The sequence below is a fragment of the Cebus imitator genome, unplaced genomic scaffold (genome assembly GCF_001604975.1).
Source record: "Cebus imitator isolate Cc_AM_T3 unplaced genomic scaffold, Cebus_imitator-1.0 Scaffold533, whole genome shotgun sequence".
NCBI lineage: Eukaryota > Metazoa > Chordata > Mammalia > Primates > Cebidae > Cebus > Cebus imitator.
In genome coordinates, this window is record NW_016107848.1 from 1073518 (window position 1) to 1183352 (window position 109835).

Here is a 109835-nt window from a genome sequence, read left to right on the forward strand (position 1 = left end):
TGTCACCCAGGCTGGTCTCAAACTCATGAGCTCATGTGATCCTCCCACCTTGGCCTCCCAAAGTGCTAGGATTACAGACGCAAGCCACCTCACCCATCCCTGAGTGAGAAATTTAACAAACAGATAAACATAAAGAACCTGATTCTCCCTGCTGCTGCCATGTAAGAAGTGCCTTTATGGGGCTGGCAAAATGGCCAAATAGGAACAGCGCCAGTCTTCAGCTCCCAGTGAGATCAACACAGAAGATGGCTGATTTCTGCATTTCCAACTGAGGTACCCGGCTCATCTCATTGGGACTGGTTAGACAGTCCACAAAGAGTGAGCAGAAGCAGGATGGAGCATTGCCTTACCTGGGAAGCACAAGCAGTTGGGGAACTCCCTCCTCTAGCCAAGGGAAGCCATGAAGGATTGTGCCGTGAGGGATGGTGCATTCCACCCCAGATACCATGCTTTTCCCATGGTCTTCACAACCCACAGACCAGAAGATTCCCTCGGGTGCCTACGCCACCAGGACCCTGAGTTTCAAGCACAAAACTGGGTGGCTGCTTGGGCAGACATTGAGCTAGCAGCAGGAGGTTTTTTGTTTTTGTTTTTTCATACCCCAGTGGTGCCTGGAACACCAACAAGATAGAATCATTCACTCCCCTGGAAAAGGGGCTGAAGCCAGGGAGCCAAGTGGTCTAGCTCGGCAGATCCCACCCCAACAAAGCCCAACAAGCTATACTGGCTTGAAATTCTCACCACCAGCACAGCAGTCTGAAGTTGACCTGGTATGCTCGAGCTTGGTGTGGGGAGGGGTGTCCACCATTACTGAAGCTTCAGTAGGCAGTTTTCTGCTCACAGTGTAAACAAAGCCACTGGGAAGTTCAAACTGGATGGAGCCCACCGCAGTGCTGCAAAGCTGCTGTAGCCAGGCTGCCTCTCTAGATTCCTCCTTTCTGGGTAAGGCATCTCTGAAAGAAAGGCAGCAGCCCCAGTCAGAAGCTTATAGATAAAACTCCTATCTCCCTGGGACAGAGCATCTGGGGGAATGGGCGGTTGTGGGCACAACTTCAGCAGACTTAAATGTTCCTGTCTGCTGGCTCTGAAGAGAGCAGCAGATCTCCCAGCACAGTGCTCAAGCTCTGTAAAGGGAAAGATTGCCTCCTTAAGTGGGTCCCTGACCCCCATGCCTCCTGATGGGGAGACACCTCCCAGAAGGGGTTGACAGACACCTCATACAGGAGAGCTCCAGCTGGCATCTGGTTGATGTCCCTCTGGGACAAAACTTCCAGAGGAAGGAACAGGCAGCATTCTTTGCTGTTCTACAGCCTGTGCTGGTGATACCCAGGCAGATGGGTCTGGAGTGGACCTCCAGCAAACTCTAGCAGATCTGCAGCAGAGGAGCCTGTTAGAAGGAAAACTAACAAACAGAAAGGAATAGCATCAACATCAACAAAAAGGACATCCACACAAAGACCCCATCTGAAGCTCACCAACATCAAAGACCAAAGGTAGATAAATCCACAAAGATGAAGAAAAAACAGTGCAAAAAGGCTGAAAATTCCAAAAACCAGAATGCCTCTTCTCTTTCAAAGGATTCCAACTCCTCACCAGCAAGGGAACAAAACTGGACAAGAATGAGTTTGATGAACTGACAGAAGTAGGCTTCAGAAGGTGGGTAATAACAAACTCTTCCAAGCTAAAGAAGTATATTTTAACCCAATGCAAGGAAGCTAAGAACCTTGAAAAAAAGGTTAGAGGAATTGCTAACTAGAATAACCAGCTTACAGAAGAACATAAATGACCTGATTGAGCTGAAAAACATAGCACGAGAATTTCTTATTTCAAATGGGAGGGGATACCAGCAGATACCATTTCTTAAATGAATATTACATGAATATTACAATTAGAAAAATATGGATAAATGCTTCCAAAATTTTTAACATAACCACTAGAAGAATTAAATGTAGGCTATATTTCAAGGACACAAATGACACTGCAAATCAGATATGAAAAAATGTACTAAACAAAAAATTGCTGTGACATTTTTCTGCACTGTGGGTTTTACTCCTATGAAATCCCAGTAACAAGCACATCTGTAACATGAAAGATTTGGATTCAACTACTTTTACATAAATGCAACCAAAGCTCATTAATTTACCCACATATGATAAATTATTGACTTAAACTTCGTTTGCTAGATAAACAAAATATAAAAATGGAAACTCAACAGGCAATACTTATTTTTACAAGGACTTTACACAATTAATTCTACCTGTGAAAGATAAAGAAATGGAATTACTACTCTTTATTAAGGATACAATCCAGTGGACCCTGAACCTTAGAGTAAGGGTCAAACTCTAAGTATTGTTTAATGTGGTTTATCTCTGGCTACCTCATAAGAGCATAATTTTTGATTCATATTTATACTCTTAGATGTTGACGCATCCCTTGTCTTTTTAAGAAAATATATCCTTCATGAATTATTGAGTTCTTAGAGTCATGTTTTTATTCACTTTTTCTCTTGATATTTACAAAGACTTTTTCCAGAAAATTACATTAGGTTCCTGGCAAATGATTGGATTGGCAAATGATGCAAAAATATAGATCAATAACAAATTGGAAAAATTCATTATATATAACGTTATCAAGGGTTAGTGAGGATATGGGGGAAGAAGAAATGATATATATGTTGGTTGGAGTGCAAATTGGTTTGACTACTTTAAAGAGCAATTTGGGAAAGCTTTTACAGTTGAAGATGCACATACCTTACCATTCCACTATTTCACTCCTCTTTCAACAAGTTAATAACAAAGGAAATAATCCTCTTAGTGAATAATATATAAACTACAGTTTATTCAAATAACTGTTCTGTGGGATTTATAATGAATGGTCCAGATCTACATGAATAAAGATATTTTGTTTAAAAAATATGATGCTGATTAAAAATTTACATAAATGTAAAATTTTAAAATAGTATGATTTATGGATGCTACATACATTGTAAAAGTACAAAAACATTCATGAAAATAATTCACACTGGCTTTAGGATGGTGAGTAGCTCTGGAGAAGAAAACTGCAGAAAGAGGATTTAGATGTATCTGTAATATTTCATGTTTTTAGAAACCAAAGTGAGAAAACTGAAACAAAGAAAGCAAAATATTAATACGTGATTTATCTTGGTATTTTTTAATTATACAAATTTAGTATTAAACTCTTCAGATCTTTTTTTTTTTTTTTTTTTGAGACGAAGTTTCGCTCTTGTTACCCAGACTGGAGTGCAATGGCGCGATCTTGGCTCACCGCAACCTCTGCCTCCTGGGTTCAGGCAATTCTCCTGCCTCAGCCTCCTGAGTAGCTGGGACTACAGGCACGTGCCACCATGCCTAGCTAATTTTTTGTAGTTTTAGTAGAGACGGGGTTTCACCATGTTGACCAGGATGGTCTTGATCTCTTGATCTTGTGATCCACCCGCCTCGGCCTCCCAAAGTGCTGGGATTACAGGCGTGAGCCACCGTGCCCGGCCTTATTTTTTATACTTCATGTTATTTTGCACCATGGTAAAAAGCACAAGAGATCAATCCTCAGTAAATTTTTAAATGTATAGTATTGTTAAATTTTAAGTGTAGTGGAATACTATAAAGCATAATGTTATACAACAGAGCTCTAGAACTTTTTTAACTTGCATGCCTGAAACTCTATACCCTTTGAACAACAGTTCCCCAATTATCCCTGCCCACAGCAGCCACCATCCTACTGTTTCTATGAGTCTATGTTAAATACATTGGTGAAATCATGCAGCATTTGTCCTTCTGTGGCTGGCTTATTTCACTTAGCAAAATGTTTTCAAGGTTTCAGTTGTAGCATCTAACAGTATTTCCTTCCTTTTATATGGCTGAATAACATTCCATTGTGTGTATATACCAAATTTTCTAAATTCATTCACCCATCAATGGGCATTTTGTTTGTTTCCAACTCTTGGCTATTACGAATAACACATCAATGAACTGGGGAGTGCAAAGATCTCTTCAAGATCTTGATATCATTTTTTGGGAAACATATCCAGAAGTGGGAATCCTGGATCATATAGCATTTCTATTTTTAATTATTTGAGGAACTTCCATACCATTTTTCAAAACAGCTGCACCATTTTACACCCCCAGTAACTGTACCAAAGGGCTCCAATGTCTTCACATCCTCACCAACATGATTTTTTCAAATGGCCATTCTAACAATTGTGAGATGATACCTCGTTGTAGTTTTACATTTTCTCTATGAGCGATGTTGAGCATCTCTTTGCGTACCTGTTGGTCATTTGTTTGACTTCTTTGAGGAAATATCCATGAAAGTCCTTTGCCTATTATTTAATCAGGCTTTATATGGATTTTTTTCTTGCTGTTAAGTTGTAGGAGCTCCGTTTGTATTTTGATTAACCTCTTAGTAAATATGTGGTTTGAAAATATCTTCTCCCATTCAATAGGCTGCCGTTTGATTCTATTAACTCTCCCTAGCTATGCAGAAGCTTTTAAAGTTGATGTGGCCCCACTTGTCTATATTTGCTTTTATTGCTTGTGCTTTTGGTGTTATCTCAAAGAAGTCAACAATGTTATGAAGCTTTTCCCTTACGTTTTGTTTTAGGAGATTTATACTATCAGGTCTTATGTGCTGTTAATATTTTGTTCATCTGAAATAATTTAGTTTCTCACTATACACTATTACAGAAACAAAAGTTTCCAAAAATATGCAAAACATTGAAGTTTATAAAAATAAAGCTACATTGGAGTTTATGAAAATAAACTCAAAATGGATTCAAGAGCATAATATTTAAAAAAACAAAAATAGCAAAGTTTTTTTTTTTTTTAAATAAAGGAAAATACACAATTTTGATTTAGGAAAGGCCTTTCTAAACAAGGTAATAAAACCCAGAAGACATAATGAAAACTATTAAATTTCAAGGTAGTTTAGTTCTTCCATACAACATAATGATTGGGCAAATTTAATTTTCCAAAGATGTCCTCAACAATATCTTCCATCCTACTTTTCCTGTGAAATGTGACTCTGACACTATTCCCATGAAATAGAGTCTATGTTTTCTCCCACTACTCTGGGCAAGCTTGTGACTACAGTAGGTTTGTTACGTCTTAAAGTAGGTGATAAAAGGTGGTATCGTTTCTTTCTGGTTCTCTTGGGCCACTGACTTCTAGAACCTAGCCACCATGCTGTAAGGAAGCCCAGTTACATGAAGAAGTATGTGTACGTGTTCTGGATGATAGCCCAAGCTGAGCTCTCAGCTGACAGCTAGCATCAACCAACAGTTATGTGAGTAAATGAGGCTTCTGTTGATTGCAGTTGCCAACCATAGAATCTTCCACGGTGTTTCAGTCTTCACCATGGAACAAAGAAAAGCTTCTGTGCCCTTTCTGGCCCAGAGAAACAGTGACCATTAAAAAATGGTAAAGCTCATCATCACTGGTCATTAGAGAAATGCAAATCAAAACCACATTGAGATACCACCTCATGCCAGTTAGAATGGCAATCATTAAAAAATTTGGAGACAACAGATGCTGGAGAGGACGTGGAGAAATAGGAACACTTTTACACTGTTGGTGGGAGTGTAAATTAATTCAACCATTGTGGAAGACAGTGTGGCGATTCCTCAAGGATCTAGAAATAGAAATAGCATTTGACCCAGCAATCCCATTACTGGGTATATACCCAAAGGATTATAAATCATTCTATTATAAAGATACATGCACACATTTATTGCAGCATTGTTCACAATAGCAAAGACTTGGAACCAACCCAAATGCCCATCGATGATAGACTGGACAAGGAAAATGTGGCATATATACACCATGGAATACTATGCAGCCATAAAAAACGATGAGTTCGTGTCCTTTGTAGGGACAAGGATGAATCTGGAAACCATCATTCTCAGAAAACTGACACAAGAACAGAAAATCAAACATCGCATGTTCTCACTCACAGGCAGGTGTTGAACAATGAGAATACACGGACACAGGGAGGGGAGCATCACACAGCGGGACCTGGTGGGTGGGGGGCTAGAGGAGGAATAGGAGTGGGTGGGGGATTGGGAAGGGATAGCATTAGGAGAAATACCTAAGGTAGATGACGGGGTGATGGATGCAGCAAAACACCACCATGGCATGTGCACACCTATGTAACAAACCTGCATGATCTGCAAATGTACCCCAGAACTTAAAGGATAATAAAGAAATTTTTAAAAAATGGTTGGTTGTTTTATGTCACTAAGTTTGGGATTGTTATACAGCAAAAGTAACAGCAACAATCACCATAAAGAAAAACAAGAGACTCGGCTAAAATTTAGAAACCTATTAAATAGATTAAAAAATAATATCCAGAAAATATATTAATAAAAAGTTACCAACATTCAACAAGGTAAACAACCTAGTCAAAAACCATAACCAAGGAATACGCAAGAGAAAAAAAAGATGCTCACCTCTATTACTTTGCTACAAATTTTCAAAATTAGTAGTACTCATTTGAGAATGTATGTAAAGAATTTTGGAAGATATTTTGGTAATTCCTATCAAAATCAAAAATATGTACATCCTTTGACTTGTCAATTTCATGTCTAGACTTTACCTATAGAAATACCAGCAAATGGGCACAAATATTTCTGCACAAGACTGTCCTCCGTAGCACTGTTACTAATAGCAAAAGAAAATCTGTATCATGTCCACTATAGAGGCATGGTTAAATATAGTTTACTGATATGATGAACTGTACAGAAAAGAAGCTGGGCATGGTGGCTCATGCCTATAATCCAGCATTTTGGGTGGCCAAGAAGGGCAGATTGCTTGAGCTCAGGAGATGGAGGCCAGCCTGGGCAACATGGCAAAACCCCGACTCTACAAAAAATATAAAAATTAGCTGGGTATGGGAGAACGGCTTGAGCCTGGGAGGTGGAAGCTGCAGTGAGCTGAGATGGCACTCCAGCCTGGATGACAGAGGCAGACCCTGTCTCAAAAAAAAAAAAAGTTATTATGTGTTAATAGGGATAATCATATATCATTATATGACAGGAATATATCACGGAACATATGATAATGTGAAAAAAGGGAAGTGGAACGATGCACACCAAATTATGTCTAGTAGCTACTTTTGGGAAGGAGGGTGGGAGTGAAGATTTTGGTAATGGGCATTTTTTCCATTTTGTTCTAAATGGTAATAAGTGCTATGGGGGCCGGGGGAAAGTAGGGACAAGAGATCAGGGCTGTTGTGGGAGGGGTTATATAAATTTCAAAAACTGATCAAACAAAATATTTTTCATGTTTACATAAAGTATGGAAACATGTATCAGAATGTTGCACACCATGTTTAAAACAGCGTTCACCTCTGAGGAGGGAAAAGAAGATTCTACAAGGGTCTGAATACCAGAAAGTAGGGATCACTGAAGACCCTTTTGGAAGCTTCCTACAACAGTGATCACCCAAATTACTGGAGACTTTCAAATGTAAAAAATGCCCATGAAAAGTAAATGATAAAAATTAGAGCACTTCGCAGCACAGTACTGTACTGACTGGATCAGTATTTTCCACATTGTGGGTACTTTTCCACTATGAGAATATCTGAAATGCTTCTGAACACTGAAGAATTCTCTTAAAGACGGACATCAAGTTACAAGTGTAGACCAACCAAAAATCCCTGATATTGTTTACTTCTAGATAGCATTAAAATATGAACCTGTTTAACATAATGAGGATATCTGATCTACCTTCACAAAGCTGACACAGGCTACACAACAAATTTCATTAACTTGTTGGGCATGACTTCATCTAGGATTACTCACTCACAGTTTCGGTGTGGATCTGTAAAACCTCCAGCTCTTATTAGGTACTCAAACATTCAGTTATGGCCAGTAGCTACTTCTGGGAAGGAGAGAACACCTCTAATTTTTTAAAGTTGTAAATTTCAATACTAAGAAGGATAAATATCACCCAAACCACGCTACAATTAAACTTACTACTAAAGACACATTCAAATGCATATCTACAGTAGTATCTGAGTGCTTGGAATTGTATTATTTCAAGTTCCTAATTTCCTCAATAGTCTGGCTTTTTTAAAAATTCAAAACACATTGCTATTTTTTATGGTGTTTGATCTTTAAGCAGAGGTGCTTTCTTGTTTGGAGAAGGGGCCTAATTTGAAAATACTAGTCATCCAGAGGACATACAAAGAATGTGCTGTGACTGATACAACTATTTTTTTAAGTTAGCTTAGTTTTTTTCCAAACTAACACATATCCTCTATCCTTCCTCAGTACTGTTTGCTCAGCTGGATGTCCACAGGGTCCAATTTTCCCTCCAATTGCCCTTGCACGCTAATATAATTGCTGCTCATATGGGTAATTGGTCAGCCTAGAGCAGCATTTGTATGCATTTGTTCATCTACAGTATCTGGCAGCTTTTCAAATGATTCTGTACTCTTTTAATACTATCATGTATTTTTACTTTTTGCTTCTTTATAACAAGGCTAAGTAGGTGTGAATCTGTAAAGGATACATATTTTAAGTGTTCAAAATCTGTATCTGCTGGAATATGCAGATACAATTTATTTTTATGCAGTGGATGTTTCTTCTCACTTGTCAGAGTAAATGAATCTAGTCTCAAATGTATGCGGTTCTGCTCTACCTTCTCCCATTGTTTTCCTCCCCAAACAGAGCCAAATTAACTAGATTAAAACACACTTTAGCTTAAAAAAAAGTGACAAGCCCATTTTTCACTTAGTAATAATACTGATGAAACAGTAAAAACCGTGAATTTTACTAAAGCTTGTTCTTGAGCACATTTTAAATATTCTGTTTGACAAAATGGAAGTACATATAAAGCACTTCAGGTGAATTCCAGAGATTAATTGTGTATGACTAAAGAAAAGAACTTGTCTGGCTATTTGAGTTGCAAGCTGAACTAGCCACTTTTTTTCATGCAACACTGTTTTATACTTGAAGGAATGACTGAAAAACCACACTTTTTCAGACTTGGGTATTTGGCAAGCATTTTCTCAAAAATAAGCGAAGGTAATCTGTCACTTCAAGACAACTACTGGCAGTATGTGGTTGCCAATCATAAAATTCAAGTATTCACATGAAAATTAGTATTGTGAAAAATACAATCTGTCATCATGAACCTAACTGCCTCCCAATAGTTACTTTTCCGACAAGCCAGTGGTAATATTAATGAATTTAATTTTATTTTGTATGGCTAAAAGAACTTTCCAAAATGAAAAAGAGACCAGTGAATTTTAAGAATATGAAGTTTCCTGGTATTGTTTCTGACTCCACATTGTAACTAACTAAACTTTAAGAAGCCAACACTTGAGTTTTTGGGTAGTACCAGAGTAGAATATCTAGTTACTTGAAAAGATTATTAGAATACTACTCCTTTCTCCAACTACATTATCTCCATAAGACCAGACTTCTCTAGATACTTCTAACAAAATAACAATTCAACTGGTGTAATGCAGCAGCATGAGACCCAAACTACTTCTACGAAGGCAGCTATGAAAACTTTGCAGCAATGTAAAATCTTGGGTTTCCAAATAAAAATATTCGTTATTCATGTTAACATGTAATGAGTTTATGTTTAAATAAATTAGCTGCTATTTAATTTTTTCCCTTTTTTTTTTTTTCAAATTCTCCTAGGTCTTGATCAGTTTTATTTTCTAATACAATAAATACTGATAAACACAACTTACATAAGCAAAAATTCTTTGGGGCCTGCAATGAATTTTATGAATGTAAAGGAGTACTGAGACCAAAAAGTTTGAGAACTACTGTAACTTATCATCACTAAGAAAGCATTATTATAAATGCTACTTAGAATCAAAACAAAGGAAATTGCAAAAGACACAAGATTAAAGATTTATAACCCTTAAAAGTTTGTCAGAAGGCAAACTTTCTGACAAATCTGCTTTGACTTACCAATAAAGCAAAATTTATAGTTCTATCTGCAAATCTAGCAAATAAATTTATCTACTAATCTAGAATATTTTTCAAAATTACTTTTCTGGTAATAAAAATTTTAAAAAGACTTTAAAAAATAAAGTTAATCCTCTGTCTTTCAATCTCAGGGCAGTTTCTACTAATTTACTGTTTGTAAGACCTATTGATTGTCTTTTCAGAGCTAATGATTTTTTTTTTTTTGCCAACTCATGTTTACTTCTTTGTGACTTCCTACAAGGAAAGCATTTAGTTTAGGATTAGAGAAAATTTGTCAACAAAAAGCTACTAGAATATAACTTCACAGGAACAAAGGCTTTAATTCAATATTCCCAGATCTAAAGTAGGGCCTAGGTATAAACAAAGTCTCTGCATTTTATTGTATGTAAATTATTCCCCTAAGAAAAAATACTTCTATACAATAGTGTCTGTCACAATAAACGTTAAATAAATTGGGTAACTAAATCCAGCCATCTGGGTCATCTCTAAGATAAATACGCCTAACTAGAAATATTGTGTTTGTCAATTTCAACCCTAGTAGGTACATCTAGTTCTTTTTGAATACTTAATGAATTTTGGGATTATGGTAGAACAATATCCCAAGGCTAGTTATCATAAATAATTATCCACATTGTATAAAATTTTTTAAAGTATCCCATCACATTGGTAGTGCTGAAATCTAGAATTTGGGTTTATTTTCTTAAATAAAAATGTAATAGGAGAAAAACAGTCCTATGTTTTTAAAAAATATTTATTTAAAAATAAGATTTCAAAAAATACAGTATGTAATACATTTTGAGAAGTAAAAATTTCACAATTTAAATTAAAAACAATCTGCAAATAAAACTGAAATATTACATGAATAAAACTAAATCACTACAATAAATTAAAAACAACATTGTTCTTAAGGTAGATACATGGTTTGTTTTTCATATTAAGAACCAGTGTAGACTTTTCATTTAAACAAATATATCTCAGCTATATGGTTCCCACTTGTCATTTTCACCCATTTTACTCCCTCTTCTCAATCTATTCTTCTATCTCTCAACTACTATTTTCCTAATTACCATTAGCATTAGAAATCTTGAAGATTTTCTTTACATTCTCTTGGGGAAAGACAAGGTAAAAAATAACAAACAATGCAAGAAAAACAGCACTCAGATCTATACATATTATGCATTGAATAATAAAATGCCTGATAAATTTAAAAACAGGATCTTCATATGGCACCTGGAATACACCAATATTAAAATAAAAGTATTTTAGGAATATAATGCTAGACAGAACTTGGGGTTCACACACAATTTTAGGAGCCTCAAAATAACACAGATTTTGGCTATTCATTAAACTTGCCAGTCAGATCATACACAAAAAAGACTAATTCCAGGGACACAAAGTGAGCTCAGACAGCATGATCCACGTGTGCTCTGTCCTTGCAAGTGCCTATCTTTGTCCCCTCATGTTAGATTTGCAGTTCACTTGTCTGAGTATCTCTGATTCTGATAAAAAATTTTACTTTTGTATCATTTCGTTGCTTTATTCTTACACATGGTAAAGTAGAATTTTTTTTCTTTTAAATGTTCATCTCTGGGAGACAGTGAATAGAAGTGAATTTTCTACTACCCAGTAACTTGAAAAATTACTGCATTCAGCCACATGCATTTAAATCACGCATAAACAAGCCAAATTACTCAGGATCAATATAGTGGCAACACAATCTAGGGAATATTGTTGGCAGATTAGAGAGAGACAATGTTGCTTCATCTCATTAGGCTTTCAAACAAATTTTGCCTTCACCTCTAATGATATGTTCATCTAGATTTCTACATATCATTCAAATGACCTGAAGCCACATTTCACATAAATTTAAGACTTCATTCTTTTTTTCCATTCAGAATTCACTGCAAAACCACATATTGTATCTACAGTCAAGGAGAGGTTGATTTTAGCTGACTAACAATAATGTGAAATATATTCAAATGTTATTATCTACTTTTCTAATACACACACTGTCACCTTCTTGCCAGAATCATTAACCATTTTAGCTGCAGTTGTAAGGACACAGAGTGTTTTGAGAGTTTTAAAGGGAAAAATTTGGAACCAAAATAGTATTCATAGCAGTATTACATTTGGACAATTACATTTCAAAAGTACAAGTATACTTAAAAGAGGGTGTTTTTCATCTCGTAAAATAAACTACTAACCAAAATTAGTTGTAAAAGTAATCTTACTCTAACTTTCTATGTAAAGTGAATAACAATATCCAGACTTTTTTCATAAAGTTCAATATTCTGTTATCAGTTTTGCTTAATCAAGGTATATATTTCCTCTTGGGAAAGCATCTCTCTCTCTGTCTCTCCATATGTCTCTCTCTATATATATCTATACACACATATACATATATATGTACACATACATATATTTTAAGGGTGTTCTTTTACTTTATCTTTATTTGCAAAGTAGACAAATGGCAACATTATTCTTTAAAGTCACTAAAGATTATACACACAGACACATATGCTGAATTCTTGATCTGTAATCAGAATGAACCCTTAACTCTTCACTTTAGTATTTTGTTTCAGTATTCATTAAAGTGCCCAATAAGCTATATTGTTCATTTATATAAATTAGAGTTCTTACTTTTTTATTGTTGCAGAAATAAAAAACTTGTGAAAAGTGCTTCAATAATCTTTTGTAATTTCAGCCTATCAAACTACCTTTTAAAGTAGCCAAGCTACATTAAAATACAAAATTAAAATCTATACATGCCTAACTTAAAAAAGTCCAAATGAGAAACATTTAAAATCCATTAAATTGTCACAGCAGCATGCAAAAAATAAGATCTGTTAATCAAACTGTTCTTAGTAACATTAAATTCTACTTTATAAACACACAACAATGTGAGAAGAAAACTCATTCAACTAAAAAGAAAATTAACTCTTTGGTACAGGAATTAAAAATGTCACTCAATGCTAAAGTGAATAGCACCAGGATGTTTTAGAGTTGTTGAGGTTGTAAGACACTAACTTCAGGCACCAGTAGGTTAAAATATCATCCAATGGATACTGGCAAGAATATATAGCTTGCAATATGCAGATAAGCTTTCCTTTTAGTTAACAGCCAGCAAACAATTAAACCTTGTATTTAGTCAAACAGGCAGGCAAAGCTACAAAAAAGCCCACAACTTTTGTTAAGCTATTTGTCCACATCTTTGTTTATATGTAAAGCTATCAATACCAAAAAAATCAGTGTTGAACTGTTGTAAGCACAACATTACATGTTACAGGTATTCAAAATACCAATAGAAATGGAGACCTCCAAGATATCAAGAACTCCAAAATATCTCAAACGTTAAGTGAAAGCCACCCTTATATGCCTATTGTTTATTTTTCCTCCAGTGACAAAATTTTCTATACACTCAGTATCTTTTCTTTGCAATAAGAGATTTCCAGAAAAGGTGCCAGTTTTTTCAAACTTTGGGCAACCTATTCATTTCTCCTCTACATTGAATAGCTGCATTTTCAACATTATTTTTAACACTTCATGTTAATACACTCTACACAATTATGATATTTAAAAGTAAAATATTTCTCAAAGGCATCTGACCAACTGAAGAGAAACAGCAATATAAATTCCTTAAGTTAAATAATTCAAACTAAATATTTATATGCACTAACAACTCTTCCAGTAAATATAGTATAAATAAGAGATAAGGCTAAAATGATTACAGCAAAGAGATTTTCTGATGTCAGAAACTGGCTCCAGTCAACTCTGTTGCTGAGATGATTATTCATGCACCATCTAGCCTTCTCTCCATCTTAGTAAGTTTTTAGATACTCACTACTCATTTGTACCTATTTTCTAGGGTAGACAAGGCAAAAAGAACTTCATAATAGTAAAAAAAATGATGATACTGGAAAATATCAGTAATATCAATGACTTTTTAAATACCACTGTTATTTCTGTTTCAAATTAGCAGGCAGTATTGCAACATCTGAAGAACTAACAAAGATGTAGTAAGTTTTGTTGTTAAAAACTGCACAGTGATAAAGAAGTCAGAGAAATGTCACTTTCCTGAAGTTAAACCAACATCACCTCAAAAGCAGCAGAAATGCTAAATGCTGATTAATACATAGAATTAAAACATTGGTTCAAAATACTTCAAGCAAGTTGGTTCTAATACTTTCTCACATGGTACTGTAGAATATTCTAGAATTCAACTGAGAATGACTATAGAGCACAATGAAATTTGTGATTTATAGATAAATTCAGAGGATGATTTCTAGAATAAAAGTTAACAAACTTGGGCATTAAATAACACATTCATTAATTATACAGTTAATACTAGCAAGTAGAACAATAAATGTACACGGCTTATTAGCTACATTTACCAATACTTACATATTTTTTAAAGCAGTAGTAGTAGAGTCGTGTGAAAATCTAACATTTGTATCTATTAGCAAACTACTTAATGTTAATATGTGTGAATTTTATCAGATAAATTCTAGATATATCTATGTATATTAGAGGTCATGTCAGAAATGTATTTAATAAAGTAACTATAGGTTATTAAATTTGGTAAACTTGAGCGAAGTAATCTATTGACACAGGAAGCACAAGAGAAGCAGAGACTAGAGCAAGCTCCAGAGAGAGACCAGCAGCTCTGTTAATTAATATGAATGGCATATTAAACCAGAGCTTGATACATTGTGATTTTACAGCAATACACGTGAAAACACTCAAACTGCCCCATGATCTAACACACAGAAAATTGTGTCGCCATAATCTAAATCAGTTCACACTTCTTGGTTGGAAGTGTTGTCCTAAGTCTTCATGATTAGCATTCAGAATTAATACGCGCCTTGGAATGAAACATACTGCCAACTAGTTACTTGTATGGCAGTGACTTGAATGTCTAACAAAGAGTAGTTATCATTAGCCACCATACTTAGAGAAAAATGCCTCTATGCATTGGCAAAAACACTGATGTTAATTCTGACAGGTGTTTTAACTCAGCTGTTATACTGAACATTATGTATTATGTTCTTTATTTCATTAATACTAAAAATAAACTATACTTTTTTTCTGAAAAAGGTTAATATGCTAACTACAATTTATAATAGCTATTTCTTATGTTAAGCACAAATATTTTCAATACATCTCTTAAGCAAAATAGCACTTTTATTATAAAGGAACATCAGCTAACTTGATATTTTTAAACTATAAGTTTGGGTTACAAAGTACCAACTGCTCTCTAACTGAATGTCTACTGGTTGAGGGGTCCTGAACTCAGTCCATTTTTGCCTAAAATCTTAAGCCTATACGAAGCCCATAAACATTTTTGTTTGCAGAAAACAATGACAAATATGATTGTTCAGGAAGTGTAACTTACAGTATCTAGGTAAAAACATTCCATTTCCTGAAGCCTAATAATGACTTCACTAATGTAAAAGCATTCTTTAACATACATTTTGCTTAAAATCAAACAGAATGTTTATAAAGAAATACTTCAGTCCAACACACATATTATATCAGTAATTTCACGGCTCACAATTATTTTCTAATGTCCAACACCTTTAGTTGTTTTCATAGTTATCCAGAATACATAATAAATTGATTGCTAAAACTATAGATATAATTCTGGGAAAGTTAAAAAAAAAAAAACAACAGAAAAGAAAAGGAAAAGTATACAAAGAATCATTAATTTCTGTGTTATTTTAAGGCAATAGAGCCAGTAAAAACAAATCATTTCAAAACTGAGTAAAAAAAACCTAAATATAGTTTTTCAGATATTCATTAAAACACAGTAGACGCTTGGTTGTCTTTGTAGCTACAATAAATTTCTGTTTTGTAATAAATTGGTAAAGGTAACAGCTTTTCCTACTCTAAGGAATTACTCTGCCAAAATGAAGTTTAAAATAAAATACATGAAATGGCTTAGTTTATACTAATCTGATATAAATTTGTGACTGATCAATAACAAGAATTTAATAAGAATATACATAAATGAAGCAAAGTAGTCATCACATTCTTAAGAACTAGAAATATCATAAAAACATGTTCACTTTCATAAAATTTTACATTTTTGTACATACACTCCTCAGAAGTTTGTACTTTTGATATGTTCAGAATGTGGTATACTATTTACTCATAGGGCAGTAAATCTCTAGTGCCAGTATAATTACACCAATTAGCCAAAAGAGGGCGTAGAAAGAACACCGGTAGATAAGCTTAGGAAACTGCCAGTTGGTTTCTCTCTAGTAGTCTAACAAGAATTAATTAACAAAACCCACAGGAGGGTTAGGTATGCTAACTTAGGAATACTGAAAGTTACAGTGTAAGTGTATATATATACTTTAATATATATTCTTATGTAAATATACTGATAGAGAGCATTTCTGCCATTCAAATAAAATAAGCATATGCTTTTCTAGTGTATTAGTTTGTAGTCCAATAATTTAAGGTTACTGAGTACAGAGGGATCAGGACCAGGGAAGGTAAAGAGGAAGGGGGTAAAGAACATGCCCTAGAAGTGGTAAATCTAGGAAAAATAAGAACACAAATCATCAGAGAAGGAAAGAGACCCTGCCCAGTGCCTTTCAGTGTACCTACTGCTACCACGTAAAGTATAAATTAGCCACAGAGATCTTTAGGGGATGTTCATTGGCTCTGCTGTTTTCTCAAGGTCCTTATTTGAAAGGAATTCATACAATATAAGGCATTCAACTGACATCTACCTACGTTATCTATATTTTACTTCCTTATAAACAGTTCTGTCACCAGGCCAAATGTGGTCAATTAGCTTGCACAAAATGCAACCCATTTGCCTGACATGAACATTCTAACTTTGTGTTTCACTAAGATTTATAAATATATTTCTTCTATTTAATTCACTACATCTTTTTCAGTACCAATAAATACGTTCATCTGCCACTTCTGAGTTTTTAAGTAATAAAGTATTCTAATTAGAACATGAAAAACATAATATTAGCATCTCTGAGAAGAACTTACTCTATTATTTCAGAATATGTTATAAGATATTTACAATTTCTGAAAGAACTAACCACAGTACAGCCAACTGGCTGACAATGGTAATCTTCTGTTTAATTATTTCCCAGGTATTATTCCTTACTTCCAAGACTAACTAAAAGGAAAATATTAGCATGGTTCATGAACAGTAGACTTTTTCAATCTTCCCTTCAAGGGAAAGACTGTGAGTACACAAATTCTTTTAAAAGATATATGAGTTTTGCAGTATTCTAATGGAAAAAAATTAAAAGTTGAGTTTTTTTCAAAGCATACTAAATGTCTTTTCATACAAATGTTCTATGCCTTGCAAGAGAACATCACTATTAGTAATTTAAATTTGTGGAAGGATAATGATAAACCCAGATCATTATATTTTCTTATTTTAGGGTCACTTCCTAACATTAGCTACTAGTAGAAGGTCTCTCAATGCAAATTATAGCCGGACAATTAAAATTTAATTTTAATTTAGGTGATTATAGGTACACAAAAGTTAGTAACTTCTTTTAGTAGTAGCTTCTTATAAATAAAATTTCTCTATGAGTTGGTCAATATCTATATACAAACCTTCAATGTGGAATTTTACATCTACTAGTACATAAATAAAAGTAAAAAGTATACTCTTTTCAAAAGCACAATATTCCTCTTTATACTGTACATTATATATTATCTAGTTATACTAGCATTTTAAAAACATATGCATTCTAATGTAACTGCACTAGAAAAGGTAATTGTGAAGTTATTGCAAATTCTCTCCCCTTTTTGCTCATTAAAATCTTAGGGTAAAATAGGAATACATGCCCATTGGTCAGTAGTTCTCCTGGGGGCGAATATTCTAATCACAATCAATAATTATGACAGTAATGGTGACAATGGAAAAATTATTGTGAAAAAAGTTTTAACATTTCCTTTACAATCAGGTAGGTAGTTGGGTGTTTTACTTCAGTGGTACTTTTATTTTTGTTTGGTGAAGAAAAAAAGAAGAAAACATTAGCCACTCCTAAGAAACCACTGCCCGTTTTCGTTACTGTTGTTCACTCCTTTGCTGCTGCATTTTTTAAAATGTTGCAGCACATATAAAAAGAAAGGTTATTTTAAATTGGATTTGAAAAAGAAAATACATCTATACTATAAAAAGGTGTATCAGCTTTTGTAAAACCTGAAAAATTAAATTTAGATTTGGTTAGTACTGTTTAAAAGTGAAAATTTTAAATTAACATCTGAAATTTACCATAAATTAGAATCTGTAACATTGCCAGTACTAAAAGAAATTATGTACAATTATTTCATCCCAATCACTGCCTTTTGAGTTTAATAACAAAAGCATTTAAAGAAATCCCTGTGGAAAGCTAATTTGAAAGTAAACATGCTTTAAAACTTAAATATAGATCTGTATTAGTCCCACAACAGGATCAAGATCACTATTAAAATAAAGCCTGGGGCACATTATGATGCCTAAGATTGGTGGGTGGATTTTAATTGACTTGAAGACTGTCATAGTTCTATTATCATAAAACCTGTAACGCATTTCCAGCATGGAGGACCCATCTGTGCCCACCATCCATCTGTTTAGACATGATTGGCAAAGTGGTAGGGAACTCGCAGTGGTTGCCTCTGCCTGAAAGGAATGAACCACAGGATCTTCCAACGAGTGCCAAAAACTTCTGAGAAGGTCTGCTGCCATGGCTTTCGGGGCCTCGATCTACAGAAGACAGCATTATTAGTGAAAGACAGCACTCCCATGGTGCACTTCAGTCAGCTAAAACAATACAGGTTGGCTGGGGATCCATTACTGGACTCTGATGAATTGTGTCCCAGCATCATAAATACAGCTTTTCTTTCATTATGGCATGCAGCTGAGTTTTAACTCTGGATAACAGATATTGTATCTGTGTCGTCAATCAACCTAGCGCAACTTTTGAAGCAGAGGAGAATCTCAGGATTAACAGAATGTGTGTCAACAACACAGTAGCAAATCTCTTTTGATGTACTTTCAGGACAAATAATTTAACTTACTTTAGTTAGACAAGGCATAAGAATGATCAGCATTTTAGTGTGAAAACTATCATGGCTGGAAGACCCCTACTGTAAGACTGGGGTATGCTTGTCTAGCACAGGCCTCAGACAAGGCAACAAGAAAAAGCCATCATTATATTATATTTCTACTATATGCACATGTTTCTCAAATATGTCCAGTTGTTTCCATTTTTAAATAAGAATACCACACACTTCATATACTTACATATCTTCACAACAGTTTGACATCTTTTCAATAGATGTTGTATCCTTTAAAGACAAAAAATTATTTTCAGATGTAACAAAGTTATTGTCTTTATTCTGTATCTATTCTATGATGTTTTTAATGTTATTCTGAGAATATTCTACAGATTTAAACCATTTATATATAAATATTCTAAATTTTAAATTATCTTTCACACATTGCTGGAATCCCCTTGGAAAAAGAAAATCAACATTATGCAAAAAAAAAAAAATTGGTTAGTACTGTTTAAAATACAAAAACCTAATGAAAACTGTGGGAATAGCACTTCATTAAAATATAACCTCTTATTACACTTGCTTTCTTGACAATTCGTTTGAAAGTCTACAGTCTACTTTCAATTTAACTGTCAATGAATATGCATTAAAAATAAATATAAAAATGACATCTGAAATAAACTAATGAACAGAAAACTGCCTAAGGGTCAAAGAGTGCTACTGGTTCTAGATTTCTGTAAACAACAACAAAACTCAATAAAGCCATCTATGAATTTGCCATATTACAGCATCTATTACTCTGAAAACTAAACTGACCAGAGTTCTTTTTTAGCAGAAAAATAACTTTTTTCATAATAATACAATTTCCTAATTGTATGCTTTCTACAAGGCTCTAATGCAAACACATAAGAAAAATATTTCAACAAACAAAAGACTGCTTCTAGAAATGCTGGTTTAATTTGTGTTATCAGAAGACTGATCATTAGATTGGCAAGCTGTTATGACAATAGCCAAATAATAAAAACACAAATTATACAATCTTATTTTTAGAAATTTATTTGTATTTTAAATATACTTTGAAACAGTGCAAAAGAGTATATTCATTCAAATATACCAAAAGCTGGATAACTTTTCTTCTTTTTATCCCTTCACCTTAACATTTTGCTCACACATAGGCGAACTTATTAAGCAGTACTATTCGTACAAACACTTGCAGCTACAAGTAAAATCCCAAGAACTTACTTGGCTGTAAAACTTTTTTCCAATGATGCCAATAAACAGCACCTTCACTCAAAAACAACTCTTTAGAGACATTAAAGAGCTCATCTTATTAAATTCTCATTATGAAGAGCTGCATAACTACAGTTAGCCTACATAAGAGGAAATTAGAGAAAATGGATCTACTTTTAAGATAACTAGTAACCAATAACAGAGTTTCATTTACAGATTTTCCAGGAATTTTTAAAAAGTTATAGATTAGCTATATATTCTACATTAGTTATTCTATCAAACATTATAATTCATGGTATCCAATGATAATTCTATTAATAATTAACTTTTCTCAGCTCTGTTGTAATTTCCTCAAAATGTTTGACTTTATGAAAACACAGTCTACAAACATATAACACTGATTAGGGTCTTAGAGTAAATTTGGGCCTCAAGTTCCACATCTGTAAAGGAAGTAAGTGAAATCATTTTAGTGGTTTCTTAGAGTTTTGATGGTAACACGTTGTTCCAGAGCAGTTAAAACAGCTTGTGCAAAGAAAAAGATGAAATAGAAGTCAAAGAGAAAGATGAAATAGAAATGCTATTAGGAAAGGTATATGATTGGCCTAAGATCACAGTTGTGGGCAACACTTAAAAACTAGAAACTATTCCATGGCATATAAGGCAAATGCAAAGTCCGACAACTATCACCAGCTAAGATTAAAGGAAATTTTTACTATGCAGAAGCTGCAACTTGTTTATAATCCTGAGAGATTTATTTGTGGCAATAAAAGAATCAACTTTAAAGATTTCAGATTTAGATTTCATACAGAAAAAGCTTTTATTTTCAAATGTTTTTGATACCTTCCTCGAATCTGTTTCAGGAAATAACTAGAAGACTATCTACTAAATCATCATACGCGTGGTTATTCTTTCAAACAATGTGATATTTACCATTATTTTAGGAGTAGGATTTGTGAGGCTGGCCACAATAGGCTATTTTTTTCCTCTGGAAATGGCAAATGCTCATCTCTCTGAAACGCTGCTATCCAGAATACTGTTATAAGTATAATTTGTATTTTAGAAACCAAACATGTCATCAAGTTTTTGCACTGGTGCTTACACGTAACATACCCAGAGCAACACAAGTTAAGTTATCACATCTACAAGCAGGACAGAAACATCAGACTAGAAGAGAACAGGGGTTACTACCAGCAAGAATACAAAAAACCACGTTATCCTCAAATATCAAATTAAGTTTAATATACGTTTGGCATTTTAAAAAACACGAAAATAATTAAAATATTTTGGTGCAGATAACTTCATTCAATACTAAAGACTCAACATGGTTAGTGCCCATCATGAAAGGACCGATATGATAACTATCATCCTGAAGGAGTTTAAATACAAAGTATAAGTTCTTAGTTATATGTAAAACTCAGCATTCCAGAGAAATTCACTTGTCCAGGAATAACATTTTCAACATGTGTTGTCTATGAGAACACTTCATTTATAGAGAAATATGTATGCCTTGATTACAGTCTAATGATCAAAACATCTAAGACTTTCATCAGTCTATATAACTAAGAGATATTTAAGAATAATTTATTATTTTAAAAACTGGAAGTTTTTAAAAAAAATAATGAACTAGAAACAGCAAGACATACAGAAATACAGGCCCTACCTATTTTACCTAATATTTTATGATGGGTGATCTCACCTAAGAAATTCTTTTTATTTTTCAGGTCTAGTCTAAAAAATTATGTTGACTATTAAAACAAAACTGTACCCTAATAAGATTATACCTGGAATGGGGGAAAAAGTTCCTAAGAGAAAGGGAGAAGAAGTATCTACTGGCCTGATGTTAGAAAAATGGGAGGTTGCCGGTGTGGGATAAAGAGCAAGAATTTATCACCAGCGGTTTCCTGGTAAACAGACCTGAGAACCCAGTCCTCTTGGCATAGACAGCTTGATGATACAATCCATCCAACTAACTCATCCTGTTTTGAGTTCATTCTCACCAAGCAACACTTTGCCACATATGTTGTTATACAGGAAAAAGAATGTGCTGAAGAGTCCTTTGGCACACCTGACAATTGCACATACAGGAATCAACAATCTGTTATAGGACTATCTTGACTATCTCTTTTGAGTCTGGAAGTAAGTAAGAGCCATTGCCAGTGGGCCTGTTTAACCCTGCAAACAATTTCAAAATGGAGTTTCTAGATCTGCCAAACTACAGACCTGATGAAAGTAAAAACACTCTTCGTTAGCCTCCTTAAAGATTGTTCAATCTAACCTCAATTATTGCCTGCATTCTTTGTTATTATAGATCTTCTTGATGCTTCTAAGTCTGCTATATATAGTTACCTAATGACTCTATGGTGATTTAACCTAGTTTAAAACACTATTCTATATTTTAAAAATGCACTCAAAATTGATCAAAAACTTCAATGTAAGACCGAACCTATGAAACTACTGGAAGAAAACACAGATGAAATGCTTTATGACATTGCCTGGATAAGGATTTTTTAGATAAAACATAAAAAGCAAAGGCAACAAAAGCAAAAATAGACAAATGAGATTAAACAAAAAAGCTCTGCACAGCAAAGGAAACAACACAGTGAATGGCTGGGTGTGGGGGCTCACGACTGTATTTCTGGGACTTTGGTGGATTGCTTGAGGTTAGGAGTTCAAGACCAACCCAGGCAACCCTGTATCTACAAAACAAACAAACAAATAAAAACTTTAAAAATTAGCAGGAATGGCATGGTGGCATGTGCCTGTAGTCCTAGCTATTTGAGGGACTTAGGTGGGAGGTTTGCTTGAGCCCTGAAGTTCCAGACTGCAGTGAGCTATGATCATGCCACTGCACTCCAGCCTAGGTGATGGAGTAAAATCCTGTCTCTTAGAAAAAAAAAAATACAGTAAAAAATCAACCTAAATAATGGAAGAAAATCTCTGCAACTATACATCTGACAAGGGGTTAATACCCAGAATACATAAAAAACTCAAACAATAGCAAAAAAAGAAAAATCTCATGCTAAAATAGAGAAAAGATTATATAAATGACCAAAAGGTATATGAGAAAATGTTCAACACTGGTAGATATTAGAGAAATGTAAATCAAAACCACAATGAGAAATCACATCATCCCAGTTAAAATGGCTATTATAAAAAATACAAATGGTAAGTGTTGGCAAGGATGTGGAGAAAAGGGAACCCTTACACACTCTTGGGGAAGATGTAAATACATACAGCCATTATAAAAAAACACTATGGAGACACCTCAAAAAATTAAAAATAAAACTATCATATGATCTAGCAATTACAGTACTGGGTATACAGTCAGCCCTCCATATTTGTGGGCTCCGTAGCTGTGATTCAATCAATCATGGATCACAAATATTTTAAGAAAAACAATTTTAAAAACAATAATAATAAAAATATAAATAATATTTAACAACTATTTGCATAGTATTTACATTGTATTAGGTTATAAATAATCTAGAGATGATTTAAAGCATCAGGGAAGATGTCCATAGGTTATATTCAAATACTACATCATTTCACATAAGAAACAGAAGCATAAGTGGATTCTGATATCCCTGTGGGGTCCGGAAATCAATCCCCCATGGAGAGTGAGGGACAATTGCATATCTAAAGGGATAAAATCAGTATGTCAGACTCCCATGTTGATTACAGCACTCTTCACAATAGCCAAGACATGGAATCAATCTGTATCTAACAGCAGATGAGTAGATAAAGTAAATAGGATATATATACATGATGGAATATTAATCAGCCATAAAAAAGAATGAAATATGATCATTTGCAATCACATGGATAAATAAAACAAGCCAGTTATAGAATGACAAATACTGACTGTTCTCACTCATATAGAGAATCTTAAGAAAGTTGATCTCATAGAAGTATGAATAGAACAGTAGTTGGCAGAGACTGGAGAGGGTAGAAAGAAGTGAAGGATGTGTAAGAGGATGGTCAATGGGTACAAAGCTACAATTAGAAAGGAGCAATAAATTGTGGTGTTCTCTTGTACAGCAGTGTGATTACAGTCAACAAGAATGTACTGTATATTTCAGAATAGCTTGAAGAGAGGATTTTGAATGTTCTCACCACAAAGAAATGATAAATGTTTGAGGTGACGGATAAGTTAATTACTGATTTGATCATTATATTATGTATACATATATTGAAACATCACATTGTACCTCATAAATATGTATAATTATTATATATCAATTAAAAAATTAAAGATTAAAAACACTACTCAGGTAAGTTTTTCACATTTAGAGATCTGCCTGCTTTATATGTTACTAATTTCTTTTAATTCTAAGAAAGACGTTCATTTCACTTCTTAGCACCTCTGAACAGTAGCTCATTTAAATTTTTCCATAGCACTTAGCAGCATATATGGTACAAAATGGTCAACTTAATGTAAATTTTCAGCACTAAACTAATTGGACATGAACAGAAATAGCATGATTCCTTATTTTTAGTTTTGTTTTCAATCAAAAGAGCAAAATGTCCTGTTACTCTTAGCTCGCTCTCTCTTCCTTTTAAGTCACAACTACTTTCCTCATTTGAAATGAATGGTTCTTTAAGCACCCATTTCCAACAAAAGACCAGCTTCGTCTTTTATTAGGTATCTGAAGTTCACATAAACATCTAATCTATCATAGAACAAAGGTGAGAAGGCAACAGATCTTACATTTATAGCCACTGAAAATCTTTTTCCAAAATAATCCCTACATTTCTCTTCATCACACTACTTTCTGACTGTATAACCTAAAGAAAATTGCCAATACTCTAGACCTCAGTTTCCCAATAATAACGCTTACCTCATAGGTTTTTGTGGGGATTAAATGAGTTAATAACGTCAAAACCCCTTATAACTCCTAAATAAATGGGACCCCTAGATTTTACTGATATTGCCTACTACCTACTTTCTGAGAGGACTTGGAAATAAATATCTCAATTACCTCAAAATGTAACTTTTAAAATTATGTTTGAACAAACAAGCGGTTTTATAATTAAAAATAAAATAATAGGGACAAGAGACTACACATATAAAATCCTATGCCCTCTAAGAGCTTATAATGCAGTTGAAAAAACAAGTCCTAAATACATAAACCATGATTTATTTATTCATTTATCCATCTATGAAAAATTTACTAAGTATCTACTATGACAGTCCTTAGCATCATGGAGCTTACAGTTTAGTAAAAGTATTCAAGTATACAAGAAATAATTATACAGGAATATAGAGAGGAAGCCAGCAAGAAAAATTATACACAATAATGTTTTGTATAAAAAAGTCTAACACTAATTAAAATATTTGGAACAGCTGAAAAACTATGTTTATAATGAAAACTCAAATTTAACTACTCTTACATTTTTAACACCAAAATTTTACTTTGATAAGATTTTTAGTTATTAGTAGAAATAAGATGGGCATTTAATATGCCCCTTTGGCTGAGATTCAGGGAATACTAATATATCAATAAAATGTACATAAATTATTGACAAAATATAAGCAAACCATAAATATAAGATTCACTGCTTCCTGCAATTCTATGATGTTTTTACTGTCAGATTAAATATTTGTGTAGATTCAAATCAAGAAATAATAAAATGAATATTTAGGGAAAATTGCAAGTAAAAGGAAAATCTATAAATGTTTAGCTTCCTTACCAACATTTTTTAAAGCATCTATTTAATCACCCAAGCAATTAGTAGTGATTTAAGAAAATGTAAATCCACTATCCTACTGAAAAAAATTATAGAAAAAGATGTTTTTAATTACTTTTAATTTTATCAAAAATACTTCCAGTTTATTACACTGAGCAGAGAGAAATTATGCAATATAAATAGGAACTATGTATGATAAAGAGTAGTCTAATTCATTCCACACGTCACAATTATCCCAATACATTTGGATAATTCTTTTTTTAAAAATAGTATTTCATACAATTATGTAACTAACGTAACTTAGCATTTAAACAAATATTTTGGGAAGGGGGAACCTAGTTTCTATAAACTTCTTTATCATATACAAAATTCTAAAAAATATTATACCCAATTTTACTATATGATGTTAAAAGCATATTTTAAAACAGGGACATTTTAAATTTTAATCAACTTTCTAGATTTTAAAAAAGCTATAAAATCTTTCCTATAATATTAAAATTGGAAATACTATATTAGAAATACATTTATTTTGTTTCTATTAAGCACAAACTCAAAGAGGAAAATAAAAAATGATATAGAGAGTTCCCTTCATTAGAAGTATAAATGAGCTGGGGTCAGCATAATTAGCAATGATTTTCATGCCTGCAATGCTGACCTGGAGCTGAGTAGGTGAAACCTAATTTTTATAAAGAGTATGCTGAATGCTGCTAATTCACAATGATTTGGCAGAATACCGGGTAAAATTTAACTATAGGGATTAATAATTTCAGGACTACATTTCTGTGTATAGATTAAAAGGCAAGTAAATCAACACACTGATTAGTAAAATGGTATCTTTACTAATGATGTAGATAGTCTCCTTTAAACTGATTTAACATTTTGAACATAAGACACTTTTCATTGCATAAAGTAACCTAGTTAAAATTGTCACCCCTGCATTTGTGATTTCTCCAGTATTTATTTCAGTAAACATTAACTTTATAGTTCAATATGAGCCAGTATTCATGGGGGAAATATTTTCCTCTTAATTTGAAAAGCTTTGATTTAAGCTATCTTTAGTAATTCAAATAGAATCCAATAATAGTACCTGTGAAACCAAATGCAAAAATCACTATTTTTTTTGAGAATTTAGTCTTTTACAAAATTGCAACTAAATACATCTGTCTCACTCTACCCCCAACCTCACCAGAACTGAGAAAAGCTTCAGAGACTACATCAAAAGCTTACACTATTATATAAACTCCACAGAGCCTAGAAAACAAAAATGCTTGTATATAAAATTTAGATAAACTGTCAGAGCAGTGTCATGGTACACAATAGCTCACTGTCAGAACCTCACCAGAATGCGCTGTACCAGCTGTTACAGCACTTCTTGATTAACTCTCTCCAAGCCCAGAGACTGAAAACATGACGAATACAATCACTCAGCACTATCAGTATTGGTGGTCGTCAGAATGGATATTATTGTTGGCTATGTGTGAAGTACTGCTCAATAATTCAGACAACATCAATTACATTAATAACAACATCACTATCCACTTCATTCAGAAACAGCAAAAAAAGAAGAAGAAAAAACAGGCTAAACAGCCTGAAGTCTAAAAAATAATTTGACTAATCTGTTCCCCTTAATAAAAAAGAATGCCTCGAAGTAGATTGACTTGAAAACATTTTGATTTCAGTATAAATTGCAGTAAAAATGCATAAACATGTATATTTAAATCCTTTTTAAAATTAAATTGAAAAATAATCACAGGTAATCCTTTTGAATTGGGCTTCAGATTAGTCTATTTAACAGAAACATCTGGTTGAGTTGAAATCTTTTAACCTTGAAAATGAGATTAGAAATCCACTATTTTTAAGTTAAAGTAATTTCTAATTATTTTATCTGGGTCACAGATAATCTACTCTTGTTAGGTCTAAAATGACATCAGATTATCACTGCTATGATTATCCTTCCACTATCAATAGGAAGAAGAGATTTTTTTCTTCCTATACATGAGATAAATGATTTATTTATTCCAAGGAAAAATGAATAATGGTAAAAAAAAAAAAAAAAGTTACTGAAAACTGATATGCTGGTTCCCTGAAACCTCAAGCTAAACTCCAAAGAGACAGCATTTATTTTGCTTGTTTGGTGTCTAGTAGGTCTATATTCAAGTTATGCAATAAAATAGTTTATGTAATGAAATGATATCTGTACCAGTAGTTTCCCAAAATGCCTCTAAGATATTTAGTGTGCAAGAGTAGGGGAAAAAGTAAGACTGCAATGGAAGGATTAAATTTACTGCGATTCCTTCTCCCACTTCTTTCTTATGCTACCCGAGAAATTCATCACTTCTTTAACACTGTAAAGAGAGATCCATGGATTCAAATTATGAAAAAAACATGTCCAGATATAAAATTTCTTGTTGGTAATCTTAATTTTATCACAAAACAGCAAATGCATTTTATAAATAAAGCATAATCTATATTTTAACTTAATTAAAACATGAAAAACTATTTTATTTAAATGCTAATAAATCATTAGACTTAAAATTAAACACTGAATGCATTATACTTTTAAATAATCAAGGCTCAAAGAATCTTAAACTGATGTGAGGAGGAGTAAATTCTGGAAACCCTTTTTAATTTTTCTTTTTTTTAATCCAAAAAGGGTAATGCTTGAAGTTCACTATGAAATTCCAGCTAAAGAGACTTAAAAATTTACTGTAATTCTAAAAAGTACTTTTATTCAAGAGAAAGTAAAGTGACTAAAGGTTAAGATAACAAATATATCCTCCCTTTTGCTTTCTCTTTAATACTTAGCTCTTTTTTGAATATTTCACAGATATATAATTTTTGTAGATATCAGCAATGTCTGGTACAGTGTTCTGAGAGGGTACTACATATATGCAGAAAGAGATGAAATTTTTGGAGTGAGCATTATTTAATAAATGTGGTTTCTACTCAGTTTTAGAAATATCACATCATAACTCAATCTATCTTAATAAAATGTAATGTTTTCAATGTTACAAGAAAAAATCTTGCAATTTGAGAAGTAACATGTTGATAGAAGAGAGTCAGAATCAAATCTGATATACAAAACCATAAATAACTTACAGAAAAACCTCAAAGATATTGCAGGTTTGGTTCTCTGCAATGAAGTGAGTATTGAAATAAAGCCAGTAATAAAAACGTTTCGATTTCTCACTGCATATAAAATTTATGTTTATGCTATACTATATGTACAACAGCATTATGTTTAAAACACAATGTACATACCAACCTTAAATTAAAAGTACATTATTGCTAAAAAAATGCTAATGATCATTTGAATCTTCAGGGTGATGCAATATTTTTGCTGGTGGAGGGTCTTGCCTCCAAGTGGATGGATTCTGACGGGCCAGGGTGATGGTTGCTGAAGGCTGGGGTGGTTGCCACAATTAAAACAATAAAGTTTGCTGCATGGGCTGACTCTTCCTTTCATGTAAGATTTCTCTGTAGCATGCGATGCTGTTTGATAGCACTTTACCCACAGTAGGACTTCATTCAAAAATCTGGAGTCAGTCCTCTCAAACACTACCACTGCTTTACCAACTAAGTTTATCTACTCTTAGAAATCCTTTGTTGTCATTTCAATAATGTTCACAGTATCTTCTTTAGGAGTAAACTCCATCTCAAAACACCACATTTTGTGCTCTTCCAAGAAGCAGCTTCTCATTCATTCAACATTGGTCATGAGATTGTGGCAATTCAGTCACATCTTCAGGCTCTACTACTAATTCTATTTTTCACACATCTGTAGTTATCCCCTGCACTGAACTCTTGAACCCTTCAAAGTTAGCAAGTTAGCTATGAAGTTTGGAATCGACTTCTTCCAAACTCCTGTTCATACTGCTATTTTGGTTCCCGCCCATGGATCAAAAATGTTCTTACTGGCTTCAAGAATGGTAAATCTTTTCCAGAAGGTTTTCAGTGTACTTTCTCCAAATCCATCAGAGGAATTACTATCTATGGCAGCTATAGCTGGTGAAATGTATTTCTTACATAATAAGACTTAAAAATTGAAATTATTACTCCTTGACCCATGGCATGCAGAACAGATGTAGCAGGCATGAAAACAACATTAATCTCCTTGTATATCTTCATAAGAGCTCTTGAGTGACTTGGTACATTGTCAATAAGCAGTAACATTATGAAAGAAACATTTTACTGAGCAGTAGGTCTCAAAAGTGGACTTTAAATATTCAGCAAACCAGGCTGTAAACAGATGTGGCTGTCACTTAGACTTTGTTTTTCCATTTCTAGGGCAAAGGCAAAGTAGATTTAGCATAACTCTTAAGAGCCTAGGATTTTTGGAATGGCAAATGAGCACTGGCTTCAACTTACAGTCACCCGTTGCATTAGCCCCTAACAAGAGAGTCAGCCTGTCCTGTCCTTTGAAGGTTTGAAGCCAGGCACTGACTTTTCCTCTGTAGCTACAAAAGTCCTACATGGCATCTTCTTCCAATAGAAGGCTGTTTTGTGCACACTGAACATCTGTGGTTTTGTGTAGCCGCCTTCATTAATTATCTTAGATCTTTTGGATAATTTGCTGCAACTTCTACATCAGCACTTGCTGCGTCACCTTGCATTTTTTATGTTATGGAAATGTCTTATTTCCCTGAGCCTTAAGAACAAAATTCTGCTAGCTTCCAACTTTTCTTCTGCAGCTTCCTCACTTTTCTCAGCCTTCATAAAACTGAAGAGAGAGTCAGGGCCTTACTCTGGATTAGGCTTGGTTTAATGGAATGTTGTGGCTTGTGTGATCTTCTATCCAGACCATCAAAACTTTCTCCATATCAACAATAAGGCAGCTTTACTTTCTATCATTTGTATGTTCTCTGAAGCAGCATTTTAAATTTCCTTCAAAAACTTTTCCTTTACATTCACAACTTGGCTATTTGGCACAAGAGGTCTAGTTTTTGGCCTGTCTCAGCTTTTGACATGCCTCTCTCATGAAGTTTAAATTATTTGTAGCTTTTGATTTAAAATGAGAGACATGCAACTCTTCTTTTAATTTGAATTCTTAGAGGCCACCAAAGGGTTGTTATTTGGCTTAATTTCAATATTATTAAATCTTAGGGAATAGCAAGGCCCAAAGAAGAAAGAGAGGAATGGCTAGTGAATGCAGCAGTCAGAACATGCACAACATTTACCAATTAAGTTTGCCATTTATATGGGTGCAGTCTGTGGTACACCAAAATAATTACAATAGTAACATCAAAGATCACTGAACATAGAAGGTAACAGATATAATAATCATGAACACGTATGAAATACTATGAGAATTACCAAACTGTGGCACAGAAACAACAGGTGAGCACACACTGTTGGGAATATTGTACGGAAAAACCTACTCAATGCATGGTTGCCACAAACCTTAAACCAGTTTAAAAAAAACAACACTATCTCTTGACCTCGTGATCCACCCACCTCCTGGCCAACATGGTGAAACCCTTCTCTACTAAAAATACAAAAAATTAGCCGGGCATGGTGGCACATGCCTGTAATCCCAGCTACTTGGGTGGCTGAGGTAAGAGAATTGCTTGAACCCAGGAGACGGAGGTTGCGGTGAGCCAAGATTGCACCATTGCACTCCAGCCTGGGTAACAAGAGCAAAACTCCGTCTCAAAACAAAAACAAAAACCCACTATCTACAAAGTGTAATACAACAAGTATGCCTGTATGGCATATATATTTAAATTAAATGTTTTTACTGAATATATTCCCACATTTTCTTAGTTATACTTTCACTTTATTAATAGTGTCTTTTGAAGCACAAAAGTTTGTACTTTTTATTGTCTCAGTTTATCTATTTTTTTATTTGATAGTGTATGCTTTTTGTGTCACATCTAAGATACCATTGCCTTATCAAAGGTCAACAAAATTCACTCCTGCATTTTCAGTAAAAAAAAAAAAAAAGCAGGAAAAATGTATCAAAACTACTATCAAGCAACAATAATTAAGAAAGTATGGTACTGACATAAAGATATCTCTGTCATAAAGATAGATATATAGATAAAATAGAGTTAAGAGTCCAGAAAACAACCAATTAATTTTCAACAAAGGTGTCACCACTATTCAATGGCAGAAAGAATTGTCTTTCCAAGAAACAGGCTAGGACAACTAGACATCTACATGTAAAAGAATGAAGATACACTCCTACTTCACACTATGTACAAAAATTAACTCAAAATGAATCACAGTACTAAATGTAAGAGCTAAAACAATAAAACCCTTAGGAAAAAAAATGCTGGAGTGAATTTTGTTGACCTTTGATAAGACAATGATATCTTAGATGTGACACAAAAAGCATACACTATCAAAGAAAAAAATAGATAAATTGAGACGATAAAAAGTACAAACTTTTGTGCTTCAAAATACACTATTAATAAAGTGAAAATATAACTAAGAGAATGTGAGAATATTTGCAAATCGCATATTTGCAAATTATATACCTGAAAAAGGACTTAAATCTAAAATATATAAATAACTTTTCTAACTCAACAGTAAAATGGCAACCCAATTAAAATATGGTCAAAGGATTTCTTCTTTCAAAGAAGATACACAAATCTTTCTATCTTCTATCTTCTTTCAAAGAAGATACACAGTCGACAAAAAGCATATGAAAAGATACTCAACCTCATTAGTTCATCAGAGAAATGCAAATTAAAACCATGAAGTGGTACTACTTCAAAACCACTAGGATGGCAACCATTTTCAAAGACAGGTAATAACGACTGTCACCAAGACTGCAGAGGAATCAACCCTCAAATACCGCTAGTGGGAATGCAAAGTGGTACAGCAACTTTAGAAAGCAGTGGCAATTATTTAAAAGTTAAATGCAGTTTCCATTAGACTCAGCAATTCCACTTCTATATACCCCAGAGGAATGAAAATGTTATGTCCACCAAAAATTTGTAGGTGGTGTTCAAGATAGCTGACTAGAAACACCTCCACAAAGAATAACCACAATAGTGAATAGATAATCACACATAAAATATGTCGTCTAAGAGAGAACACTGGAATCCAATAGAGAAATGACTGGAAACACCGTCCTAATGCAAGGACTGAGAAGAAAGCAAGGTAGCCTGGTTAGCCAGAACTGGCTGGAGAAGCTCCCCAGTGTAGGAAAACGGTAAGTGAGTGACCCCCAATGGCCAATATTCCCACTGCAGACTCCTGCATCCTAGCTAGGGGAAAGCCCCTAGACCCTCTCAAATCTCAAGAGTAACACAGGGAGCTGCCTGGAGAATGCATGAAGGCACTGCTCCAGAGAGGAAGCTCATTCTGGGTCCTACACAGCCTTTGAGCCCTAAGCAGCTCCAGGAAGGAATCATATTAAGATTCCAGCCTCACCAGACTGTATCTTGCCAGGGAGCCCAACAGCCCCTGCATCTCCACATTTCTGGAGCCCCACTGATATTCCCTGCCCATAGCCACTGGGGAATGGCTGCTACCACCAAGGCTGAAGCATAAACCATTGGCAAAGACCCTGCTGACAATAGGCATAAGAAAAGCAGCAAATCCAGGGTGCATTTTCACATGCCCCAAGGACAAACCCCTGCCCACAGTAGCCATTGGGAGGTGGCACTGCCAGGCTGAAGTACAAGCAAAGTGTGCAATCCCCAGCCCACTGCATACAGCTGCAGCCACTGAAAGCAATCCAGTAGCATGGCTGCAGTGGATACTGGCCCCACCCAAATATTTTGCCTTGGGCCTGGAGATGACCTCACCACTGCCTACCACAGCCAGCGGGTGAATGTACCACTAGGGAACCTGAGGCTAGGTCTGTCCATCCCCAAACTTCAGTACCCAAGCACACTGTCCATGAGCCTGGGGACCATCCTCAGCCCAGTCCACTATTGTTGGCACCTGAACGTTCCTCTCATCGGCCTGAGGTCATGCCCACCCAGCCTGCTGCTACTACCACCATAGCTGGCACCCACGCATGCCACCTGTGGGTCTGAGGTGTGGCCCACCCAGCCCATCGCTGATACTGTCAACACCTGTGCAAACCACTTAGGAGCCAGAGGTTTGTTCTGCCAATACTACTGCCATCACCCAAGACATGCCCATTTCCCAGGACCCGAGAACCTGTCCACTTGCCTGGTTCATTACTGCCACTATCTGCACCTGAACAAGCCACTGAAAGGCCCAATAATCGGTCTGCATGGACCTGCTAACAGCAGTGCCAATGCCACCCTGGTGCCCAAAAACAGGCCCACTTGCTGCTGCCACCACTAAGCAGCAGGGACGGGCCCACCTGGCAACCCAGTCCCTAGCAAAATTTCACTACAGCATCCACTAACAACCACACCCTAAGCCACTGAGGAAATCACAGATACCACTGATGCTGTTTATAGCCAAAGAAATCATACAGCAACCATAATACTGCACATTCCCAGAATCAAAACTGAAAGGCCCTACCTAACCAACACAACACATATATCTTCAGGAAAAAGTCCTCTCCTACAAAAGTAAATTCAAAAAATTAAAAGAAACATCTGTTATAACAGATGCACAGATACCAACATAAGGACACAAGAAACATAAAAAAGCAAGGAAATAGGGCACTCCAAAGAAATACAGAAATTCTCCAAAAAAAATTACAATCAAAAAGAAATCTATGAAATCCAAGAAAAATAATTCAAAATAATATTAAAGAAGCTCACTGAGAGATAAAGAGAAAACAGAAAATATGAAGCAATCAGAAAAACAATTCCAGCTCTGAATGAGAAGTTTACTAAACAAATACATATAAAAAAGTACCGAACAGAAACTGAAGAATTCATTAAATGAAGTACAAACTACATTTCAAAGTTTCAATAACAGAACAGATCAAGGGGAAGAAAGAATTTCATGACTTGAAGACAGGTATTTTCAAATAACCCAGGAAAAAAAGAAAAAAAGCATTTAAAAAATAAAGCCTACATGACATATTGAACACCATAAAGTGACCAAATAATTTTTAGTGTCTCAGAAGACGAAGGGAAAACAAAAAACCTCCAAAATCTACTTAAGGATGTAACAGCTGAAAACTTCTCAAGTCTAGCAAGTGATCTAGACATCTAGGTATATAGGAAGCTAAGGGGTCCCCAAACAGATACAATGCAAAAATGTCTCCTCTGGTACAACACAATCAAACTATCAAAAGTCAAAGACAAAGAGAGAACTGTAAAAACAGCAAGAAAAACGCGTCAAGTCACATATAAGGGAATCTCCATCAGAGTAACAGCGGATTTCTCCAGAGAAACTGAATAGGCCAGGAGAAAATGGGATAAATATTCAAAGTGCAGAAAGAAAAACACTTTCAGACAAAAATACTATTTCCAGCAAAATTATCCTTCATAAATAAAGGAAAAAGGCAGGTGACAACAAGCAAAAGCTGAGGAATTTTATCACCACTAGACTGGTCCTACAAGAAATGCTTAAGAGAGTCCTATACTTGGAAACAAAAGGATGATGGCTACCATCATAAAAACACACGGAAGTATAAAACCCACTCTTGGGAGGCTGAGGCACAAGAATTGCTTGAGCTCGAGAGATAGAGGTTGCAGTGAGCCAAGATAACACCACTGCACTCTAGCCTAGGCAACACAGCAAGACTCTATCTCAATTTTTTTTTTATAAAAAATAAATTTAAGGCCAGGCGCTATGACTCATGCCTATAATTCCAGCGCTTTGGGAGGCCAAGGTGGGTGGATCATGAGGTCAAGAGATCAAGACCATCCTGGCCAACATGGTGAAACCCCGTCTCTACTAAAAATACAAGCTGGGCATGGTGCTGTGAGCCTGTAGTCCCAGCTACCTGGGAGGCTGAGGCAGGAGAATTGCTTGAACCCCAGAGGCAGAGGTTGCAGTGAGCCGAGATCATGCCACTGCACTCCAGCCTAGCGCCTGGCGACAGACCGAGACTTTGTCTCAAAAATAAATAAATAAATTTAAGACCCACTGGTGGAGCCAACACACAAATAAGGAAGAGGAAGAATGCTAATGTTACCATTAAAGAAAACCACCCAACCACAATGATAAACAATAAAAGAAAGAAAAAGGTACAAAGGATATATAAATCAGAAATCAATAAAATGACAGGAGTAAGCCCTCACATATCAATAACAATCTTTAGAAAATGGATTAAACTCTGCATTTAAAACATATAGATTTTCTGAATGGACTAAAAAAACAAACATAACACAACAATATGCTGCCTGCAAGACACTCACCTCACCTGTTAAGACACATATAGACTAAAAGTAAAGGGACAGAAAAAGGTACTCCATGCAAACAGAAACCAAAAGTAAGCTCAAATAGTTAGCTATACTTACATCAGATATACAGACTTTAAGTTAAAAATAGTAAAAAGTGACGAAGAAGGCCATTATATGATAGTGAGATCAATTCAGCAAGAAGATATAACAACTCTAAAATATGCACCCAACACCAGAGCACTCAGATATACAAACCAACTTTTAGATTTAAAGGGAAAGATAGGCTCTAATAAAATAATAGTTGAGGACTTGGACACAGGATTCTCAGCTTTGGACAGATCCAGTAAAAAAGTTAACAAAAAAACATCAGATTTAAACTGCTCTCTAGACCAACTGGACCTAACAGATATTTACAAAACATTTCATCCAACAGCTGTGGAATACACATTGTTCTCATCAGCAAATGGAACATTTTCCAAGACAGACCATAGGTTGGGACACATAACAAGTCTCAAAAAACATGAAAAAAATATATAAATTGTATCAAGTATCTTCTCAGACCACAGTGGACTAAAACTAAAGATCTCTAACAAGAGGAACTTTGGAAACTATACAAGTACATGGAAATTAAGTAACATGGTTCTGAACAACCGCTGAGCCAAGGAAGAAACTAAGTAGGAAATCAAACACTTTCTTGAAACAAGTGAAAACAAAACATACCAAAACCTATGGACTACAACAAAAGCAATGCTAGGAGGGAAGTTTACGGTAATAAATGCCTATATCAAAACAGTAGAAAGATTTCAAGTAAACAGTCTAACGGTGCACTTCAAGGAACCAGAAAAGCAAGAACAAATCAAATCCAAAATTAGTAGAAGAAATAATGAAGATCAGATCAGAAGTAAAAGAAAAAGAGACTTAAAAAATATGCAAAGAAGCAACAAGACAAAAAGTTGGTGTTCTGAAAAGATAAACAAGTGAATAAACCACTTTCAAGACTAATCAAGAAGAAAGTAGACTCATGTAAATAAAATTAGAAATGAAAAAGGAGACACTACAGCTGATACTATTGAAATACAAAAGATCATCAAAGATTACTACCAACAACCATTAATCAACAAACTGAAAAACCTAAAGTAAAAGATAAGTCCTGGACACATACAACCTACCAAGATTGAATTGGGTAGAAACAGAAAACTTGCACAAACCAATAAAAAGTAATAATATCAAAGTAGTAATAAAAAGTCTCCCAACAAACAAAAGTTCAGGACCCCGACAGCTTCACTGCCAATTCCACCAAATTTTAAATTAAGTAGAACTAACACCAATTCTCCTCAAACTATTTCAAAAAATTGAAGAGGAAGGAATTGGAACTCGCAACAAACTTAGAAGAAACATACTACAACATAATAAAGGTCACCTATGACCTTTTGTGTTGATGATATTATCTTATATCAAGAAAAATCTAAAGGCTCTACCAAAAAGCTCTTCAATCTGATAAATTCAGTAAAGTCAGGATCCAAAATCAGCATATGAAACTCAGTAAATCAGTAGTGTTTCTATACACCAATAATGAACCAGCTGAGAAAGAAATAAAAAACACAATCCCATTTACAATAGCTCCAAAAACAACAACACTGTAAGAATAAATTTAACCAAGGAGGTAAAAGATCCCTTTAAGGAAAACTGCAAAGCACTCATGAAAGAAATTAAAGGAGGAGACAAACAAAGGAAAGATATCCCATGATCATGGATCAGAAGAATTATTATTGTTAAATGACCATACTCCCCAAAGCAATCTACAGATTCAATGTAATCACTATCAAAGTACCAACATCATTTTTCACACAATTAGAGAAAATAATCCTAAAATTTGTATAAAGTCAAAAAAGGACCCAAATAGTCAAAGCAATCCTAAGCAAAAAGGACAATGCTGGAGGCATCACATTGCCTGACTTCAAAATATATTATGAAGCTATAGTAATCACAACAGCATGGTATTGATATAAAAGCAGACACACAGACCAAGGGAACAGAATAGAGAATCCAGAAATAAATTCACATATTTATTAGCCAACTGATTTTTGGCAAAGGCATCAAGAACATACATTGGTAAAAGAACAGTCTTTTCAATAAATGGTAAGTGCTGGGAAAACTGGATATCCACATGCATAAAAATGAAGAATGAAACTGGACCCCATCTCTCACCATATACAGAAACCAACTCAAGATATATTAAAGACTTAAATATAAAACCTACAACTTCCAAAGTACTGGAATAAAACCTAGGAAAAATATTTCAGGACATTGGTCTAAATGAAAATTTTAGGGTTAAGACCTCAAAAGTGCTGACAACAAATACAAACAAATGGGACTCTATTAAATTAAAAAGCTGTATAGTAAACAATCAACAGAAGGAAGAGACAACCTGCAGTATAAGAGAAAACACTTGTAAACTATTCGCTTGACACGGGACAATATCCAGAATATACAAGGAATTCAACTTAACAATAAAAAAAAAAGATACCATTAAGAAGTGGGCAAAGGGCATGAATACACATATTTCAAAAGAAGATATACAAATAGCCAACAGGTATATGAAAAGTACTCACCATCATTAATCAACAGGGAAATGCAAGTCAAAACCACAATAAGAAATCATCTTACCTAAGTTAGAACAGCTTTTATTAAAAGGACAAAAAGTAACAGATGCTGGCAAACATGCAGAGCAAAGAGAACTTGTACACTGTTGGTGGGAATGTAAATTAGTAAAATCACTAAGGAAAACAATACCGAGAATTCTCAAAAAAACTAAAAATAGAACTACCATAAGATCCAGCAATCCACTACTGGGTATTTATCCAAAGGAAAGAAAAAATCAGTATTATCAAAGGGATACCTGAACTTACATGCTTATCACAGCATTATTCACAATAGCAAAGATATGAAATCAACTTAAGTTTCTATCAACAGATGACTGGATTTTTAAAAATTGGTACATATACACAATGGAATAATACTATCAGCCATAAAAAGAATGGAATTTTGTCATTTGCAGCGACATGGATGGCACTGGAGGCCATTATGTTAAGTGAAACAAACCGGACACAGAAAGACAAATACCATATTTTATCTAACTCATGTGTGGGAGCCAAAAAAGCTGATCTCATGGAGGTCAGGAATTGAATGATAGACACCAGAGGCTGGGAAGGGTGCATGGGTAGAAGCAGGGGATGAAGAAAATATAGTTAATGGTTATAAACATACAGTTAGAAGAAATAGGTTATGTAGTTTTTAAAGTAACTAGTAAAGATGACTTGAAATGTTCATAACATATAGAAATGATAAATACTCAAGGTGATGGAGACCCCAAATACTCTGATTTGATCATTATATATTATAAGCATGTAACAAATATTCCTATGTACCCCATAAATATGTAAGATATTGTGTATCAACAAAAATTACAAATATGATGCCTATAGTCATATAAAAATACTATTTTGTTAATTTTTAAAAACAGGATACAAAATTGTATGTACTTCGTACCTGATTATAAATACTTTAAAATTGCATAGGCTTATGAAAGTATTAAAAAGCATGGGTAATTTTCTTCTGATTTCTAAACTTTCTATAACTTTTAGAGTTACATTCAGAATTAGGTAATATATTCATAAATGTTACTTTACATTAAAACTATACTTACTGTGATGATGCCAATTAGTTGAGTGTAAAAGAGTCCAGTTATTCCAACTAACATAGTAATGCCCATAAAGGCAGCTAGTCTCATTATGGCCAATTCATGTCTAACAACAAAGAGGTCCTATAAAGGAAAATAAAAAGAAAGCCTTAAAAACAATTCAGAGTTGCTTATATTGCATACAGTTGCAATAATAATCAAGAATTGAGCCATAACACATCTTCCTTATTATCTTAAAATAACTCTCTCTCCCTCTTTTAAACTTGTTCTATTTAAATCAATGTATAAATACTTGAAAATTTCAAAAATAGGCATTTTAATTCACAATAGTAAGCTGAAAAATACAGAATTTTACTCCTCTATTGCATCAAAACTCCTCCATCTTAGAACTGCAAGTTACCCTTGTTTGTTTTTTGAACCTATTTTAGCCAAAAAGAAAAAAAAAGAAAAAGAAACCCAAAACAAAACACAGATGGCTCTACAATCTTTGGTCTACAAAATGAATTTTATTATTTTTCTGCTAAAAAATTTGCATACACAAGCATGATTCATATTATTAAAGTTCAAGTGACCAAGAGATCTAGAAATTATTAACATAGTCAAAATGAAGGTAAATCATATATAATAGGATCATAAGAACAGTTCTCTTCAATCCTACTTCATTCATTCTTCCATCCAGCCATCCAACCACCACTGTCAAGCACTGTGTTATACAACAGAAATGTATAAATGATAAAAATATGGTCCATGCCTTTAAGAAGTATGGAGTTTATTTAGAAAGAGAGCCCAACTTTTCAAAACTCCAAAACAATATGATCTATTCTATAACAGCGATGCATGCAGAGTACTGTAAAAACATAAAAGAATGCCTAGACTGAAGGGAGGAATTGAAATGCTGTGAGTGAAAGGCAGGTTTTCTGGCTCAGAGATTGAAAATGAGCGTCCTGAAAGTAAACCAAAGATACTGTGGTAGGAGGACAGGAAAATGAGAAGCATTTCATTCACCCTCACTGTTACCAACCAACCACACTAGAGGAAGGAGAGAGAACTAGAAAACTGAGACTTCTGGAAACCTGCTCTTGCTAAGATGTGGAATAAAACCACCACAGAAAATAAAAGCACCACGTGGATAGAAGGACACTCAAACACAACCATCCACATGCTTTCTTTTATACTGATTCATGTTAAGGATTAAAGTATCCTAACAGCAACTTCAAAAATAGGAAGGCCACCAGAGGATAGTATGCTTGATTGAAACAAAAGAACTGTTACTTTTCTGTGAGTATACTCAGATAAAAATCTGATTCGACATCCACATTGCTTATTCATTAGTCTAGAGAAACTTAGAATTCAGCAAGACACTTAAAACATTATGTAGCAGACAAATATTAGGCAATAATTTCAAAACTTCAGTAAAAAGAACCCAATTCAGAATCCTTATAAAACATATAAAACCTGAATGATAGGCCTGCGGATGATATAAAAAATTAATTAAATTCTACATTAATGCTATTTAAAAACACAAATTTGTTTCAATATAATTGATACATTAAACAACAGTTTGACCACAGCAATAATTGTTTCTTATGCATGATTTTATCCGTGAAAAAAATCCTAAACACAAAAAATTGTATCCAGATTAACCAAAATATGCAGGAATATATAAAACACACTCACCCGTCAACCATCTACCAGCCACCTCAGTTTATCTTCCATGCTATGAACCACACCCACTCACATCTACTATTACAATTTTCCCTCCAATTTCACAGACCCTCCTTCCATCACTTCACAGTAATTCACATTCTGCAACCTTCCTGATGCTCACTTCCATAAGAAAACTTCAGGTCTTTTTCCAGGTAAAGTTTAGCATAGTATGATTTCTTAATCATTTAACATTTATAAAAGACTGCTGCTGTTTTTATTAGGTTCCTATCCTCTTAAGTGTCACAGACAAAGTTTCTGAGTGCTGTACCCCCCTTCCCTGAGTAAGCCCTGTGGTTTTAATGCATGGTTTTACAGAGTGAAGTGATTTTTAGGAATGCACATATTGCATTATAGCAGAGCTTACTGTACTAAAATTACCATCTATGACCAACTAAAATCCAACCACTCTTCTCCCAGTGAAAAGATTTTAAAATAATTTTTGGCCAACTACAATTTATAAATGTCAAGGATGGAGATGAGACTAAAAGATCTACTTATAATATTACATTTATTCATTTGGGTATACATTTATATTTAAAGTATTTATGTAAAATACAGTAGTAAAAAACTTTAATCTAGAAATTGCTTTTTATCACTTTTACATTTTCAAAAAAACAACTGTATTCCAAGTTCACACATGCATAATTAACATCATCAGCACTAAATCCATATTTTGAGTCACTTAACACTGTTCTCTAGAGTACATCTTTACTTCTGTCTTAGATTTTTTTAGATTTAACACTTTTTGAATCCAAAAACTGGCTTTAAAATTTTTATCCAACTCACAGGAACCCATTTGCTATCCTAGATCTTTACTACATAATCAGTGTTATGGGTCCCCAAAATTCATATGTTGAAGCCCTAACCCCTATACCTCAGAATGTGACTGTAGTTGGAGACAAGGCCTTTAAAGCAGTGACTAAAATAAAATGAAGCCCTTAGAATGGGCACTAATCCAATCTGACTGGTATCCTTATAAGAGGAGGAAATTTGGACACACTAAGGACATCAGGGATGTTCCCAGAGGAAAGACTATGTGAGGACAGAGAGAAGGTGGTTAACTGCAAGCCAAAGACAGAGGTGTCAGGATAAAACAAACTTGCTGACATCCCGATCTTGGCATTGTAGCCTCCAGAATGTGAGAAAATGAATTTCTGTTGTTTAAGCAACCCAGTTTGTTATATTTTGTTAAGGCAGGCCTAGCAAACGAATATAATCAATAACTGTATTTATTGTTTACATTTCTTCCATTTTTGTTAAGAAATGTGCTTATATGCAGATAAATTCATAAAACATATGTTCAGTTTAAAGAAAAGTAACACTGGGCCGGGCACAGAGACTCACGCCTGTAATCCCACCACTTTGGGAAGTTGAGGTGGGTGGATCACCTGAGGTCAGGAGTTCGAGACCAGCCTGGCCAACCTGGTGAAACTCTGTCTCTACTTAAAAATAATAAAAAAAAAAAAACTTAGCTGGGTATGGTGGCACATGCCTGTAGCCCCAGATACTAGGGTGGCTGAGGCAGAAGGATCACTTGAGCCTAGGAGGCGGAGGTTGTAGTGAGCTGAGACTGTGCCACTGCACTCCAGCTTGGGCAACAGAGTGAGACTCTGTCTCAAAAAAAGAAAAAAGAAAGAAAAGAAAAGTAACACTATCCTCTCAAGAATTAGAACATCTGAAACCAAGTAGAGGCTCCTGTATATTCCTTCCCCATTGTTAGCCCTCCCTTACCCTAACCCAAAATAAAGGCTACTAACTATTCTTCATACATTTTGGATATGGCTATGTTTCAGTTGCATATTGCAAATATCTTCTGCTGCTCTGAGACTACCTGTTCATTCTCTTTATGGCATCTTTTTATAAACTCAAGTCTTAACTTTTAGTCGAATGCATCAATCTTTTTCCTTTAGTGCTTTTTATATCCCATTTAAGAAATCTTTCCTGATGCTAAAGTAATAATGGCATTCTCCTATATTATCTTGTAAAGCCTTTTAAAAATTTTATAAGTTTTGCCTTTCACATTTAGGTCACTAATTCACATAGAATTATTATTTAATTTTTTGTGCACAGTAAAAAATACAGATCTGAATTTACTTTTCATATATGAATATTCAACTGTTCCAGAATGATTTTTAAAAAGCTGTCGTTTCTTTAGTGATCTGAGAGCAAGTATCCACACATGCATGGGCTCTCTACTCTATTCCCTTGGTTTATTTGTTTCTCCCTGTAACAGTGACAAATGTCTTAGTTATTATGGCTTTGTAAAAAGTCCCAATACCTGGGAGGCCATGTCATCAGATCTTATTCTTTTGCAAGAATGTCCTGATTATTCCAGATAATTTGTATTTGCATAAAACTTTTAAAGATAGATTTTCAAGTTACAACACATACTCAGGCATACATTCACATACAATATATTCTCTCCATTATCTTTCATTAAAATTCCCCTAAAGGCCTTGCACTTTCTTTGTCAGATTTAATTCAGTAATTTCCTGTTTTTTGATTCTATTATAAATGGCATTTGCTATAAATTTCATTGTCTAAAGGTTTGTGAGCATATAAAAACAGAACTGATTTTTTAAAATATTGTTTCATAGTCACATTTTTTATACTTTCTTAAAAACCCAAAGAATCTATAGATAAATCATTTACACAATTATACCATCTATGTGTAATGACAATTTTATTTCATTTAGCAGTTGTACCTTTTCTTTCTTTCTCTTGTCTTAGTGCATTGGCTAGAATTTCTAGTGCTATGTTTAATAGTAACAATGGTGATAGTGGACATCAATGCCTTGTGCCCCAAACCTGGAGCGAAGAAGTCAACATTTCATCTTAGCGTACTACAGTTGGTTGATATTGTGTTTTTTTGTTCAAGAGGGTGGGGAGAGAAAGACCATTTATCTGATTAAGAAAGTTCTCCTAGTTCTAGTTTACTAACAGCGTGTAACATGAATAAATGCTGAATTTTATCTTTGTCTTCACACAATGAGACGCTCATTTCAATTTTTTTTCCTAATCTGTTAATGTGATAAAATGTACTGACTGATTTTCTAGTGCAAAAACAACCTTTTATTCCTAGGATAAAATCAACTTGGTCAGGTTGCTTATATATAAACACACTAAGTTTGCTAATATTTGTTTAAAAGTTGTTCCTCTATGTTCATAATCAGATTAGTCTAAATTTTCTTTTGTTCATAATCAGATTAGTCTAAATTTTCTTTTTTTCTTTTATTTTCACTGATAGGTTAGGTATCTAAGACATACTATACAGACAAAATGAGCTGAGGAGTATCCCCTCTTTTTCTGTTTTGAAAGAATTTATGTAAGATAGACATTATTGTTTCCTTACATGTTTGATAAAGTGAGAACTCAATAGTAAACCTGTATATATTCTTTGCAGAAAAGTTTTTACTAATCATAGAAATACATATGTTTCTAACTTCTTCTTAAAGCAATTCTTCTCCTGAAGCTGTACCATGTTTGCAGACCGGGAAACTCAATAAAAATGTCAACTATATAAAACTGATCTACAGAATTAATACAATCCTAATAAAAGGTCTCCCACCAGTAATGTATGTACATACTATATACACAATATGTATGTACATACTATATACACAGTATGTGCATACATACTATATACACAGTACATACTATGTACTCTACTGGTATTTTTTATTTTGCTTTAGTATGTAGAAATTGCTAAGCTGTTTCTATATTTCATGGGACAAAACACACACAAAGAATACCATGATGCTCATATATAACAGAATAAGGTAAGAAGGTCTGTTCCACTGCATGTATTCTCGACAGGACAAGTTTTGCTCCCAAGTGGGAGAAAACTGGTTCTTAGAGGGAGAAAAGAAGTCTAAGCTATTGCTATGGTTTATGGCCCTAGACAAGTCAATCTTATCTGACAAAGTCTTGTTCCTTGGTATTTAACTTCATGGGAGTGGTGAGAGGAGAAAATTTCCATAGGAGGGCAATGGGAATTTAAAAAAAAAAAGGTTAAAAATTACTGCTCTGCTAGATAATAACATTTATTATAAAACTATAGTTATAATGACAGTGTGGTATTATCTCTCCACAAGGAGAGACTAGATCAACAGACTAGAAACAGAAACACACACACACATGAATCATGATTATAAAAAAGATGGCCCTACAGAACAAACGGGAAAGAATTATCTTTTCAATAAATGGTGGTAAGTCAATTGACTATTAATCCGTGAAAAACTGAAACCCTGACTTCTCTCTCACAAGAATAAAAAAAAAAAAATCAATTCCAGGTAGAAATGTCAAAGACAGAAAAATATAGTACCTAGATGATAACAAAGGAGAATTACATTGGTTTTAGGATAGAAAAATATTTTATAAGTTAAACCCAAAAAACACTACTCAAAAACGAAAAGGTTGATAAGGTGGAGTACATTAAAATTTAAAACCTCTGTTTACCAAAAAATACCATTAAGAGAGTGAAAAGATAAACCAAAGAGTGAAAGATGTTTCCAACACATACCAAAAAAAAGACTAATCTAAAACACCCTACACTTGCCAAGAGAAAGTCAAATGGGCAAAATACTTAAACAGGCACCACTTCTCCAAATAGGCCAGTCATATAGTCAGTAAATATGTGAAAAGGAGCTTAGTACCATTAGTCATCAGAGAAATGTAAATTAAAAACACAATGAAGTACTGCTCATACACAGCAAAATGTTAAGAAGACTTAAACAAGTATTAAGGAGACTTAATACTTGTTAAGGCTAATGTTAAGAAGACTTGAACAAGTATTAGTAAGCATATGAGGCAATCTGAATGTACATACTCTACTGGTAGGAGTTTAAATCGGTACAACTATTTTGGAAAACCATTTAACAATATCTCAAGGAACACACACTTAATCTTTGAACACCAGCACTTCCAGCTATACGTCGTGAAACATATGCACATGTGCAGCAAGAGGAATGAACACGGCTGCTTACAATGGCATTATTTACAACCTCCAAAAACTAGAAACAATGTAAATGTCCATTTAACACAATGAGTGGCTTTATGTTCAATATTACAAATATTTATAGCAATATTCATAACAAAAATAAACTATATCTAAATCTTCCAAATGTTTCCCAAAAGAATCAGGATGATTCACTTAACTGTTTTTATTTTTGTGCATTCCTCCATGTGTATATTACATTTTACAATACAAAAGGTACAAAAAGTTGTGATAGTGAAATATAGAATATAGAAATACTTTTATTAATTTTAGAACTGAACTCTTAAAATACATATAAAATATAAAAGTCGTAAATGGCCTATAAAAAGAGAAACAAAAATATGTCAAATAAGACACAGAAAAGGATGTGAGAGACAGGAAAAAAGAGAGGAAGAGTCAGACCAGCTCTATGATCTCATCTACTACTTTCTTCCTGGCTCACCTCCAACTACACTAACCTCCTTGCTATTTCTCAGACATATTTGCAAACTCCCAAATTGGGACTGCTGCATTTGCTCTTCCAAGAAAACTCTTTCCCCAGACAACCACATGCATACTCCCCTTTCTTCAGGTTTCCACTTAAATATTGTCTTATCAGATACTTTTTCCTTGACCAAATTACAAAGAATCCAAGTATTCCCTATTTCCTTGCCATATTTTTTTTTCAAGTAGTATTTGTCTCCATCTGATATGGATCTATTTCTTGTTTGTCTGTCTTAGCAGTATGCAAGTTTCTTGAAGATGGGGACTTTTGCCTGTCTTGTTCAACGATGAGTCCCTGGAACGTAGAATCAGTTCCAGCTCAACCAATATTTATTAAATGAACGAATGAGAAAGAAGAAAGCTGGACAAAGAACTGTCTCTTCCCTCAACATGTGAAAAGATATAGAATAATATCTACAAGGACTGTTTCACACATATAATAGCAGTGATAAACACAGAAAAAGAAACATATAGGCAACATGTACATAAACATAGTTATGTCCTTACACACAAATCAGCAGCAGAGGAGAGGGTCACTCCCATGAAATATTAATAATATTCCTATACTCCTATCTGGTAATCTTTTAGAATTATATAATTTAAATTGTTTTTAATGTTGCAAAACTAGGCAGTAGGGGGCACCACCTCTTAATGCAAGCTAAAGGAAAAGAAGAGTCAGATTTGGCTATTTAAGATCTAGCAGATAATTAAATACTTGATCTGTGAATTCCTTGAGTTCATTTCTTCCTATCATCTTATCTTCTATCCTAATCTCAATTCAAATTCTAAGACTATATACTATACCTCATCATTTATAATAACTGTAACCCGTAACATAAGTACAATTTCAAGTATGTCACCTTATGAATACTACATGCTTTCTTTTGAGCTAACTCCCTGTAGACTGTCAATGCTAACGAATTCTCAACCTCAATGGGACCTCCAGTTCCTTGGTCCAACCACCATTTCATTGGCTTCCCCCCATACATTCAACTCCCTACTGGTTTATATTCCACAGCCCATCATAATAATTTCTCCTTCAATTTACGACCAACTTTCTTGACCCTCTCTCATCACCGTTCTCCTGTTTCAATGGCTGCAGTCTTAGTTACCTTTTCTTGTTCCTTTCATCTTTCTAACTTCAAAAACTGAAGAGTGCTTAGAGTTTGGTCTTCAGAACTATTCTCTTTTCTATTCATAATTACTTTCTAGAAAATCTCCAGTCAGTTTTCCTGTCTTTAAACACTATCAAAGCTCCCAAATTTATTTATCTAGCTCAGAACACCCCATTGAAATCCAGATATTTATATCTAGCTGCTTAGTTAACATCTCCCCCTGGATGTCAAATAGGTAAAGTAAACATGTGTAAAACCAAAATCTTTAACTTTTTCCCAGAACCTATTCTCCCTCAGGCTCCCCTCTCAGTAACTGGTCTCTCCATTCTTCCAGCTGTTTGGGCTGTGAAGTCTTGGAAATATCCTTTACTTTTTACATTCTATCTCATAGCCCATATCCAAATTATCACCAAATTCTATTAGCTCTTCAAACTATAATAGACCACTTTTAAATGCTTCCGCCACTACAGTAATCTTTTCATGTTTGGACTGTATTCTAACATCCTAGTAGCTGGTCTTCTTGCTATTATCCTTGCCCCTCAGTTTATTCTTCATAGGAATCAGGTTTTTTTTTCCTAAAATGTAAATGAGATTGTGTAATGGCTCAAAACCCTCTAACAGCTTACAAAATCCCAAACACTAACTATCTTAAAGTCTCCAGTCCAATCGCAGCCCTTACTATTCTCATCATCTCCTATTGCTCTGACCCTAACTCACTCCACTCAAGATACACTGGTCTCCTTACTGTTTCCTTGAGAATGTCAACAGTGACTTGCTTGAGTCCAGGTATCTGCTCGAGTGTCACTACGAGAAAGGTCTTCCTTGACTATATCCATTCCTGTACCCTGCTTTATTATACATCATAATACTTACATTGTTTATCATATATTTGTTTATTGCCTGTCTTCTCTAATCAAAATGTAAGCTCCTTAAACACAAGAACTTTGTTTCAGAGTTTAGACGAAGGGGAAGTGAACATAGTAGTTCAATAATATGTACTGAAAGACTGAATAAATGTTCTTCAGAATTTTTTTTTTTTTTTTGAGATGGAGTCTTGCTCTGTCGTCAGGCTGGAGTGCAGCCTGAAGCTCACTGCAACCTCCACCTCCCAGGTTCAAGTGATTCTCTTGCCTCAGCCTCCCAAGTAGCTGGGACTACAGGTATGTACCACTATACCCAGTTAATTTTTTTTCAATTTTTAATAGAGACAGGGTTTCACCATGTTGGCCAGGATAATTTCCATCTCCTGACCTCGTGATCTGCCTGCCTCAGCCTCCCAAAGTGCTAGGATTACGTGTTTTACAAATAAAATTTTATATATAAAAATGACAATTTTCCTATCAATCAGTTTGAAGCAATTTTTATTTATAAACAATAGTTTATAAGTAGTTTTCTGTGTTTTTATGAGACTACTCTGAAAAGTAAAGAGTAGTCTTTGTGATATTCCTCCTACTGAAGAGTTTCTCAACCTCAGCACTACTGACCATCAGCTGGATAATACTTTGTTGCAGAGGACTATCTCTTGTATTGCAGGACATTTAGCAGAATCCCTGGCCTCCACCCACTAGATAGATGCTAGTAGCACTTCCCTAGTTGTAACAACCAAAAACATCTCCAGATATTACCAAATGTTTCGTGGTGGGGAAAGTTAACCTCCTCCCCATTGAGAACCACTGTACCCACTGGTAAAGGATTTTGTTTTTCTCTTTTGTTCAACAATAGAAACATCTGGAGGCAATACAGGTCATATAATTAAAAAATAAAAAGAACAGAAACAGTTTAGATCATATCTGAGATATCTAAAGCATACAGATATGAATTTTCAAAATAACTAAATAACCAACTTTACATGCTGAGGGTAGGTTAATAAGGCAAATACTCTGACATTAAAATAAGCAATCTTAATTTAATTCTAAAATAAAATCCTACGATATCTGTATGAATATAAGCACTTTTTGGAATGAGCCTCACCTTAAGTTTATTGTATTCCAGAACACAGGCAAGGAAATTACAAGCTTATTCTACATAAAACTGTTCCACACTCCCCAACCCAGCCCTCAGGTAAAATGTACTTTTTTCAGTTTTATTACATCCTAATGGCAATTGATATCTAAAGTGAAAAAAATATTTATACCTCCCTAATCACCATCATTGAGTGTTCAGAATTATCCATTAAATTCTGGTACACATATGTATGTATGCAACTGTCTTGCAAAGCGAATTTTACTAGCATCTGAATGTCAGGTTCATGGCTGAGGGTGAAGTATTCCAGAAATATTATTTTGTCTGCCTGACCATATTTTAGCAGTAAAAATTTTAGAAAAGTTGGGGCAATCCAATAAGAGAACAGGATAACACACTTCCTTACTATATTTACCATTTAATGCAGTGCCACAGTGTTTGGTAAAAGTAAAAGAAGAGTAAGACAATAAAACTGCTGCCAGGTTTTAACCATTTGCATTCACAGTAACTGAAACAGTCTTACAGAGAAATTATGTTAAATGCTATAATATTTACAACTGACTAAGGAAACATGTTTAGTGACGACATATTTTCAGTCAACCTGGTATTGTAGGACAGGATTAAGATTCATTATAAGGTTTCTGTGTTCCATCTCTCACTAAAAGCATAGAGATACACTGACGAATGAAACTGGCAATTGTTAGAATATTCTTATTTCTTTATAAATATAAATGGTATATCTGACATTATGCTTTTCAAGCAGAAGAAAATGTTACTAAGGAATAATATCTCTACTAGCATCTCAGAAAACAGGAACAAAAAAAAACAAATTACTTTTATATTAGCATTAAAAATAATTTTCATCTCATATCAATTTTAATTCCACAAAACTCTTGGCTATTCTTGACTCTTGGCTATTCTTTCCAAAAATCTAAAAAGCTAAATGTATATTTCAGAAATTTTTTCCCATTCTTCAGTGAAATGACCCTTCTAGATATTAAGAAAACAAAAGTTATTATTAAGCCTACAACATTTTTTTTAAATAGCAGAAGTACTCAGGCTACTTTAAAACTGATTATAGGAAAAGACTAAAATAAATTATGAAAAGATTTACCAATATTCAAAGCTACCTGCAGCCAAGTCTTCTGGCTATTTCTATTTCTTGTTAGCCAAAAGGCTAGGCAAATAATTCTGAGGCACAGTTCTGACATCAAATCCCTAGCAACACTATTAGATATCAGCCAATTGGAATAATAATAATGTATCTTCCTAGCAGAAGAGTTGGCTAGGCTACTAACGTTATTTATTTTCCTCTTCTGAATTTTGGCAGCATTTCCTTTATTGAAATTCTCTCTCCTCTCTTCCCCTTCTGTCACCCACTGCTCTCATAGCCTTAAATGCAGTTAGTATGCTTTTCCCCTTCACATAAAAACGAGTATACAATAATTAGAAATTATCTGAATACACTTCATCTAAAAAGAAACTAAAAGACAGAATTTTAGAATTAAAGTGGTATGTCATCAAAGATTAGCTGTATAATCTGACACTAATAGCCACAAATTATTTTTTTAAAAAGCTTGTATATTCTCATGTATAGAAACAGTAAACATTGCCTACATCCAATTTCCAGCAGGTATCTATTTAAAAAAAATTTTTAACCCACCATGATGCATTTATAAGATATAACAGACTGCCTCAATGAAAAATGAAAACAGTCAAGATTAATCTGCCAGTCAAGAGGTTCACTTAGTTTTCTCTCTGAAGAGTAGATATTATGAAGTTTAGCATTTTAAAATATATTTAATACTTTTTAATCCTACAATAATATTGCTAAAAAATTTCTTGAGGGAAAAATACAAAAGGTAGTATTGAATAGGAGCTTGAATAGAATATAGTAATAACAAGAACATGACTTAGGGACATGGGCCCAAACCACAGCTCTGCCAAGTGGTAATTTTGTGATTGCACAAGGTATTAAACGTCTCTGAATTTCAGTTACTGTATCTGTAAGATGGCAACCATACTATTTATCCTTTCAGGAATATTTCAAATGAGTAGACATTTTCTACTAAACCAAGTAATATACAAATCCAGAATAATATAAATATAAAAGTAAAAACACTTGACCAATAAAATATTCATAAACATACAATAAATTTAAGATACTCTTTAAATATAGTGGCACTTTCCTTCATATTTAATTAAAAAGCTATAATTTTCTAGTATTGGTTTTGGTAAATAACCAGTATGCAATAAAATGAAATACATTATTATAATTTGATAATGAATAGGCATCATCTTATAAGCATTTAAAGTAACTGTGAAATAGTCAAATTGGACCTTAGTCAAAAATGAAAGTTCATTTTCTTCAATATCCATCTATTTTATTCACTTAAAATGCCAAATCATTCCCAATCTACAGGTTTTAGAACCTAGACAATGATTTTCATGCCAATAAATATTTAAAGTGAAACACTAGTTTCAAGACGGGTTTTAAGTAAAATTCAACATTATCCTGGAATGATAAATGCAAATGATGCAAACTAATTTAATGTCTAACATCTGAAAAACTTCTCCAAACATCTCAAAGTTTATAATCTTTATTGATTTTATGATTCTAACAAAAAATGCTTAATATATCTCCATTTATTTAGAAAACAAAACTATTACTCAGTTTCTGCAATTTTTCTAGATACACATTTTTTACACTTTGAGAATTTTGGGATTTTTAAGTTACTATTTTTGAAGAAGATAGTAAATACTAATTCTTTTTAGGTTCATAGGCCTTTTTTTAGTATAAGACTCAGAATATAAATCAATATCTATGGCTTAAAAAATAAATCCTAAATTTGGGCATTGATTCATGATAAACTATAAATTCCTTATCTCCTGCACATCTTAGTCCTTCCTTCCCTCAACAAAGGATAAATTCAAATATTTCCTCAAAATTTCACATGGTAAAAACACATAAATCTTTGAATGTCCATGATAAGAGAATATTTTAAAAGTAAAGATTAAGAAGAAATCGAAAAAGCATTAAGTTACTATAAAAAACAATGGGGCACTTGCAAAGAAATTAAAATAATCCAGCTCAGAAAGAGCTCTCCTGAAAACAGAAGGCGAGGAGAAGAGAGAAATGGAAGAAAATCAGGCTCCCAATCTGTTCATTTCCCAGAATTTGTGAACAACCTGCTTTCTCTCGACTGTCTTTACCATGAGCATGAGCATAACCCACAATGTACCAGTTTTCTACTGAATACGGGTTAAGTGCCATTACAGCAATGGTCAAACGGCAACTCATTTTCATTTGTTTGTTTAATGAATAAACACTTCGCCTTAAAAAACAAGAAAAGAAAAACAAGAAAGTTAACACTTTCTTTTCCAACCCAGACAATTCCTTTCAGCTTTGGAATTTAAAGATGGGCTAGAAAAGATACTATGCTGCCACCTATCTACCTGAAAGGGTAGAAAGAACAGCTTTCCTTCAGTCTAGCTGACAGAAGACAGGGTCAAAAGGCGGCATGCTTTAACTGCATCATTACTCTCACAAAAATTATGTATAATAATCATTCATGTAATATCCAAAGATAGAGAACTTTGGGGATCTTTTCCACATTCTCAATATTAGGAAGGATAAGATGAATGAATAAGGTTCCTGATACTATCTTTATATACACATAGTTTTATACACATAAGAGCTGGATATAGATTTTCATTTATTTCAGACAAAAATGAAAGAAACACAGGAAAAGACTTGTAAAAAACACTGATGGGGCAGGAGTTTTTGGAGAAAGATTCTACCATAAAACATTATTTAAAAAAAATGTCAATGGTAATAATGGTGACTTGTTCTGAAATTATTGGTAAATTTTTTCCCATCCAAGTACTAACCAGGCTCAACCCTGCTTAGCTTCTAAGATCAGATGAGATTGGGCACGTTCAGAGTGGGTATGGCCGTAGACAAATTTTTTCTACATTTATGAAAAAACACAGAAAATATCATTTACAAAAGAACTGCTAAAGAACATTATTTTATTATTTAGCCTTACAGAGTTTGTTATACAGTTGGAATTTTACAACAGATTTGCCCTTAAAACCAGTTATTCCAGTTACACCCTCAAGCCTTTTGTTTTTTTGCCCAGCAATGACTTCCTTCATCTCCAGATTTGGTTAATCTCTATCTCACCTATAAAGTCTACCATGAATCTCATTCCCTATAGTACAGCAGTTCTCAAACCTTATGGCCACAGAAGTTCTGCACTGCACAACTCCACAGGACACTATTTACATGGACTGTGATGTGAGTGTTGCCTCCTGGAGTTATACAATTAGGCAGCAATGATTAGAATCACCTGGGAAGAAATTTTTAAACAAAATGCTATTGCCATTGACACCTATGAGGAAAGAGTTCGTATGAAACCAACCCTCACACCAAGAACATTATGAAAAGCCAGATAAAATCCAATTAATTAATAAATACACAGCTGTTTGAAGATACTGGCAAGTAGCCAGACTTTCCAGAACTTACAAGGCCAAAATCTCAGAGAAAGTAGACAGGCATTAAGGTGAGCCATATATTCTGCACTGCTCTTTACCTGAAAGTACTTGCCCAATTCACACACAGTATTGCATGAAAGGCCAAGTAGAAGTGAAGACTCAGAACATCCTGCAAAATCTCCAAGAGCAGGAAAACAGTAACTGTAGGGCACATTCCACAATAAACACCTCAGTTTTTCAGCTGAGATTCCGAAAGACTATACTATTGGAATAAAGGCACATTGAAACCAGTCTTTCACAAAGACAAACCCAGCAATCAAGATTCCTTTCAAAATACCAATAAATGCAATAAACAGCATCTTCCCAAGAGCTGCTGTATTAAGACAAATGTTCTGCTATTTAGCATTAGAAATATTTGTTATACAAACCCCTCATTGGATTAAAATAAGCCTTCTTTTATATCTTATCAAAAAAATAAAAGAGTAAATCAAACCTGAGGAAAGAACACATCAAACTCATTTTCTACAATTTGTCATATAAAACACTCAGTACTCTGACTTAAGCATGTCAGAAGATAGGACCAAATATCTGGAAATGGAGAGGGAAAAAGGTCAACAGAAACAGACCCATAAGGGGATCTCAAAATTGAAGTTACCAAACATGGACATTAATATAACGTATTAAAGTGTTCAAAAAAAGATGACAAAACGGATGCTTTCACCAAAGAAATTATCAACGAAAGACAGTATCAAATGGAAATTCTAAAAGTGAAAAATATAATAACTGAATTAAGAACTCAATAGAAGGATTTAAGGGCACATTAGATATGGCAGAAGAACTGATGGGTAAACCAGAGGATAAATAGGAAATACCTAGAATGAAGCAGAGAGGGAGAATAAAAAAGGAAGGTGAAGAAATAAATTCCAAATATATGCAGCACAATGAGAACTTATGTACATGTAAGTAGAATCCCAGAACTGCAGGAGAAAAAAATTGAGCAGAGGTAATATTTGAAGTAATAAAGGCCAAGAAATTTCCAAAACTTAAGAATGACATCAGGCCACAGATTCAAAGTTACATAAACTCTCCAACAGAAAAAAAATGCAAAGAAAATGAGCACATCATAGAATCATAGAATAACTGCTAAAATATAAAGACCAAAAAAAAAAAAAATCTTAAAAGCAGCCAAAGAAAAACACACAATTCACTGGAGTAACAGTAAGACCAACAACTGATTTTGCAATAGAAATGATGGAAAACATAAGACAATGGAATAACACCTTTCAAAAACTAAACAAAAGTAACAACCAATCTACAATTCTGTGACAAATAATCCTTCAAAAATGAAGGAGAAATAAAAACATCTTCAGGGAACTAACGCTGAGAGAATTTCCAACAGACTTGTGCTAAAAGCAGAAAAAATAAGACTAGAGGAGGCTCAGATATAAGGAGGACTAGAAAAAGCACCTAAGTAGATAACTCAAAATAAATAATGACTATCGGTAACACATAACTTATATATATATAACAGTATAACACATAATGTATTTGCAACGATAAAGTATTGTTACCATGTGATTTTGTTCTGCATCTACTTTCTACCCCACAATGCCAAAAATGATGATGATAAAGGGTGTTCCAAAGCCACTGCTTTCATCAGGTGCACAATGGTAAAGTACTAACTTATATTAGACTTCAAAAAAAATCAGAGAACAATGTTTTCACTTTGGGGCAAACTAAAAAAAGAGTAAAAGTCATTAGAAATAGAAAATTGGAAATTTGTTTAAATTAGAAATTCCAAAATAGGCAAGAAATGGAGAAAAATGGGACCATAGAAGAGATGAAGTCAAATAGTAAATAAATAGGAAGATGACAAAATACGTTATACTGAGCAAAAATTTACTAAATATTTCATATTAAAAGACAAATATGTTTTTAATGATGAAGTATCTGCTGCCTATAAGACACATACAAGACACAGTAACCAAGAAAGGTTGAAAGTATTAAAGACAGAAAACGATATACCATGAAAACACTAATTAAAAGATAACTGATATAGTTAAACTAATAACAGGGAAAAAAATTTAAGGCAAGAATCATTATTAAGAATAAAGAGGCATATTTTATAATGATACGAGTCAATCCACCAAGACGATATAACTAAGTTTGTATGTGTCTCTAACACAGCTTCAAATTCGCAACTTCTAAATCAATTAAATGACTAGAATTCATTGTATACTAAGTAACTACTGAACATTCACTTGCTTCAGATCACTGAATATTTAGAGCTACATAGATTATAAAAGACTTTCTCCAAGTTTAGTTATAATTCTGGTCCTAGAATTTAGCTTTACTCTATTAAACTTATGTAGTTACAACATTGCTAATTAATATTCCATTTTATGTATTTAAATTTGTCTAACAAAACTGACTTTTTTTACAATGGGAAATATTGTGGTAAAGCTCTTCTCTCCATACACCTAACTTGATAATATATGTTAATTACTTCACCACTGAGATAATATATGATAAAACTAAAAATTACTTGATTCCTCAATAGGAAACAAAGTGATCTTGGAAATTTCATAACCTCTGATTTTTCTTTTCATTACTGCTAATATGGTGGTAATTATTAAAGTACCTCACTTGATACAAGGAAACTTATAAGACTTGGGCTAAGAGAACAATTTCTGCTCAGCACTACTAGACATAAATAATTTTGTCAGATCCCTAGAACGGCTTTATTCCTAGCTTTCTTAAAACCAACATAATCATTTGATTTTCATTTGGTAAAACGCTACTGACTAAAACATTATTATGATTTTTATTTTTAAAATCACCTGCATTGTATCTACAATTGGTTGCTCTAAGGAAAATCTGGTTTGACTTTTCAAAACCCACTTTTTACACTTTTGATATACTTTCTTCTCGATATTTTTAATCTCTTAATAAACATTTACTATGCTGATCTTTTTCCAATTTTTGTTATGTGTATATGTAGTATATATATACATATACATATATGTAGTATATATATTCAAATATAACCTATATTTGATAATCCATTTCTGCATTTTCCAGTTTTAAAAAAGGTGACTGCCATTTATTTCTCCAGTTTCTACCTTTCAATTGGGGAAGAAAATTAGTTGTAATTTCAAACACCATAATCCTTCATTTGATTACCGGAATTTCTTTAGTTGGTCATCAATCTTCTAGTAATAAATGGTTACTGTAAAATGATCTCTAAATTTTTCATGAAAATTAATAAGCCAAAGAAAAATTGTTTCCTCCCTCTGAGAGCTTTCACTAAAATCAAATGTAAAATAAATTGAATGTCTATTATATGCCAGGTAAGTTTACATATATTATCTCATTTAATCTCATTATTATTCACATTTTCAGAAGAAGAAAATTATAAATCAGAGAGGTTAAACAATGTGTCAAAGCTTATACATGTAATAAGAAAAAAACAGGCTTTTAATAGGTATGTCTGTCTACAAAGACAAGATCTTTCCACTACCAGAGGCTGACAAAGTTACTGTAAGGAGCCAGGCAGTTAATATTTTAGGCTTCAAAGACCATAGTCTCTACCACAACTATTCAATTCTGCTGTTACAGAACAAAAGTAGCCATAGACAACACATACACAAAGGAGAGTAGCTGTTTTCCAACAAAAAACAGGCAGAGGGCTGAATTTAAACCAAGGTCCACAGTTTGCCAATCCTGCATGATACTACAATGCATTCATTACCTCTCAAACAGCCTCTATTAGTTTTTCATTTACACCACAAATTCTCCTTCTCTGCCACTTAAAAAAAATTATTACCTTAATTCTACTGAGGAATTTTATATTAATGCTTTTCTTATTAGACTCAATTATTTGAAACATTAGGGAATATGTATATTCTTTTACATGATCTAACTTTAATGCCAATTATATCAGAAGTTTATCTATAAATAAGATGAAACATTTCTACAACTATAACACTAGCATGCATTATATTCTGTGTGAAATGTCAAACACCTCAATTTAAAATTACCCCTTTTGAACTTTTTGCAGTAATTAGTCTCTAATTTTAATTGCTCAAGCTAAATATAATAAGCATATTCACCATAAGACCCCCCTAATATATACAGCCAAGCAGCGATAGCAAATGATCAGGTATACTAAAAAGATCCAAATATCTTAGACATTTTCTCCCTGTCTCCTTTATTCCAAAATTTAATTGTATGTGCCTCCAATAAATTTATTTTTTCTAATATAAAAGATTTAAACAGTATAAACTTGTGTAAACAGGAAAGGAAAATTTGCTTCTTCATCAAGGGATTTATTCTTTCTTTCCTCTTTTTCTCCTTACCTTGCATCCTCACGAGTACTTGTACAATTTGTCTGTCTGCACCTCCTCCCACACACACAGTTTTTTTAAAAAAACAATCCAAGTCCAAGTAAAATAGAAAAAATAATAGTCAAAAACCACACAAGATCAGATTCAAATCCCAGCACTATAACTAAATCCAGTTGAATAATCACTTCCTAGCTTTATGCCTTCAATACCTTATATATTAGACTTAGCTTATATATTGGGCACTATATATACACACACACACACACACACACACACACACCCCTTATATATTGGGAACCATATATATATATACATACACATACACACACACACCCCTTATATATTGGGCACCAATGTGAGAATTAAAATGAGATCTCCATAGCACAATATTGATAAGGAATTAAAAATTCTAACTGCTGCTATCATCATCATCATCACCACTATTTTGTGCAAGTCTTAATAACTATTGCAGTTCCTCTACAAAGTGAGAAGGTACTGCCTCAAATGGTATATACATGGGTAACTTTTAAAGCGTCCTGCAAATTCATCTTATCATTACTGTTGAAAGTCAGGGAGAAAAAAAGTTCTCTTTCTCAAGAACATAACTATTTGAGAACCTTTTAAAATTAAATTCTACATTTTTATTCCTGAAAAAAGAACATTTCATCTTTGTTTTAAATTATTTTAGATATTTTTAAACCAAGACACGTATATTAAAAGATCCAATGTGTTGCTTTCTAAAGAAAGCCACTCAACACTAATAAATAATCAGAAATGAATTTCATTAAAAGAACATTTCGGATTAGGGACCACTTTCTCACTCCCAATATAATTCAAAATTCACCAATTTGAGGGTTTTGTACTTAAAGGAACCACATATTAATAACTGTATGCTAATATTAGTGCTCTAATGTTAGTGGATATAAACATTTCTTACCAAATTACGCTTTTTTAGTGGAAGAAAATAGTAATAGTGGCAGAAAGAAAACATCAGTGCGTAGCAAGTAAGAAGTTCAGTGTAGAAACACAACTGCAGAAAGAGCCAATGATTATCTTCACCAACACAATTGTTAATCCTAAAGAAAAAAAAAGAAAAAGAAACTATTTTAAATTTCAGTAAGTTTATCTCAGGATCAGTAAGACTAAAATAAAAACAAATAATATCACATATGCTTAACTTCAAGGAGATATGCTAAGGCCACTCAAAGGTCACAACAAACTATGCAAAGAAAAGTATAAATACATCATTTTATATATGTAAAGCACTTCACAAAGGATGTCCACATGTTATCCTCCTTCAACTTGTAACAACTCAGCGAGACAGGAAGAGCAGACAGTAGCCTCCTGTGTCACTGACATGGAAACAGGAACAAAGGAGTTAAGCCTCTAGTCAGAGGATGTACAGTTAGAAGAGACAGGGGCCAAGAGAGCAAGAACCCTGCTTTCCTGTATATTGCTCTTCCTTTATGGCATTCTAGCTGTGGAAAGCAAGCTGAATGATCTGAAGCAAAACAGCTGAAACTTGCCACTCTGGCATAACTGCTAAGCATTCACCATTTTTTTTCATTTTAAAATCTATCCCTGGTTGCTAAAAATAAAAATGTATTCAAAACTATTTACAGATACATAGAGCTATACTTCCACCAACACAACAGTGAACCCTAACTAGGAAAGATGATTAATGTTATAATCAAAAATTTTCAAGGCTATTTAAAGCTGAATATTTTATTACTCCAAAGTTCTTGTATCCAAATTGTCAAAGTATTCTAAAATTCCAGCAAAAAAAAACCTTGATCAAAACTATAAATTACTTTGCACAAATGTTTTCACTTCAAAATAGTATTATACTGTCACTGAAAAAGAAATGATGTAACAAGTTTCAGTCCTAATTTAAGTTGTTCTTTTTAACTTGTCATTAAACCATTTTTAAAGTCAAATACAGAACTGAACTGAAAAAGCTTAGAGAGGCATTTCTTAGGCTTAAGAGTGCATGCTTTGTAAACATGAAAATCTGCTGTACTTTGTTATTTGCAAGCAAGACTATAAAAGAAGTGTGCTTATGTATTAATATACACTCAGAAATGCTCTTCAATACCTGTTGATTGAAAGCTGACTTATCCTTGTTCCATCCTTCCTGTCCCCAGGAAGTTTGAGAAACAATGTCTGTGATCACAGCATTCTTCTTAATCAGAACAGCTTTAGCAAGCATTAAGGTCCTCAATCTATATGAGTTCTTTTTGTAACATTTAAACTACTTAGAAAGAATGATCAGGCCAGATGCAGTGGCTCACGCCTGTAATCCCAGCACTTTGAGGTTGAGGGGGGCGGATCACCTGAGTTCAAGAGCTCGAGACCAGCCCAGCCAACATGGTGGAAACCCCGTCTCTACTAAAAATACAAAAATTAGCCGGGCATGGTGCATGTGCCTGTAATCTCAGCTACTTGGAAGGCTAAGGCAGGAAAACCAGAGGCCAGGAGGCAGAGGTTGCAGTGCGGCAGAGGTTGAGATTGCACCACTGCACTTCAGCCTGGGCAGCAANAAAAAAAAAAAAAAAAAAAAAAACCGTGTTAGGCAGTTAAGTAATGCAATTTCTGAAAACATCAAAAATTTTCCCTGCTTCCAATTTACACTGTACATTTCCCCTCTCTCTGAACATTTCAGCAGTGCTCTATCAGGAAACTCAATCATAAATATTCCTGAATTTAAGTCCCTTGTCTACCCTCCTTTCTGATCCTGCAGTCCTTTCTACTTCCCCCTCACTGCTACCAACTTCTGAAAACTTGACTAAAACTATGGAAGCAAGAGGCCTAGAAACAGAAATCATCCCAACGTTAGAATTAAGGTTAAACAGCACCTTATTTGGTCACCAATAAGTGAGTTTTTCCTAGTTGATTATTTTTTTAATCTTAAACTACTGCATTCTTTTGAGAAAAAAGCATCAATATCCACTTGTATCATAAACATTTATATTTTAGTTAGTAAGAAACACTACTATAAAAAGTGCTTAAAAACTGAACTTTTCTGTATGATTAGCAATTATCTAAATACATGTTTCACCTAGCTTTTCTTGAATCTATTACCATTGTGATAGCAAATATCCAATCACTGAGCTTTACAAAGTTACTTGAGAATCTGTTTAGATTCAAGGCACATTTCTGAGTATCAACTACATGCCATATACTATTCCATCTTGTTGACAGATTCAGAAAATTTTTAAATTTTTATGTAGTTACAAAGTGCTTTTATCTAAAATGCTCCATTTTTTCCTATTTCAGGAAATTATCTTCTATTTAAATAATCAGTCTATGCAAAAAAACTAATTTTCACTGAAAGTTTGCTGATTAACTGTGGTATCAAAATAAGTTACCAAAAATAAGGAAAACTCTAAATTGACTAACATTAGAAAAAGCTAAATTCTACTTGAGTCAATTTTAAATAAATGCAATTATAAATTAAGAAGCCCACTATGTAGTTAAATTTACATATATGCATGTATGTATATACAAATATAAATACTACATATATGTGTACAGATATATTTGTAAAAATCTACACTATACCAGTTTAAATATTTATACAGAGAGCCAATGCTAAGAAAATAGAATTAAATACAATACTTTGTTCACAGATTTTTGTGACAGCTTTAAAATGAGATACAATACAGAATTCACATAGCATTTGTTTTCAAAAATTCTATTTCTCAACTGAGCATTTTCTTTAAATATTACAAGAGAGCCCCCTATTGACCAAAACTCTTGGCAGTTCTGCAGAATCAGCTAATTACCACTCACATACTTCCAACATGTGCATAATGGTAGCTATATCCAATACAAAATGCTTAAAAAGCTTTAAGGGGTAAGGAGGAAGTTATCAAGTTATCTAATATGTGTCATTAATTAAACAAATGAAAAGGAGATACAAACATTTGGATGTACATGGTTTATTACAATTAGAAATAGCTACCGTTTAAGTACTTCTTATGTTTTAGATATGGCACTAAATGTTTTATATACATTGCCTCATTTAAAACAATCACCTTAATCCTTTTGTATATTAGGCTGCATGTTAATTCTTAGTTTTTTTGTTAAAAATCTCTCTGTTACAAAAAATAGGATTTTTATGGAAAAATTACTTTGGGAGTTGACAGAATCATATAATTTAAATAAAGATATCCTTATTAAGATACTGTAAACCTGTATAACTTTAACATTGCTTTTGTTTAAAGCTGCTAAGATTTACATTAACCATCTCGCTTTTTTTTTTTTTTTTTTTTTTTTTTGCTAGAAGTGAATTATTCTTACCATGGACAATGATGATCCATTCTCCTCACACAGTGGCCGCAGCGGCTACAGTGATGGGAACGCTTTGGTCTCATCAAATTACACTTGTTACATAATTCCCAGAACTCCCTTTCTAGGGAAGGAAATTAAAATCCATTTAATGAAGGCAAGTAGGTAATGCTGACATTTAGCAACAACTGTTTAGAAGACTTTATGGGAAGCCTTCAACATACAACTCTAAGAGATTTTTCTGCTTCTGAGCCTTCAGTGTAAACGTGTTTGCCATAAATGTTGCTGTTCTATTCTATATATGTCTTATTTTGTATGTTCCTAATTTAAAAGAATATAAAAATAAGACACTATTAATAATGTGTTTGTATTCTGGGTATACTGTGAGAATGTAAGTAAAATCCAATGACAAAACCCTAAAGCCCAACCAAATTATTATACTAAAACAATTTTATTTAACCAAATTGATTTCTAGAAATTTTATTTTTAAAGGCGCTAAAGAAGAAATAATGCTGACCCTGGTTTCAGCTGATTAGTAATTTGAAATCAAGCCTATAAACTCAATTGAAAAACAGAGATAGCACACCCTTCCACATACACTTTCCTTAAATCATTTAATTTTTAAAAATATCAGTAGATGGGTTTGGGAGGTTCTCAGTAGTGAAAAATGTTGTAAGATGACTACTATTTTTAATGAAAATAAAGGAGTTCTCCACAGAACACCGAACTACCACCAAGTAGCAGTTCCCTCTACTCTGTAGTGAAAGAGCACACAATTAAGTTATGTGCTAAAAGCACGAAGTTTACATAAGAGAAAAGGTTTTTGTTTTCATTAAAAATTATCCCAATCAGAGCCATGAAAACTATGGAAGAGTCAGCGATCTAGAAAAGACAATTGTCTTATTATACAAAAACGTATCTTTTAAATATATGTTGGAAAGGAACTTTACTTTTACAAAATTCTTTTAATTTTCATCTTCTGTGTTTATACTATCCCATAACCTCATTAAAAGTATGGCCATAGTAAGATTAACTTAACTCCTACATTCAGATTGAGTATTAGCATATGAAGAATGGGACCCTAGCACACAATAGGTAGTCACTAAATGCTTGCTGATGTATGAAAAATCTAAAAATCAAAAAATGAATGAGACTAAATAAAATGAAAGATAATAGTAGACGGTATTCAATTTTCTAAAAAGATTCTCTATTTGAACTCCATTATTTTAGTTTAATGGTCAGGAGCAACATGAACATGCTGGACTTTTATATAGTGAAGTGTTGGGAAAATACTCCCACTACAGGTATCTCTGAAGAAACAAAATATGAATAAAACATATATCAAATTAATTGTTCCAATAATATGAAAATTGTGAAATTATTTCTTACACTTGAAATCTCGTTGTAAAAGAAAATCCTGTTTCTTATTTTAATGAAAATAAATGTGAGAGCAACAATATTAAAGCTTAATTTACATACAGTTAAAACTAGTATTATTTACCTGTAAATGAAATAAAAACTCGTTTAATATGTAGACTCCTATTAAATGAGTTTTTATTTCTTACAGGTATTAAATGAAATAAAAACTCATTTAATATGTAGACATGTAAACTCATTTACAATGTCACAAACATATCATATCCCACTCCCCCACTTATTCAATGCTCCCAAACATCCCAATGTTAAAACTTTGAATTCACACATTGCAAGGAATATAGACATGAAGGAGGCTCTCCACAATGAGCCAATTTTCATTAAAAGGCAGTATGAAAACTTTGTTTTTATCAGTCCCTCAAAACATAAACATGGTATATTCATTATTGGTAATTTCTGAGAAATCAACATATAATATTGTACAGAATAAATTATTCATTTCATACCTAAAATATATCCTCAGAAAAGAGAGCACTTGGCTATAGTCAGAGAAAGCCCTAATTTTGTAATCTAGACCACAGATACAAACTATAGTCTGCAGGGAAATCCAGTCTACCACCTGTTTCTGTATGAACTATTACGAGCTAACAATAATTTTTACAATTTTAAATTATTGAAAATAATATGTGACATATAAAAATCATATGAATTTTAAATTTCTGTGTCTATAAACAAAGTTTAATGTGCTCATCACTTACATATTGTCTATGGCTGCTTTTGTGTTTCAATGGCAGAGCTAGGTAGTTATGACAGAGACTGTATGGCCCATAAAGCTGAAAATACTTACTACAGGTCTTAAGAAGAATTTATTTGCTAATTTGCTAATCTATGGTCTGGACCATAAACTAAAGAAAGAACTTGAGTCATTCCTTTGATAACATGAAGATACCACGTAAGTATCTAAAATGAGAAATACCTGTAAAAACTCAGTTTCACAAACCTATATGAGTACGTACATCCCTATATGTTTAAGGAACAAAAGAGAAATCACTATTGTAAAAAAATCTAGGAATTTAATTGATCATCTAGAAGGTGTTTTTGCCTTATGTAGCAAGAAAAAAAATCCAGCCATTTTAACATACCCTACATATCTCTAAAGCCTTTCTGAGTCATTTCCCTTTCCTCCCTTTAATCATGCCCACATAGGATCCTGGTGACTGATACATTCTGATATCTGATGATTTTTGTGCTAGCCATGTAATGATATAATACAAAAGCCTATGAGAAAAAGAATTCCACTGAAAATTTATGATAGCTATAGAAATATCAAAAGCTAATAGATACATTTTTAAGGGAGAGAAAAATCAAAATATAAAGCATAATGAAAAAAAGTGAGTAAATAGCATCATTTTGTTTAACCTGGATATTTATTAATGCTGTAAATGCTTGAATGAATATAATGCAATGATTGGTTTGGTTTTGTTTAACCCTCAGAAAGGAAGGAATCACGCTCTACTTGAGTCTTTTAAAAGACTCACATTTTAAGGGGCCTTCTCCCAATTAATATATTTTAAATCCAAAGTAATGCTTTAAGGAGAAAAAAAATTACCTAAATCAATACAAAGTTTGGGTCATAACAGAGATTCCCTGACAAGAATCAGTTGTCAATGTAGGAAATAAGTGTCAATAAGTCTCTCAAAGATCACATTTAAAAAGCAATATAAGAGGGAGGATAAAACCAAAACTATGCATGAATACATGACCCTGATCACTTGAGTACAGGCATCCTTATAGCTTGGGGTAAATTTTCCAAGAGACTGCATCAAAATAAGATGCATTTTTTTTTAACTTCAAAGAATTTCCTCTGTAACACTATGACAAAAAATGGCTCTAGTAATGACAAAAACACTGATGTCGAACATGCAAGTGAAAACCTTGATTAAAATGTTCTGAAGTTGATTGCAGTGATGGTTACACAACTGTGGGTATACTAAAACCCACAGAATTGTACACTCTAACTGGGTAAATTATATGGCATGTAAATTATACTCAATAAAACATTTTTAAACATAGTTAAGAGCGTGAATAAAATTTCATAAAATATGAAAGTGATAAAAATATTTCTAACCTGAGGTGCTTTTATTTTATGTTTTTTAATTTCAAATACACATGTGAATAATTCAAATAATATAAACAAAGTTGTGATCATTTCATTTGACTATTTCATCTACAGGCTTGAAAGCTTATAAAGTCAAATTCTGGGAATCTCTTCATGGGAAAATGGAACATTTCCTTATATTCAAATTGCCTCATATATTTAGGGATCACATATATATTAAAATCATTGTGTTTTAAAAAAGCAGAAAAGCATGGAAAATATTTCAGAGTAATTCAATTAAAAAAAAAAATGTTACAAACACCAAAGTATTAGGGCTTTAAGTTTCCTTTTCTGAAGAATTAATTAAATGAAATTGTTCAACCTTCAAATATTCCTGAATAAATGTCACTATTCTATAGTTTCAACTCTCTAGGAATTTAATATTATTTTTCAGTGTTAAAATTTTGTATTTTTTTTTACTAAATTAAAATCATATTTACAAAAGAATCAGGTAACCAGCACAAAAAATACATGATGACTTAAGTTTTCCCTAGATTCATAATAAAAAGCTAAAATTATCAATCTGTATATAGATCCATGGAAACAAGATGACAGAAACAAGGTTCTAGGTCTCTGGGCTGGGTCTCACACCAACAACCAGCTGTTTAATCCAGGAAGGACAATCTGTTCTCCTGACTACCTACCTCATACAATTACCATGAGGATCATGTAATATGTGATACCAGAAGACTTTGGAGAAACGTTAAAATATGATAAATAAGTGTACGTTTGTCAATGGAGTGAATGGGAAATTTTTTGGACTCAGGGAAGAAAAACAGGTCACATGTCAACTGAAACAAGATATAATGCAGACATCCAAACAGCAAGATGCCAGGGTGTCATACATCACTACAGTCTAGGCATTAAAGACAACAGAGTTGTTACATGTGGACTCAATTAGGTCTAAAGATATAATTTTTGCAGTACATACAATGTTGTTAATATTTTAAATTTGTTTCCAGGATTTGTTTTTATCACAAAATTTTTCATAAAAATTGGGACTCCCTCTGTTCTCTTTAAGATTTTAAGAGCTAATAATCTAACTGCATGACAATTCTACTACAGCTGAGTAGAGACAACTACTTTCAGATAAGGTATGAAATTTTTAATATGAAATACTTCCTACCTGGCCCCTCTCATTGATTTGCAGTGTCTGGAACATGTAGGCATTTCATTCTTTCACCACTGCAAACTAAAGAGTTCATCAGAAACGGGTCTTCAAGTTAGAAAATACCTGTTTCTTTGATTTTCATGGGCCACTGGATTTTAAAATTGAAGTAGATAACACATGTATACAATATTTTAGAGAGCTTTTGGCTAAGCCAGGTGGGAAGAAAAGTGATTCTATACAGATTGCAGAGTGCCACCCTCCCCACCTGTCTCACTGCAAAACACATTTACATACATCAACTTCTAATGACAGTCCTACTGCCTTTAAACATTAATAAAAACTAATATTTAATGTAGTGTTCAAAAACTTCTAGAGCAATATAAACATCAGTGTAATATTCCCATTAAATCTCTGAATTTTCAAAGCCAGCTAAGCCTCTAAATGGTGGGTCTCGAAAAGCAACTATCAGAATTCAGAGAAGGCTTCATAAGTAACCTGTCACTTAATCTAATTTCGTAAGAAATTACTGCACTGGTTCCCAAACTTTGCTACATGCTGGAATCACCCGAGATCTTTCGAAAATACTGATACTTGGTTCTTATGCCCCAGATATTCTAATTTAACCAAATGGGGTATGACCTGGACACTTAGATTTTTTGAAGTTCCCCAGGTAATTCTAATATTCAGCAAGTTGGGAGCTACTAACTTACTATAAAAAGTACTTTGGTTCTTTAATGTACTACACAGACATACACATTTCTTACTAAAAGAAAGTTCAGAGAGTTCTCAAAGCTTATATAGCAAACAATCAAAAAATGAACCTCAGGAATGAAGATAAATAAGGCTGTACTATATATACCCAGTAAGTAATACAACAAGCAATACATTTTAAATTCATCTTTTACATCTGAATAGTCATTATGCAAGAGTAATCAAAAATCACCTTCAACTGAAACTAGAATCCTTGCCAATTTTTTCATTAATTGTTAGAACTTGGAAGAATACAGACAATAGTATCCTTAATACTACAAATATTTATTCTAAGCAATATTGTATTTATAATATGACATAAGTGGCACCATCAAGAAAATTCCATTATAGAATTAAAATATAACTTCTCAGATAATCATTTATCAATCAACAAATATGTACTAAACATCTTAAACGACAGAGGTTCTCTGGATACGAGGGATATAACAGTGAGTAAATGAAGAAAACAAAAACAAAAAAAACTACACTCTCACAGAGCTTATGAAGATCTAGAATGGGAGGAGGAAGACAAACAAATAGACAAGTAAACTGAAAAGAAAACCAAAAGATGGATGTAGTATAACTGCAGGGGTACAGGGGGAACAGGGTTGCAATTTTAAGTAGAGAAGTTTGGAAAAGACACATACAAGCAAATAAAGTGGTGTTAGATGACATATATAACCAATATATATTAAAAGCAATAAAATATGTAAATAAAGACAATAATTCTGGAATCAGCAAAACTGATAAATGCAGAGTACCATACCTCCATGTGGGATCTTAGGGTTCTCGGGGAGTCTTCCTGGATCAGTTATTGAGGCCCTCACTAAGGCAACCAGACAGAATATGGCAATGCCATAGAATACTTTAAAATAAATTAATTAAATAAATTAGTTAACTTACCCTTCAAAACATTTTATCAACAATCATATTTAACGTTTAAAATGTATATTTTAATAAACACTATCAGGAGAAATCATTTTCTAAAGATTAAAAAATAAATTAATTGATTTCACTCACCAAATAATACTGCCAAGAGGACTATCTTAAATAGTCCTAATTTTAATTATTATTACTAATTTTAATTATTTTGAATGATAACATAAACTTTTTATAAATGATTCTTTAATAACACAGACTTATATAGGCTCACTTTTAATTACTACATGTTCTATATTTGAAAGGATCAAAATACCATTTTAAATTCTACAATTAAACTTCTTCATTAACTAATTGGGTATCTTCAATATTACTCTGAATTAATGTTGTTCAACTGTCCCTTTTGATAGATCTTCAAATAATTAATTTGAGAATTAAGGCTTAGAAACTTTTTTTAATTTTAAAATTAACAGGCAGAAAACAAAAATAATAAGGGAAAATAGATATGGCCACCATAATTCTACATTTTTAAATAATAGGAATAGAGGAATTCTGCCGGGGGGATAAAAAACAATACACTGTATCCATGTAAAAGGAAACAGTCTGAGCGTTCAGTCAGTCAATCAGGACTGACTGCATAGTACTGGTAAGTTTTATCATTTGTATAACAGAGATTGTATTTCCCACAGTTCACGTGAGGTCAAAATGAGGTAATGTACATGAAAATTGTAAGTGCCATGTACATGCAAAATATATAATTTCAATTTGATTATTTTAATCATAAGCAAGCCATCACCAATTGGCTAATAACCATCCAGAGTTCAAAGTGTTATCATAATAAACTTCATAAACAATATTTTTCTTATGAAATTCTCACTTCTCAGTAATGTACACTATTCTCTATTCTTAAAAAGTCTACATTTGTACTTAAGTACAAAACTGCAATATTAAAAATACACATAGACATATAAGTTATCATTACTGTGTCAGTTGTCTATTTTTAACAAAACGGTCTTTACATACTTTCCAGTTAAATATGGAGATATCACTTTTATCTAACTGCAAATCTATAAAGGCCATTATTTCTCTAAGTCCATAAATTCATAAATACTGACAGCACTGCTAAAATATTAAATATATTAAAAGGATGGTTATCACAGTGGCACTACACTCCAAAAACATTTACAATGAGAAAAATAATTATACAAGAAAATAAATAAAGATCTAGAAACTTACTTATTATTAATATGCCTGGAATATGTCCTTCTTCATAGTGAGGAAAGAGGACAATTTTGGGAATTATAACAATATTGTACAACCAAACAAAGACAATCAAACCCATGCAGCACCAACCATGTGGGTCAACAACAAAGTGAATCCGGAGACCCATTTTGCAATCTTATAACTGCCTGCTAACCCACAAGAAAGGATGATCCTAAGGAGAAGGAACAAAGAAAACAATTACTTACATAGAAATATTTGACTAAAGCCTGTATTTCTGGCAACTTTTATAAACTGACATTAAGTTTTCTTTGCATATTTGATATTTTCTTCGTATAGCTGATATGTTTATTGATATTTCTTTGTATATATATTTTTACAGTAAATACTTGGGAAAACAAAGAAGTTTCAAGATATTCAAATTTTATCATAAGCTTCAAATAATTTCAATGTTTCATTATGAATTGCTAACACGGGTATAAACTGGAATCATCTACTGAATTTGAAACACAAGTTTGTCCTTAACCCAGTCCACCAAAAGATTATGTACAAAAATTTTTAGCAACTTTAATCACACCAGTCAAAACAGTGGTTATCTTGTAGTGACAGGGGTGTGTATTAACTGAAAAGGAACATGAGAGAACCTTTGAGGGGTTGGAAAATGTTCCATATTTTGACCCCGGTGGTACTTTATGGGTATATACATATGTAAACATTTACTGAGCTATATACATCAGATTTGTGGACTTGAAACTACAATATGACATTTTAAAGTATTTTGAAAAATTACAATAAAAAGTGAAAAGTAATCACAAATCGTGAAAAATATTAAAATTCATATAATGAAGCCCAACAAAACTCATTATGATCAATTCAAGAAGACTCCTGTTTAACTAAAGCATTTTTTAGTTGAGAGTTAACAATATGCCAACAGAATTCTCACTGAGACACTTAAAAAGTTAAGATACTTATATATAAAGGGTACCAAAAAAGTGACTTAAAATACATCCATACTTTGGTAGATATAACTTCCAATGCTTCAATAATAAATTGCTGGATAAGGTCTAGGGGGCACCTTTTACATAAAATATAATGGTATAATAATAAACTAAGACAATTGTTCTCTAGCCTGTAAGAAAACCGAAAACACCTTGAGAGCTTTTGAAAAATACATGTCCCCAGATCCCATTCTACATCTACTGAATTGTGATTCTTCAGAAAGCTCAAAAAACAATAAAATGTTGTAAAATGCTCTGCAAGAGTCTGGTAACAGCTGACTGGTGTCTAGGAACCACTGACCCATGTGCTTCACTAACACTTCAATGTTACCACAATGAGTAGAACGTACTTAGTTCAACAAATATTCACTGAGCCTCCACTATATACCCATCACTTGCTAGACACTGCAGATACAATGAAGAAGACATGGTCTTTGCTTAAAGGAACAGTCTAAGAGGAAAACGAATCAGAAAAAAAGGTTTAATATGGTATGTTCCAGATTTGCAGACAAAATGTTAGTAGGGGCACAAAAGACTGGACTAGTTCAACGAGGATTCTAGTAAGACTTCCTCTAAGAGGTGAAACCTGAGATCAGTCTTAGAAAGTTAGTAAAAGTTATCCAAGCAATAACAAGTGACAACAATACTGCAAACAGAAGGAAGAGCAGGAGGTATATAAGAGTAGAAATTGTGGGAGGTATTACAACCTCCCATCACAAATCATAAAGCTTTCTGTGGAGAGTAAGTGGTAAGAAACATGGGCCTGTATCATGAAGGACATAAAGATGCCATGTTAGAATGCTAAGACTGAATTCTTTGGCAATGGAAAACTATTGATGCAGGGGATTAACAGGACAAAATGTGTACTATGAATAAATTATTGAAGCTCTGGTGTGAAGGATAAAATTAAAGACAGCGATCAGTTAGGCTAAGAGAAGACAAAAGCCAAAATTAGGTTTGCAGAAAGAACCAATTGTTAGACTCAAACCAGTGCATCTTTCTGGTTGATTAGATATTAGGTGTTACAGAGGAAAGTGTCAAGGGTGACTCCCAGATTTTCAGCCTATATCCCAGTCTACTTCATTCTAAGAATAATTCATCATCAACTGAAAAGCCTCAGTGTACCATCCTTTGGAGGCCCTGCCAATGTTCTTCAAAGCTATAAAGCTACTGAACAAACAAAAAAAGAGATTAAGGAATACTTAATTTTAAAGGAATACCTCCATTTTCTCATCCCTAAATCCTGCAAATATTGGAGTAGCAGGAAAAAACAAAAAACAAAAACAAGAACCCAAATGCAATACCACCCAATGGTTTAAATCAGATATGCTCTAACTTGTATATGAATTTTAAAACAGAAATAGTGCCTAGGTCACTAAAAAAGTATCATTTATTTATCTTTTAATTTAAAAATCAAAAGACAGATTGGTACCATTAAAATGAACAAAGAGAGAATAAAGCATGCTATTTAATTTACTAAGAGTCATTTTAATAAAGGAGTCTCAAATACAAATGGTAAGCTATCTACATAGCTAAAAAGAGAAATATTTAAGACAATGTTAATTTTTTAGTCTTGCCAATGATCAAGTGGTAAAAGAAATGACAAGTGCTCTGTCTCGCAACATGTTCGATATTATTAATTTTATGTACCTTTCTTTCTCTTAATGTTTCAGTTCTATTCAAGACTAAAAACAGAAAATGAATTTCACTAAGTATACAAGAGTAACTTCATTACTTATTTCTAAATTTATTAACATTAGAAACAGAAAAGTACATGAGCCAGCAAAACAAGTAGCAAAATTATCAAATACTCATTTTCGAACTCTATTTTTATTCTCCTCTACTAGAAAATAACAAATTTTTCCTTATCACTAGAAGAAATCTCTCACTCTCCTCTACTAGAGAATAACAAATTTTTCTTTATCGCTAGAAGAGATTTCTCACTCTCCTCTACTAGAGAATAACAAATTTTTCTTTATCACAAGAAGAGATCGCTCACAACAAAATATATTACATAGTGAAAAGTATAGTTTAAAATATGTTCATTCTTCCTGGATGTAAACATACAGAGATGACGGTCTCTAAAAGAGCAAGCATCTATAAGGAAAAGTGAGCAAAGGATAGAAAAATAAAACAACAAATAAGATGAATATATTTTTTAAATACCTGATTGGTAACACTTAGCGCCACATAGTCCTTTCAACTGGGTTGTAGAACACAAAACAGTGATCTTCCAAGAGCTCCTAATCAGATGACAAACCACAAATGCATAACTGGAAGAGTTGCAAGATCACTCCACTCAATTAACATCTACCAGGCGTGGCTTATGGTTGAAGATAAACTATTACACATCGTGAGCAACAACCAAACTGAACACGGTGCTGTTACTCGGTCTTAAGGAGAGCATTCATAAAATACTTTCATTAGCAGGAGATTCCGACATACTAATTTGTATATTAAATGGTGAGCTCATAACTCAAAACTCTGATTAAGTAACTAGTGGATATGCTGGTACTTCAACATTTTTTAAGATTGCCATCTGGTAACTATAGTTGACTACAGTGACTAAATGATGTAAATTACTACAGCACAAACTTTAAAAACAAATATAACTCTAATAAACCAGACTCAGTAAATATTTATAATGTTCAACTTATTCCAATGGAATTTCCACTATTTTTTGCCTTTTCAGGCAACTGTAAATATTTCACCACATATTCTCCTCAAGAAGAATACTCAAGTCAACGTGAAAATGACAGGAAACTATTATTGGACAGAAAACTATAACATCAAGATGTAGATTTTAGAAAATTGTAACAATTAGCCAAAATGATTACCAAGAAATCCATCCAAACATGTATGTCTACGCTTACAGTTTTACATGACTCTTCACCTCAGCCCAAGTGGTCTCGTTCTGTTCAACCATATTCCATCACTTGTTCCTCCTGTCTGAAATGTCCCTACCATTCTGCTTACTCCATCTAAATCTGACGCAGACTTCAAGGCCAATTTGAATCTCACTCTCCATTTGAAATTTTTCATGGCATCTCAGTTCACAATGATTTGTCTTTTTCTTCTAAATTTTATTAAAAGGAAAACTATTAGAATAGCAAGTGGTTTTATACTCTTGGAATAAGAAGGTCTTCACAATGAGGACCCATCGGCCATGTCCGTCCATATAAAAATTAACACATCTGAAGCCCAAAACACATGAAAAGGAAACTTAAAAGACAAAGCATTCCTGGAAAAAGTATTACAACACATGACCAGCAAGAGGCATATAATGTACATATATAAAAAAGCAATTCACAAAGAGAAAAAAATTCCAATGGCTAATCATTACTGATTAGGAAATGTGAAATAACAAGGGACATTCTTCATCTATTGTACTGAAAAACTTAGAAAGATAATATCCAATGTTGAGAGTGCACAGAAAAAAAGGACACTCTCATATGTTACTGGTAAGCATATAAACTAATACAATCATCTTGGGAGGGCAATTTGGCATTATGTATCAAAATGTAAAACCCTTTTACCCAGCAGTTTTATTTTAAGTATTACCTATAAAAGTACTTCTGAGACTGTATATATACATACAAGGATGTACAAAGATACAGGACTTTCTATAATCAAAAATATGGCACAATCCAAATGTCCATGTAGAGGAAAGGGAATGATCAAACAAATTCTAATGCACCCATAGTGCAGACTATTTCCAAGCTATTACAATTTGTTTTAAAGGCAGAAAAGAAGGCAGATTTAGATCTGCATATAACTACCCACAACATACTGTTGAATGAATAAAGCAAGTGATGTAGGCAAAATCCATTAGCCATGGAGAGGGAACAGATCTTAACCAGTTTTTTCTGGAGACAGACAGGGATAGGGAAGACTAGTAAGAGGCATGAGGGAGGTCTCTGTGGTGCTAATAAATATGTTTCTACTGATAATAGAGTCTGAGTTACAAAGATCTATGAATTTGTCAAAACTCAGCAAATGTACACTTAAGATTGTTGCATGTCATGGTATGTAAATTTACCTTTAAGAAACTGTAAACCAATATTGAGCTCTAGTTAGCAGTATGTATACTGAAGTATGTAGAGTGGAAGTATACTGATGCTGCAATTTACTTTGAAATGAATCCCCAAAATTAATAACAAAGTAGACAGAAAGATAGATGAGTATGTGCTGAAATTTGGTAAAAAGTTAAGAATTTAAGTGACAGGTATTCAGATGTTACACAATCAAATTCTTTCAATATTTCTGTTTGAAATTTTTCAAAATTAAGTATTGGGGGAAGCAAGTTATAAAATAGTTTATATTACATTTTTGTTAGAAAAACATGCAATGTATATGCATAAGTAATTTCTGCAAAAGTGCAGAAAAAAGGCTACAAGAAAGCAGATCAGACAAACTGTTATCAGTGGGCTGAGGGAGAAAGAAGTAGTCAGAAGGAAGGCTTTCAAATATTTGTGTGATCTTCTAAGTTTATCAACAATCATGTACTTCTAAATTCTTTTCAATTAACTGAAAAATAAAGACAGCCTAAGAGACACTAAACTTACAAACAAAATGTTTAATTTAGACCTCCCTGTCACTATATATTATCCTTATAGTAAATGCTTTTAAAATTCATGTTTTTAAAAATGAAGTGCAGAAGGACTCACTGTAAAGCCACATAAGACTTAAGAATCAGAAAGATGTTTACAAAACTCATATTATTTACAGATTATTTTTCTCTATGGAAAAAGTCTTATTTAAGAAAACAGGGTTAGTAAAAATTTAGTATGAAAACTTTTAAATAAACATAAAGTAACTACATTTGCTAACTGACAATTAAGTGCTTCTAAGCATAAGACTCTAAGGATACAATGGCACATAATTAAAAAATATATTAACATGTAAAATCAAAAGCAAACTTACCACTTGCAAATTCACTGAGATGTGCTGTAATTTTTCTGGTACCTGCATTTAGAGATTTTCTCTTGATTCATTCTTTTTTTAAATTATATCCCACCAAATGGATCTCTCTTCAGTAACAGTTCTCCGTGAGAACCTATTAATGGTTTAACAAATAATGATTTCTCACAAAGATTACAAATTATAAGCAACTAAATATTCTAATTGTGAAAATGCCAATTACAAATGTCTTAAATTTAGAAATAAGAAGAAATAATTCAACTCCATTTGATTCTGTGCCTTCATATCCCACTTATCTCCTCAGAATATGCATTTGATTACCATTACATATGAGAGTCTCTCTTTTAAAATCACCCACTTCCCACAAAATCAAATAAGCATCATATGTCCAGTATCTGGGCTTCATCACACACTTTGTTGACCACAAATCACAAAATAACAACAGACTCTGCTAGAAATATCTAATCACAATTCATAAACAAAGATAAACAGCTTCATATGGAAGTTTTAATTTAAAATGTTTTAAGAAAGTAATCCTCCTATAATGAAACCGAGAGTCAAACATAAAAGTCAATTTCTACAATTCAAGCTTTAAAAAATATTAATACTGTAAAGTGTTGTATATAACATATACTGACTCATTATTTTATTAATACAATCAACACTTCTTAGCTACTATACATACTATGCTTTCACATGGGATATAGATGAAAAAGAGAGGCTCCATCTTCAATGGAGACTGACTAGCAAATAGACAAGACCAGTAAGACAAGACAGAGGGCAAGGTGGCGAGACTGTATCTCATATGATAGAGATATTGGTTCATGGAATACAAAATGTATTTCTTACAGTAAATAGCCATCAGAAAAGATTCCTAAAGACAATAAAGCCTGTGAATTAGCTAGATGAAGACTGGAGGCTCTTCTGACCAAGAGAACAGAATAAGCAAAGGCATAAAAGTAGGCAGAGAAAAATCTAAGTAAATTGAAATAACAAGAACCACTGCATATAGAAAGGGTAAGATATTCGTCCTTTTGACCACAACCAACTCTAAGTAATATATTTTATAACATTACCAGTAAATACAGATATATATGAATAACTAAAAAAGTTTAATGAAGTGATATTTACCCTTACTATATATGACACACACTGATATTGCTATGTTATTTTACTTTTTTTTTTTTTTGATTGGGTCTCACTGTGTTGCCCAGGCTGGAGTGCAGTGGTTATCCCAGGTGCGATCACAGCACATTGGGCTCAAGCAATCCTCCTGCCTCAGCCTCCTGGGTAGCTAGCACTACAGTTGAATACCACTGCAACCTGTTTATTTTACTTTAATAAAAATGTATAATGCTGGTGACAGCCTACTAAATTGATTTCATGACCCACAGGTAGATCCTCAGATTGAAAAACACTGTTAAACCATGCCAATGAGTTTGGATTTCACCTTGAACACAGTGGAAAACCACTGAGGGATTTTAGGCAGTAAAATGCCATGATCAAATTTGTATTTTAGAAAGAACAGACACAATCTAAGGGCTGGATTTGGGTGGATTGATAAAGCACTAAGACTGACTACATGCAACTAGGTAGGCTGACTGTTACACTGGTGAGAAATGATAAGGACACATGGGGTAAGCACCCCCAAAATGGTAACTTGTAAGGGGAATGGGGTGTGTGTGTATGTGTGTGTGTGTGTGTGTGTGTGTGTTTTACAGGCTAAGCTTTCAAACACACCAAATATTTTTTTCCATAGTGTCAAGAGGAAATGCTTATTAGATGAATATATGAAATTTCAAACTTATTAATTACAGCTAAAAATGAATTTAGAAAGCAGTTACAGCTGTATACCTTTAAACATATTTATAAAACTTTTTGACTTCCGATATCATTCTACTCTACTCTGAAAACTGGTCAAGTGTGGCAGTTAAATAATTCTTCATAAAAATCAGGCTCTCGTTACCAATTAGGAATTTAATTTTTTAAATATCACATGTTCATTATCAACATATTAAAAAAATAATCTTCTACAGATGTTAAAAGAGAATGTTCAAATTATGATGCAATCTCTCATTCACTTTCCAAACTTATGTTTCTTTTCAAGCTTCAGTTTGACCATCTGTAAAATGGAGATAAAAATGTCAACTTATACAGTTGCTGTCACACTTAAATGAGAAATTGCCTGGCAAAGCAGCACCACCAAAATGCTAACTTTATAGGGGAGTCAAGGAGAGAGGAGAGGAAGGGAAAGTGAAAGATAAGTTTTACTTCCGGTTTTACAAATTCCAGAATGAAACAATGTTTCTGGGTCCCAATCATTTAAAGTAATGATACAATTTACCAATACCCCAGGGCCTACTCATGCCTGTAATCATAACACTTTGGGGGTTGAGTGGGGATAGGATTGCTTGAGCTAAGGAAATCCAAATCACCCTGGACAACATAGTCAGACTTCGTCTCTAGTTACAAAACAAACTAACAGGCGCTCGGTGCAGTGGTTCATGCCTGTAATCCCAGCACTGCGGGAGGCTGAGGCAGGAGGATCACCTGAGGTCTGGAGTTTGAGACCAGGTGAAACCCCATTTCTACTAAAAATACAAAACAATTAGCCAGGCATGATGGCAGGCGCCTGTAGTCCTAGCTACTCCAAAGGCTGAGACAAAAGAATCACTTGAAGCCGTGAGGCAGAGTTTGCAGTGAGCCGAGATTGCACCACTGCACTCCAGCCTGGGCAACAGAGTGAGACTCATCTCAAAACAAAATAAAACAAACAAACAGAAAACCAGTTGGATGTAGTGATACATGCCTGTAGTCCCAGCTACTTGGGAGGCTGAGGTAGGAGGATCACTTAAGCCAGGGAGATGGAGACCAAGGCTGCAGTGAGCTGTGACTACACTACACTCTAGCCTGGGCAACAGAGATCCTATCTCAAACAAACAAACAAACAAAAAGCACAAGAACAACAAAAAATGACCCAGTTATCTACTTTTCTAAAGTTAAAGTCTAGTAACAGTTTAAAAAAAAATTCAACTATTTCTGTCCTGCAGCTAATATCATATTACCATAGGGAAGCTGTGTTTCTACATCTTGGCTGAGGGGCTACCTTAAGCAGAAAACCCAAAACAGAGACTTGATCTAAAATAGAATGACTGAACTAAAGCCCCTAAACTAAATCACTTTCAACTAAAAACAAAGGAAAAAAGTGTGAAAGAAAATCAGTACTTGATTTCAGAAGCTAATGAAGAACGTATAATGCAAGCAGAAAATTCTGAACCAATTGCTGAGTTTTTCAGGAAGACTTAGTAAAAATGTGGATGGATAAAATGTCAAAGCATAACATACTTGCACCATCAATGGTTTCAAGAATCTACTCTGTAGACTAAGTCTTTAAATTACATTGTGGGCAAAACTGAGCATAAGCTGTTGCTCTTCTCATAAATTTGTTTTTGTGTGTACTATTCTCATGAGTGAAAAATAAATGTATATGTCTATAGTAATAGTACTACACTGCAGTATTATTAGTAATACTGTTAACACTATCCTACATTAGCAGTACTAATGCTACTAGTACTGCTAACACAGGCATCTACATTTATTTTTCCCTACTTGCATTAACTTGTTTTAACTTTAGAGAAAGTAGATAACTGGGGCACCACGGTTTTGTTCTGTGTATGTTTGTCTGAGACAGGGTCTCACTATGTTGTCCAGGCTAAAGTGCAGTGCTGCAATCACAACTCACTGCAGCCTCAGTCTCCATTCTCCCTGTCTCGAGCTCACATCATCAGAATCTTCTAAGAAAAAGTAGAAATAACTTGGGAGGTGTGGGACAATATGAATTAAAGACCACCAAATACTGTTTCAGTCAGTACCCAATGTCTCTGTGGGAATTTTCATTTAGGGAGGTAAGAGTTGGAAAAGGGACTAAAAGGGCAAAATTAAAAGCAGGATAGGGACAGGCAGCAACAGGTAACTTTTGTTCCAAAATCAGCACAAGGGAAAACCTTCAGATACAGTAAAAGCCAGAAATGAAGAGGCCAGGTTTTTCCTGGATATGAATCGAGTAAGTTCTTCCAAGACGGAAAGGAAGCCTGCTACTAACCTTCTAGTACCCACTGCACCAAGAGAGATTGGTGGGGGGGAGGGTGGAATAGGACACTAAATTAGATTTCCTTCACACCAGGCTTTACCAAAGCAGATATGATTTAAGAACACTAACACCACAAGAAAAATCTCTCCTCACCTGCTTGCTGAAGCTGAAAATCCTGCAGTAAGTGAAAAAGTTCTTCATTCTGTAATTACAGATAAAAGGCTTAAAATCAGAAGCCTGGTTGACATCACACTTGAGCATTTTACATTAGAATTAAAATGAAATTCATCAGTGAATGGAAAAATACCAATTTTACCCAACCTGCCCTTTTGTAGAACGAGCAACAGATAGGTAAAGAGAGTCTCTGAAATGGGGAAGAAGGTTAATCTACTGTGAGAAAAATAGCACAGAGGAAAAAGAAGACCGAAAGGCAGAAGACAAACTTCAAAATGTCACAACTTTGCCCAGGATAGATCTAAAAAGTAAAACAAATACAAAAACTACCATCATACTAAGGTATTTTTGTTCAGGGAGGGAGCTATCAGTGACCACAGCAATGATTCACATGCCTATGAAAATATGCTTTTTAAACTAGTCTGACTCAATTTATCAAGAATTCTTAAACAAATCACTATTTCAACAATAAAAACAACTGTTTTTCAATTTATTCTTGTCTTTCACCTATAGTTTTCACTTTACTAAGTTATTTAAGCACTCATTATTCTACTAGATGCTAAATTGCCTATTATATCTAGTGCACCTGAAAAGTTGAATCTGAGCCCTAATGTTTTACTTAAATGACATAAAATGTTACATTCCTTAATTTAAAAGTAAAACTAAATTTAGGGAACAACCTCTTGGCAATTAAAACAGCCTCTTCTCTGCCTTACCTAATTTGCTGGATAGTTTTTGATAGTGCCACTCTGTTGCTTTCTATGCTGAAAAAAAGTTTTCATTGACTCACATTCAATTACAATTCCAGAAAAAAAAAGCTCCATGGAGACATTACTAAACTTCTCAAGCAGTTTCTTCACAAAACCACAGCATTATTTTATTCATGCGCTTTTCCACAAGTTCTGAATCGGTCATTACTAATTAAAGACATGAGGCAGTAGGCAAATAAGCAAAAATGTTATGATTCATTAATTAATTCTTGTCTCAGAACTACCTGTTAAGCTGATGATTATGTGTATGCATTTTTAAATGCTTAGATTTCTCTTATTAAACAAAGCACCGCATAGGCAAAAGTGACACAGTCCTCATCATTTTCTTTAAATGATGCTCTATTCGAACTACAGCTTCTCAAGTATGCTAACAGAAATCTCAACAGTGTGAAAGGATCTAATATAATTGTTTCCATCGAAAATGATGAATTCTGGAACAGTACCACACCAAAACAACTATGGAATTATAGATTTTTAACATATATATATATATATATATTTTTTTTTTTTTTCGAGACAGAGTCTTGCTCTGTCGCCAGGCTGGGGTGCAGTGGCGACAGTGCGGTGGCGCGATCTCGGCTCACTGCAACCTCCGCCTCATGGGTTCAAATGATTCTCCTGCTTCCGCCTCCCGAGTAGCTGGGACTACAGGCGCGCACCATGAGGCCCAGCTAATTTTTGTATTTTTAGTAGAGACGAGGTTTCACCATGTTGGCCAGGATGGTCTCGATCTCCTGACCTCGTGATCTGCCCGCCTCAGCCTCCCAAAGTGCAGGGATTACAGGCGTAAGCCACTGCGCCCAGTCTTAACTTATATTTTGATATAATTTTACAAATACTTCATAAATTTTTTAATGTACCTTCAACACGTTAAAGGGTTGTATATTATTCAGAAACAGAATATTTTCCAAGTAAGCATGGAAAAGCTAAAATACGCCTTAAAGAATTTCGTCTGACTCCCTGATGGTACAGAGAAAATAACATGGGTCACTGCCCTACCCACGACCACACAACTGGATAGTGACAGAAAAGGGACTAGAATCTAGTTTTTCTTTCCACAACACCAAATCTCATTTGGCTGTTTCTTTCCAATCGATTTCTCACCTCAATTCTTCAAATATCTTTTTGCCTTTTTAAGAGATGGCACAACTAAGGAAAAACAGAGCATCTCTTAGAATTTTATCTTTAAGTAAAATCTGACGAGTTGGAAGAAATTTAATATTACACCAAAAGCTTTTTAATCCAGGAATGGCGCATACTAAACAGTCATCAAACGGTGTTATTATTTTTACCACAAGGAAAGCAGTGAATTTTTTAAAGTGCATATATTAGCATAGCAGGCTGAGGACCTATTTAACACATCTTTTTAACTTGCACTTAATTATCCTTAGTCGCCTTTATTTTAGACTGTAACTTTACATTATAATTTATAACCTGCCCACAATGACCTTGATTTTTTTTTCTCTTGTACTTTTAGGGACTGCTATATTACAGTATTTCAAAGTAACAATTGGTCATGTCCTCTCAGCCCTGGTGATACAGACATCCTGCCTGAGTCTCAAGGGATCTTAAAAATGTGACCCACATAGAGCTTGAAAAAGACCATAACTTAAATGGTCTCTGCAATTAAAATCCAGCGATCTATTACAGTGAATAATAACAAGTGCAAACTGCTGCTATCCATAAGACATTTTCCTGTAAACCTCTGGATCGAGAGGAGAGGAGTGAGAAGGTCAATAAAGGAGCAAACTGTCCTCCTGCTAGTCTGCAGCTTCACACCAGAGGTCTGGAATGAATGAAAAGCTCTGGAATAACACAAGAGAACCCAGGATCCCAGTGCAGGTCTCCAGGCGGCGGTGCGGAGAGAGAAACTGTAGTTTACAGGCGAGTCATTCAGGATACAGATTTTTAAAAAAATCATAACTAGCCAACATCGTCTCGTCTCGACTCGAGCAGGAGCTACCCACCCCCAGTTGAGGGAGGGGCACTTAGCAGGTGGCTCCAGCTCTAGTAGAAGACGCTCTCAGAAAGGCCAGGCCCGGGGTGGGGAGGCACCGAGACAGGTTCCAAGCAGGGCAGGTGCGTGGGGCGTGCAGGGACAGGTGAGGACGGCCCGGCACGGAGGAGCGGCGGGCTGGCCCGGCGGGGCGGGGCGGGGCGGAGCGGAGAGGAGCGGGGGCCGCGGGTGGGGGCGGCCGTTTCGCCCCCGCGCCCGCACACTCACCGTAGCCACTGGCTCGCCTCTCGCCGCCGCCGCTCTCGCGACCGCCAGCAGCTCTTTCCCCTCCTCCTGCGGCGCCACCTCCGCCTCCTCCGGCGCCGCCGCCCAGACCGGGCCGCGCTCCCCTTCCGCTTCCGGGAGCCTGAGCGCCTGGACCGGCCGAGTGGGTGTCCGCATGCCCGCGCACCCGCGCGGGGAGGGACCGTCTGCTGCCGTCGCCGTCTCCCTTCGCTCCCCGGAGCCGCGATGGCAGCCGCTGAGGGCCGAAACTCCTGCAATCGCGCCGCGGCCCCGAGCCGCGGGCCCCGTCGGACCGCACTGGCCTGAGCGCTCGCACCTGGTGTGCAAGGGCGCCTCTGCCCCTCCCCAGCGCTGTTCGAGCCGTCCTTCTCTTTGTCCCCATATCCTCACGGCTCCCCTCTCCCGAGAGACAGGATGGGGGCCTTAGCTGAAAAGACTGCAAGTATCCTTCCTTCAGGGAATGTGGCCGGCAGGCCTCTCTCCCCGCTGGCGTTCTGGATGTCCCATGGTACCTTGCTTCAAAGCGCGCTCTGCAGCATCAGCATCCTCTGGGAACTCACAGTCTTAGAAATGCACAGTCTCAGGCCTGCGGAATCAGTAGCTGCACTTCAGCAAGGTCACCAGGTGACTCCTGGGGTGCACCGTAAAGATGGAAAAGCACGGCACTGTAGTGCATGGTCTCGTCCACTTCAGACCCTCTATGGGGTTGCCTCACAGCCCAGGATTTTTCCTGTTCCTGTCCTCAACCTAAATTCACACCCAAACAATCTTTTCTTGTATTCTGGGAGACCTCCAAAAGTTTCCCATCCCTGCAAAACCGTCAACTTTTGGACTCAGCGATGCAAGTAATCCACCTCGCAGTCTAACCTGGTATCTTCACCACCAGAGATCTACTAACTTTCCCACCTCACCCCAGCTGAACAGTGTTTGAGGAAGGTTAAACCGTTTGCAGTAATGTGGAGCTAGATCTTTGTGCCCACGTGCCACAGGAGCAGGCAGTGTGTTGGTGGAAGAAATATTACCTGTTGTATAAAATCTGTACTCCTTATAAGATGTGATTAAAAGTCCTCCACAGACACATCCCTACCTACCTGTCCAGTCTTAGCTCCAACTAATTTGGTTCATTTCCCCATCCTAGAATGCCCTGCTCTCTGATGATCTTACCCCATCCAGATTTGAGAGTGGAAATCTTGCCAACCCAGAGTTCTCTCACCTCTGCGCTTAAATAGCACACATCGTTGCTTGTTTGGGACCTTATATTATCTTGTATTGCTAGGGATTTTTAAACATGTTATGGCTGGTTTCTCAACTAATTACAAACACCCTGTGACCTTAAAGAGTTTGGTTAGTGGTTATCAAAGTGGGATCCCTAGACCAGCAGCATCAGCATCACCTGGCAACTTATGAGAAATCCATATTCTCTGGTCCCGCCCCAGATCTACGGTAGTAGAAACTGTTTAGGTGTAGCCCAGCAATCCGTGATCTAACAAGCCTTTTAGATGGTCCTAATACACACTCAAGTTTTAGAATTACTGACCCATATTACTAAATATCCCCAAAAGAACCCAGTAGTAGGAATTGATTTACCTATAAACAGGTTTTATTGCCTTTCGGGTTAATAAATACACCCCCGCATTTATGCGTAGCTAGGTTGAAAGACTAGTTACAATTGCTTTTCGTAGAATTACCTTTATTTTTCATAAATCATTTGAAATAGAAGTTTTGTAACTTTGTTTGAAAAGAAGGAAATATTGCATATAAAGAATCACTCTGAAGGAAGAGGAAATGTGGAATCCCCCCACCTGAATTCACCTTCCCGATTGCATATTAAATGTGGAATCTGCCCCCGCCACCCAAATCCAACTACTTGAGCTGCATATTATTTTTCTTTCTCTTCAGATAGCCCTGTGAGAGGGAATAATTTGTGACAAGTGATCTCAAAAGTGCCAAAATAAGAATTAGTTGACAGGTCCATGAAAGCACATGACAATTGGAGGTGTATGGATTTTTCAATCCCTTTTTAAAATAAGTTAACCTGTATTTTATCAGCCAAATCAACTCCACAGAGAATTTTCAAGGAAGGGAATAGAAGGATAGAAGAGGCAGGAGAAAACATCCTCGAAAAGATGAACCTTTTTAGCCTGGGCATTTCAGAAGTATAATCAAAGGCCTGCCTATCCCTTACATTGAAGATCAAGTCATCTAGTTCTATCATTCATGCTAAGCATTGGTTATATTGTATTGCAACCCATATATTCAGACACCTGGGTAACAATAAGGGAGTGAAGGAGATGTGGCATCAGGTAATCTTTTGAAGAGATTTTCTCTTTACTGGGCATATTATGAAAAGACAGTATAGATCATACCACATTTTTTCCATCCAGAATTCTAATCTACTTCATGGGGCCTGTGACAAACTGAATGTGATTATTCAAATATTTATCTGGAAGTAGAAAAAGTAGACAAGGACAAGTAGGATTGCTGCCACTGCCAACCAAGCTTCTAACAAAGGCACAGTCAGGGCATTTATGAAGGTAAACACAGCCAACTCCTGTGCTTCTGTGCTGTGGCTAGGGAGGATCTGGATTTTAGTGCAATTTCCAAAAGTCAGTGCAGTCCAGAGTTTAATCAGTACTGGCTAATAGCCCTTGGCAGCTTTGGATGGATGGCGTCCTCCACCTGCCCAGCTGGGTACGATGCCTTAAGCACCCACATTTGACGCATACTCATGATTTCTTGGTTGCCTATAGTTGTCTCTCCCATCTGTTTGAGTGGCAGAGTGCCTGTGCCACAACAATCTAATATTCTAAAAGTTGTTCTTAACCTCTTTTGGGTTACACATCTCTTTAAGCATCTGATGAAAGTTGTGGAGCACAGCAAAGTGCACACACAATTGTGGACTGCAGCAAAGTATACACACACACACACACACATATATATATGAACATACATATTTATATATGTGACGTTTCACAAGTTGCCCCATCTTCCTGTTTTCAAAGGATCACAGCGAAGCCAGGAACTTCAGGCTAAGAAATATTCCTAGGATGTACAGAGTAGGTAAAATAAACATTTTTCCCCAAATATCAAGGAAAACTAAAAGAAAAAAAAAAACACTGTGTACTTAAGAGAAAAAAGCAGTAGCAATGCTAAACAGAGTTACAAGCAATGTTCTATGGAAATACTAATAAAGAAACTACTAGTTTCAACAGGATGGTTCAAGGATGGCTTCTTGGAGAATGGTTCTTGTATAAGGCAAGTGAGAATAGGATTTTAAGTGATGGAAAGGAGGGAAAGAAATTTCAGGAGGAAGGAAAGTATGAGCAAAAACATAGAGAAATGAAAGTGCAAGAATCCCTCTGCTGTGGCTCAAAGGTAGGATACCTGGAAAGAGAGAGGGCTGGAAAGGTAGAACAGATTCCAAGTATGGTAAGCCTCAAAAACAATGCTATTCCCAGTGAAGAGCCCTTAGACTTTTGGTGAAAGGTGATGGCCCACTCCAAGCTGGAAAAGACTATATTAGTGAGGACAGTGGCATTATCAAAAGGTAGAGTAGCAGGGCATCTGGAAAGGTTGTAAGTATTCTACATTGGAACCTGTTAGTGAGCCACATTGCTTTAAAGACCTCAACTTTGGATTGTTTGATGTTGGCTCTAGAAGTTTCTATTAAATTGTAACGAACCTGAGATTTTTACACTCAGCTAAATGCTAGTAGGGAAATGCATCCCAGTGAATCTTCTGATGAGTTATGAGTCCAGGATGCTGAAAGAGTTAAAATCTGTTTTGGATTAAAAGAGTGAGAATCAATTTGGACTGAAAAGAGAAAAGAAGCCCTGCCACTAATCAGACAGGGAGTACAGACACAGATAAAGCCAGCTGCAAAATTAACAGGAAACACTTTCTGCCAAAGTCATACAGCAGTTATAAAATGCCGTAATAACCCCCTCTTTGGGTGATTGCTGACTTCTTACCAATGATGCCCCAGACTGCTGGCTATTTTCGTTTATTGCTAGAGATGCCCAATTGCTCAGCCATCATCCCCTCATGACAGCATCCAATCTTAGTTAAATCTCTCTTTTCCTAATCCCACCTCAAACAACCAATCCAAAATGGATTCCTTCTTCCCTTAGACGCTCTTCAAAATTCTTCAATGGAAGTTCAATTTACAAAAGACACCTCCTTCCTCCCTCTTGCCTAGGAGTGACATCTCTTTCTGTAAGGCAATAAATCTGAGTTTGTTAGGCTACAGGCATAATCCTCTAGGTTTTAACACCCATTTGATGATGAAAGTTTTCCACTGTCAGGACTCAAAGTCAAGAAAGACTCTCCCTTTCTGTGTCAATAGCACAAAAAAGTAGCTGCCATTTCAAGTAATGAGAATCATAACTTCACACAGGGACTTTTCCAATATGGGAGGAAGCAATAATGCTTTGAGTGGGTCACTCTTATCCCTCATCCTTTGAAGAAGTGTGGATTGATGTAGAAAGCAGGGGAAGCTGGTTCTTTCTAAAAAAATTTCTGAGTAGAATCTATTTACAACAGCTTAATTTAAGTAAATAGAACTAACAGAGTCTCAAGACAATAAGGAAGTAAAATGGGTCTAGAAAAATGATTTTAAAAGTCCTTCCCTATCAAAATGTAAATAACGTATTTAAAGTAGGACAATGTTGATGATGCCAACCTCTTTGCATGAAAGACACAGATTGAGTGAGATTTTTGTTGAGAAAGTTTATTATAGAAAAAATAGGAAAAAGGAAACAAATGTTCTTGCAACAGATAAATAAAGTGGGCCTCTACAGCTGACCTAGGGAAGCAAGTTTAAGGTTGCAATATGGCTTCAGGGAATCTCTGCCAGCGGGAATAATCAAGAACATAAGTGTGTATTCCTACAGCACTGAGTTCAGGTTGTCATTATTTTTCACCTGTACTACAGCAGTAGTCTTCCTATCTCCAATCTTGTCCCCACCCCATCCATTTTGCACAATATCACTCACGAAGTCTTCAACAAAAACATACTATCATGTTTATCACTCTGCCTATGTAAATAACATTTTATTGTTGCATGGCCATGTCCATTCATTAGATATTGTCTATGACTACTTGGCAATCCGTTGACAGAACTAAATCATTCCACAAAGACTAGAGCACAAAGCTAAAACTATGTGTGGCTGGGTGTGGTGGCTCATGCCTGTAATCCGAGCACTTTGGGAGGCCAAGGCAGGAGTTTGAGACCAGCCTAGCCAACATGCTAAAACCCTCTCTCTACAAAAAATGCATAAGTTGGCCAGGCGTGGTGGCACATGCCTGTAGTCCCAGCTACTCGGGAAGCTGAGGCAGGAGAATCACTTGAACCTGGTAGGTGGAGACTGCAGTAAGCTGAGATCATGTCACTGCTCTCCAGCCTGGGCAACAGAGTGAGATTCCATCTCAAGAATAAAAAAATAACAACAAAACTAAATCTGATCCTTTAAAGAATGCATCTAAAAGAGCCCTGGACCCCTAATTTGTGATTTTTCCCTCCAGATCAAGGGTTACAAAACAGGCATCCTTCAGAATATATTTTGTTTGACAGGCAGAATGGCTTGTACTCTTTTGAACTGGAAAGCCTTCAGGAAGTACTTACTGGCTATCAATGACCCTACCAGCTTCCCACATTGTTACCTGCTGGGTATGTGAAAAGAGTGACACCCCATTTTTCATATTATAAACCCAGTATTTACTTATAAATTTAGTTGTAGTCATGGAGCAAAAATTTTAATATTATAAATGATGCTAAATCTTCCTAGTTATGTCTCTAATTTGGGAAAAATACATCAAACAAAAAAGTCTCATTTTCATAATACTTTCTTACATAAATTATGAAAGACATTTGTGTATATATATCCTCTTAAAAAGAATGCTGTTGTGAGTAACCTGCAATCTGAGCTAAATAAACTATTCATATAGAAACCTGCTATATACAAGTCTTAGCTTCCAAACGGTGGCTTTCAACTTTATTCATATATGTAACATGAAAATTCTCAACTATTTGAATTAAAGGGAAGGTGACATTAATAAGGCTAACAAAATAACAAGTAGCAAATGTTTTCTTCCAATCCTAAAGAATGAAGCAAAAAGGGAGATATCTTGTAAGACAGATTAAAAAAGAGGAAGAATTTCAAGTAAATGTGGCCTTGGACCTTGTACACTGCTACTCCCTAAAATTGCACAAGGTAAAGGCCACAAAATGCTTGTTCCTTCAAGGAAAGCAAAGTAGAAAACATAAAAGGAAATATAAAAATGTGCAGTTATGAGAGAAATTAAGACATGATGATACTAACTCCAGTCCGCTGCTTAAAAAACACCAAAGAATAATAAATGAATTAAAAAGACAGTAATCTATTAGGTCTTTTTAAAGTTATACACAAATAAAAAACTAATCTCTAATTCTTTAGAGGTTTAAATTTGACAGAGAATATCTATTTACCTTTGAATTTGTCTCGCTTCTTTAAACAACTGAATCCCATCTAAATAAATATTTTAAAATTCTTAATTATGAAGGCAAGGTTTTTAGCTATGCTTTGATAGGGCTATATATATTAATAGTAAAGGTTCACTGCATTAATCTCATCAATATCATGGTTACTGCAATCTAGTTCATTTTATAAGCGTTAATCAATTTGGCCTTCACCATACTACATTATTGCAATGCCAACAATATTGGGTAAACTTTTCAAGACAATTACATTGAAATGGTTAATTTGAAAGTTTTTAGTAACAGGAGGAAAGGGGAGAATTAAACACATTGAAAATTTGTTCCAACACAAAACAGAATGTCCAGGATCCTATATAAATGAAAGTATCAGCAAATAGGGTACTATCTTGGTCTATGAATGATGTTCTCTACAATGGACTTACAAGTTTTTAAAATTCCACTAAGAAGACACTGGCTAAAGCTTATCTCTGGCATATTTCTAAAAGCACCTGTTAGTAGCTTTGCTATAAAACTGATTTAAGGTAGATATTTTTTTCAGTAGCATTTAGAACAACCCAACACTTGATAGAAGTAGTTCAGCACAGTGTATTAAAACATAATTGTACAACATTGTATAAATTAGCTGCAATTTTCAGTAGCTATGTAACAGAATTATAATGTTCTCCTAAGCCATATACATGTCTCATATATACAAGTCAGAGTGTTTTTTTTTTTAATATTCTTCTCCAACTATAATGGGAGGAGAATCTGCCTGTATTATGTCTGCTGGTGTTTGAAAAATGTGAAACAGAGCTCTTAGCTTAAGCTGACCTCCCCATGCAGCTGTGTTTACAATATCATCACAGTACTTCTGAAACTATTCTGGAGTATACATATGTCCTGTATTAGGGTTTGTTAAAAATGGCAGAAAGTCTTCCACATGGCTTTACATATACTCAGCAGTCTGACTTCTTAAGGCAACCACAGTCAGAGCACAATCCTTTCAACTGATTTCCAGTGACTCTATACATACAGTGGCCATCAAATGGAATCTGTTTAATTTCTAACTGTCTAGCTGCCAATATTTGAGCAAGTTTTTCACTTTCCATATGTCTGGCTCCTGATAAGTTTCAATTTCAGTTTCAGCTACCTTTTTCCAATGCAGCTTTTTCCCCCGTCTCTTTTGTGCTTTTGATATCCAAGATGGCTGATTCTCAAGTACAAATTTGAAATGTTAAGAGCAACAGAATCTATCTTATTCTCCTTAGTAGTCAGCTTTGATTGCTCCAGTTCCTCTCTATGTTTCTGTTCCGTTTCTTTTTCCAACTTAGCCACACCTTCAGTGAGTTGCTTCCTCTTCTTGTCATTCTTGGGAACAGCATTCTTCATACTATGAACCTTGGCTTGCAACTCCTTCTCTTTGTGATGCCTTCTTACCAGCTGCTCTTCCTCATCAAGCTCTTCAGTCAAGACCGCCTCCGTAATGACCAAGTAGCCTAGCACACACGCTGGAAGAAACTGCACCATCTGCTCCTTTCCCACTTTTTGCTGTTTGGGAAGATCCTGGAGATAAAACTCTACAAAACCACATAGGCAAATAATAAAATGGGGACAACCTCAGATTTAGAAAACCCTTTACCCAGAAATCATACCCAGGCCTGGATTTGTGAAAGCCAGCATTCTGAGAGAGTCTTTCCTGAAACTATTTGATCACAGTTGTACTGTCATTTATTAATTACCACGGGAACCACCAGCTGTCATCATGAAATCTTTTATAGGCACACTGTAAATATTAAAAGAGCATATTAAAATTATACCTTATGCAGCAGCAGCTGATGCTATGTTATGAAGACAATATTAGAGAGCATGCAGAATTATCACACTACAACTCCCATGATTTCTATTCCTTACAGCTGCCCTGAAGCATGAAGCTGGGCCACAATTTTAACTCTTTAATCACAGAGGGGAGTAATTTGATTGATCATTTACACTGAAGCAAACTTTATTACTTAAACCAGGTTATGTAGTTAATTATAGAGATGCCTTTTTGTACATTTGCCAGTTAACTTTTTATTATAAAAATGAGGGCAGGAGGATTTTCTTTGAAGTTTCCTAGGGCAAGAAAAAGTGTTTCCCTTGTCTTATAGTTGAAATCAGTGTGTAGGAGTGGCTCCTAGGACCCACATAACATATCTGGCTTAGTTTAGACTGTGTGTCAAGTGCAATGGCCATTCCGGCAAGATAGGATATTTGTCTGATGTACTTTGTGACGTCAACCCAGCATTAACTCGAGGCTTATTTGGGTTGTCTCATAGGACCTGCTGCTTGCTCCCCCAAAATCTTCTCCATTGTCGCATCATAATGTCTGAAACTTGTTCTACTGTACTTAAGACAGACAACTAGATCCAGAACCTTCTGTTAAAATGCAAAATATAGATGATATTTTAGAAATATTGTTAATTATCTTAGGAGTGATTAGAGTATTCTTATTATATAGGAGGATATTCTTATTTGTAGGAGATGCATGCTGGAGTATTAAAGCCGAAGTGTCTTGATATTTGAAATTTACTTCCATGTGTTCGAATGATACAAAAATATGTAGTGAATACACATATATACTCATTCATATAAGTTGAGATATAAAGCAGATATGGCAAAATGCCAACAAATTGTTGGATTAAGGTAGAACGTATAGAAGTATTTTTAGTACTTTTTTCCAGCTTTATTTGAAAATCTTCTGAATGAAAAAGTGAAAAAAAAAATCAGATATCTGAGCATACTCCAAAACCCACTGAATCAGCATCCTTGGGTATGGAACCCAGAAAGAGGCATTGCTAGTAAGTGCCCAAAGTAAATTTTAGGCCCAGTAATAGTTGTAAAGTATTGAATTACAATGCTAAATACTGATGGAAGAATAAGTGTAATTACTATGTGATAAAAAGTGCAACTTAGAAGAAGGATGGAGCAAGATGGTAGAGTAGTACTCTCCAGTGATTGTCCCCATACAGAGACATCAATTTGAACAACTACCCACACAGAACTACCCACGGAATACCTTCACAAGAGCTAAGAAAAATAGATAAGAGATCACAGTGCCTGACTGTAGCACAATAATAAGAAAAGATGCATTGAAGAGGATAGAGGGTACAAAGAGCAGTTTACATTACTTGTGTCACCCCTTCCCAACTCCAAGCAGCAGAGCACAGAGACAGATACTGTCCACTTACAGGAAAGAGAAGAGAGTGAACTTAGGACATTCTCTTGGGCTCCAACACTGGACCCACAATTGTAAAATTCAGTACCATGAAGACTGCCCCTCCCCACAGTCTTTTACACAAGACCATTATCTACAGAATGAGTCTCAGCACCAGTCAGGTCTGTAATACCCCAGGTTTCAGGCTTGCATGGTAGACTCAATCTCTTTATCACCATCAGGCTAACTTTAGTGGTTCTGGGCTCCATACAGCTCTCAGCAGCAGGCCTCAGGCTTCTGATGTGCCCCAGCACTGCACCAACCACAGCTGGCCCCAGGCTTTAGGCAAAGCTGCACCAGCCACAGTGGGACCTGGATTTCTGGCAGGGCAGAAGCCTGCTATGCCAGCTGCATCTGTCCTGGGCTTCTGGTACACTCTAGCAGTGTGTCTGCTGTAGAACTTTCTCAAAAAAAGAAACAGTTTATGAAGACTGTAATAAGCACATGCTTCTTCAAATGCAAACACATCAACACATGACTACAAGGATTAAGAATAATCAAGAAAAGGCTGTACATGGTGGCTCATGCCTGTAATCCCAACACTTTGGGAGGCTGAGGTAGGTGGCTTACCTGAGGTCAGAAGTTTGTGACCATCCCGGTCAAGATGGTAAAACCCTGTCTTTACTAAAAATACAAAAATTAGCTGGGCATGGTGGCTTACGCCTGTAATCGCAGCTACTTGGGAGGCTGAGGCAGGAGAATCACTTGAACTGGGGAGGCGGAGGTTGCAGTGAGCCAAGATCACACCGCTGCACTCCAGCCCGGGTGACAAGATCAAAACTCCATCTCAAAAAATAATAATGGTAATCAGGAAAACATGACATCACAAATGAACAAAATAAAGGGTCAATTACTGACCCTAAAGAAATGAAAATGCATAAACTGCTTGAGAAATAATTCAAAATAATCATTTTAAGGAAGCTCAACAAACTGCAAAAACGGAGAATCAATGCAATGAAGTGAGGAAAACAAGTGATTGGAATGAAAAATGTAATACAGAGACTAAAATAATTTTAAAGAATCAAACAAAATTCTAGAAGTGAAAAATACAAAGAATGAAATAAAAAATGCAACATAGAGCAATAGGTCATAGACTTGATCAAGCAGAAGAAAGAATCTGTGAACTCTAAGACAGAGTACTTGAAATTATGCAGTTCTAGGAGAAAAAGAATAAAACAGAATGGAAAAGCTTATGGGAATTGTGGGACATCAAAACAGCAAATGTTCTAGTCAAAGGAACTAAAGAGTAAGATAAAAGAGCTGAAAGCTTGTTTAAAAAAAATCATAGAGTTAAACTCTCCAAATCTGGAGAAATATATGCAGGTACAGGAAGCTCAAAGGTTTCTAATCAGATTCAATCAAAATAAGAATGTGCTAAGACATATTATAATCAAACTGTCAAAATCCAAAACAAAGAGAGGATCTTGATAGCAGCAAGAGAAAAGACGCAAATAACATATAAGGGAGTTCCAATATAGCTAGCAGAGACTTCTCAGCAGAAATCTTACACACAAAGAAAGAGTAGGATGATATATTCAAAATATGAAAGAAAAAAAAAACCTGCCAATCAAGGATAATATCCCCAGCAATGCTGTCTTTCAGAAATGAAGGAGAGATACTTTCCCAGACAGACAAAAGCTGAGGGACTTTATTGTAACCAAACTTGTCTTACAAGAAATGCTAAAAGAAGTTCTTTAAGCTTAAAAAAAAGAATGTCAATGAGTAACACAAAAATGCCTAAAAGCATAAAACTCACTAGTAATAGTGAACAAAATCAGAATACAAATGCTCCCCAAATTATAATAAGATTATGATATGCCCATTGTAAGTAAAAAATATTTCAAGTTAAAAGTGCATTTAATGCTGGCAACATAGCAGACAGTCCCTAACTAATAATAGTTCGACTTACAATATATTGACTTTGCAATAGGGCTAAAGTAACACACATTTTGTAGAACCCACAACCCCATCATAAGTCATAAGAAGATCCTCAACTTATAATGAGGTTATATCGCAATAAAACCATGAAAGTAAAAAAAAAAAATGGTTAGTTAAACCATTGTACGTTGAGGACCATCTCTACTCTAATACTGTAATAGCAGTGGAAAAATCATTTACATCTTTAGAATAAAGGTAAAAACTCAAAACTATTAAAAATGATAACAGCTACAATAATTTCTCAAGAGACATACAGTACAAAAAGATGTAAACTGTAACATGAAAAAATTGAAAATGTTGGTGGGTGGAGTAAAAGTGTAAAGATTTGTTTTGCTTTGCAATCAAAGTTAAGTTTTTATCAGCTTAAAATAACCTACTATAATTACATAATGTTTTTTGTAAGCTTCATGTTAACCACAAAGCAAAAAAAACCTATGGTAGATGCACAAAAGACAAAAAGCAAGGAATTGAAACAAACCTCTAGAAAAAAAATCACTTAGCCACAAAGGAAGTGAGGAAGCCACAAAGCCACAAGTGAGGAAGGAAAAAACAAAAGACCTAGAAAACAATTAACACAATAGCAGTGGTAAGTTCTTACAATCTATAATTACATTGAATGTATGTGGATTAAATTCTCCAATTACAAAACAGAGAGTGGCTGAAGTTATTTAAAAAAGCAAGACCCAGTGATATGTTGTCTACAAGAAACTCACTTCATCATAAGGGCACACATAGACCTAAACTGAAGGGATGGAAAAAGACATCAATAACAGGGGAAACTTCAGAAAATTCACAAAGACATGAAAAATAAACAATATTATCCTGAACAATCAATGGGCCAATGGTAAAATTAAAATGAAACTTAAAAAGTTTCTTGAGACAAATGGAAACGAAGACACAACATGGAATCCAGCAAAGACTGTTCTAATAGGGAAATTTAAAGAAATAAACACCTACTTCAAAAAAGAAGAACTTAAATAAACGGCTCAACATTATAAAACAAAAACAAACAAAGCTCAAAGTTAGTAGAACGAAGAAAATAATAAAGATCAGGGCATTATGAAATGAAATGAAAACTTAAAAGCAATAGAAAAGATCAACAATATTGAGTTGGCTTTTGGAAAAGATTTTTTAAAAATCTACAAACCTTTACCTAGACTAAGAAAAACAAAAAGAGGACTCAAATAAATACAACCACAAATTAGAAAGAAAATATTACAACTGATTCAGCAAAAATACACAATCACAGGAGTCTATTATGAGCAATTATATGGCAATAAATTGGATAATCTAGGAAGAATGGATAAATTTCTTGACACATACAACACACCAAGACTGAATTATAAAGAAATACAAAATCTTGGCAGACCCATAATGAATAAGTAGGTTGAATTGGTAATAAAAAGTCTCCCATCTGGTTTTTGTGATTAGTTCTGTTTATGTGATGAATTATGTTTATTGATTTGTGTATGTTGAACCAGTCTTCCATCCCAGGGATGAAGCCAACTTGACTGTGGTGGATTAACTTTTTATGGGCTGCTGAATTTGGTTTGCCAGTATTTTATTGAGGATTTTTGCACTGATGTTTATCAGGGATATTGGCCTGAAGTTTTATCTTTCTGTTGTGTCTCTGCCAGGTTTTTGGTATCGATGCTGGTCTCATAAAATGAATTAGGGAGAAGTCCCTACTTTTCAATTGTTTGGAATAGTTTCAGAAGAAATGGTACCAACTTCTTTTTGTACCTCTCATATAATTCAGCTATGAATCTGTCTGGTCCTGGGCTTTTTTCATTGGTAGGCTATTTACTATTGCCTCAAGGATCTAGAATGAGAAATAACATTTGACCCAGCAATCCCATTACTGACTATATACCCAAAGGAATATAAATCATTCTATTATAAAGATATATGCACTTGTATATTTATTGCAGCACTATTCACAATAGCAAAGACATGGAACCAACCCAAATGCCCATCAATAACAGACTGGATAAAGAAAATGTGGTACATATACACTATGAAATACTATGCAGCCATAAAAAGGAATGAGATCATGTCCTTTAAAGGGACATGGATGAAGCTGGAAGCCACCATCCTCAGCAAACTAACACAGGAAGAGAAAACCAAATACCGCATGTTCTCACTCATAGTGGGAGCTGAACAACGAGAACATATGAACATATCGTCAGGGAACAACACACAGTGGGACCTGTTTTGGGGGGGCAGGAGGAAGGAGAGCATCAGGATAAATACCTAATGCATGTGAAGCTTAATACCTAGGTGATGGGTTGATAAGTGCAACAAACCACAATGGCACATGTTTACCTATGTAACAAACCTGCACACTCTGCACATGTATCCCAGAACTTAAAATAATTTTTTAAAAGTCTTCCATCAAAAAAAAAAGAAGCCCAAGATCTGATGGCTTCACTGCTGAATTTTATCAAATGTTTAAAGAACTAATAACAACTCTTCTCAAACTCTTCTAAAAAATCAAAATGGAACAATTACTTTTGAACTCATTTTATGAGGCCAGCATTACCCAGATACCAAAGTCAGATAAGAACACAACAAGAAAAGACAACTACAGGCCAATATCACTAATTATATGGATGCACAAATCCTCAACAAAATACTAACAAACCTAATTCAGCAGCAAATCAAAAAGATCATTCACCATGATCAAGCTGATTTATCCCAGAAATAAAAGGATGGTTCAACATACATAAACCAATAAATATAACACATAACAGAATGAAAGACAAATCCGTATGATGATTTCATTGGGTGTAAAAAAGTATTCAACAAAATTCAACATCTTTTCATGAAAAAACGCTCAAAATATTAGGCATATAAGGAATGTACCTTAATAAAATAAAGGCCATACCTAACAAATTCACAGCTAACATCACACTCAATGGAGAAAATTTGAAAGCTTTTCCTCCAGGGAGCAGGAACAAGGCAAGGATACCCGTTCTCACCACTTCTACTCAATATATTACTGGAGGTCCCAGCCAGATAAATTAGGCAAGATAAATAAAGGCATCCAAATTGGAAAGGGAGAAATTACATGATTTTTGTTTGCAGATGATGTGATCTTACATATTAAAAAAACCCTAAAGACTCCATAAAAAGCCATTAGAATTAATGAACAAATTCAGTAAAGTCACAGGATACAAATCAACATACAAAAATCAATAGCATTGCTATACAAACTATCCGAAAAGGGAATCAAGAAAACAATCGCATCTGAAAAAGCTACCACAAAAATAAAATACTTAGGAATAAATTTATCCAAGGAGGTGAAATTTTCTACATTGAAAACTGTAAAACATTGATGAATAATTGGAAGAAGAAAAATAAATGGAGAAATATTCCATGTTTGTGAATTGAAAAAATTAATATTGCTAAAATGTCCATACTGCCCAGAGATCCACAGAGTCAACACAATTCCTCTCAAAATACCAATGACATTCTTCACAAAATAGAAAAAACAATCTTAAGATTTGTCTGGAACCTCAAAAGACACCAAATAGCTAAAGCAATCTTGAGCAAAGAGAGTAAAGCTGTAGGCTTCACACTGCTTGACCTCAAAATAAGCTACAAAGTGTAGTAACCAAAGCATAATGGTATGGCATAAAAATAGGCACATGGACAAGTGAGGCAGAATAGAGAGGCCAGAAATAAATTCATGCACAAACAGCCAACTGATTTTTGACAAAGGCACCAAGAACACACAATGGGGAAAGGTAAATGGTGTCGGGAAAACTGGATATTCACATGCAGAAAAATAAAATTATGCCCTTATCTCATATCACATACAAAAATCGACTCAAAATGGATTAAAGACTTAAATGTAAGACCTGAAACTATAAAACTAGTAGAAGAAAAGTGAGAAAAATGTCAATGATATTGGTCTGGGCAGTGATTCATTTTGGATATGACCCCAAAAGCACGGGCAACAAAAGCAAAAGTAGAAAACTGGGATTATATCAAACAAAATCTTCTGCATAGAAACCGAGCAATCAATAGAGTGAAGAGACAACCCCTACAGTATAGGAGAAAATATTTGCAAAATATATATCTGTTAAAGGGTAATACTCAAAATATGTAAGGAATGCAAACAACTTAATAGTAAGAAAATGAATATAGTAGTCCCCTCTTATCTGTGCTTTTGTTTTCTGTGGTTTCAGTTACCTGTGGTCAGCCACAGTCTGGAAATATTAAATGGAAAAATTCAGAAATAATCAATGCATAATTTTTAAGTCATGTGCCATTCTGAGAAGTGTGATGTAATCTTACACTGTCTGGCTTCAACTGCCCAGAATAGAAATCATCCCTGTTTCCAGCATAGCCATGTGGTATGTGCCACCTTCCCATTAGTCACTTAGCAGCCATCTCGGTTGTCAAACTTATAAAAATAGTATAAATAGGGTTCTATACTATCTACTGATTCAAGAATCCACTGGGCGTCTTAAAAAATATCCCCTGTGGATAAGGGGGAAACTATTGTAATCCAGTTTAAAAATGGGCAAAGGATATGAATAGGCATTTCTCTAAACTATATATACAAATCTTCAACAGACATATGAAAAAATGCTCAACATCCCTAATCATTAGGGAAGTGCAAATTAAAATCACAGTGCGAGATCAGCTCACACCTGTTAAAATGGCTATTATCAAAAAGATGAAAGATAAGTGTTGGTGAGGATGTAGAAAAACTGGCACACTATTGGTGGGGATATCAATTAGTATAACCACTATGAAAAACAGTGTGGCGATTCCCTAAAAAACTACAAACAGAAATACCATATGACCTAGCAGTCCACTACTGGGTATATATCTAAAGGAAATCAAATCAGGATGTCAAAGAGATATCTACATTCCTATGTTCACTGCAACATTATTTATAGTTGCTAAAATATGGAATTAAGCTAAGTGTCCATCAGTGAATGAATGGATAAAGAAAATGTGGCATGTAAACACAATGGAATACCATTCAGCCTTAAAAAGGAAGGAAATCCTGTCATTTGTAGCAACATGGATGAACCTGGAGGACACTATGTTAGGTGAAATAAGGTAAGCATGTAAAGACAAGTACTGCACAATCTCACTCCTGTGAAATCTAAAACAAAATAAGATCCTATAGAAGTAGCAGAATGGTGGTTACCAGGAGCTGGGATAGTTACTAGGGACAGGTTGGGGGATATTGGGGAAGCATGGTCAAAAGACAAAATTTCACTTAGGAGGAATAATTCAAGAGATCTGTTGTATAACATGGTGATACAGTTAACAGTATATTATATTCCTGAAAAAATGCTGAAAGTATAAAGTGTTCTCACCACAAAAATGGTAACTATGTGAGGTAATGTGTTACGTTTACTAGCTGGATTTAGTCATTTCACAATGTTATTTACTTCAAAACAATATGTTATAAGTAGTAAATGCATATAATTTAATGTCAATTTAGAAAATTGTTTAAAGAGCAACTTATTTTAAGGAGAAAAATCAACATAGGTAAAGACCCTATTTCCTCTGAGCTAAAAATGCAATTAAGTTAATGGGTAGGAGTAATGTCACTTTTAAATTGTGTAGAACTGAAATCTAAAGAGCCTGGAAGAGAGTTTCAATGGAAAATAACAGGAGGATCAAAAAGGGTTAGGAGAACAGCACGATATTTTCTTTCTAGAAAAAAATCTGTGCAAGAGTTCAGAATTCATGTGATAAGAATTCTTCAGTGACTCCCTACCTCTCCATTATCTGACCTTGCAGCAAAATCACTTGTGGAGCTTTAAAAATATACACACTAATGCATGCTGACCCCCAAACTCCCATCTTCACCCATTAGAACAGTCTGTCTGTATTTCAAAAGCTCATAGGTAGTTTTAATACACAGCCAAGGTTCAGAAGCAGTTGCCTAGAGAATTAAACCGAAACTCTTGGCCAGGAAAATTCTGTCTTCTCTAGGGCAGGAGCCTGTCAGCCATCTTAGTACTCCAATAGGCACAGTGCTTGACACTTAATAGACTCTAAATAAATGATAATTAAATTAACACATCAGTGGGCTGGCTGGATGAGTAGACTTTAATTAGGAGCCCCAGAGGCATTAAAGATAATTTGAATATCCTGAAATGAGGGTAAGAAAGAGAAGGGAGCCCAAGGGGGAGACCAGAGGCAGGAAACAGGAAAAGTAAATGACAAAGAAAATTCTACCCAATTTGTAGTTTTTCTTAGAGCTATGACAGGACTTATAATCCCCTTTAAGGACAAGCAGGAGAATTGGGTATAGGGTCTTTTTTTGCTCATATATGCACATTTGGGACCCCATTCAATGATAGGCTTACAATATGTTCTCATAAGCCTGTAAAGCTCCAAGATATTATTTTTCAAGGCTCAAAGACACTATTAAATCTCATGGATCCCAGGCCTTTTGAAGAGGGCACGCTTTCGGTGATTTACTTGAGCTGGAGTGGGATGTTGGATCTGTCTATCCATTTAAGTTTTCAAGTATTTCTTGTCTTAGCTTTCGGCAGGATGCAGGTTTCCTTTTAGTAATGTCATTGTGACTTATTGGAAATTCTTGTTCTTTGTATGTGAGACATGAAAGAGGCGTGTTTCCCTTAGCTGGCAAACAAGTTGTCATATTTCCTTGAAAAACATTATTAACCAAGTCGCCACCCATAGGTGGGTCCCTGGTGAGTGTTTCTTTTGGAAGAAAGGAGGAAGAACAAAACAGAGTAAGAGGAAGGGAAGCAACAAAATGAAAATCTGACTCTCCCCTGGACATGTGGGTGGATAAATGAGGCCTTGCTTTGGAAAACTAGTATTACAGGAAAGTCCATTCCTTTGCCCAGGGTACTATTACTCACTCATTTCACTTCTGCGAACTCCTGCATGTGGATATTAGATTCAACAAGGTGAAGAGGACCCACTAATGTCTATTTAAAATTCATCCTCTGTTCTCAAAATAGAAACCCAACTTTTCTGAGATCCAGATGAAGAGGTTTATGCACATGATTTCGAAGGTTTCTTCCAGTTCTCTGGCTCAGCTGGACTCCAGGCTTTCTCTTCCACTTATTATACCTACTGGTAAAATGTTTGGCTCATGAAAATGTTTGAAAGGCTCGTCAAAATTTCAGACCTTCTCCTCTGAAGTATGCCCATGCACACATTTGTGTACACGCCAGGTGGTTCATGAGCGCCTCTGAAACTGCTCTTATAAACCCATACCAGAGAGGCGTGGTAGCTCACACCTGTAATCCCAGCACTTTGGGAGGTCGAGGCAGGCGGATTACCTGCGGTCAGGAGTTTAAGACCAGCCTGGACAACATGCCGAAAGCCCGTCTCTACTAAAAATACAAAAATTAGCTGAGCGTGGTGGTACATACCTGTAATCCCAGCTACTCAGGAGGCTGAGGCAGGAGAATCCCTTGAACCCAGGAGGCAGAGGCTGCAGTGAGCTGAGATCGTGCCACTGTACTCTAGGCTGGGCAACAGAGCAAGACTCCATCTCAAAGAGAAAAATAGCTCATACTCTGTCCAGTCTGCTTCCCCATACATTCTTAAAATGTGTTGGCTGCTATTCAAAGCTTCCCACAGTACATACACTAGCCTAACCTTCTAAGAGTGGCTCCCAAAATTCATTCGTTAGGCTTACATGTATTGAGCACTTACCCCTTGTAAAACATTAAAATCATGTTTTATGTATATGTGTATATGTTTATGTACTTAAATATAAAACATGCAACATTATATTAGGAACGAAGAGTATTAAAGATGCATACTTTGTTAAGGTATACATAAGTTATTATATAAAGACTTGCTGTTAAGGAGTTTATAATCTAGAAGGAAAGATAAGACAGGTAAATAACGATACATTAAAAAGTGAGGCGGGTACAGCGCCTCATGCCTGTAATCCCAGAATTTTGGGAGGCCAAAGCAGATGGATAGCTTGAGGTCAGGAGTTCAAGATCAGCCTGGTCAACACGATGAAACACTGTCTCTACTAAAAATACAAAAAGTAGCCAGGCATAATAGTGTGCGCCTGTACTCCCAGCTACTCGGGAGGCTGAGACGGGAGAATCACTTGAACCTGAGAGTTGGAGGTTGCAGTGAGCTGAGATCATGCCACTGCACTCCAGACTGGGAGATGGAGCGAGACTCCATCTAGAAATAATAATAGTAAAATAATCAATTAATTAATTAAAAAGTGGCCATAAATGTGGCAGGCAAAGTGACTTGACTACCCAACAGCCATTTTCTCCTTATTCCTTGCTGTCAAAACAAAGATTTTGTTCCACTGTTTAATTATCATAGACATAACTGATTTTATTTAGATTTTTAAAAGGGATGGAAGTGGGAGAGACACTGATGTGGAATAGCAAAGTATGTCTGGAACTGCAGCAGCCATGTTGTGACTGAGAGGAGTTTTAGCTTGTGGAGGACACGCTGAGAGTAACAGACCAGAAAGATGAAAGGAACCTGAGTCCTTGATGGATTGGATGGAATGGATGGAGCTGCTGACTTGACCAACCAAGGAACTGGTTACCTTCCAGACTTCTTGTTACAGATATAGTACATCCCTTCTTAATTTAATACATTCTGAGCTGTGTTTCTTGCTACTGGAGTTGGAAACACCCTCAATGTTACAGGTGCCTTAAGACAGGCATGAATAGTGGGCTCTGGGAATCAGAGAAGGGATGGACTAGTATTAGGTGTTTAACTTTGATCTGTATGTATCTATATGTGTGTCCATATTTGTATGTGCATATGTTTGCATGTATGTATATTGTTTCTTTCATGCAGACAAAAAATATTTATTGAGTATGTACTGTGTGCTGGCCCCTTCCAGACACTAATTACAATGGTGAAAGAAACCTCCCGCAATATGATACCTGTTTTCATGGAGCTTATAATTTAAGTAATGATGACCAGATAAAGATATAATTAAAAGCTGAGATTAGTGCTATAAAGCAAAGATTTCAGTGTCATGAAATCATGTAAGGTAAGAGGTAAACATGACCTTGTCTGAGGATTAAGGAAGGCTTCCCTGGAATAGTGGTGTTTGAACTTGGGGGTAGGATGTGGTGAAGAGATCATCATTCTAGAATATACGGAAGAGTTAACAAGTAGCAAAACCACACAGGGACTCCTTAAAGTCAGGGATTATGTTTAGATAATCATGTACTCATTTATTCATATTCTTTGTCCCCAGCACAGTGAGCAGGCTCATCATAGACACTCATAAGTATTTGTGGACTGAATGAATGAACCCCTCTAACTCTCATTCTCCTTTTCAAAAAAAAATGAAAATAAAATGTCTACTTCTAGCAGATAACATATATAAAGCATCTGAGCACATAGTAAGAACTCAATAGTTAGTAGTTCTTATAAAAGCACTATTATCATTGCCTTAAAATTTGCATACATTATCGCTGCTACTACATTGTAAACTCCAGGGTGGCATGAAAAGTATCTTAATTGTCTTTGAATATCCCAAGGTTCTTAGCACAGTGTCTTGCATAGAATAAATTATCTGTAAAAATTCAGAGGATAAATAAAAGTTTTATTTAGGAATTAAATTGACAGGTTAAAGAAATTGTGCAGATTGAGAAAATAAAGTATCAAAGCTAGGTTAACTACTCTCTGTAAGGAATACTTACTTTCTAGAATAGAGATAAAATATATATATAGGAAAAATCTCTAAAAACTGTAAAAACAACCAAGAATCATGTGTGGTGAAAAATGCCATTATAAAACAATTAATACAGACTATTATGTATATAATTCTTTTTTTTTTTTTTTTGGAGATGGGGCTTCACTTTTGTTGCTGAGTCTGGAGTGCAATGGCACGATCTCAGCTCACTGCAACCTCCACCTCCTGGGTTCAAGCGATTCTCCTGCCTCAGTTTCCCAAGTAGCTGGGATTACAGGCATGTGCCACCACGCCTGGCTAATTTTTTTTGTATTTTTAGCAGAGACAGGGTTTCTCAATGTTGGTCAGGCTGATCTTGAACTCTCGACCTCGGGTGATCCACCCACCTCGGCCTCCCAAAGTGCTGGGATTACAGGCGTGAACCACTGCACCCAGCTTAACAATTAATAAAGAATATTATGTACGTAATTCAAAGCACATAGCTTGAATGTCACCATCTCAGAGACCACTCAATCTAATCAATCCTTAGCATATTTTAATTATTTGCATACCACTTATAGCCATCTGGTATTTTTCCCTTTGAGTTGATTGATTGATGCATTGACTGATTTTCAAATTCCATGTCTGCGCCAATAGAGTGATCTTGTCTGACTTGCACCCTTTTTGTATTCATGGCACCCAGAGCTGTATCTTGTATATCGTTGGTGGACAAAGAAATATATGCTGAATGAAGTAGTGCATATACAAAATAATATTACATATTGTTTATGGAAGTGCACATAAGTTTGTAAAAACATAAAAGGGAAGTGAAAGTATAATCAGGAATTTTTAGGGGTGGTGTGTTTTATAGGCAAAGGCTTGTGGAATGAGACTCAGCATGGTGGTTGGAAGGAACTTTACTTATATCTGAAATGGCTTATTACAAAAATAGACTAGAAGCAAAAGATGACAAAATAGTAATTATTTGTTTTGGTGATGGGAATTTCAGCTTTATGTTATTCTTTGCACTTTTCTGTGCCTTTTCCATTTCTCAAAACAAATTAAAAAATAGGAAGTCTGAATGAGGAAGAATAAATTAATCCCTTGTAGTTTTATAGGATCTGAAGTTCTCTGAAGTGCTGTTATGTACACTTGATCATCACGATAATTTTGAGGTAGTTATTACCAGCCTTATTTTATATGAAAGGAAAATGAGACCAAGATTTATGAAAAGGCGTGCCATGAGGACCAACTGAGTCAAGGAAATATGTGGCTGATAACTTGACCTAGAGAGGATTTCTCTTTTGAGATATAACGTCAATATTCTTCAGATACAAGAACTAGATAGGAAGTAAAAAGAAATTAGCTTTGAGGCCTAAAGGCAAGAGACCTAGAAGAGTTCAATATAAGCTGACAAAGAACAAATGAGTAAATATTTTATTCCAAAATAGAAAATATTCTCCAAATGCTCTTAGGCAAATTGCTGATACTCTTTATTATGTGTTGCATAATATACACTAAATATAAGGCTTGCTTTTCTTACCCCAAAAATATGGTGATTAGCTACCTTATATGGTTTTTGTGAGGATTAAATTGTTTGCTTTTTGTAAAAGACAGCATAGTATCTGGCACCTAATAAATGTTGAATACTTGTGTTCTTCTTGGTTTCTTATGCTTCTAGATATTATGCTGAACCATTGCAAATTGCCTTTTTTAATAAGTAAAAATGACTGAATGTGAGCAATTTTGTTGCATTTCATGAAATTATTCTATGAATGTAAAGTTTGATACAACTATCAACTATCCCATCTAGAACATATGTGCAAGGGAAGAGCAGACCAAAATTTGAATAAAACAGATAGCTGTTTGAGATTTGGGCTTAAGCGTTTATTTGCAAGGATAGATGAAAGAGATTTTAGAAGTATGTAAGGAGGTGAAGGAGAGTCTAATTGGCAGAGATAGGTTTACATAATCAGAGTCAGGCAATTGCAATCATGACAGCTGTTTGATAGCTTTTGGCACCAAAATATATTGACCAGCTGAGATATCATTAATGCTTAACAATTTTATCCTTATGTCTATATCTTGGCCAAGTAGGTTTTCTTTGACCACCAAAGGGTATAATAATATATTCCAGTGTAAATGCCACGTGTGTATCTGTGTAACTCATATTCATGTTGATGTGTTGCAAAATATACACTAAATACAAATGCATTTGCTTCTTTGTAATACCATGCTAAATGGTGTGATTAAAGAGGAATAGAATTAAAATATAAATTGATTTATTTTTCCCAGTTATTCTGAAAAATGTGTGTACTGAAAGTAAATGAAACCTAATTATTAGAGTAATTTTTTAAAATAAAAATTTGAACATTATAGAGAAAGTAGTCTGGCTGGGAAAAGGCAGTTCTGTACCATATATGTGTAAAAATTCATACAGGCAGGAGAGAGGTGATTGAGAGACTTAAACAGAGGCTTCTTAGAGATCAGAAGAAAACCTTGGGCCAGTGGCTTAAGCCTATGAAGATATTCCAGAAATGCTTCGAGCTAGGTAATCTCCCCATAGTACCTTTAAATTATGACATGAAACAAACAAGGGAAAAATATAAGAACATTTTCCAGAATGCTTCATATACTAAAATTTAATGCATTAAAATATTTAGAATATGTTCAGAACTTGTTATTTTGGCATTTGCTGAATAAAATTTACAATACAACGTTTTATTAAATAGCAAAAAGCAGTCATTGAAACATAGAAACCTTACTACCTAATTCAAAATGCATGTGAGTAAATCATTTCACCTGAAGACTGAAGATTGAATTTTTTTGAGTTACTTTCATTAGCATCTCTGGATTGATCTTTAAACCTGATAGTGGTCATATATTTTTCCTTTCTCATAACATAGGTACTTGTTTGGCTACCAGTGATTGTTCCTCGTCCCTATATTAACTACTAAAAGTAGCATCACTGTTCCTTCTTCAAAGTCAGAGAGCTGACATTAAGTACTTTATATGAGGAGTATTTTTAAAAAGGAGGCAATCAAGCAAGTTACTCCATACATCTACAGAAAGACTTAATCGTCTGATAGAAGTCAAATAAAACACTGCTTGGGTTGCAAAGGTAACTATGAGAATCTTTTTTTTTTTTTCTTTTGAGACAAAGTGTCACTCTATCGCCCAGGCTGGAATACAATGGCATGATCTCCGCTCACCGCAACCTCTGCCTCCCGGGTTCATGCAATTCTCCTGCCTCAGCCTCCAGAGTAGCTGGGATTACAGGCGTCTGCGACCACACCCAGCTAACTCTTTGTATTTTAAGTAGAAACGGGGGTTTCACAATGTTGGCCAGGCTGGTCTCAAACTCCTGATCTCAGGTGATCCACCACCTCGGCCTCCCAAAGTGCTGGGATTACAGGAATGAGCCACCGCAACTGGCCGAGACTCTTTTCTAATAATATTTCACCTACCTTGCTTCCTTCCTTCCTTCCTTCCTTCCCTCCTTCCTTCATTCTTTCCTTCCTTCCTTCCTCTCTATCTTGCTTGTTTGCTTGCTGATGATTTGACACGCTATCAAAGAAGCCAATTTTTATTTCATTTATTTCTTTTCCTTCTTTAGATAGAGGGCTTTTACCCAAACCTGGAGAAAATACATCACGGAATATTAGTAGTGGAAAGCATTTTAGTAATCATCTAGGTAGAGTCCCTCATTTATAGACGAAAATATTTAGATGGAGAAAGATTTTACAACTTAACATTCTATGGCCAGTTAGTGGCAGAACTGAGACAAGGTCCCAAACATGTACCAATAACTAGACTAATAACATGTCCTCTATCATGCTATCTTAAAACTCCTTTTCAAGCCATCTTTTCCTGAAAATATTATATACCCACTTAACATTTTCAGACTGAATAATCAGCATCTTTGCTGTTGTGGTTTTGCTTTTCAAAGGTAATAATAGTGGGATAGCTCTTTAAGTCGAAACTCCTGGGATAAAGGAATCCTGGGTGCCAGCATGTAGGAAGTGCCCATCTCCATGCTCAGTTTTCACCTTGCACTGGCACTCCTCCACCAGCATCACCACCTTGATTACGGAGGAAAGTCCAGTGCAGTTCAGTGGTAAGTGCATCATGGTGAACTTGGCAGGTAAGCAGTGAGAGCAGAAGGTACGAGAGGGCTGTGCAGCTCCAGGAGAATGAGCAGACCCACATTTCCCAAAGCAAAGGTTGTTCTGAATAACTACCTTTTCACAGTCTTCATGGGTTATAGTCTAAAAAGCAAACACATTTCCATGACGTTATTTTGAATTATGTCTTTAACACGCATAATGCAGAAGCTATGAACTGTAAATCTGAGGATAATTTACACTAAAAATCTCAAAGCTTTCCAATTTTGGACACAATTTGCAATATCCAAGTGATGGTATGTATAAGGACATAGAACCACCTCAATTAAACTTCATTGAGTAAATTACTATATTAGCCTTTAGGAAATCCCTAAGTAAACATAAAAATATTTTACTCTACACTATTAGTGCAGAATTTTGAGAAATTTTGTCTAATTGGATATAAGCAATTAAAAATATCTAATGGTAATTATCTTATTTAAGTAACGTGCCCTACTTTTTTTTTTTTTTTTTT

The 109835-nt window shown here is 34.8% G+C and overlaps 2 protein-coding genes and 1 pseudogene across 7 annotated transcripts in view; all 3 read right to left on the bottom strand.

Moving 5' to 3' along the window:
* Nucleotides 1–11474: 11474 nt before the first annotated feature.
* Nucleotides 11475–84147, bottom strand: ZDHHC21 (zinc finger DHHC-type palmitoyltransferase 21). Of its 6 annotated transcripts, XR_001820651.2 has the most exons (12): nt 83901–84046; nt 80886–80934; nt 76646–76778; nt 73889–73965; nt 70740–70938; nt 69391–69489; nt 63244–63355; nt 59879–60017; nt 39842–39958; nt 21146–21233; nt 19233–19276; nt 18655–18692 (listed from the first exon to the last, which is right to left on the bottom strand). XR_001820651.2 is itself a non-coding variant. In XM_017514681.2 (11 exons), exons 5-11 carry the CDS (start codon nt 70891–70893, stop codon nt 18560–18562), a joined length of 798 nt encoding a protein of 265 aa, XP_017370170.1. In that variant the 5' UTR covers nt 70894–70938; nt 73889–73995; nt 76646–76778; nt 80886–80934; nt 83901–84095; the 3' UTR covers nt 11475–18559. The 6 variants fall into 6 exon arrangements, 5 of the variants coding, with proteins under 5 accessions (XP_017370170.1, XP_017370169.1, XP_037589439.1 ...); XM_017514681.2 differs by lacking the exon at nt 21146–21233 and having other exon boundaries at nt 11475–18692; nt 73889–73995; nt 83901–84095; XM_017514680.2 differs by lacking the exon at nt 21146–21233 and having other exon boundaries at nt 11475–18692.
* A 6884-nt stretch (nt 84148–91031) lies between these two features.
* On the bottom strand, nt 91032–91899 carry LOC108293335 (annotated as a pseudogene).
* Nucleotides 91900–108799: 16900 nt separating this feature from the next.
* CER1 (cerberus 1, DAN family BMP antagonist) overlaps nt 108800–109835 on the bottom strand; it is a 3310-nt gene continuing 2274 nt past the window's right edge. Inside the window, exon 2 of the mRNA XM_017514668.2 lies at nt 108800–109465. Coding sequence (XP_017370157.1) covers nt 109169–109465 — 297 coding nt within the window. The 3' untranslated portion in view covers nt 108800–109168. The remainder of the gene's footprint in view (nt 109466–109835) is intronic.

Bases quoted from the DNA above. Each gene is read 5' to 3' on its own strand.
- ZDHHC21 (XM_037733511.1), bottom strand. From the start codon at position 70,893: ATGGGTCTCCGGATTCACTTTGTTGTTGACCCACATGGTTGGTGCTGC. The intron at 69,490-70,739 runs GTAAGTTTCTAG...TTTATTTTAAAG, and splicing joins TCCAGGCATATTAATAATAA to TATTCTATGGCATTGCCATA. The intron at 19,277-39,841 runs GTAAGTATAGTT...TTGTCTTTAAAG, and splicing joins AACTAATTGGCATCATCACA to GATACAACATCTATTGAAAA.